Genomic DNA, 144,179 nt, shown 5'->3' on the forward strand with positions numbered 1-144,179 from the left:
AACTGATTTGTAAGGTTCTGCTTGCTTCTGATAGTCACTGACCCTCGTGAATTAATCAATGTGTTGACTAATGGGTCTGATTTTGAACAGATTAGGTCTCAGCCATTTTAAATCGCTTTTACCACCTCTCAGTGTTCCAGCCAATGACTGGCAGTCAGGAGGAGATGGAGAGAACACAGGAGACCCTTTGACTCCTGTCTTGGCCATTCTGTAGAAAACAAGGAAGAAGTAGGAAGGAACTGCAATCATTGAACTTCTACGACAGTGAATCATCAGAAATCCTAGAGAGTATGCTTCCGACAGCCATCTCCAAGTGAATATGGTTCACCTTGGTTGTCAATATGACAACTTTCAGGATCACCTAGGAGACCAATTTTCTGAACATCCCTATGAGAGCATTTCCAAAGAGACTTAATTCAGGCAGGAAGATCCACCTTGAAGGTGGGTGGCAGCATCTTGTGGATTTAACTGGATACAAAGTAGAAATCCCAGCATGCATCCCTCTCTACTTCTGGATGGTGGATACAATGTGACCAGCTGCCTCACATGCCTCCAGCCTTGGTGTCCCTACCATGATACACTGTACCCTCAAACTGTGAGCCAAAATAAACCTTCCTTTCTTAAATTGCTTTGTCAAGGATTTTTGTTACAGCAACTAGAAACATAACCAATAAGCTGTATAATTCTTAAATATTGGGCAGCATGTTCCAGAAAATGACCTTAGTTAAAGAAGGGGTCCAGGGTTCAAGGAATGAGTTCTACATTACTTCACTTTTTATAGATTTGGAAGAAAAAGAAGCAACATCCAAGGAGCATCAAAGAGTAGCCACTGAGGAGGAAAGTCCAGGAAGAGGCTGGGTATGGATCAGCCAGGTCAGCTGATATTATTATACAGGCCAGAAGAAGCTTTGTTCTCTGGGAAAGACCTCATCAGAAATAAGATATAACTGACCTACCTTGGCTTGGCTAGTACCTGAGCATACAGGGAAAGTTCTTAATATGATGTTTTCAAAATAAAGATGGGAATCTGACAATCTTGGCAGAACAACATCCAGTCATTTCTTCAACTCTTTCTGGTTTCAGTGACCTGGGAGTTGAAGCAGCTGACCCAAAATGTCTGCTTTCCACAGGGAAGAACACATGGAAGAAGGATCCTCTCAAAGGTCTTCTTGTACAGCCTGGCATGGTGGTGCTTGGCTGCAACCACAGCTTGTGGGAGGATCTTCGTTCAAGGTCAGCTTGGGCAACTTAGTAACAGTCCTGTCTGAGTTAGGATCTGAAACTTTGTCTCCAAATCAACCACAGCAAAAAACAATAACACTCTCCCACTCCCAAACCAAAGCCTGTAAGTACAAAGCCCTCCCTCCCACTTTGTCTGGCTTGTGAATATCCCTGGATCCTCTTGTAAATAGAATAGGTAGATGGGTGAACGAACAGAACTCTGGTTAAGATGGACACTGTGGCACCAGTTTGGTTGACAGAGCTCTTTGTGGCCCTAGGCCCTTGGAGCACTCCTTAGCTTGCACACTGAGACCTGAGATCTGTAATTTAAAACTCCAATCCTCTGCCCTCTTTCATCTCCTCGGCTCTACCCAGGCAACACTCAGCTGCTTGCCAGGTGGTCTGTGAGGTCACCTGGAATTCTTCCTCTTCCCCCCCCCCCCCATGATAAGCAGGAAATAGTTCTGACCGCCACCTGGAAGCTGGGTGTGGGTCCCTGTTGTCCCTCTGTCTAGTCATTCCTTACAAGGGTCACTCAGAACACTTCTCACATAGGCTGTTGCCCATCAGCCTTTCCTCTCTTGGATTCCTTTTGTCAGTGGATTCCAGCACCGGAGTTGCAAGAATATTTTTGCACGCTCTTCCAGACAATGCTTCCCTTGGTGGCTCCAGAGGAAAACTGGCTCCTTTATCAGGTGGTGGTGGAATGGCCTACGGCATAGATATGCAGGCACTTTGGCTAATCTGATATTTCACATCGTGGGATATTTAGATGTTTAAGTTCATCAGTTATGCTGATGACTTGCTGTAAGGCCATACCTTAGTAAACCCATAAAGGATGCTGCCTGCCGTGCTAGCCTGTGTGCTTATTCTATTCTAATATTAATGCTAATTTATATCAGAGGCCGCTTTTCTTTGTTGTTGTTCTCTGGTGAGTACTGTTGTGGAAGGACTATGGATGACTTCCCTGGGCCTTTGCAGCTTAATGAGGGGTCTGGAGAATCTCAGTTCTAGGTAAAGACAGTGCACATAAACCACGAGCTTCATCCAAAGGGCTCCTATATTACACACACAAATGCAAAGCCTAGTAAGACAGAAAGCCAAGAGGAACTCCGAGCAGGAGTGAGGGAGACCACCCATTTCTCTGCCTAGGAGACATGTTAAGCTTCGGGGTAAAGTGAGGCTGCCACCTGGAAATTTTGACTTTTCTGTAGATGAGATTTACTTTAAACAGTTTTTTTTTTAAATTATTCTTTAATGTTCTTTAAAAGATAATGCTTATTTAGACTTAGTTATTTAGGCTTATTTCTTCTTATTTGTACAGAGAAGCTACAAAGACACAACAGCTTTCTCACTCTCTGCCCTGTCTCCTCAGATGTCAACGTTATACACAACTACGACGTGCTGTGGTTAATTGAGTGAGTACTAGCTAAACTTCTGCCCTCTGAAGTTTTTAGCAATCCCCCTGTCTCAGCTTCAAAAGCTGCTGAGATCCTAGGCATACACCCTCAGGGCCAGACATTGTTTGACTGGTTCATTTCTCCAAATAAGGATTGGAAATTGTTTCTAGATTTTTTTAGTTCTTGGTTAAAAAATAAATAAAAAATGTGGATCTGCAGTTAAGTCTGTAAAGGCCCACCATGTATCGACTGAGATTTCCAGCCAGAAAGTGTAAATGAGAACATCCCAACTGAAAGTCTGGGGAGCTCAGACTCCGAAGCTAGAGTCCATATTGCATTTCACGTTGCATAATTACATCTCAGCTTCCAGTGCTACGATCAGAACATCTTATTGTTTCCTTTATTAACAAGATGGACAAAGTGTTTTTATAAAAATCAAACTATATTGATAAAACTGTTAACTGTGGTATGCTCCTGGTCTCAAATCATGGGCAGTATCTTGGAGAGATTTGGCAGCATCGTGAGACGACAGCTAACCTTCGTTCGCAGGTAGTACCTTTTCTCTCTCCAGGTCATTCTGTTACCCTTGAACTGTGGTCATGTTAATTATTGACTTATTCCTTTTATTCATGAATTCCTCTAAAACACTGAGAGCCATTTGGGAGCTGGGCACTGGCCCAGGAGCTCTATGGGCCACAGTCTGACCCATCTGCTGTCACCAAGGTTTAACTGACAGTTGCTAATTCAGGCTCTTTTTGTCTACCAAGAAAAGAGCTCTTACGAGAGGTTGGGAACACTGAAGCAAGAGTCATGTCGGTAGGTGTCGCTTTGATAAGTGATGATAAAACCAGGGTTCCTGTCTGGTTGTAGCAAATGCCCTGCCTTCGAGGTATCACAGGGATGAGGAGTAGGCCCGTGAGTGGCCTAAGAGTGAGGATGGTCTTGGAAGCTGACCAAGGGATCTAGAGTCACCAAGAAGATGGAAAATAAGTGACGATGTATGCACTTAGAAAAGATGAGTGTGGACAGGAGATCATGTGAGAACAGCTGTGGGGCAGGAAAGCAAGAGGGGCATTTGGGTATCACTAGTTCAGGATAAAACCAGTAGAGATATATTCTCATGTTTTGAGTTACCAATATTTAAAGAATGCCTTTAAGAGTAGGCTGAAATGCTTATTCCTCTGAGCAGGCTTCTCCCTGACTCCTCATTAGACACACCCAGCCACTTATCCCCATAGCTCTATGTTCACAACTCAATTACAATATCATGGGGGTGTTGAAAGACTGTTTTCATGTCTGTCTCCCTGACACAGTGAGATGCTCTGACTGAGGTCAATTGCCTAATACTGCTTTTTAGAATATAGTTTTCATACGTCAACATCTCTCTTGTTAAAGAAGATTTTATTTTATATTTAATTATCTGTATATGTCTGTGTGAGTATATGCAGATGCCCCAGAAGGGTAGAGGCATCTGACGTCCCAGAGCTAGCATTAAAGGAGGCTGTAAGCCCCTTGGTGTGGGAGCTGAACTCTGGTCCTCCTCAAGAGCAGTATGCACTCACAATGACTCAGTCATCCCTCTAGTGACACATCTCCCTTTTACTAAACCAGAAGTTTTGATTGGTCATAGAGTGGTGAGCATAGTTGCCTTCCAAAATGCTTGATTATTGACAATAAGACTGAACAGTTGTTACCCATACCAACTGCTTGAAGGCATGTGGTTGCTTCTTCCTGTCTCTTTTCCCACCCCCAGTTAAGGGCTGTGTGTCACTTACCTTGGCATCTCCATCCAGTTAGGGCAGTGAGTTCCCGTATGAATAGTTCCTGCTTGAATAGTCCACAAATGGGAAACAGAGTGACGGGCTGGTCTTAGATAGCCTGACAATGTTGACCCTTCCCCCGCAAAAGTGAATAATTGTAATTTCCAATCTTTTTTTTTTTTGCAAAAGTCTGTGTGTTATTTGATTAAGTGAATAAGGAAATGAAGTTTGATTGAAGTAGAAATTCTAAGTCTTTACGTGACTAATACGAATTGCAACTGTTTGGTTGCACTGCAGAGAAAATGTGTGAGTTTCAAAGGGAAGTGTTAGCCAGACTGTGATGGCACACACCTTTAATCCTAGGGCTTAGGAAGCAGAGGCCTGCAGAGATCTGTGAGTTCAAGGCTAGCCTGGTCTATAGAACAAGTTCAGTACAGCCAGGGCTACACAGAGAAACTTTGTGTGAAAGCAAAGGCAAAACCAAAGAGAAGTTTTTGAATGCAAACTTATTTCATGGTGCATTATAAAAGTTGAATTATGTAATTTGCTCCAACTACAATGTTTAAGCAGAAATTTCTTTAGTTTTGACATTTATTTTTGTGTATAGGTGTGCTTCAGTCTCTGTGTGTAGATGTCTGTGTGTGTTTATGTACATGTCTGTGTACACATGTATATGTGTGAGTGAGAGAGTGTATACATGTATTTGTGTGAGTGTGTGTGTATGTGTAAGAGAGAGTGTGTGTATGGGGGAGTGTATGTATATGTGCATGTGTGTGTATGTGTGTTTGTGAATGTGTGTGAGTATGTGTGTGTGAATGTGTGTGAGTGCAGAAGCCAAAGATCAACCTCAGGTGGTTCTCAGGCACTGTTCACCTTATTTTTTGAGACAGTGTCTTGTGGACATGCAACTTACAAACCGGCTAGGTTAGCTGGCCACCAAGCTCATTCATGTCTTCACCAACTCAGCTGGGGCGTGTGTGTGTGTGTGTGTGTGTGTGTGTGTGTGTGTGTGTGTGTGTGAAGCAAATAGCACCACACCTGGCTTTGTAAAAGTGAGTTTTGGGGCATCAAAGTGATGCCTTCATATTTTTAAGGCCAGCACCAAACCCCAGCCTGGGCTATCTAAGTTTTAGGACACCAAAAAGGTGTCTTGGGCTTTTATTATCATTGTTCAAAAAACTATGGGTTTTTACTGACAACAAATAAAAATAGATATTGGGTGGGCATATTCTTTTACACCAATGAAATAGTATGTTTTTAGACCGTGGTAAATAGCCAGAAAAGATGAATTGATTATTAAACCACAACAATAACAGCAGCAGAAATGGCTCCAAATCTAAACTAGTTGCAAAGCCAAGAAGAGAGCAGAGAGTAATGGAGTCGTAGTCTTGGATAAATGTCCACACAGGTTGCCTTAGTTTCTGTTGCTATTATCACAGTATTGGATTTTTTTCCTTGATAATTCAACAGTTATGCATGGAGGACTGTTTAAAACTAGGGTTTGTGTTTTGGCTACTGTGCTTGTGAGAATGCATCAATTCTTGTAATAAGAAGTTCTGGGGTTCAGGTGTCCTGAGACCTTTCAGCACCCTTAAGACTTTGAAGGAGATGTTTTCCTAGTCTAGGCTATGACTTTCTTATTCTTTTTTCCCCTTTATCTTCCCTCCTTCCTCCCTCCCACCTCTCCTTACACTCCTCTTTTTAAGAGAAACTTTAAGAACAGTTTTCAGTGTACAGAGGCGTCAGAAAGATAGAGACTGTATACTGTATACCTCTTTGGCTTGATTGCCAACATCTTTCTTTAGTATGGTATACGTAATTAGCATTAATGAGTTAACATTATTAGTAACTGAAGTCTCTGCTTCAGTCAGAGTTTTCCCCTAATGTCCTTGCTCTTTCTCAGAGTCCCATCTAGAAGACCACATTACATTTAGTCTTCATTTCTCCTTAATATTCCTCTTATCACATGTGTTTTTCCAGATTTTCCTTGGCAGTATGGAAAAGTTTGGTTTTCCCTGAAAAATAAAAGGGAATAAAGAACTTGATTGTGGGCTGTGGACTTTATTGGTGGTTATTTTTTTAGTGGAGGCAGAATTCCCACTTCATTAGACAACTTGCTGCTCTAACCACAATGCCCGAAAGAACATGAAGGAGAAACAATTTATTTTGGCTCATAGTTTCCGACAGTTTTGTCCACAGCTTCTTGGCCCCAGTGTCCACATGAAAGGTACCATAGTGGCGGGAGCCATTCACTTCACCATAGCAGGAAGCAGAGGGAGAGAAGTGAGTGAAGGCCAGATACAAGAAACCCTCAGAGACGTGTTCCTGGTGACTTAACTCCTCAAGATTGGAGTTTCCACCTTGTAAGGTTTCCAGAACTTACCAAAACATCACTACTAGCTGGTTTAAAGAATTCAAAACATGAGCTCAATTGATAACATCAGCCAAGGCAGAAAGACTTCCAGGGAGGTCACCTCCAACAGTATCTATATTGTGGCCTTTCTCCAAGACTCCTCTGCTCCCTCTCAGGCCCATCTACTCATCTTTGAGCCTTGCTTTTTTCCTCAAGAAGTACACAACTTTCCAATACCCGCTTTTAATAAAACAAACAAACAAACAAAAAAACATTTGTTTTATTTTGCAACAAAATCTACATTTTAATCAAAGAAATCCTCTGCCTCCTTTCTGAAAGGCCTAAAGACTTGTTCTTCAAAACCCACAGTTCAGTTCACCACTTCCTAGGGGCAGGGAGTCATCTGTAAACCATTCTGCTTCTAGAACTCTTGATGGATTCTCAGCGGTTATGTGGCAAAGAAAGGACAGAGTAGTTGAGCCTGTATTTCAAGCTAGAGCCAGTGTTCACGATTGGCTGGACAAGTGGCAAGAGCAGAGTAAACAGAGGGGGAAGACATGAGAACCAAGTGTCCTGGTTTGGAAAAGGAAGAAGGTGTGGGGCACAGGGACCAGCAAAGATGAGACTTCCCATAGGTAACATCTGAACTGAGTTTTCAATTTGAGAGAGAAGCCACAGTCTGAGTTAAGATGGGGACACACAGAATAACTGTAAGCTTAGGGAACTGCCGGAAATTTTGAACTTGGAGTAACAGAAATGACACAGGGAGAGAGGCACCTGGGTGCTTATAAGTTCTAGAAGTGCTGAGAGTGGCCAGGTTACGCTCCCCTGCTGCTGACCTTGGGCTCATAGTTAGAGGAGAAAGGGTACCTGCTGAGGATATCTGCAGTGGCTACACTGAGGAATGAGATCTATCTTCCAAATGGGACGGAAAAAAAGGGACAGTTGGATGTTGCTTTAACACAAACAGAGCTCTTTCTTGCTAAGCCTGTGCATTGATCAAGAGTTGGTAATGCAAGATTTAAAAGCTTGTCACTTGAGACCTGGAAACTGGCTGGCTGGGCAGAGATACCCTTTGGTCAAAGTGAAGTCCAAGAGGTATTTGCCCTCTAGTGGTAACCACAAAGCATTTTCTACCCTGGCAAGAGACAAGACTCTTTATCTCTGGTCCAGAAAATGGCCAGCTCAGGAGGCTACTGGCCGCTATTGCAGGGAGCTGTCTGATTTAGCATCTAGACTTAATATATGCAAGCTTAACATCAGTTAACTAGAGCCAGAGGAAATGATACATTTTAATGATCCAGTATACCACTGGCTTTATCGCTTTTATTGAAGTCACTAAATTTAGCACAATTTTTTGGTATAACATTTGATAGGTGATAGTGGGATGTAACATCATATCAAAAGACATCTTTAACACGTTGATGTGCAGTGTTCTACTTAAAATGTACAGTATGAAAATGCACTGTCTATTTCCCTGTTTCTCAGAAACTATAGCAGGTTCTGAGCGGTTCAGTTTTTTACAGAACATCTAGAAAGAATGTCCCCCTTGCCTTTGCTGAAGGCATTTCACAGAACATCTCATTATTTATTTATAAGGGTAAGTCTCCAGAAAAAGGTAAGCTTACCGCTGCTCTGCCACCACCTCTGCACGCACGAAGACATTCATAATTGATAGACCTGTCTCTCCTTGTGGAGCAGCTAGAATAAATCTAAGGTTAGGTCTGTGGGAGAGCAAATTATGTTCTCATTTTTGTTAAGAAATAAATAGGGGCTTATGTTAAAAAATGGTGCCAAGGGTAGAGCACGAATGGACGGGGTAGAGGGAAGGCAGGAGCTTGGAAGCAAGCTGTAAAGAAACCCAGTCCAGAAGACTATTTCAGACCATGCCTGGCTGAGAAAGTGGTTCCTGTTTCCTTTTGTGCTGCCTCCCTTAAGGCAGGTAAAGCATCATCAGTATGCTCCTTATTCTGTCCTCATGGGCAGGTATGCCTTGGAAGAAATGGAGTCTTTGAGGAACAATGGGCTTATAATGTGTCAGGAGTTCTGGGCTGATGAAAGGGTGAATGAAGCTTACTGGAATGCTTCTGTGCAGCACTAGAAGTGGAAGTGAGATCACTGGAGTCCTCATCCCTTTAATGGATGTCAGATGAGGAAGAAGAGATAGGTTTACCAGCCAGAGGGATATCCTGTCACCTTATGTAGCTACCAAGGAACAAAAAACAGGCTACAAAATATGTACATGGCATAATAATGATATTTTTGCAAAAACAAACAAAGGCTCACATCATTGTGTGTTATTGATGTAATTACATATAGCAGTCTCACAGGTTTTTTCTAAATGTTGGCAGGGAGATCTCAGGTCGAGGGAATTGTGGGTAATCTTAATTCTCCCCCACTCACTTTTTGTTAGTTATCTGTATTTGTAAAGGTAGTTTTAGAAATGATGATATGAATCAATATGGTGGCTCATACCTGTAATTTCAGCACTAGGGAGGTTGCTGTAAGTTAGAGGTTAGCATGGGCTACATAGTGAGTTTCAGGTAAGCCTGGGCTACACATCTCAACACGAGGGTACAGTTGATTTTCCTTCTTTTTCCCTTCCTCCGTCTTTCCCACTCCTTTTCCTTCGTGACATGAGAGACAGAACCCAGGCTTTATACATACTCACCAAGTGCTCCATGACTGAGCTACGTCTCTAGCTCCAAATGTTTTTGTAAATGTCATACTGTAGGTAGCTGCTTAGAAATACTGTGTGATTAATTGGGGTTTAAGAAAATATTAGAATGCCTACAGGAACTAGAAAATGGTAAAAACAAACAAAAAAAAAAGGAATGCTAATCCGATTTTAGAGTGACATAGATATTTTTATACATGGAAGCAAATGAGACTGTATTATTTTATTTTGTAATTTTAAAAGCATTTAAAAATTTTGTTTAAAGAAATGATCTTAAAATAGAATTAAAGATGCACACCAAACTCAAGCAAAATTTTCACATCCACACGATCCATTAAGAATGCATTGCCCAGCAACTGGAATAAGTAAGGGTTTAATAAACATGTCACTATTATTGTAAGTATATTAATTTATTATAGATCAAAGAGAAAAAATGAAAACTCTTCAAAATTGCACAAGAAATAAACTAGTCCATAATTGTATAATTTCTAATAAATATACGGTAAAGTTCAAACTGACACCTATAACATACACCTATAACATTAGGTCTGTTGTTGCCCACTTATAATGTGAACATAGTTATTTGAAGGTGAGGTGATATGTTTCCCAATACTGATAATTCTCTGTGAAATGGATTATGTGTACCATGTACATGAGAAGATAAACTGGTGCTTTCTAGTCAGCAGTGAGTCAGTAAATACCTAAAAGGACTTTAAAATATTTCTATTGTTCAGCCTAGGCATTCCCTGCCTAGAATCTTACCTGAGGGAAGCCATTGGAAATGTTATCACAAGACCTATAAAAGGCACAGTGACTATAGTACACTCACAGACCCTTACCCTTCAGATAAACTTAATGTGTGCATGCCAAGTCTCACATCTGAGGTTAACTATGTTGTTTTGCAAGAAAAGATTGAAAGAGGCTAGAGAGATGGCTCAGACAGCACTGTCTGCTCTTCCAGAGGACCCTGGTTGGGTTCTCAGCACCCATAAGGTGACTCACGACCATCTTTAATGTCAATTCTATGAGATCTGACACTCTATTCTGGCCTCTGCGGGCACCATGAATGTGTGTGGTGCACATGAATAGAGGCAGGCAAAATTCTCATGAGATAGGATAAATAGAATCTTTTTTCAATTGGACATGGTAGTAAGTTACCATCAGTGACAGTAAGATGAGTAACTGATGAGGTTTGCAGCTGTGAGACTTAATTACAGAGCAAAGCAGAGTGCATCCAAAAGGAAGGACACTCCCCCAATGTTTTTAAGTGGAAAACGGGTATATAATAGTGCCCAAGAAAATGGAGAAATGAGAATGTATTTGTACTTGAATTTGAGTAGTCACAAAGATAATCCAGAAAGAGACCAGAGTAGGCAGAGGGAAGGGAAGAAGACAATAGGTTTCATATCTTGTAGCACATGAAGTCATTAGTTATTTAAAAATGCATTCCATAAATGGATCTTAAAACAATACTGATGATGTATCCATGCTGAGGATGGGAAAAGCCAAGTGCCTTCCACATCTCCAAACTCAGAGTGGCTGGTTTTTACTGCACTTATCTTCCTCCTCCAGAAAAGAAAGCTGCCCCCGCCCCACCCCACCTCACTCCTACTGGCATGCCCAGATCTGAAAATGTTTCTGACCTGCTGTAGGTATTAAACTGGTTTTGGAGGGATAAAAGAAATCAGTTTCAAAGTTAATTGTTAAAGAAAGATCAAGCAGTACAACTCCCTCTCAGAATTCTTTCTGGAATGAGCACGACCTCTGAAAGATGATTCAGGAGAAAACCATTCTGAGGGCAAATGCTGCTTTAAGGATGTGCTTCTTCCTTCGGTTGTAATCCTAAAAAAGCTGTTAAAATAGGTTATTGTTGCTATTATTGCTTTGAATGTTTGAGATATGGTCTTCTCCTAGCTTACCTGGGCTAGAACTCACTCTATAGCCCAGGCTAACCTTGAACTCTCAGCCACTTTCTTGCTGAGAGTTGAGACTTTCTTCCTAGCGTTGAGACTACATGTGTAAGCCACCATGCTAAGCTTTGAATTAGATTTTTAAAGCAGAAATAAAATCAAGTCAAACAATGGCAAGCCATCATGAAGTCTCACGAGGGCTCCTTGAAGTCCATAAACCAGATTTATCAGTTACACCCACTAATGAACCAAATCGCTGTTTCTCTTCTTCCATCGAGAGACATAGGACAGTATCCTGGCTATGGCCATAACTAATCCATGACAGTTAATAAGGGATGGAAGATATTGAACTCACAGAATCTGCTAGGCTCCATCAGAATCCAACACAAAACATACCAAGAAGTAAATGGCCTAGTGCTCATACAACAGCTAACAAGGGGAGGGTGTGTTCAGGGGGCAGAAACAAAGCCATGAAATGAGCTGGCGACTGTGAATGAGATCAGTGGCTCTCAACACTGGATGCACATTATATCCACCTGGGGAGCCCTAAAGATACTGATGCTGAGGCTCCACCCTCAGGGATGCTGAAGAAATGCTTGCAGGGTTGAGTACCAACATTCTTGTTTATAAAAACATAGGGATGCTGCTACAGATGAAGCCAAGGTAAGAAAAAAAAAAAAAAAAAAAGGACATGAAGAGAAGCTGATAATGTTATTTTACTAGAAAATATATTTTAATCGGCTGGTGCTGGCTATTATAATTTATGCAAATATAACATCCCCTCCCCCCAGGCTAAACCCTTTTACTACCTATTTTCCTAGCCTAGACCATACCTCAATTCCATTCTTGGTCTCTTCATATTGTTTCCTATAGCTCCCCTGCCATTTCTTTCTGTTTGCTTCTCATCCTTTCTTCTTTAATTTTTCCCTAATACTTTTTCAGTTGCACTACACCAGAAAATCTTGACTGTTTGAATTAGATTATTAAAACAAAGATAAAATCAAGTCAATCAACAGCAAAGCATCATGCAGTCACTGGTCCTCCATGAGGGTCATCTCACCTTCTTCTATCAGGGACACTGTTTTTGTTCTGCTATGGTTGAGATCTGCAATGTTTGCCTACAGCAAAGGTATCATCCCCAGAGTGGCATTACTGGGAAAGCAGCTGACCTTGAAAGGGTGGGGCATCCTGGTAGGTTTTTGGTCACTGGGGCATGACCCGAATTGAGATTGGGAGACCCTGGTCTTTCCTTTTGTTCTTGTCCCCACCATGACGTGAGTATCTTGGCTCCAGAGTTTGGACTTCACTGTGCTCGGCCGCCTTACCACTGGCGGCAAGGCAAAGTGGGGAATGTTGCATTGAACTGAAATTTCCAAACTGTGAGGAAAAAACAATTGTGTACTCTTTGTAAGTTGATTATATCAGGTGTGTATTATAACACTATAAAGCTGACTAACATCTCTAAGGGAAGTAGCAGTTATTTTTCTCATTGCTCTGACTATATATAATCTGACAAAAGCAATTTAGGGAAAAGAGGGTTTATTTTGTCTTACAGTTCCAGGGGCGGGGAAGGGGAAGGGAGGGGGCATAGTGACAGGAGCATGAGGCAGCTGGTCATGATGCAGGAATTGTCAAGAAGCAGAGACCATACAGGAAATGAGGCGGGGCTAGTAAAAACTCAAAACCCACCTGTTGTGATCCACTGCCTCTGAAGAGGCTCCTCCCCTTAAAGGTCCCACAGCCTTTCAAATAGCACTAAGCTGGGGACTACATGCTCACACAGTGAGTCTGCTGTGGGTATTTCACTTTCAAACCGCAGTAAGGTATTTTTGTCCAATCAAAACCTTTCAGATTTGGTTTTTACTCTTAACTTGGCCGTAAACTAAAGAAATCGCAAGCCGGCTCGTTTTTCTCACTCACACTAGTTTTGTTGGGACCAGCAGCCTTTACTTTTCTGTTCTGAAACTCTGCAGTTTTCTGGCTCACTGTCTTGCTACCACTAGCAAATGTCTAATGTCTTCTCTTGTAATTGTCCCAAAGATTCCATAATTAAAGAAAAATACATGCCATTTCTTCTCTGTGGGCTTTTTCATCCTTCTGGATCCCTCACAGGCTCAGCCCACGGCCTCTGTCACCTCGCTCCAGCCTTCCTTACCCCACAGGCATTCACTTCCGGTCCACCCCATTCTTTGGTATTTTGATGTCAGGATTCTCATTAGGCAGTGTGGTCCAGGGCTAATCGACACGTGAGTGTACGTTAGAGATGCATTGCTCTTTTTTGTATTTCAACTCGATGCTGCTTGGTGAGTCGCTAACTTAAATGCACTCCAAATTCTGAGGGAATCGGGACTGGAACAGGATTTTTTTGTTCCCTATTTGTTTTCGTTTTATAGTTTATTTCTTATATGTCTATCTTTATGTTAGTTCAGAAATATTATATAACTCTTTTTAAAATTGCGTATACAAAACAATGGGATTTATCATGGCTTTTCCAGACATATATGTCGTCTAACTTTGTTTTATTTGTTCCTCTCCCCCACTGCCCTCCACTGTCCCTTCTTACCCTTGCTGGAGTTCATCCATTTCTCCCTTCGTCTAATTAATGTCCGCACTCGGCTTTCCTGTCACGTGTATTTCCTTACTGTTTCCACTTCTCTTCCCCCACCCTTCCTTCATGTTATTCTTCCCCTTTCAGAGTCTTCGTAGTACTTTCATGTTCTACACATGCATGCACACACATGCATACACAGCATACACAGGCGCACACAGCACAAACTTCCATGTAGACCCTTCAAATTAAAAATAGCATGTACTATTTCTTCTTCTGGGTCTCGGTTAACTCGTTGGACATGCTAATCTCCAGTTCATTTTCCTGCAGCCCTGATTCAATGCCCTAAATTTATTCTTTACTGCTGAATAAAATTCTAAGGTACATAGTCACCATGTTTCCTTAGTCATTCATCTGTTGGTGGTCACCTAGGCTGGTGTTTATCACCTAGCAGTAACGATGCAGCAGCAAACATCATGTGTGAATCTCTGTGGCATGCTGACTGAAAGGATCTCCTGTAGGCTCAGGACCCTCAAGACAGAGTTCTCAGCACAGAGAAGATTTATTTGCCCCAAAGGAACAAAGAACAGGAAGTAAGAGACAGACAGAAGATAGAAACCAAGGGAGAAGTGGAGGGGAACAAGGGAGAGGGGTAGTAATATTTATTCCAGTGGGAACAAAGCACTGCCTCTGGATAGAGAAGAGACATATATGCCCCAAAGGCAAATGGTGGTTTATAAAGGCAAAAGGGAAAACCCTGTGTTAGGCTGAGGTGTTTAATTTTAATTGGGCATGTTAATTACATGAGCCGAAGGGTGTTTTGATGCCTGGGCTTCAATACTTTGAGAGCTGGACCTTGGTATTCAGCCTCAGGAAGAGGACATGACCAAATAAGGAAATAGACCTTGTTGGCTAACTTTAGGGACATAATGGTTTTTAACAAGGCAAAGAGAATGGGGGAGAAGGGCAAGACCCGTCTGAGCCATGTTTGCCATGCTCAGGCTGGCTACAGTCCCCTTACTGACTCTTTTGGATATATTCAGAAGTGGTATAGCTGGGCCATATGGTATGATCTTTAGAATAAGAATGTCCCCTATGGGCTCATGTATTTGAACAAGTGGTCCCCAGTCGGTGGCACTGTTTGGGGGAGGTTTAGGAAATGTGACATTACTGAAGGAACTATGTCACTGGCAGTAGGCTTTGAGATTTAAAGACTTGAACCATTTCTAGTTTGTTCTTTCTGCTTGTCGCTTGTAGTTCAAGAGGAGAGTTCTCAGCCTTTTGCTCCAGTCTCCATGACTCTCTTGCTGCCAACCCCCCCCCCCCCACCATGATGGGCTCCTACCATCATATGCCCAAATAAACTTTTCCTTTTGTAAGTTGCCTTTGGTCACCCTGTTTTATCACAGCAACAGAGAAGTGACTAATGCATATGGTGATTTGATATTTTAGGGTTTAAAAAAAATTTTTTTGAGGAATTTCAAGTTCAAAGCTCTAATATATACTATTAACATAGCCTGAGGCTCTAAAATGTTTGTGCAGTGAGTGAATTTCATACATAGCAAACACAAATCTCAGTTTTAAAGGATGATAAACCTATCCAATTATAGATAGGCTTATAAACCCTCGGGAGTCTTGAAGGAGTATCTTCTCAAGCCTCTTCATTTCATAATTATAGTAAGGTCCTCAGGGTGGCTGGAAGGCAGATTTAAGGACATGATCACAGGAAGAAAGGTCCCCTGGGTGGCTGGAAGACAGATTTTAGGTCCTCTTCTGTAATAGGTAAGCACACCCACAGAGACATTGCATCACTACCCTGAGCACCACCCAAAGCAGCAATCACCCAACAAGATGTCCAAGAACTCAAGGACATTCTGTTTACACGCAGCATCCCTCTGTTAAAGTCTGTTTGCTGTGGTGCATGGACTTTCCACGGACTTTCTCCAGCCCTTACCAAGTGATTAAAGGCTTGGGATTCTGAAATGACGCTAAAGCTTCCTGGAGGACATTGTGTAATGAACCCCAAAGAAGGATGTAGGACGAACAAAACTCGGGGACTTTGAAAAACTAGTCCTTTGTGCCAGTTGTCTTCTGAGCCAGACGTCTACAGGCACTGTCCAGCAACACCCAGCGATGGAAGAAAATGCCCCTGGCTGGAAGCCTGACTCCTCAGCCTGGTCTACTCCTTTCTTTCCAGCTCTGTTGTGATTTCTTCTGGTCACTCTGATTTCTTTTATTTTCCGTGCTGCCCAGCACTCAGGCTGTTGCCAGAGCCCCCAGCAAGGCCACAAGGGAGCTCACACACTTTGAAGGCTCATCTTAATCTACTCAGGGCAAGGTTTACTTAATTTCCCTCATTTAAACTAGTAGCTGTGTGGCACAGAACCTCAGAGAATGACCCCCCCAGCCAGTGGCCCTGCAGGAAGCCAGGGTGGCAGGGCTCAGCTGCAGCGAGCCAGTTCCCGGGCGGCACCCGGATGGAGGAGCCAGCGGAGTTCTGGCCCAGGCGGCTAGGGCTGCATTCCTGCATCCTCCTCGCTCGCAGCCTCCCTCCCCCGACAGCTGATTCATTGGCTCGGCGGCCTAGACTGCCTGGCGCCGTCCCCGTGACGTCATCCATTCACCCGGCCCGCCTCCCCCCTCCGCTGGCGCCGGCCGGGCGGTCGCTCTGACAACGCGGACGCTAGCCTTCACAATGACTTCCAGCTGGAGCAGCCCGCGCGCGCGTTCACAGGGACAAGGCTTGGGAACGCCGGCTGGGTTTCTTTCTCTTTAGCTTTCCAGCTCTCCTTTTGTTCCTCCTCCTCCTCCTCCTCCTCCTCCTCCTCCTCCTCCTCCTCCTCCTCCTCCTCCTCCTCCTCCTCCTCCTCCTCCTCCTCCTCCTCCCCCCTCCTCCCCCTCCTCCTCCTCCTCCTCTCCTCCTCCTTCTCTTCCTCCTTTCCCTCTCCTCTTCCATCATCGTTTTCTTCTCTTCTCCCCCTCTTCCCCAAAATACACCCCTCCCAAATTGCCACATTTTGATGGATCCATAGTACATTTAGCTGGCATCAATTATAAGTTGAGCTTGAAACAATTCAGTATTACACTAGCATTCATGATTACTGATCTCTCCAGTCCTTTGGGGCCTCTGACAACAAGAGGAACAGGTTCCCTTCTTTTCCAATATGTGTGTTGCTTTGTGCATCCACATATTACTGCAGAAAGTGTTTCCATTATTACTGTGCACCGCCATCCCTGCTGCCCCAAGCTCTTATGGTCCCTCCAGCAAGGAAATGCACTTTCTCCGTTTTCCTGGGGCTTAGGTCCCAGTTGTTCAGGAGCTTGCAGACTTGGTTCCTCAGGTGCCATTTGGGCACCATCCCACACTAGGCTCTGCAGACTTGCTAGTGGTTGGATTTAGCGCTTGCAGCGATGACACCTGCAGAGAGAGTGGAGGCTCCAGCCAAGATACAGAAGAGGGAAAAATACATGGTCATTACAGTGGAAATAACCCTCAGCTCTCTTAGGGAAGGGAAGAATGCTGAGTGTTGGTCACTTGCCCAACCGCAAAACAACTTCTTTGAAAGACGTTTGCATTAGCCCTTCTTTAGAAAAGACATTTGTTTTGTTTTGCTTTTTTTTTTTTTTTTTTTTTTTTTTTTTTTTTTTGTTAAGTTGACCTTCAAGGTAGTTAGGAGTTGAAGTTTGGAATGTAGAGCTCTCCAAAATGGACAAGTCTCTCCAGAACAGAAAACGAATCTGAGCTGTCTCTGGGCTGTGAATTAATAGCAGAGAGCTGTCCTCAGAAGGAGAAAGCTGGCGTTGGGGCAAGGCAAGCTCGAATCCTGTCCTCACTCCATCCCCACACCGGCCTTGTGATCTTGTAGCAGGTCTGGAAAAGGGGCGTAGCAGTGCATCAAGTCGTGTGTGTGTGTGTGTGTGTGTGTGTGTGTGTGTGTGTGTGTGTGTATAGCCCTAGGAACTAAGTGAGCATCAATCTGCATTTCTGAAGCTGCTCATCTGGGTGACTTAGGAACCCAGAAGTTGAAAACTCCCTTCTCAGTACCCATCCACTCACTCCAGAGAAAACAAGACTGTTACCCTTCTTCTGCTTGAGTTTACATTTCTGCACAGTGGCTCTTTGCTTTGTTGTGAATATTTTTATGTGTCCAGTCTCTTTCAGGCTCATCCTTAGATTTTTTTTTTTTTAAACCCTTTGAAGGTAGGGGATGAGTCTGCTAAATCTTTTGTGTTCTGGCTAAGTCCATGCTCTGTGCTGATAAAGGTCTCCCTGGTGAAAACGATGGTTCTCTTCAGGCTGTGTGTACAAACAGCTCAATCCTGAGGGTACTAGGTAATAAAAATTGGCTGGTTAGAATTTGTGGTAAGCAGAGAAACACTTGTAAAAGTTTTCCAGGGTTATTTCTGGTGACAACGTTGTGTTAAACAACAACAAACAACCACAACACAAACAACCTCATTCTCTATCTGAAATGAGGACTCAATGAGTTGTTAATTTTCTTGAGTTGTTGCCTGATTTTTAAGACAAGGTCTCATTCTGTAGCCCGGGTTAGTCTTGAGCTTACCATACAGTCCAATTTGGCCTTGAACTCATAATAATCCTCCTGTATCATACTCCAGAATGCTATGGTTACAGGACTGAGCCACCAAGCCCAGTTATATTACTTTATATTTAATGTGACTTTTAAATGGTTCCTTAAAGCGTTTAAATTATAACATTGCTCCCAAATGCTTAAAAATCCAAAGAAATCTATCGAGGCTGACATTTTTGCATGAAGTATATATAGTACAATAAATGACTGATTGCCTCATCTATACTATTTAGATTTACTTAAATGTCAGGCTTCACCATGAGAGTTGACCCCTGAAGACACTTGAGCTAGATTTGTGTGTTTCACGGAGTCATTCTCACATGTGTCTTGGAATATGTAATTCACAAGTGATTTTTCTTTGTTGATCTTTTATTTTGGACTTTGCTGAACCTTCTCTTGGGGTTTTGAGAGTTTGTTGTTCTTATTGTTTCATTTTGGTTTCTGTAGAATTGGTGAGTGGGGATTATTACATAGAGATTCATGTTATCTGTAAAAAAGGAATTTCCCCCCCCCCCCTGGGTCTTATTTCAACTACCTTGTATTGGCTATAACCTTCTAGAGTATGGCATTTTGAAATTTGTTCGCTTGCTTGTTTGTTTCAATTGGAGTCTCTCTACTTTACTCAGATTGCTCTTGAACATCTGATTTCAAGTTTTCTTCCTGTTTCCATCCCCTGAACAATGGGAACCTCAGGATGCAGCATACTGCCTAGCAACCAGGGCATCCCTGAGTGGAGTGGTAGGAGAGGGTATCTCTACTTTGCTCCTGATCTTAGGAGGAAGGCATTCAGCCATTTCAATTATATATATATATATATATATATATATATATATATATATATACACACACACACACACACGATTTTTACTTTATTCATTTGAGGAAGTTCACCTCATTCTTAATTTTCTAACAAGTTTTTATCACGAATATATGTTGTATTTTGTCAAGTGACTTTTCTGCATCAACTAATAGGATTACGTGATTTTTTAAATTTAGCCAGTTAATATGGTGGATTATATCGATTGATTTTTGAATGTGGAACCAGCTTTTTATCCTAGGAATAAACACTTCTAGGTCATGGTATATAATTCTGAGCTGATCCAGTGCTGAAATCTATTTGCTAATATTTGTTAAGGATTGTTGTGTTTATATTCATGAGGGATATTGGTCTAGTTTCTCACTTTTAGGCTTTGTCTGGTATTGATGATAGAAAGTAATTTTGATTTGCTAAAATTAATTAAAAATGCTCCCATCCCTTTTATTTGGGGGAGACTTTTTATAGAGTTTTTTTTCATAAACGCTGGATAGAATTCTAGTGAGTTTCAAAACAAGGCTGGCCCGAAGATTTCCTTTTCTGGCATTTAGACACTGTGGATTCAGTTGTCTTAGCTGGTTCTGTCCCGTGAGCTAACGTACTGTGGAGGTGTTCCTGTTTGTCCTGCTTGGTCTTTGTTCACAGTTTTGTGAACTTTTGTCATAGCTGGAGAATTTTCAGCCATTATTGTTTCAACCATTGTTCATTATTATTTCTTTTTTACTTCTTTTCCCTTCTTTCTCTGGCATGGGAAGAAAATACCGTATTGGATACTAACTGTGGTTTGTGTTACTCAGTGATACTGAGTAACACAACTGGAGATAAAATCTACCTGCATGGAGATAGCGTGGTTTTTGTTGTTGGTTTAGAAGCCTGCAGGTCCCATCCATGGTGTGGAGTGGGGCATGCTGTCACAGCAGGAGTGCAGGGTAGAGTAGCTGCTTACTTCCTGGTTGCCAGAAAGATGAAAGAAACAGGAGTGGGCTGAGTCTCTGCCTCAAAAGCATCTGCCACTAAGATCTCTTCCCACTTTTTCTCCTCTATGGTGCTGCTGGGTTCCCTCATAGAGATCTTAAATTTGGGTTATTGTATTTTCCAGTTCAACAGTTTTCTTAGGTATTATTATTATTATAATCATCATTATTATTATCTCTTAGCTTTCTTGGGTCTTTCAATGATCATTGGCTTCAGATGTGGCTGTATGTTGGGGGCCGACTTTTAGCAGAAAGCGGCTATCAGCTTTGCAGCCATCTTGAGCCATATACCCTGACATGAGACTTGGATTACAATAGCCTACAACAGCTGAGCACACTCTGATAATCTTGGTTTAGATACCCAGGACTTTCCTTGGGTGTGTGAGATTAAAGGTGTGTGAGATTAAAGGTGTATGACTTAAGAGTGTGACTCAGATTTAGAGACAAGACCTAAGGGCATGATTAAAGGTGTGACTTAGAGGCATGGCTTAGAAGTGAGACATATAAAGGCGAGAGGCAGACAGAAGAGAGATGAGAGAATCAGACACTTTAGAGAGAACAACTTGGAGAACAATTTGGAGTAACAGAGATTCAGACACTAGGAGTAGGAGTAGACATTAGACACTCAGAAGAGAACAACAGGAGTACAACTAGGAGCTAGAAGGAGTACAACTAGGAACTAGGAACTCAAGACTTGGGACTTGGACTAGGAAGAGAGACTGAAGAATAAACGGGATTGAATCACACTCTGTCTGGTCTCCATTCTTCAAGTACGTCCCCACTCTCTCTTGCTGAACCCTGACCCGAAGACCAGAGCGGCAACTTGGACCAGGAAACAGTGGCTGCCAATCATGGAGTGGAGAGGGCCGCAACATTTTTGGCCGCCCAAAGTGGGGCAGCTCGGGCCTCAACATTTTGCTCGGGCCTCAACGTTTTTGGCGCCCGAACAGGGACTAGTGCAGTTCTCAACAGCTGTACCTACTTATTGAGATGTTTTTACAATGCTACTGCCTTGTTGCTGACAGACATGGGTAGAAATCCATTTTTCAGTTAAGATGGAGCAGGAGAAGGGACCACACCTGCTGGGCAGGGGTGAGAGGGCTGGCCTTCACTGGGCCTCCGATGATGCTACCATGACTGCAAGGGTCATTGCTGCTCCTGTTGACATTGCCCCTGATACTGTGCAATTGGAATGGCTTTGTCTTTTTTGTACAGTAGTGACATTCTTGACTTTCCACAAAGCTAGCTCTGCCACCACTCCAGTGAGGAAGGAAAAATGCCTTTTTACCGTGTGTGTGTGGGGGGGGGGGGTGCTCTCCATATGGTCTCCAGACTGAGTGGGGTCTCCTAGGTTGATATGAAATCCTGGCTGTCTACTTTCCCTTTCTGATGCCACATAGGTGGATGTGTGAGTTACCTGACAAAACATTCTATTTGATTTTGTTTGGCTGTTTGGTTGTCTGTTTTTGCCTAGGATAGTTGGGATAGGGCAACAGATTTTACCCATAAAGTGACTGAAGTCATATGTATCTATCTGTTATTGTCTACGTATTTTTCTGCCTTGCTAGGCTGCTATTTTCATATCTTTCGTTTAGAGGGATAGGCTTTTGTTGACTATCAAGGTATCTCTCTCTTCCTACCCCATCCAGCACTACTTCCTAGGATCTCTGCACTACAGGTGTCTACAGCACCTACTTTGGAATACTTGAGGCAACATGTGACCAGGGCCTTGGTGTGGTAGTGTACACCATGTGACCAGGGCCTTGGTGTGGTAGTGCATACCTGTAATCTCAAGAAGTAGGATCAGGTGGAGCTCTGTGAGTTCTAGGCCAGCCTGGTCTAGAGAGTGAGTTCCAGACCCTCCAGGGCTACATGGTGAGATCCTGCCTCAAGACAAAACAAAAGAAAACCATTCCCACTTGAAGAGGTAATCATGACACTCAGTTCCCTGGCTGATTTCTCTCTGGATCTGCCTTTGGGGCTTGTGTTTACTCTTTCTACATATTTATAGTTTCTGGCATCGGTGCCATCTGTCTGACACAGCTTTCTGGCAACCATGAAGTGAGCAGCTAGTCTACCCTGAACTCCTTTCATGATACCATGCCTTACCATACATGTAAGCAATGGATGGGGCCAGCAGGCTTCTAAAGCCAGACAAGAGTCTCTAGCTTACCTGTGCCATCTGTCTGACATAGGAAGATCATAGTCTCTCCCCTTCTTTATGAGATGACTCCCAGTTTCCATTTCTATTGAATTTGGAAGTATTTTCCATAATTTTAGCATAGACGGGCTTCTTTTAACCTAATAGTGTTAATACTTTGGAGGAGGAAAATCTGAGTGTTGTGGACAAGAACCTCTGGAGTGAAATATCCTTCTCATATAGTAAGATCTTGAAGCAACATTTTTAACTTTTAAAAAGGTTTATAAAAGTTAATTCACAGCACTGTCAAAGAAAAATATTAATGTAAAACAAAAATCATATCGTACAACTAAGAAATAATGTATGCTAAATATTAGGGGTTTTTTTTTTGTTGTTGTTGTTTTTTTTTTGTCTTAAGTCTTTTTTTTTTTTTTTTTTTTTTTTTTTTTTTTTTTTTTTTTTTTTTTTTTGTCTTCCATAGTTCACAGGAAGGGTGATTACAGAAGCTAAGTACTGTGCAGGCATTTGATTCCATATTTAACAATTCTAGCTATTTTATCCAAACTTAATTTTTCATTAGCTTTAATAGCTGTGTATTGGGTTGGCCTGATGCTGTTTGTATTTTAATGCTAACACTGGTTCCTCAAGACTTGGTTGTCCCAGAGATGCAAGAGTTTGCAGTTTGCATGTAGAGCCAAGAGACACTATGGGACCTTGTCTCCAAATTATTTCTGATTGATGAATAAAGAGGCTGACAGCCAATGGCTGGACAGAGGAGACATAAGTGGGTTTTAGAGTTCCAGGGCTTAGGGGCAGGGGGTGGGTGGGTCAGAGGAGAACCACAGGGGAGGAAGAAGAAGATGAATGGAGAAGAAGCCACCATGGGTTAGGTGAGTCAAGAAAACATGGCCCTGAGAGCCGACCAATTGGAGTTAAGAGCAGCCCAGATGAAACATAGTAAGTAATTACTCAGGGTTATCAATAGGAAAGTAAATTTTACTAATATGATTGGTAGATATCTGCCTAGTTCTTGTGCTGTTTAAGGCTTATTGTATATAGTGAAAGTTGTATGTCTTTTATCTGGGAACTCAATGATCAAGTTAGAAACCCAGGTTTAGGACTATAGATAAATTCTATAACAGTTGTGCTCCAAAACAGCATAGTTTGCTTTTCCATCTTTCTACGGCCACTTCTCACTATAAACCTGGCCAAACAGAGCTAACAATAACCATGCTACAGCCCGAGGCTATGCAGTCTTGAGATTTACTCTGACAAATAAATTATTCCTTAAAAATTCAGCCACAGCTACACTCTCAGGACACAGGTGAAACACAGGTAGCATTTTTGCCAGACTGTCACATGACTTGCCTCCACTCAATTCCTTATTCCCGCTTGAAACCTCATGATTATTATGGTCTTTGCCATCTACATTTCTATCAGCATTCTGGTCTTTCACCTCTTGCCAGAATAACCCACTAAGCATGGCTTAAAATATTCTAGGGTTTCTCAGCTCAAGTATTCGAACTCCTCCCCATTCTTCCTGCAGACAACTTAAAAGGCTTGAGAACCATACATTCCAGTCCAGTTTACCACAGCAATAATCTCAGGTTTGGGCATTTTTTTTTTTTTCTGTATTATTTTTTGTGTCACTGAGACCAAAATGTCCAGGAAACGTTTACTTTGGCTCATAGTTTCAGTTCGTCTTGGCATCACGGTAGAGAAGGCATGTCAATGAGAACATGTGCTGACAGCTATTTTCCTTTCTTTCTTTTTTATTGTCAGCGTACTAGCAAACAGATAAAAGATAGATTGGGTGGTTGAACTGATAACCTTAAGAGATCTGCCCCAGGACCTATTTCAGCCACTTCCTAAAGGTCCAACAGTCTCTCACGACATGGCTTCCATCTATGAAGGGAGTGTTCAAAACACGTCTGTGGGGGAGCACTTTGGATTCAAAGCATAATGATCAGTTATTGACAGTATTTGAACATTTGGCTTCACAACCTTTTAAGGACATCTTGAGTTTTCCCTGTAGAATTTCCAGTGTCCAAAGTACATTGCATCACCATGCCTAAGTAGGTCTTACTCTTTGCCATCATGGTGAAAAGTAGAATGGATGTTGAACATCTATCTTCAAGGTGATCTGAGGTTGACATTGGGAATCTTCCTTGACTGTTCTCTGCCCTACTCACTGAGGCAGGGTCTCTCAGTTGAACCCAAGTTTGCAGACACAGGCTTCTCTCGGCAGCCAGCTTGTTCTAGGATTCCCCAGCTCTGTCTTCTGACTTTCAAAATTATAGATTGGTCCTCATTCATCCCTGCCATTCATGTGAACCCTGAGACCTGGAACTCTGGGCCCCATGCTTGCACAGCAAGCATTTGAACACTGAGCCATCTCCTTGGCCATCACGACTGTTTTGATGATATTCAAGCTTCAGATGGTCCCGCCTTCCTACTTTCCCTCCTCTTTCCCCACAACCCCCCTCCCTCTTACTCTGTCTTATACCTTTTCTATCTTTCTCCATTTCCTCTCTCTTTCTGCTTTCTGTCCTTTCTTCCTTATTTTTTTCCCTTTTCCTTTTAAAAACGACTGTAAGACATGCCAGAGAATGCCACAAAACTTGGGAGCCAAGCATTTAGTACTGCAGGATGGGTCCAAGTGTTGAAAATGAAAATCTACTCTCTACCATGCTGCTCTGTAACAGCGTACCAAGTGTTCTAAGTGCAGTGTGATTGACAGCAGTGATCTAAAGTCACACAGACAATAGAATCTGAAGCTTAAAAGACCGTAGGCAAGTCAGAATCTCTGCAAGCTAAAAGCACATCTCTGAGTGTTTATTCCATAGCTGTGGGGTGTTTAGGCTAAGGTTTGTAGTTGGGTGAATCACCATGGCAATTGATGAATGTAAAAATTCAATATATATTGTTCCCTTGTAGTTTAAAAATTCTCTATATCTGCCTCTCTGTTAACTCTCTTAAATCTTGGCAACGAGAAGACATTCTCTCTATTCTGAAATCTAAAAGACTTATTTTAAAATGTCTGACTATTGACTCTTGACAAAATGGAATCCCTAGGCCACCTGTCACACAGTCATATAGCATTCATTTTAAATAGCATTTTTGTTTTTGTTCTGAGGGCTCTTTTCATGTAATTCTAAGAATGTGTCTTGGGACAAAGCATCACAACAAATAATCTATTTGCACATTTTTAAATGTGGAAGAACTGTCTATTAGCTATGAACTGGAGCAGGCAGGCCTCTAGCATATGACTAATGCTGAGTGTTAATGCAAAGTGACCCTGGTGGTTTGAATGAGAATGGTTCCCATTGGCAACTATTTGAATGCTTGGTCCCCACTTGGTAGAACTATTTGGGAAGGATTAGAAGGTGTGGCCTTGTTGGAGAAGGTGTGCCATTGGTCACTAGTCTTTGAAGTTTCAAAGCCCATGCCATTCCCAATTAGCTTTCTTTGCTTCGTGCTTGTGGAGACAGATGTGAGCTTTCAGCCAATGCTCCAGCACCATGCCTGTCTGCCTACTGCCATGCTCCTTACCATAATGGTGATGGGTTCTACCTCTCTGGAACTGTGAGGTGAGAAATTAAACACTTTCTTTTAAAAATTGTGTTGGTCATGGTGTTCTCTTATAGTAATTAAAGAATAACGAAGATAGAAAAAGAAATGAAATACAGTAAAGTGTGTGTATAAATGGTACATCCATGTACACACATATATAAACATATACACACACTCAGAGACCTGTCCCTCAGGGGAATTAGATCTAGGATTCCTTTTCTAATGGAAAACTCCAAGTGATTTAAGAATGCTTAAGTACTTTATATGACTTGGCATGGGGTTTGTATATAATGCATGAATTTCATCTGGCATATTATAAATGACATCTAGGTCATCTATAAAATAAAATATAATGTCAGTTATATATATAAAATTGGTTACTATACTGTACTATTTAGGGAATAATGGCTAGGGGAAAGTATGAATATATTAAGTATGAAGACAATATTTTTCCTAGATGTTTTTAGTTCCTGTTTTATGGAATTTATGGAGGGAGAACCCACAAATATGGGTGTATGTGGTAGTTAACCTTCATTTTCAACTTATTTAGATTTTGAATCCCCTTAGAGACATACTTATGCATGTGTCTGGGAGGGTTTAACTGAGGAGGGAAGACCCACCTTCACTGGGCTGGTTCAGAGTTGAGTTTATCATAGAGAGCTAAGATGGCGGCAGTAGTCACTGTTCCCTGCTACTTGAGCGCAGGTGCAGTGTGCTTAGAGCCCCCAGTGCCCGCCTCCATGTCTTCCAGCCATGATGGACTGAACCTTCATTGTGAGCAAAACAAACCCTGCCTACTTAAGTTGCTCTCATGATCAGCACTGGCTGTGTGTGTCTGAACATACTCTTATGTCTGTGTGTACATACCAGTTCCAATAACCAGTCTCCTCTTTCACTCATCTCCCCCTGTTCCTACGTATTCCTCTCTCATGATGCACCCTGTTCATTCACACCGACACTAAGTCAGAGTCATGGCCCTTAGACTCAATGGGACATTTCCAACCCAGCATTTGGGCCAAATAGAAAGTTATTCTATAATCATGTATATAAAAAAGGAAGAAAGAAGGATAGAAAGAAAAAAGAAAAAAGGAAATAACCTTGCCATTATTTGAAACAAAGCCAATTATTATTTTTTTTTTTTTAAGCTACCTGCTTTCAATTAAGCAGGAAATTATCTAAGAAGCCACTTAATTTGCTTTGGTCTGTGGTCCCTCAACTGCTTTATGCTGAGTGGAGCATGAAATTAAATATGTAACAACTATCTTAATGGTGATGCTTCAGAGTGCCAGCAGTTTAGAATCTTAGGTCTACCAAATGGTGACAAATGCTAAGACTTACAGGTAAAAGAGGATATGCATTGAATCTGAGAGCAAAAGAAGATAGTATTAATAGTTTCTGTATATTTTAGTTGGAATATTTAAATTTAAGAAACCCTTAAGTTGAGATAGGAAGAATTGGCAGGGCAGGTATAGGGGAAAAAAAAAAAACAAATCTCTTAAACTTGCAATGAAATTGCTAACTTTTGGCCATGGGAAATGACATACCATTTCCTCATGTCCAAATGTAGATTATGCAAAGACAAAAGAAAATGAGAAAGTTTTAGAAAATTTCTATAATTGGTTGGAGATGCATCAGTGCCTGTCCTTTGTTGGAGGAGTATGCCTTTGTTTAGAGCTGAGAACACATACCATTTGCAGCCGAAGAGCTGTTTATATCGACATATAAGGGCACTCGTTTATGCAGGAGATTTTAGAAGCATTCTAAATGACACTCCAATCAGTACTTAACAATGTTGTAAATGTTAGATGGTTCTTGGAGCCTCTTATTTATTTAAAACATTTTTTTACAATTTAAAAACCATTTTTATACTAGACAAGTCTTTTCAAACACTAACAATGTTAGGGATAAACATCATAAAAAATCTGTAGAAATGTGAGTGGAAATATCCTTGCTTCTGTAGTTACTATAAAACAATTGTTTTTTTTTTTATTTCTTTTTGAAAATTAAGAACACCTCACTGCACAGTTTAACTAGAAAATTTGACATATGAATAGAAAGATTTGGCTAGATTTCTTTTCCTCAACCTGTGGGGAAAGGGGTAAATCAGATAACTTTCAGAAAGTTGGGATAACTTTCAAGGTTCCAAATTTACTCTTTTGGATGCTAAAATGTTTAGCTGGTAGGATGGCACAGTGGATAAAGGAACTGGCTACCAAGTCTGATGACCTGAGTTTCATTCCCTGAACCTACATGGTGAGAGGGAGAGAACTGAATCTAGCCAGTCACATGCATGCACAGATACATACAATAAAAAAATAAAGATAAAAAGATTTTTTAAAAAAGACTTTTGGCATGTCCATTCCTATCATGAAATTTGTCCGGACTGTATGTGTTATTAAAATATTTTCCATCTCTATAAAACCTTTAAAATGCTCTAGGGTGTTACAAAAGAAGATACCATACAGCTTATGAGCTTTGGATATTTTTCTATGACAAGAAGTTCTCCAATTTTGCCTTTATGTTTTAGTTGTTTATAATCAGAGTAAGAGCCCAGAGCACAGGGACATGGAATCCTTGAAGGATGGTCTGTGTGACTGCAGAACTGACTGCCATTTCCCAGCTAGAGTCCTATTCCACTCACACACTAGAAACATCGATGGCTGAGGAGACAGAGAAGGGGTTCTGAGTTAAGGTGAGCTGGCATTGGGAAAGTCACTGAGACACTGGAAGGTCTCTCTGTCATGGCTTACCCGCTCAGTTCAAGGTGGATCTTTCCATTCAAATTGTTCAAATTGTTCGACATGGAAGATACTATGACAAGTGAAATTCATGCCAGTTGTCTTATGTAATTATCACCATAGCTGGATGGAATTGGTTCTCTGTTATTATCTGATCTTACACCCAAGGAAAGCTGAGTCCCAACCTATGAGTCACTCCTTACCACTGAGGACAAACCAGACAGGCTAAGATGGTGCTTTGTGTTTGAGACAGCTATCCCCTGAGACTTAGTCCAGAGTTTTCCTGACTAATAGGGCACACATTCCTTTTATGATCCCACAAAACACAGCAGCTTTCTAGCCATATGACATAACCTCAGGTATTTGTGACCAGCTGAAGGACAGACTTCTGGACACTGAATCGTTCTCAGCATAGCCAACTCTTTCTACATTGAAAAATATTTCAGAACAGCCCAATTGTATGTATTAAACAAGCACCAGAAATGAAAATTCAAAGATTAAAAAAATGAGTGTGTTTCTATAGCTTGGGGATACAATTTACATACATACCCAGGGGGGAATAATTTTCAGGTTAATGAGTGGGGTTTTGTGCACATGGTGTCCATTAGTGCTAATGACTAATATGTACATGGTATAATAGACAGCACTGATAAGTACATGCTGCTCCCTGCCCGGAAGCAGGTCTGTGGATTATAATTTGTACGTGTGATATCACACCTACGAAATCAAGAAAATGAGTTAATTATATTCACAAATGTTTGCTGCTAAATATGTTTGTTATTTTTGTTTCTATCATGGAATCTATCCATCCTTACATATATTGTTGAATTATTTTCCATTGTTTACAAACCTATCATCATTAAAAATCCTATAAGAATAGGATTCCCCAAGGGAATTTATTTCAAGAGCTAACCAGTTGTAGGACTAGAGAGATGGTTTATCGAAGTGGAAACTTGAGGGTTCTTTAGAAAGTCAGTTGTGTTGGATGGTGTTTTGTTGGGGCAAGCAGGTGAAGGAATATTTCATTGAAGCAGACACAAGTGAAAGGCTTAAGGCAAACTCGTGAAGGAACATTTCGCTGAAGCAGACACAGGAGAGAGGATGTTCTACTAAGGCAAGCACATGGAAGGACACACGATGAAGGAAGTATTCTTTGCTAACGACAGGCATGTATTGGCCCGATTTATATTGCATAGTTGTGCTGCATTTGTCAAAACTCTATAGAGAGAAATGTGCCAGAAAACTTCTGCTGGTGTGCTGCAGTTTCTTGCCATTTAGGCGAACTCAGGCTGATTGGCAGAGTGATGTCAGCTGAGACAGACACATGTGCTGGGATAAGACCTGTGCTGAGGCAAGACATGTGGAGGACGTGTAATATTTGGAGGGAGTATATAAAGGACTCGAGGACAAAGAGTAACAGAGGTTGAGCTTGGCTTGCTGATAAAACTAGCTGTACAATGCTTGTTGGCTTCACATCTTCCTAATCTTTGCTCCATCGAGAGAAGCACAGCCAAAATCTGTTCCTGATATCCCTGCTGGTCCGAATCCCTCCAGCCTGGCTGTTCCTCCTAGGTTGTACCATCTGCTGCTGACTCGACTCTACCGAACTGGACTGCTGGTATATCCATGAAGTATTTGCTAGTGGATCAAGCTGCCACTGCTGACAGATGAGATTTGCTCCAAAGAACCTTTTCTAAATAGGACCACTTCCCCTGTATCCTTTCTTTTCCACTATCCCTGGTAGGTGGTGGGCTAGAAGGGAGGTTGAAGTATTTAAGAGCCATCATTAAAAATAAGGCTTGAAAAAAATTAAAGTTTATCAGTTTAGAAAGTTTTCTGTTCTTGCAGAAGACCCGGGGTCAATTCCCAGCACCCACAGCAGGCAGCTCACAACAACCTGTAACTTCAGTTCCCAGGGATCTGATGCTCTTTGGCCCCTGTGGGTACCTGTGTACATGTGGTGCACATGAACCCCATGCAGGTAAACATATATCCACTTGAAAAGTTAACCTATTCTGTAGGAAATGCTTAGGGAACAGGGCAATGTTTCACTAAAAAATAATTGTGTGCTTAGAAAGAAAAAAAACTTGAAAGAAGGGATTTGATTGAAAAGAATGAATTCGAGGACCTGAAAAAAATTTGGAACCCTGAAGTCCACTGATGTCATTTCAGTTTGGCAGTCCAATTCTGCCAAGTATTTATTTTGTCCTGAGAGCCTAGCAGACCCCCAGTGTAGTTTATCATTTATTTTTATAGGAAGCTGTCTGGAGCCGGGCAGTCGTGGTGCACACCTTTAATCCCAGCACTTGGGAGGCAGAGGCAGGTGGATTTCTGAGTTCAAGGCCAGCCTGATCTACAGAGTGAGTTCCAGGACAGCCAGGGCTATATGGAGAAACCCTATCTCAAAAAACAAAAAAACAACAAAAAAGAGGAAGCTGTCTGGAAAATATAGTTAGAAAAATGGTAACTGGTTCTCAAACTGCTACAATGTACTAAATTTTTCAAATAGTAAGCATAATAAAAATAAAAAATGGCTAATATTCAGTTTTTCCCTATCGGCATAGAGTGCTGTCTGACCTAGGGTTGCAGACCCTACTCTGCTTATGTCTGATGTTCTCTGGTTGTTAGGTGAAGGAAAACTGCACTCCAGTTCTCCTCTGGTGGGATTTCAGTGAAGAGCTCATCAGACTCTCTTAGTTACCGTCCCCTCCCATTTCTGTCTCTCTCACACACACTCCTTCCTTTTCTGTTGTTCTAATTTGAGATACTTAAATTTGGTAAGGAACAAAGACTTTAAATATGATATATATGTACACTTCAAATTTGCATGCTCATCGGACACCTGCATCAATTGTGAACTCAACTCAAGAGGCTGGGAAGAGAAAAAAAGAAAAAAAAAAAGAATACAGCTACCTAATGCCTTGCAGTTTCAAATTGCAATTATCATGCCAGTCTCTCGATTTTATTTATATTGTGTCCTTGTCAACTCGTGAGCATTGACCTTCCGTAATTAGCAGAGATGACACATGCAAAGAATGTGCTCCAAGTTCACAAAAGGAGTGTCTCTGGGCTGTCTCAGGGACCTTTGTATCTGGGCAAATCTGCAATTATTCTTAGGACTTTTCTTATCTAATGGTTTATGGCTGGGGATGCTTGGTCTTGCTGCTCTGTGCTCTATTGTGCCCTGGTGAGAGAGAGCCGGGGAGGGAGGGAAGGAGGGAGGGAGATGGAAGGAGAGGGAGGGAAGAAGGGAGGGAGAGATATTTATTGTTTTGCATGTGTGTGTATCCTCATATAAATACAATGTTTGGGGAGGCCAGAAGGGGGTGTCAGATCCTCTGCAGTGGGATAGAGGCTGCAGTTAGCTGCCATATGTGGGTGCTGAGTACTGAGTTCTGCTCCTCTAGAAAACCAGGAAGTGCTCTTAACTGCTGAGCCATCTCTCCAGCCTCATGCTTTAGTTTCTTGTGTATAAAATGAGTAGACAATCACCAGGGCTTTACAGTGTATACAAATACTTCATAAAACAAGTCATCTGAAAATAGTAATCTCTTTAACAAAACCAAGCACTAGGAAATAACCCGTTACCATTATAAAATGATATGAGCTATTAAAATAATACTCATTTAAAAGGAACTCTGTTAAGACTCTATTGCCAAGAATACCACACACTTTGGTCAAAGGACATGAAGAAATCAAATTGATATGGACTAGAGGCCTTTTTCCCTGCTGGCCATCTTTTCTCATACTGGAGGGTGCTACCTAGATGCTGGGATAGAAAGGATGTCAACAGTCTTACCCAGCTGTGAACACTGAGCTACAGTAAGACCTGCCCCTGATATGCCCATGGGCAGCCAATGCATTACCATGCTGTAGGGGCAGCCAATCAATTTGCAATTGGATTTAAGGCTCAATCCATAGGCAGACATGCATATCTGACATGCATCCCTGCTATGGTGAAACTGACTGAGAACCCATGGTTCGTGTCTCAGTTAGCTTCATCTGTCAACTTGACAGAGCTTAGAGCCAGTCGTCTGAAGGAGTGTCAGGTGAAGGGTTAGCCAGATCACATTGGTCTGTGGACATGTCTGTGAGATACTGTCTTGATTAATGATTGTCAGTGAGGGAGGGCTAAGCTCCCTGAATCACATTCCTTAAACGGGTGAGCCTGGGATATATAAGAAAGCTAGCCCAGCATAAGCCTCAAAGCAAGCCAGTAAACAGTGTTCTGCCCTTGTTTCTGCTCCAAGCTCCTGCCTTGAGTTGCTACCCTGACTTCCCTTAATGGTGAACTGAGACCTGAAAGTGTAAGACATATAAACCCTCTCCTCCCTAAGTCGCTTTTGATTAGGGTATTTTAGCACAGTAACAGACAGCAAACTAGAACATGGGGAGAGCTCACGGGCCTTAGCAGCGAACCTACTACTATCATTTTCTCAATGGGAGGAGCATCAGATTTCTGTTTAACTTCACATCTCTCTTCTCATAGATTAGTACATCTCTCAGACCCATCAGGGAAGTGTCTCTTGTGTCCTGGATGGTGGTTAACATAGAAACCCATACTAGGTCAAGGCGCAGAGAGTGAGTGTGTCTGGGAAATGCTCAGCCACAAATTGAACTTCTACATCACACCCCATCCCGACAAGGCTCAGGAACCATCAAGGAAGAGGAGGCAGAAAGATTCTAAGAGCCAGAGGTCTGAAAGAAGGAGGTGAAGCAGGGTCTTATGGACAGGACAGGACCACTGAGCGCATGACATCACACCAGCTGTTGTGGCCTACACAAGGTCAAGCCAGTGGACATTCTGGAACTTTTGGGGGAGGGGATGGGGCTCACAGGCGCCCACCTCTAGTTAGGGAACTATTGACAGTTGATGGTTTCTAAGGATGAAGTCAGTGTGGTCCTTGGTAGGTGCATCCTGCTCCAGTGAGTAGCCCCACACCCAGGACTTATGGACAGCACACATTGGATGCAGGATTATAAAACAACCAAAAAGAGGACATGAAATTGTGAGGGGAGTGGGTGGACATGGGAGTATTAAGGGGATGCGTAGAGGGTGAATATGATCAAAGTACATTGTTTGCATGTTTAAATTTTTTAATTAAAATATGATCTTAAAAAAAAAAACAGACTTGTAGGGGGCTGGAGAGATGGCTCAGAGGTTAAGAGTACTGATTGCTCTTCCAGAGGTCCTGAGTTTATTTCCCAGCAACCACAGGGTGGCTGGCAACCATCTGTAATGGGGTGCCATGCCCTCTTCTGGTGGGTCTGAGGGGAGCGACAGTGTATTCTTGTACATTAAATAAATAAATCTTAAAAAACCAAACCAAAACAAAAGAACCAGACTTGTGATCAAATGTCACTCCAGAGTCTTAACTGATTTTTCAGTCACATCTGTTAGCACCGAAGAGGCCTGATCAGGGCTTAATAAGCAGGTCTTAAATGAATGGCAGAAACAATAAAAAAAAAAAAAAACCTTTTTTTTTCTCAATTTTCCTTTGTTCTTTCTCGGGAAATGGGTGGTGGTGAGTCTATAGCAAGCATATTTATTACGTTTTTACAAATTTACATTTTAGTTTTTAAATTTACAAATTTATTTACATATTTATAAGTGTAAATAAACATTACATTTATTTTCCATTGTTTATTTGTTTAGTGCATTCTGACCAAATGAGACTAAATGTGACCAAAGACTCTTTTAGTTCAAGACCCCCTGGTATCTCTATCAGCCTTTCTCTGCTCCCTGCCTTGCCATATGGTTCTCCCTGTCTCATATACTCTGAGACAAACATTCAAAAATATATATTTATATGTGTACCTATGTGCATATATAAGTGTAGGGAGAGAGCGAGATTGAGGCTTTACATCTTCACAGTCTGCACTTATTGTCCCTTATTGATTGTGAAATGTTTGCTAACCCCCATGTTCTTTTTTGAGATTTATTTTACTCTTTATATCTAGAGCTACACTGCCTCTGGGACAGATTTTCCCAAGTGTGTATCAGGCCAGGTAAGAATAAAGATTATTTTTTTATTGACTATCCAACTGACAAAGAACCATCTGTAGGAAAATCCTTACTCCCGCAGTGCATGGTCTGTCATGATCAAACAATGTCATGTGCTTCTGGTCTCTAGTACATTCCATTGATCTATTACTCAATTTTTATGATATTCTGTTCTGAATTAATTAATATTGCCTTACTATGCCCCGCTGCCCTCTGCAGTACAAACTTTCACCATTGAGCAATGGATTATTTTATTTAATTTTGAACCTTTGCATTTGCATATATTTCAGAAATTCATCGACTTTGAAAGAGATTAAAGTAGGATTGTGTTTGTCTACAGGTAAATTTGGGAATGCTATTAGTTTTATAATATTGAGCGGTATAGTTCATAAATGGAGTCTAACTCTGAATTTATCTTTTAGCATTTCTGTCAAAATATTTGAGAAGAATTTTGTGAAGTCATCATCTATAGACTTCTGTGATGTTATACTTAGGTATCAAATTTGCAAACTATTATTTTTGACTTTTTTGGGGGCGGTGTAACAACTTGCCTATACTTGAAAATGAGAAACTAAGAATGCTTTTCTTTGGGACAAAGTATTATGTCCGCTGTTTGGCCTTGAAGCTTCTATGCAGCTGGCTTGGTGCTGGAATCACAGGTGTATATCGATTGCCACATGTGTTTGTACCGAGGATGTCACTCAGGGCTGTACTTTACTAGACAAGCACTTACCAACTAAGCTGAACTCAGTCCAGAGAATGTTTCTTACATGACGCATTGTACATCAGTTTCACAGGAACTTGAATTTTATACCAAGCTAGAAGCTCTGTAAAGCATCCCCCCAACCATGGATCTCTGAAACTGTTTCTTAGTATGAACATTGAAAATCATTATAAGTTTAATATATATATATTAAACCTATATATAAGTATATATATAAGTATATATTAAATTAACTATATATATATATGACTGCTTGAAACCCCAAATCATTTATTTGATCAAGCATGGATCTAGGTCTTTCTGAGAAGGTATTTTGCACATCGGAGCCTCTAACTTGTCTACCCTGCGTAAGGGAGTTCACTATGGGTCATCTGTGTGGGCCTGGATGACTGAATAGGAAGCCTCTAAGCCTGACGACCTGAGTCTAGTCCCCAAGCTCTACAGTGGAAGAATACTGAGTCCTCCAAGGCATCCTCTGCCGCTTCATGAGATCCATGGCATGAGCTCCCTTATAAACATAGCACACGCCAGTAAAATAAATGAATAAAAATGCAATAAAAACATTTAATTAAAGAAAGATCAATAAACAGGAAAACTTTGAACTCAGCCCTCGAACTACAGTCAAGGTCAACTGTGGTAGTAGAGAGAAAACGAGGCCAGCAGGAGCCACAGTAATGCCATCTCTGCCTTTGTGTATCATAGGAAGAATTCTGCCTCTTTCAACGTGTCTCAGACATGAGGCATTTTCTTGGGAGAACCATTTAACTAATTAATGTACATTTTTGCTGATGTTGGACCTTATAGAAGATGTCTGTGTTTGCATCTTCATGTCTCACAGTGATCTAGAGAAGAGGAACTCTAATTCACATTTTCCAGATAAACGATCTAAGATGACCATGGAGGCTGAGATGTGCCTGTCTTGAATATTTCTCAAGATTATATTTGGAGGAAACAATGTTTATATTGCCAAAATACATTTTTGTGAGGTCTTTTTTCTTGTGTGATTATCAAATAATATTTTGAGGTAGACAGGACAGTGTTATGAGAGTAAATGTGCCCAAGTGAGGAAACAGGTTCAAGGTTGAATTTCACCAGTGTTTAGACACAGCAGCCGGAAGCCCTGGGCCCCAGCCATCAGTGCCTCAGCCAACACGAGTCACCTAACCTACACGCACAAACCTCACCCTCTTGTCTTTGCACAGTCCTTCTTCCTGTAGTTTCTGGGTTGTTGACTTGGGGGAAGGGATGCCCAGGTAAGATACACTCTGGCTGTGTTCTTGGGGTTATTTGCATTAGAAATAAGGATTTGGATAAAGTTGATAAAATTGATGAAGCGAAGAGGACTACCTTCCCTGATATGGGTGGACCCCAGCCCATGTATGGACAGCTCAGATAAAACAAAAACTGGGAGGAAGATTCTTTCTCTCTTCTTGAGCTGAGATCTCCACCTTCTGCCTTGGGACATGTGAGTTCCTGGTTGTTAGACCTTTGTTCTTAAGGACTCATATCTCCAACTTCTTTGGTCCCATGCATGGCATGTGGCATGCTGTGAAACTAATTTCCTCTCTCATTGTAAGAGTCAGCACACATGACAAGACTTTCGATTTGTCATCTATCATCTGTCTGTCTGTCTGTCTGTCTGTCTATCTAATCTATTTCCTTATCGCCATCATCTATCAGCTATCAGTCATCTATCCATCAATCATCTATTTATGTTATTTATTAATCATATATTTATCTATGTATTTTGTTACTTATCTTTTAGTTATCTATGTGTCTTTGTGTCATCTTTTTATATAATCTATGTATCATCTATTTCTATTTATATGTGTCAATCAGCTATCTCTATGTATTATCTGCTAACTGCACATTTATGTCTCTGAGTCTATCATCTGTTGTCTAGTTAGCTGTGCGTGTTTGTATCAACATCTATCTTTCTATGTATTGTATTTATAATTTTCTACTATCGATCTACAAATCTTTGTATTATCTTTCTATCATCTATCTATCTATCTATCTATCATCTATTTATGTATCATCTGTCTATTGATCTTCTACCATGTGTCTATCTATATCTATCTATCTATCATCTCTATCTATCTATCTATCTATCTATCATCTATCTATCATCTATCATCTATCTATCTACCTATCATCTATCTATCTATCTACCTATAATCTATCTATCTACCTATAATCTATCTATCTATCTATCTCTCATCTATCTCTCATCTATCTTCTATTATCTAGTTATCATCTATATACCTCTATTTCTATGTATTAATCTATTATCCATTGCATATCAATTAGCCAATCAATCATCTATCTGTTCTACTAATTATATTTTTCTGGTGGCAAGTGACTAATACATGCTTTTAAGTCTACCTTCTGAGGCTAACTGTCTGGCTTCTGGGGGTTTGGGGATCTCTGTTCTCAAGGTCACCACAGCTAGAATTGGGCTGCAACTGTCTCATGGATCTAGAACTGCTGAAAGAATATCTTGCTGGACTGTATCTACTGAAATAAGTGACATTCTCCCTGGCAGGCAGGGAAAATACATTGCAAGTAAGGTTAAACTTTGGTTAGATTCTCCAGATGAAAGGGAGCCAGCTCTCAACTTTCAGTCTGAGAGATGCTCTGTCTTTCCTGCAGAGACAGAGCTACTTGTGGAACAGTCTGTAGTCTGTATCTACCTTGCTTTCTTCTACCTCCAGGGAATAAAGAGGTCATGGTAACAGCTATTGTTGATGAACTGCTGACTCAGAGAGGAAGTCTCAGGCCTATACTGCCTCATTAAGACTTCTGAAGCTGTGTCACAATGCCACAAGGGGAAAATGAGGCCAGGCAGGATACATGAAGGAGATGTAAGTTTTCTGTGTAGTAATGAGCCCGAGCAGAGCCTGGGCATGCATGTGGATATGTGCATGTTTGACACCTGGTGATTCCATTTACTCTCAGCTAAAGCAAGAGAGAGGCCACTTAATCCTGATCTTGAAAACTGTTCTTGAGCCACAGATAATGCTACCATTGAACTCTCCTAGGGAGGAAGCTGAATCTGCTTCTTTCTTGTAATTACCCTTGCAAGAAGTCTTGCCTCACACCCAGATTCTCCCAAGTCAAAACAGCTTTTTAAAGTAATCCCTAATGGACTTCAGCTCAGAGTAACTCAGTCTACAGTAGCCTTTGGGCTGTTGTGTGTCTACCCAAAGAAGAGACCACTAAAAATCTTCTCTAAGAGTTTTGGCCTTCAGGAAAAGCATCACATTCAAATGAAGCAGTTGTCTATCTTCTTTGGTGATAGCTGACACCAAATGCATATAGTAAATAATACAAATGATGAATAAGTATAGAAAATGTAAGAAATTATGCTATATTACATAGAGTTGTGGTCAGAAAAACATCAAGTAAGGCTTGAGTAGTTGCAATGAGTATTTGACCAGGGTATTTGTTCTGATAGTAATAGCAACATTGAAAGACATATTTATAAGGTACTCACATATCCGTTACTTTAAATCATTTTGCTATAGATTTGTGGGGGAGATGGCTGAGGGGAGCTTATCATCCAGTTTAGAATTTCTGGATAAAGTGATGTGAAAGATACTGGTTGCCATGAAGTGACAAGAATGATATTCTAGGAATATTCGTTGGCAAGTATCAAATCTATTAAATTTCAGATATTATGTCAGAGGGTATCTGAAGCTTCTATCATTTATTTAATGAAATAGTTGCTTGCTTTTTAGAGAGTGGTTCAATGAATGTGTTATATAATACACCTTTCTGGAGTTGAGTTATATCTGGTATGGTATAATCTTTATACAAAAAAATTACTTTCACTGTCTTGTATTTTTGTCAGTAAAATGTCTTTGGAGAAATGCATGGCTGGATCAATAACTGTCATCCCTCAGGTATTTTCTAGCAGATTTTTTCCTCCCATAAATCCATACATTTTTAAAAGCACAGATATATTTTTAGTAATTCGAAAATGTTATTCAGGCACTTGTTTATAGTCGGAGCCTGTTATCTTGCATGAACATTCTCCCTGAACATGCACCAGGTACATTTCTTGTATTTCAGCTGTCAATATGAAGTGTACTTACATTTTCCTTCTGCATCGGTTTTCTTTGTTCAATTTTCAACACATTTCATTTGCTTTGATAACAGATAGTGCCTCATTCTGCAATTACTTGCAAGAAAATGACTTCTGCAGTTTTGTACTTTCAACTCATATTTAAAAAAAAAAAAAACTAATAAGCTTGTTGTCACAGGAAACTCTTTGTGTCAAACTCAATGTAGCATCTGAAGGACTGTCAAGAAGACGCTAGGCAGTTCCATCCCTGAACACTACTGATATTTAGGTGTTGAATTATTTGCATAAGGGGGAAGCATCCAGGGCTATTGTCTTACTAAACCCTTTGTGGAAGCCCAACTACTTCCAGGTCAGGAAGCATCACAGGCTGTGGAAAGGCTTTTCACAGTTAGGTAAAGTTGAAGTCTATAGTTGACAGGGTAACATGGAAGAACCTTCCAGGCGTGATTCGTTAAGTCACTTGAGATGTCTTTCCTGGAAGAGTGTTGTATATGTCCCCGCTGTTACTGTCTGTATACTGAAACCCAACATTATATAAACAAAATGTCCTCATTAAAACACAAAAACTTGGGGATTATAGAAGGGGATAGAAAATAAAGAAAAGTAAACAGGCTGTTCATTGGCTATCACTGTCAACATTTTTATGTGTCTTATGATCTCCTGTACATATTTAAAGATCACTGAGATATGTACATATCATTTTGTACCCTTTAAAAATATTTCCCATGATGATTGTTTGTTATTCATTTTTATAGCCATAACTGACCACACAAAGGCTCATAAACAGATTCCTGGAGTTTAGCCTTGACAATGACAAACTACATTCACATTTAGTTTCCTTCTAAAAATATTTTGTTACATTTAGTTACTTATTTGGGGAGATGCACAAGAGCTAGAGTGCACACTTGGCGTAGCCTTCAGAAGACTGACCACAGGAGTGAGCCTGCCCTTTCAGTACATGGGTCCAGGGGCTTGAGGTCAGGTCATCAGGCTTGACAGCAAGTGTCTCTCACCATGGAATAACTTTTGGTAACGGGAAACATCTGAGCCACACCACAGTAGAGATGACTGAGTATTACTTTCAGACATTGCTGCGTGCCTCAAGAATTCACTTTCTCTTTTTCCATTTCATTTTGTATGTTAATAACATAAACAGCTTCTGGTATGTTTGTGTTCATGTGGTGTGCATACTGGGATGTGTGTGTGTGTGTGTGTGTGTGTGCACATGCATGCCGGGTATGTGGGTATGTGCATGTGTACATGCTAGGGCACATACACATTGTATGTGCAGGCCAGAGGTCAGCATCTATCACTCTTGGCCATATGTTTTGAGGTAAGGTTCTCTTATTGAACCCAGAGCTCATGGATTCAGCTAGGCTGGCTGGCCAATGATCTGTGTGCTACTTATCATCTGGGCTTTTGTGGGGATGCTCTGGAGTCAAACTCAGATCCTAATGTTCATGTGACTGGTGCTTTCCCAGCTGAGCCATCTCCTCAGCACTCAAGAATCTCTTGACAAAATTGTATGGATAAACTTGTTGTAATAAAATATAAGTGATGCACCAGGGTGACCCTCTTGCATATTCCTGATAATTATTTTGAAGAAAATAATTCAAACGCAAACAAACTCAAAGCACTGGAAAGCACAAACTCAAACAAACTCAGCCAGTGCTAAGCATCTCCTCAGTCTCTGTTAGGGAAGACCTCATATTTGTGATCACCAGTTGCATCTGCTATATAACCCTGACATCCAAACTCAAGGAAGAATTTCATATCACTCAGATTACCATAAAGATAAATAAGCGTATTTATGCACAAGAGTTGAATTCGGTGTATTGCCAGGTGGCTTTTTCTGTGCTAATGTTGATAGACTATCTGTTTAATTTCAGTGCTGTTTTTAAAAAAGTACTTGCTTTTTATTACATGTTCTTACATGTAATTGTTCTCACATGTATGTGGAAGTCAAAGGACAACTTGGAGAAGTCAATTCTCTTCTACCATGTAGGTTTTTCTATCAAACTTAGGTCATCAATCTTGTCAGGAAGTACCTCTATCTGCTGAGCCATCTCCTCGGCCCCAATTTCACTCATTTTGAAATGAAACTCCTGGGAATCCTTTTCTGACCCAAGCTGTGGGGGGGAGGAGGAGGTGCCTGCTGGCCCATGTGTGATGCCGATCCGAGTGATAGCGTGTTTCCATTTTTCTGTTAGCTTTGTAGACATATGACTTATGTATAATAAAACTTAATATTAAGCATAGAATTTTGTAACTTTGGACAAATGTTTGTAATATTGTAACCACACTAACTTGCAATAGCTAATCTTGGTCGTTAACTTGATATACCTGGGAAGAGGAAACTTCAATCCAGAAGTCGTCTCAATCAGATTGGCCTGTGAGTATGTTTAGAGAGGCATTTCCTTGATTGATGATTAATATAGGAGAACCCAGCCCACTGTGGGCAAGACCATATCTAGGAAGCTAAGCCTCTGGTGGCATAAGAAAGGTATCTATGCATGAGTCTGTGAGAAGCCAGTAAGTGCTGTTCCTCCATGGTTTCTGCTTCAAACTCTTCCATGAGTCAGTCCTGCCTTGGCTTCTCTTTGATGATGTGTTAGCCTGCAAGCTAACCTTGTTACCTTGGTCATGGCGCTTATCACACAGACAGAAAGCGAACTGAGACATTGATTGGTATCAGAAGTGGGCATCACTTTAATGAACATGACGATGTTGTTTTGGGGGAGGATGTGGAAGGATTTTGGAGCTGTGGACTAGGAAAGCCATTGAGTACTCAGAGCTGCTCATGGGTGATCCTGTGGGAGCCTGGAAGACAGGAATGATGGAAGAAATGCAGACAATACAGGCCTGGCTTGTGAAGAGTTTCAGAGGGAAGCAAAGACTGTATTGTAGCTGTTCAAGCATCTGCGGAAGTAAAACATTCTTCCTATGTCTTTCTCTAAAATTTAGCTTTCATATTATGACCAATACTCTGTTTTCAGCTAAGTTTTGGACATTGTCTGAGTATCATTTTTATATGGATATTCATTTTTATTACCAGTTGTTGAAAAACTGTTTATGCTTTTATTAAATTACTATAGCATGTTCATCAACAAGTCCATTTGTCATATGTGTGACTCTTCCAAGGACCTCTGCCACCCACTCATCCACTTGTATATCTTGACTCCATGGGGTACCTACCATGTTGGTGACTAAAGATTTTATATAAAACTTGAAGTCAGATATTACTAGTCCTATAACTTTATTGTCTCTCTAGTTTGATTTGGCTACTTTGAATTTCTGTATATTGAAGAATGAATTCATGAATAACCCTTAAAAGAGCACTTTAACTCCCAATGTGTAAAGAATTTTTATCTTGAGTATGTAAAGAACTCTGGATATGTCATAGACATTCATAACAAAAATAGAACGGAACGGAGGTAGAATTTTTCTTTAATGCTTATCCTATGTTACTTTAGCATATCTAGATTACTTGTTCTGATAGAAGTGCCCATTTAGGTAGAGGCCCTAGGGTGTTGTAGGCAATTCTTAAAACATTATAAATATGAGTGAATGCTTGTTCTTCTTGGTGGGTTGTGTCAAATCTAGACTGCATCTTTTTTAGTAGAAGATGGATTTACATTCTGTTTGTTTGTCACTGTCCCAAGAAGAAGTTGAAGGATTCTTCCTGTGTGTGATCTGAAAAGGCCTGCAGTTCTCACAACTCTGACATGCTCATAGCACCTATTGCCAACCAAGGATGAGGAAGGCCAGTATATGCTTTCCTCAGCATAGCTGCCATGTTGTTCCAGAATAGATCCGTATCTACTTGTGTGTTCATGTGTTTACGTATATGTATGTACAGGAGATCAGGCATATGTGCACATGTTAAAGCCAGAGGTTGGTGTCCACTGTTTTTCTCAATCTCCCCCCACCTTAGGTTTTTGGGATATGGTCTCTCACTGATACCTGGATCTCATCAGTTTGGCTAGGCTAGAGTTTTGAAGAATTTCCAACAGAGTCTATGTTAGACATTAAGCCCTATCATCCTTCAATATCTCCTTGGAATCTGATACATGTTGCAAGTCTCAAGGATGCTCCTCAGAGCTGGGATTATAGATGCACATCATCACTCCTGGCTTTTATGTAAGTTCTGGGAATTGAACTCACGTCTTATGGTGGCTTAAAGGAGAATGGCCCTCATAGGCTAATATATTTGAATGTTTGTTTTTCAGTTGGTGGAACTGTTTGGGAAGGATTAGGAGGTGTGGTCTCATTAGAGGAGGTGTCTCATGGCAGTGGGGTTTAAGGTTTAGAAAGGCCATGATGGGCCTACTGTCTTTCTCTGCTGCAACTGACAGGTCAGATATAAGTTCTAGAACTATGCCTACCTGCCATCATGCTTTCCACCATCATGATCATGGAGTAGCCCTCTGTAAGCAAGTCCCCAATTAAATGCTTTCTTTATAACTTGCCTTGGTCATTGTGTCTCTTCACAGCAATAGAACAGTAACTACAATAGATCCTCATCTTCAAGTTTGTAAGAACTTTAAGAACTCAGCTATCTCCCCAGGCCCAGAACATAGGGTAACATCTCAGTCCATATTCTACCTCCAGCTCAGTCCATCTTCAGCACTTCTCTTCCTGGTTTCTTTGTCAGAAGATGGGAGATACTAGTTCACTGAGGGTTTTACTTGTACTGTGATTACAGTGCATATTTTCAAGCATGCCTTGTATTTGTGCACCAGACATTGATGATTACAAAGCACTTAAACTATTATATTCTGGTTATCAAAATCTCAAGGCCCTGAAATAGGATGGCTGAGACAACATATTTCACATCCCAGCATCTCCTTTAATGATCAATGCATTAATCAGAATCACTCCTGACAGCATAGTAAATACTTGTCGAAATAAACTTATTAAAAATACATTAGTTCTAAATAAAATCGTGTATTGATTTGTCATTTGTTCTATTAATAGGAAACTTTACACCTGCTCTCAAATCATCTAATCAAAACTACCTGTTTCCCAGACAGGCTGAAGTTAAATGATTAGTATAATTTTTCTGTGTGTGGAAGAGAGGGAGGTAGCTCATCAGCATGCACTGTTTGGTTTGTCTTAGTTCCAGAAAAGCAACGAGGAGAGGAGAGTAGCTATGAAGGGGAATTGAAATTCCTGCCCAGGATGGGATATCTATGTGAATGGGGAAAGACAACCTTTCTCTTTTCCATAAATGTGTAGATGGACCAGCAGGGGTTGATACTGTATATTTCCTCTGTTTTAACTCTGTTTTCATCTCAGAAGCTGAGACAGCATAAATGTAGTAAGGTATTCAAACCCCAGCAGAGACCTATGTAACAATTAGCAGTCACCTAGAATGGAAACAGTGACAATCCCACAACCCAGAGAGGGTTTACACAATGAGTTTGGAATTTAGGAGTGTATCCCTTTAGCGTGACTTTGTTACTTACTGTTGCTAACTCACTGCTGCAGGATCTTTTTTTAGAAAGTGTACAAATTGAATGCTAGGTGATAGTTTTTATTTAATTACTTCAACATCTCCTTAGGAGTCTGATACATGTTGCAATTCATTTTGAGGGCTTAAACCTATTTCCAACACTCCCTCAATAAATTTTAAGTATAGAAAATCTCTCTCTCTCTCTCTCTCTCTCTCTCTCTCTCTCTCCCTCCCTCCCTCCCTCCCTCCCTCCCTCCCTCCCTCCCTCCTTCCCTCTCTCTCCTTTCCTCCCTCCCTCTTTAAGCAAGCCTCTACATCCGGTCTTAGAATAGTTGGAGAATGATCAGAAGCATGTGAATGTGGAGTTCAGGGCCTTCACTTTGCCAAGATAGAAACGAGCCTGCCAGATGCGGTCTAGTCTTCTGATGAGTACCCATCCTTTCTGCGCAGCTGCACCACCTGCTCAGCAGTGGAATCTTTAATGTGAGTCTGAAGTCACCCATGCTGCTACTGTCTGACTTGGAGCTCACACTCCACAACAGACTGCTGGCTAGATCCTGGTACCCAGGTTTCGCTCCACACATAATCCTTTTTCCTCAGTGCTTATCAAGACAGATCCCAGTAGCTCTACTACCAGAAGCAGTGCACCAACAGTCATGAGGGATTGAAACCCAGAAGGAGAACACAGTGCCTCACTTGGGCCAACACTGAACCCTCATTTACCACCACTGTTGTGGCTAACATGACTTTGAATGGATCTGTTTCAGGCCCAGACTTTCCAAAGGCTTCTGCGGCAATCAGTGTAACTGGCTCATCTCACTAAAAGCAAAACCAGCACCAGAATCTAGCTTTCTGTCCCATGTGCATTCCATTACATTACACTATGTCTGCCTTTGGAATCCTCCCCTCTGAGTTCTCTTAACTTGGATAATGCACCAAAGTGAAATTTTATTTCCTACCTTGGGGAATAAGCCATGGTGATTGGGTAGTTACTGCTGGGTCTCTAGAGGAGACTCTTCAGGCAGGGATGATGTATGTGATTAGCTTGGGGAGCAGTGCCCAGAGCCTTCTCATGACCTCAAGTTGACCATTGAAATGTCAGGACTTAAAAAGTTCAGGGCCTTTGCAGAGGCTTTAAACATGAGCCAGCTGAGGACATGAAAGCTCCCACTCGGTGAGAATTTACTTCTATGAGGAAAGCAAAAATCTTCCATAAGCAACTAGTACAACTTATTTATGTTTGTGTATGTGAAAAACTTCAGTGCACAGTTGTTTAATCTGCCCAGGGTGTGATCCAGATGGCCACATCACTGGTCACATGTGCTAAAGCCTAGAAAACCAATATCCAAATTTTTGTCATTTGAAAGGGAGGTGTTCCAGTTAGAGTTGACTGTCAACTTGACATACCCTAAAGTCAACCCAGAGTGGAGTCTTAATAGAGATATTGCCTAGATCTGATTGGTCTGTGGATATGTCAGTTGGGGGGATTGTCTTGCTTCTTAATTGGTGTAGGAGGGCCCAACCTACTGTGAGTGGCATCATTCCCTAGGCAAGTTGTTCTGTGCTGTTTAAGAATGTTAGCTGCCTATAAACCTGTGAGCCAGCCAGCAAGCAGTGCTCCTCCTTGGTTTCTGTTGTGCTTTCTTGGCTGTGAGTGAGTTCCTGTGTCAGAAATGACACGGGGTGGATTAGCAGAAAAAGCATGGCTTAAACGTTTATGCCCTGACTGCTCTCAGTGATGACCCGTAAGCTAAAATAAAGCCTCCTCTCCCTTAAGTTGTTTCAATCATGCTATTTAGCACAGTAACGAGACACAACTAGACAAGCAAGAGAAAGAAGGGTAAAGAATGGTGGTCATTTCAAGTCACAAATTAACTTATTTCTTTATTTATTCAGTTTCCTAGACAGGGGCTCAGAATTTCCAACGCTTATTCATTAGTTCTCCATCTTTACTCCTGACTTTATTGGTTGTACTTTCCTATGTGTATAGTTGGTTGCTTAGCATTTGTCCTCCACGGATGGGATGACATCCAAGTTCCAGATAGAGGTGTCTGAGGACCTCTCTGCTTCTTCCCAGTTCTCCTTTTCAGCCATCTCCACTTCCACTCTTTCATATGCTCTGGCGAGTTGGCCGTCTTGTTGCCCATGGTGTCTTGATTACAGAGGTAGGGCTTACTCATCAGACAAGGCCATCTCCACTGGGGTATTTTCTGGGATGCTTCCTAAAGACTTCCCAAGTGCTTGTGGGTAGCAAAGGCTGAACATCATGAGCATCACTGTGATGATTTTCCTACATTCTTGTCTCTTCCAACAACAGAGAATTTGTATCTGGTGTGACAGATAGACCGGCCTAAGATAAGCATACAATAACTGTTCCGTGAAATAGACACCTGGGGGAACAAACCATCTCTGACTAAATTTCCCCTTCCTTCCCCAACAGTCTGAGTCAATGGCCTAAAAGAGTCTGTCAGACAGACTAGTTTTAGTGCTTGATTAACCAAATGTGCAAAGAACATCGTGAAGCTGATGGATATCGATGGTGTTGTTATGCCATCTACTTGGTGATTACGTATGCTACTGAGTGCCCTGTGGGGTGTAGTAGCTGCACATGGCTGCCAGTAGCTGTGCATGTTAGTGTGGCTTTCCTCTTTTTCTAATTTCTTCTGAGATAATAACAGTCATTTCCTTTCCCTCCTTGTTACCTGTCCATATTTGATTAGTGTTGCCACATAGAAGGCTTTTCTATGACTCAGTGGAGAAGGAAAATTTTTATACCTAGACACTAAGTCCAAATGTTCTAGAGTGACCATCATTTGTGTTCACAGCAATGGCCTCTGGCAGGCAGACATTGTATGCAATGTCAGGAGGTCTGATTCCCTGAGGAATGAAGTATTACTGCCTCCTCACAGAAAGGACCATGATGGGCATTTAGTTCTCTTATAAGCCTCTCAGTTAATTTTCAAACAACAATACCAGGGTCAGGTTGCTTAACACATATTGACACATCTGGAAATTCTCCAGCTTTTCTTTCCTTTCTTATTCATAGGCTATAAGCATTCACAGGGCAGGGACAGACACTGATAGGGAATAGACCGTCAAAGACTGGTGGTGGCTTGCTTGACGATAGAAAGAATATGTCCATTCCAAGGGGATTCTCTAAACAATGGCATAAAAGAGGAAAAAGTTGAACTTGTAGAAATATATTTGTTTTTTGTCTTAGTTAGGGTTTTACTACTGTGAACAAACACCATGACCAAAGCAACTCTTATAAGGGCAACATTTAATTGAGACTGGCTTACAGGTTCAGAGGTTCAGTCCATTATCATCAAGGCAGGAACATGGCAACATTCAGGCAGGCATGGTGCAAGAGGAGCTGAGGGCTCTACATCTTCATCTGAAGGCTGCTGGCAGAATACTGGCTTCCAGGCAGCTAGGATGAGGGTCTTATAGACCACACCCACAGTGACACACCTACTCCAACAGGACCACACCTTCTAATAGTGTCACTCCCTGGGTCAAGCATATCCAAACAATCACATTCTTTAAAAATAGTTTTAAAATTACATTTGTATATGGTACGTGTGTGTGCATGTGTACTCATGTATGGCTGTGCACATGAGGTGGTCAGAAGATGATGTGTGTGAGCCAATTGTTTCTGTCTACCATTTGGGATGTCAGGGATAGAACCTGGATCTTCAGGGTTAATGGTAAGCACTTTCTCTACCGAGCCATCTCACTGGCTCCTATATATTTTTAAAATTCTCAGCATATTTATTCTCAATGTACATATTCATGTTGGAGCTGAGCCTATGATACTGCTTCTGCTCAGGCTGGATACTATCAGACAGTTAACAACAGCAAAGCCAGAAAACCTCATTTGCCTGCTTGACTTAGTTTGGACTGTTTGGGGACAAAATAAGTAAGCAGGTGGAGTTTTTCTGTCCCTTCTTATTCGGTAAATACTTATTTAGTGGTTACTGGGGAATCCTTGGGGAATTAGTCAGATGTGGGATAGAAGCCATGTGTTGACTGTGTTGCTCTTGGGATATTGCTCAACACTTTCAAACTTTGGTTTCTAAACTAGGGCTAGTGTACCTTGTGTTGCACAAGTGGCTGTGACTGCTAATATTGTCATTACTTTTGTTTCCAAGATGGCTTCCAATCTGAGTTAGACATGGCCTGTTCCTTGCTCATAAGGACTGTCATTTGGCTTGAAGGAGAAAACTAAATACGTTGTAAGGTGGGATACTTCCAGAGTAATGGATAGGCATAAACTAGACATTATAGAAATAGAAACTATGTAAGTTTGGATTATACAGGGATAGTGGAGAAGCTTTGTAAAATGGAGGTGTCTTGGCCAAGCCTCAGGAATAAGGAGGATCTTAAGGAGAGAGGGGATAGGGACTGACTGTCATTAGAGCCAACCTGCACATTCGTTAGCCTGCTGGATTTCCATGGTTTCTACTGTATTTCTCTTTATGTATCCAGTGTTCCTCAGTGAAGAATACAGTGCTGTCATTTGCAGAGATTCATCCTGTATTACCACATTGTGTGTACGTCTTGTGAGGATGGCACAGAGGAGGCCTTGTGACCTTGGGGTACTGGTGTTTCATGGTCTGTTTGTAATGATCGAGACCTAGTGGATTAAGTAAGACTTGGTCAGCTTGGAAAAGATGTTTCAGGCTGAACAGAAAAACACCAGAGACCCTGTCTGTAGGATTATTTTGGAGAGGTAGTTCCCTTTGGAAATGTGGAAATTGACAGAGAAGTTGTGGGGACCTTTCAGCACAAGTCCTTGATGTGAGTCCCTTAAGGTTCTGCACACTTGGGATTGCATCTCAGCTCTGTCCTTTGTCAATGATTGATCTTAGGCAGGTCAGTGGCCTGTCTGAGTTTAGTGCTGTCAGTAACACACTGACAATAAATCTCCCCATATCACTGCTGTGGGAATGAGAGGAGACAGCTACCAGGCAAGTAAAAAAAGTGGGGTGTGGAGCCAGAGAGTCTGAGTTTCTCTTTCTTACTTGCTTTCTGTTTTTCTGTTCCCATCATCACTGCATATTTATAGACAGCAAAAATGAGGGCTGAGAGTGCAGCTCTAGGCTAGAAAGCTCCTCTAGCATGGAGAAAACGTCATATGCAATCCCTAGAAGAGAATCAGAAGGTAAGAGATGGGATGGAGATAGAGATGGAGAGAGAGAGAATAGATAGATAAGTATTTCAGTAGGTATGAACTATGATGAAAGGCATCCAGAATATCAACAGGACAGCAAGTCTTCCAGAGGCTTAGCATGGAGGTAAGTCGCCATGGTAACCAATGGATGCACTCCCTGCCTCCCAGAGTGGTAAAGTTCTGGTAAGGAACAGCATGGTCAAGGTCCTTATCCTGGCTTGTTGACCTCCCTCATTAGAAGACCCCTGTCCAGTGCTGAAATTGAATGAACAAACATTATTAAGTAAGGATATGTAAGCAAACCTATTCCTTAATGTGAAATTAAGTAAGTAGATCCCGTCCTTCTCTTGGTGGTGGCTTGAGAGAGCAATTTGTTTCACAAAGAAAACAGCATTAGGAGTGTGCTGACAGTCGAAGGTTTTGTGGGAAGGATGGTGGAAACAGGCTGTGGTGGGGTGGCAGGGACATTTACTCAAGGTCACTGGACTCAGAAATTAAACGTTTACTTTACCTGAGGATAAGTGGCCCCATCTTAGTGTAGTATAATTTCCCGTTTTCAAATTACTTGCTTAATGGGCCATGGTGAATTGTGCACACTGGTTCTCCCTGGCTGGCCCAAGAGAGCCCCTCACTTCATTATCTGCTGGTTCTCTGTTGTTCTTCATCCGAGTCTGCAAAAGGCAAGTGGAGCAGCTGAGGCAGAGGGCCATGAGGAAGGCAAATGTGCACCCAACGTGGGTCCGGACCCCAAAGGCCCTCAATTACATCTTGGGCCTCACTCTTCTCCTAAACATGATATTTGAACCAGATGGAAAAGGTGTTTCCCTAAGGAGAAGAAATTGGAAGTCAAGATCAAGTAAGTCATAGTTTTGACTGTAAATAGGAAAAGATGGACCCCTAATGGTTAAGAGAGTCTTGTCTAAATTTAACTGTCAGCTTTATGGTTGGATTTCAGGCTTGCTGCACAGGAGGAAACACAAGCCTGGTATTGTAAATCTAACTAAGATCTCAAGGTTGTGGAGTTCAACGGACCCCATGGGTTCTCTAAATTCATATTCTCTAAATTCATATCTCTTTACCCATAAGTTAGTGCAGTTCTCAGACCTCCTCAGAGAGGTGTCTCTATGCAGGGGACAGTGGTTAAAGCAGAAACTCAAAGTAAGGAGGAGTGTCAGCCTGGTGCTCAGTTACTAATGGAATACTTAAGTCACCATTGGCACCTAAGGCTCGGGGCCCACTGTGTAAGACAGGGACAGAAAGACTGTAGAAGCCGGAGGTCGGGGAGCACTGGACTAAAGCTGGATCTGACAGGACCACTCCCCTATTGGTCTCATAGGTGTAGTTGCTGCACAAGACCAAACCGGTTAAGATCTAGAGGAGGGAGAGGCTCGTGAGCCGCCACCTCTAACTGATGAACCGTGGACGGTTGGAGGCTTGTACGGGAAGAAAGGTGAGTTTTTCCAAGGGTATATGGCCCCGGGTAAGTTGACCATGCTCCAGTGGGTATCCCCACACCCAGGAAATATAAACAGCACAAATAAGACTTAAGTTATTTTAGAAAAAAAAAAAAGAAAGAAAGAACATGAAGCTGGTGGGGGTAGGGAAATAAGGGGAGAGATCTGGGAGGAGTTAGAAGGAGGTATGGGGGATGGGATCAAAATGCATTGTATAAAATTGTCAAAAGGAGTGACGTTTTTCAAACCTCAGTTCGTGTTTGATGCATGTGTGGACCACTGTGCGTGTGTGGTCTGTGCTGGCCATGTCTTACGAAAGACACATTCAAACATTTCTGCTATTGGATCAAGATCACCTGCAAAGGTTTGTGGGGGAAACTCTTCTAATGCTGTAAATAGCACAACTGGATGCATGGCAAACCTAACAGGTTAGTTAGGAGGCCAACTGGTTGGTAATTAAACATACATTGCTCCCCGCATGGCAACAATCAAGTCTGCTGAGCCTGCTTGGCTCTCAATGCCACCTGTGCCTCTCATCAAGGATGTCACGACAGATAAAAGGATGGCATTGAGGGAGAAAAGCTTGAGTCTTCATGGCTAGTTAATAAGATGCCATTCTGCTCACAGGCTATTTCCTTCCCAGAGCCTTCAGACAACTGCACAGTAGTTTCGGGAGAACTTTTATTGTGTAGCATCAACACTAAAGGAACGGGAAAATGGCCTAGTCAGTGAAGAGCCTGCAGCAGAACACTGAGGATCTAAGTTCAGTCTTTGTAAGAAAGTCTGTGTACCAGTTGCTATTATAATACCAGAGCTGGGGATGCAGGGACAAGAAGATTGCCGGACCTTGCTGACCAGCCAATCTACCTAAATGGATGAACTCTAGATAGACTGAGGGACCCTGTCTTGAAACCTAAGTTGGAGAGCTAGAAAAGAAGACACCAAAGGTTGATCTCTGATACCTCAACACACATAGACACACACACACACACGGACAGTACAGACCCATGGACATTTGCATACACAGAGAAATAAAAAGAATAAATGTTTGAGATAGTTTGTCTCATGGTTGAATATCTTAAGTCAAAATTTAGGCAAGTTTTAAGCTGGGCAGTGATGACACACATCTTTAATCACAGAACTTGGGAAGCAGAGGCAGATGGATCTCTTCCTTCAAGGCCAGCCTGGTCTACAGAGTGAGTCCCAGGACATTCAGGGCTACACAGAGAAACCCTGTCTCAAAAAGAAAAAAAAAAAAAAAAAAAAGCAAGTTTTAAAAGCAAGAAACTTTCTCTTTTTTTGTGATTGACACATCTATTTTTTGGGTCTCTGGTTAATAGTGGTCACTGCCCATGGTGTTCCAGGTTGGCTGGACCCAGTGTAACACAATGGCAGCATCTCCCCTTCTCCATTGTGTTCCACTGATCATGTGGTACCATAGTGTGCTTATCAACCTTACTATTCTCCTCTGAGGTCACCATTCTCTCTGCCTTTCTTTTCTAAATCACACACATATAAATTGAAAACATCTCTTATTCTGTTGCTTATCCTGTTACAGCAAATCTGCTATGGAAAAAAAAATGTTATCATGAGCAAACAAGCAAACAAAACAAAGTAAGAGATGATTCGAATCTTGCTATTTATCTCGTCTCTAGTTCTGAATAAATGGCTGACTTTGTGCAAAGATGTCTGTGCAGGTGATCTGACGCAGGTCTCACAGCAGAGCACATCAAACCTCACATTTAAAGGAGAAAGAAAGAACATATTTCAGTCAGTCCTGGGAATATGGAACCCCTTTCTCCTGAATTCATTGTTTAAACTCTAGAATACTTCTGCCTACACAAAATTTTCGGAGCACAGAGGGAACTAATGGGGAAAAAAACCAACCCATTCTATGCACCCCACTGGAGTGAAAGAGTTGGTATCTGTCGTGGGTAGCACAAAAGATTGCACTTGTGTCATTTTCAGCTCTTGATAGGCATGAGTCAAGGGAAACATACTGTTTTTCTGGGTGGTTAGAAGCCATTTTTGGATGGGCTGTCTAATGGTTCCCTAGTTAAGAATACCAATAGACAAGTTTAAAGAAACCCAGAGTGCCCAGTGTGGGAGGCTGGAAGAGTCAGAAGGGAACAGGGAAATGAGCTAGCAGTCAAGAAGAAAACCAGCGTTGGGGATATAGCTCAGTTGGCAGCACTCGCTGGCTCGAGTGAGTATGTGAAGCCACAGGTTTGATCCACAGCACTGAGTAAAAGGGGTGTGGTGGGGTGTGCCTAGACTCTCTCAGTACTTGGGAGGTGCAGCAAGGAAGGTCAGAAGTGCACGGTCATTCTGGGGCTGCATAGTAGGGCTGAGGCTAGCCTTAAACATTGAAGGTTAGCCAGAGCTGCAAGCTGAGAGTCTGTCTCAAAAAGTCAAAAGCTAGGTCTGCATCTCAATAGTAGAATACTTGTCTACCATGCAACAGGCCCTGGCTTCTATTCCTGGTACTAGGGTGGGCTCGGGAGAGCACCAGGGTGTTCTTAACAGAATCTACTATGGGTCTAAAGGACTCTTTCAAACATGTCTACAGGTTGCTATTCTATTTCAACCTTTTTTTTTTTTTAAGTAGTTCAGGGTGTAGCAACTAAACCCTCCTTATTAGCTACATCGTTTATTGTTATTTCCAATCATTGTATTTTATTTTATTCATTATTCTTTAATTATGTTTCTCTCTTTTATGTGCATACATACTTGTTCATATGTATGAAGGTGCACATGTGTGTATATGTGAGTGGAGCCTGGAGGACAGCATTGGGCATAGTTCCTTGGGAATGCTTGCCACCTTAGTTTTAAAACAGGATACCTCACTGCCCTATGGCTTGTGAAGTGTGCTAGACCGTGTGGCCAGTGAGTCCCAGGAATCCACTTGTGTCAGCTTCCCCACCTCTGAGATTATAAGTCCCTGCCACCATAACTGACTCTTTCATGTAGGTCTGGGGATTGAACTTATATTCCCTTGCTTGAAAGCAAGCTCATTCCCTACTGGGCCTCTCCCCCAGAACCCCCAATAGATACTTCTACATTGCTTTCATATTAGACCACTTCACAGTTTAATATGAATACTTGTCTTTCCAGCAAGACTCTCCTCTATGCCTTCTTGGTAGAATAAACAAAATCATTAGTGGGGAGTCTGACTCCTGTGTGGTTGAGATGCAGGCCACTCCTGCGGCACCTCTCCTTTGCTCCTAGAAAAACAGTCTCCTCCGTTGTCTGAAAGTCAACAGTTTCCTACAGGCTCCATCTGGACAGCCATTCCTTAGCTCTCACTGCAATGCCCTCAGTGGGGCTTTCTGCTCGTGGACAATGACATTAGAGGACACTGTGGTGGATAAGATCCCCCAGGAATCATCAAGCAGGACTCCATGGGCATTAAAAACCCATAAAAGGGCAGAGGGGTCTTTCTCTTTATTTAATGTATTATTCTTTAGCAGAACCATGCATGTATATACTGTTTTCTAAGCATTTCTACCTCTCCCCACCCAGTTGTCTTTTCTTATCCCTTTGCATTCCTACTAAACCCCTCTTGTTCTTGACAAGTCTGTCTCCCAGTTTTCATACCTTTTCTTTGCTGTTGTATTTGGGGACTTAGTGATCCACTAAGTTCAATTAAGGCCACTTGCCAGAGCATGAGTGGAGAGGGTGGCCACCCACCAGTCATTACTCCACTGAAGAAGGTGACTCCCTGTCACCTAGAGACACTAACCACAATGTCTCCTCAGGGAGGCACTGTTTCTCAAGGGCCTTCCCAATGGCTGTGAGTTTCCTATGGAATTAAAGTTAATCCTTGATACAACTTCTATAAATTTGAAGTTGAGGGTTGTAAATAATAAGACACTAAACAGATTGTAAGTCATGAGAGGTATTTGGTTTGGCTTGAAGGTGAAATTTAGAAAATTATTTGGCTGGGAATCAATGTTTGGGATTACTAATGATCAGAAGCCATGAACAGGAGACATTGTTATAACTGAAACCCCTTCCTGTCCCTCGATCCCTCCTTTCATTTTTCACCCTCTTCCTCCTCTTCTTCATCCCCTATTTTGTCTCCCCTTTCTGGGCTTCGTGCTGTTCCTGCATACTCATCATTGAAGAAGGTCCAGCCTGCACTCACCAGCATCCAGCTGGTCCTGCCTATGCTCACCAGCGTCCAGCTGAGCCTCCCTCCCACCAATCCAGCTGGGTGCACAGCAGGCCTCCTTACCCTAAGGGGTATCTCCTTTTCTAGGTGATCTGGTCTGCTACTGGCATCAAGAGACAGTTGATAACCATTTGATGCGCTAATTCTTTATGTATACATATGTTATTTCTAGTTACATATATACATTTGGGCTCCAGAGTAACAGGACTCTATTCTCTTTATTTTCTGTGGAATCAACTGAACTGTTCTTTTAACATATACTTAAATATACTATTGACATCAATGTTCCCAACATAAACTTATATGCACTTACAAAGCTGTCTTTACAATTTATCATTACCTCTTCCCTTAAGAATTTACTTATTGCTGAGACTGGCCAGGTTGCTCAGTAATAAGTAAATTCTTAAGGAAGTTAAGACCTTCTTGGAGAGGATCTGAGTTTGGGTCCCAGAACCCTCAGGGCAGCTCACACCCATTTGTAATTCTAGTTCCAGGGGATCTGAAGGTATCTTCTGGTCTCCACAGGTGCTGTAGGCTCTACAGGCGTATGGTTCACATATACACATGCCGCCAAACACTCACGTGCAAAAAATGAAAATAAATATTTAAAAATTTTCATACCATCATAAAGAAAACAATTACCTATGGCCACATAGACAAGTATATTTGCCCTTTTGTTTCGGACAGACATTTGTAGTATAACTTTCATTATAAACTATCTTTTACTTTATATCACTAAGTAAGGCTCTTTTTTTTTTTAAATGCTGGTTTTATGATATATGGCATCTCTATTGCAAACATCATTAATGGGGTCTTTTATTTATTTATTTATTTATTTATTTATTTATTTATTTATTTTTACAAACACTGTGGTTAATTTAAATTAAAGAAAGAAAGGAGAGAAATCATGGGGAATGCTTGTCCTCTGATTAGAGTGCCTCTTCTTTTTGTGATATCCTTGTGCCTTGCACTTTGATTTTTCTTTTTCATTTCACCTCCAAAATTGCATTGAAAACATCTGCTAAGGACTTATTTAAACAGCTAGTTAATGCTTTATAAAGCTCAGAGGTGCACCCATCTGTTCTGGGACCGTTGTCTCCTCTCAAGAGCTATGTCATATTTTCTACCCGTCTGACAGCTGGTTTTTTGCCTCAAAACTCTTAATTTCTCTTTATGCCTAGCAGTGCTATGTGGCATCTTGCTTCAAAATGGATGTTTTCCCATGTTGTTTTGCTCGGAGCGTACCTAAGAACAAGCAAGCCGCTTCCACCACGCTCTAGCCTGACCTACATCTTGTTCTGTTCTAAGTTTGCTTTTGTTATTTGAACCATCATTCCCATTATGGTTTGTGTGTGTGTGTGTGTATGTTCATAGCATTGAGGTGAGGACATAGCTCTGATAGGTTTAGCCTCCAGACTCTTGCTCTGTGGTCCAGTCTGATATGTGACATGACTTGATGTACACGCATCACAGCACTGGTCTCTCACCCTTTCCTTATAAAGATGCTTAGTGTTGTCATGGGACCCCGCCTCCCCTCCCCCTTTTAATCTCATCTAATTTTGGTTACTCATGAAAGCTTGCACCACCAGACATCGCCATCAGGATGGGGTGAATGTGGGCTTAAGCTTCTGACAGGAATGCTTGATAGACACAAACTCAACCAAACCACAGCTGTGTCCCAATTGCCACTCACCCAGACCCTGCTCACTGCTCTTGTCTTCCCTGGCCCATCCCCCTCATGCTTTCACAATGAACAAGGGCACAGGGATTACAGAAACACTCTTCTGGTTTGTTTTTAAGCTAAACTGGGGATCTGACTCATATTCTTTAGCATATCTGTTACTGGGCATACTGGGAACTTTTGAAAGAGGCAAAGTACATTCTGATTTAATATGGTTATGTACCCCTCTCTCTGCAGGATGTTGTTGTTGTTGTTGTTTTTCCATAGTGACAGAAATCCAGGAGTGGTCATTTGTGTCTTGCCTCCATTACAGAAAATTTGGATGACATCTCACAGCCACTGACTCTGTGGGAACTAGAAGACTCATTCACCCTGGGTAGGGGCTATTTGTATTCTGATAGAAGAGTAATAATTCCCCTAATCCTCCCTGTAGGTGCCACTTCCCATTCTTGTGGTTTTCATGAGTCTCCTGCAGGCCAGCTCACCCTCACTATCTGCTTTCTTTTGCCTCCTGACAGACAGGAGACACCGGATAGGGTGTTCATAGAATTCATACTGCCTTAACCTTTGGGGAATTTTTATTTTAGGTTTAATTTGGAGATTTAAAATAAAGGTGTATCTGACTCAGGTTTGTCTCAGAAAACAGTATTCTGTTCCCCAGTGTCAAATTCTTGCTGAAAATAGAGCCACTGTGTCTCAGAAACCAACCACAACTTCCTATGTGGTCTTCAACCAAGGAAAACACTGTCTACCCAGTGAGCAAATACAAGACTGTGTGTGAAGATTCGCACGTGTGTGCACTGCAGTCACACACACACACACACACACACACACACCATACATATAGATACATAAATCCTAATAAACACACATACATATACACATAACACATATATAGATATACACATAACACATTTATACATATACACACAATACATGCATGTACAAATATATAAACACAGAAACACATATGGATATACATATATATACACACACACACATACACACACACATTATGCAACTACTGTTAATAGATATCTATTTCAAAGGGCAAATCCAGAGGGAAATGAAAAGCATAGCTATTCTGCTCATCACAAAGACACAAAGGACACTCTCATGCAGAGACAAGAACCATGTCTCTCTTTATAAACCAGTGTCCCAGGAAAGCTCATGATAAGCAAGAACAGAAAATGGAGCAGGAGAGTGATTTGTAGCCATTGTGTGCTCCAAGGACACTCATTTCTGGTGGGCTGGGGACAACCCTGCTTCTGAGGACCAGTGCTGTCTGAGGGCAGTTCGAGGCAGGGACTTCTTCATAGGCCACTTCTTGATCTGCAAAGTGGGTCGTAACTGCAGGCAAAGCGTGTGGAGAATGGAGCTGCTGTTGAGCCTGGTGTTTTCTGCAGACACCTGTGTGAGTTAAGGGGCTAGAGGTGACGTGCACTGTCCGATGGCTGGCCATCCCTGGCAGTGGAAGGATGAAAGACAGGCCAGCCATTTGAAGGATATCCAGACAGACTTTTCCTGTTCCTCAGTTCCCTTCCAAAGCCTCAGGAAGAGCCAAGGGCTTCACTTTTCCTTGAAGCAGATGGTGGTAGAGCAGAGGAAAGTAGGCTTTCTTGTGTGGTCTAGGGAAGTATCCAGCATTTCTACTTTATACCTGGCTCTTGGAGTTATCATCAGTATAAAAGACAAGGGACAAAGCAAAGACTCGGACTCATTGTGTGGCAAGACCGTGTGGCCCATAGTTCCTTCTAACTCAGGGAATCCTCAAGGTTCTTCCTATGGGACCACGTAGACAGTCTCCTGTAAGAACAGGGTAATACGTACAAACTTTGAAAATGTGTAATTTCAGTGCTTCTGTTTAAAAGCTAAATGCTTTTCTGGTTTAATTTAATGCTAGCATTATACAACAAAAGAGTATATAAAACTTCATGCTAAGAATTTAATTATTTTAAATTTACTTAGAATAACAAATTTTCTTATTTCTTTTTGGTTTTCTCGAAACATAGTTTTACTCTGTAACTCAAGCTGGCCTTGGACTTGCTTTCTCCCCAAGTCTATCGCCTAAGAGCTAGGATTATAGACACGTGTATAGCTTTATTCGGGACAACTTTAAACAGTAGAACAAAAAACAAATAATAACAAAAAAACATGCCTAATTAGGAAAGACTGGGCAAGAGAAGGGATGTGTTGGTGACATGTTAATGGGACTTCTGCTTTTGAAACAATGGATTCACATTTTCATTTTGTGTGGTGTCTCGAAATCTACATAGTTAGCTATGGTGGGATGCCTGGCTTTTCTCCCTCAAGACAGACAGAAGCCAAATGGGCACCTGATGAAGGAGATGGATGCATTCTCTTCTAGAGATATTGAACAGTGCAGAAATGAGATTTGCATGGGCCAAGGAGCTCCCCAAGAAACTGCAAGCTTTCCTCCCATCCCCTCCACAGAGGCATCCATCAAATGATAACCTGTCTCACCCCAGGCTCTGGATTTCCCACTGCTTCTGGGGTTTACTTTGTAAACAGCCAAGAACCTCAAATATCAGAGGAAATTTTCCAATGCAAAGGGTCACCAGATAAATGGAGTCCCTGGGGAAAGGAACGATGTGAACAACTTATTTGACACGACCAAGCATTTGGGGGCAAGGGAATGACTAAATTTATTGCGCAATTTTCGGGAAAGCACTGTGGCTGGTGGTAGGAAATGACCAGTAACTCTTCAAAAGGGGAATGAAAACTGATGGAGGTGAAGGGGAAGGAGATAAGCAGGACACATCCGCCTGGCCTCTGCAGAGCACGCACAGTGAGGGCACTGGGCATTGGTTTATTGTATAGTGCTGCAGACTGAACCCAGGATCTCACACATCTATACAAGCACATTACTACTATTAAATACAAGATCCGTATAACCATATCTGGAAGATGTGACTAGGATCTGTAGAGATGGGGGAGAGGAACCAACTTTTCACTCAGCATAAGTAGAAGTGTTTTCTAACATCAGTGAATCAATGACTACCAGTATGGTATAACTGGAGAACAGAGAGGTAAATTTCAAAAGAAATAAACAGATTAAATGTGATTGTTTAGCTAGGTATATGGTTCATGCCCATGATTCTCATACTTAGGAGGCTGAGTTGAGAATAGGATCAGCCTGGGCTCCTTAATGCTATCTAGGCCACCATAGGGTAAGTACAGTGTGAGATTCTGTGTGTGTGTGTGTGTGTGTGTGTGTGTGTGATTACTTCCAGGGTTAGGGCTTGAGGACAGAGTGACTGATGGATGAATAAGCCAAGGGAAAGAATTGTTTGCATCCAACTGATCTTTATTATGTTCTTTATTGTGATTAAAAGAAAGACCAGGATAAGAAAATGTGCTGATAATGAACTTCCTGGAAGGTTAAATACCCACACTTGGGAGTTGAAGAGGAACACATAGAATCCTGGTGAGAACAGGGCTGTTCCCTCACAGACAGTGGAAGTCTCAAATGGTACTGCCTGTACCCAGGCCACTGGAAGTCATAGTGGACAGTATAGATTCTCTACCCTTCCTGTGTCTTCCCATCATGGCCACCAGGTCCAACGTCTTGAGTGGTTGCCATGGTTTGCTGAGGCTAGACCATGTGCTCATGAACCACTGTCAGCTTCATGAAACTCAATGGGGGGGTGGGGGGGGAATGGCATTTAGGCCTGTCTACTGGTTTTAGAGGTTACAGTCCATGATTGACTGCATGGTGTCCAGGCCAGCTCTCTGTAGAGGCATGTTGTAAAATGGCTCACCTCATAGCTAAAAAACAAGAGAGAGAGCAGAAGAGCCTGGGGTTCAGTATTCCTCTTTAGGGGTAGTTACCAATTGCCCAAAGACCTCTCCTAAGGGCCTACCTTTTCTTAACATAATTCTAGGCCATCAGCCTTTATTACATAGAGCTTTGGGGGGACATTGAAGACCTAAGCTACAGCCCAGGGGAATTCTGAAACACACGCTTTGTATTTATTTGGTTTATCAAACATTAATTTCCATTAATTAACTTTTATTGCAGTGATCTATGGTCAGTAAGAAACTGAGAGCGCTGCTGGACGTTTGTCTGGCACCTGATCTATTTCCTCACTTTGGGGCATTGTGAAGAGTCAGGGTTAGGGAAAGGAAAGGAAGTTGTATGGCAGAAAAGTCAGCAGTCCTTGAAAACGACCCAAGGAATGGGCTGCCCTGATTGTGCAGTGATCACCAATTCATATACATCCATATCATGAATGTATATATTATACAGTTGCACAGGGTCATATCTTGTTTGAGTGAGTACAACATTTTCAGCTTTCTAGTTCCACTGCATTCTCTAAGCTTCCAGGTCTCTTGTGCTGTAAGGTTTTCAATAAACACTTGGGAGAAGACTCCTCCACCTGGATTCAAAGTAATTTGCATCTCCTCTAGTGCGAAGCCAACTCTCTGCAGGTATGGCACTAAGTAATTACAAATATCAGACTCAATTTTAGCAATCGCATGTCTTGTCTGAAAGTGGCATTTGCCCGAAAGATGAGTTTTAGGTGGGGACAGCCAGCATGGGGGCTTGCCTGGAGAACGGAACCCTGGAAGGCTGCAGCTTGCAAAGTTTGATCAGCTTAAAACTGGGTTCATTCCTTCATTTAATGCAGCTGATGAAGAAAAAGTCATTGACTCAGAATTTGGGTTGGGGGTGGATCCAGTTTCATGCTGGGCCCAGAGGAGAAAAGCATTTAAACAGGTGGCCATGGTATTTGGGAAAAGGCTGGATTGATTTTAAACTGCAATTTCTTGTGAGGAACAGAATGTTGATACTAGCAGCGTCTGGCAGGCAGTTTAGTGGAATATTTAGCCTTGCTAGAATCTGGCCTCCCACCAGTCTGATGAGGTTTACTGCCATAATTGGGTATTTGACAGAAATACAGGAGATATTATGTGTGTGTGTGCCCTATGTTAGCCAAAAGCGGTTTTGTTTGTTTGTTTGTTTTTAATGTCTACTGTATTAAAGTCTTACAATATCTCAGGGTAGCTTGGGGTTATGGAAGGTGTAGTGGGAAGAAAGTCAGGAAGGTTTTTGATTAATCTGAAGGAAGTAAGACACCTCACCTTTAAATGATCTAATGGGGCCTGGAGCAATAGATCAGTGGTTAAGATCCCTTGTTTCACAAACATAAGGATCAAATTTCAGATCCCAACACTCACAGAAAAAGCCAGGCATCCCATGTATGCCTATGATCTCAATTCTAAGGCAAGAAGAGCTCTGTGGCTTGTTATCCTCCAGTTTAAGTGAGAAAATGCATGTTCCAGGTTAAGGGGAGACCCTGGCTCAAAGGAATAGTCAGGGCGTAATAGAGAATGATGCCTGATACCTCCTGGTTTCTATGCCTTTGTAGAGACACATGCACCCCAATGCACATTTGCATCTCTGCTCACACACACATTCACACTAGATAGATAGATAGATAGATAGATGATAGATAGATAGATGATAGATGATAGATGATAGATTGATGATAGATATGATAGATTAATGATAGACAGACAGAAGATAGATGGATGATATATAGATATATAGGTAGATGGACAGACAGAGATAGAAAAATATATAGATATATGATAGATTGATGATAGATAAATGGTACATAGATAGATACATAGGTACATATAGAAAATAGATGATAGAGATATAATAGATTAATGATAGATAGATAAATGATACATAGGTAGATAGACATAGATAGGGATAGAAAACTAGATGATAGATTTACATAGGCAGAGATGTAGATAGATAAATAGATGATACATAGATAGATAGGTAGATAGATAGATAGGTAGATAGATAGATGATAATGTAAATGGAAATTTTCTGGGAAGAAAATCACAGGTCCAAGAGTCTAATTGGCTCTTCTGCCACTTGAACATTACCTACACATATTACATATGTGACCTCAGTTCTATTACACAAGTCGACACAAAAAAAGGTTTCCCCTACAGGAGCCCTCATGCAACTACAGTATGTTTTTATAATCGCCTGGTTTAATGGTCAGGTATCCCTGTTTCTTTCAACAATGATTCCTCCCAGACATTTGCAGCCCATGTCTTTCCTCTGAATTCATTTATCCATCAAACGGTTATCGTGCTCTCTGTGTCAAGCATGACCAGAGCTAGGGAACAGACCCACATAAGATACTGTCCTTCTTTGGGACTCGAGGTTTCCAGACAAATGAAAGCAAGGGGCATATGTAGGCTTATGAGCAAAGCATTTGGATTTCTATGCAGAGATTAGCAGAGCTATTTGGCAGCATTTGGTGGAGAGAGGGTGGAGAGGGCTTCTTGCATTTCACAATTTTAAGAAGTCTCATTCATGACTGTATTTATGCATCCTATTGCATATCTGTCGACATCTATTTAAGACTGTATCTGTGGCTAGCATGCCATTTTTGCCCCTTTATGCTCTTTTTCTCTTTTTTTAAAAACGTAATATTTGCATTTTCAAATGTTTCCTCTACTTTTCAAACAGTATTTTCCTATTTTGGCCAACTTTTGAGGTTCTTAGCTCTAATTTGTTTTTACATCCAGGGGATTGTTTGAAACCTGTCCGTTCAGTTGCTGTTTGGGTCCCATTCTGTAGCTTTTGATGAGTGGAGGTCTGTGGTTGCTTGGTTATCAACAACATGTAAGGATGTTTGAGGTATAGCCCGGTAGTGGTGGCGCACGCCTTTAATCCCAGCACTTGGGAGGCAGAGGCAGGCGGATTTCTGAGTTCGAGGCCTGGTCTACAGAGTGAGAGTGAGTTCCAGGACAGCCAGGGCTACACAGAAAAACCCTGTCTCAGAAAAAAGAAAAAAAAAAAACAACAAAAAAAGGATGTTTTAGGTGCTCCTCCGTTCTCCAGCTGGGATCCTAACAGCATGCCCATGTGAGGCCCCAATATTCAAACATGTGCCCAGGGTCACTTTTTCTGCAGCATCTCCTGACCTTCCCCTGCAGGCCCATGGCCTCTCTGCTGCAGCATCCCCTTGACCTGTAGAGTTGTTGTGAAAGGAGCTGTAGAATTTGCCTCTAATTAGAGCAGACGATGAGGGGATCTGGCAAATGGGTTTGTTTTTCTTCGATATGTTGCCAACATGAGAAATTTCAGGCCTGGAAAAGACCCTTGCCAGAACAACCAGTTAAAACAAGAACAGGATTGCACTTAGATTTCGTCAGAAGATGATGAGGTTCCTCGTTAAGCAAGTGTGATGGAGGTTGACTTGTGTAAGCTCATTCTCCCACTCATTCAGAGGATGCCTGCACACAGAGGAGCCCGGAAATCTACGGTTTAGGTGGACCAGCTGGGTGGCATTTCTGAAAAATGCCATAACTCCCTTCCCCTCCCCTCCCTCTCCTCCCCTCCCCTCCTCTCTTCTCTCTTCCTCTCTGCATTCCCCTTCCCCTTCCTCTGCTCTCCTCTCCTTTCCCCTCTTTTTCTCTCCCCTTCTTTTCCCCTCCCTCCTCTCCTCTTTTCTCTTGTCCCCTCCCCCCTTCTCTTCCCTCCCCTTCTCTCCTCTCCTGTCTCCCCCCTCCTTTCTTCTCCTCTCCCCTCCCTTCCTCTTCTCCCCTTCCCTTTTCCTTTTCCCCTCCCTTCCTCTCTTTTCATTTTAATTTTCACTTCTTTTGTCCCCAATTCCTTTTTCTCCCACTCTTTCTTTTCTTTCTTTCCAGCAGGGTCTCACCCCGTGTTGGTAACAGGCTCCCGAACCCAGTGACATCACATCTAGGCAACCCCCACATCGTTGCCAAGGCAACAGCCATACACTCCCAGAATCCACCTGGCTACCTCACCTTTACCTGGGAGATACTATGTCACTGCCCATATAAAACAGGCAGGACCCCCTGACTCGCCCTCTTATCCTTCCACCTTCTTCTCCCACCTTTGCCCTATCTCCTGAATAAACCTCCTCCCCCTTGGAACCATGTGGTCTGGAGTGGTCTGTTCTGAACTGTGGTCGGACTTCTAACAGCTAACACCCTGAAACCCAGACTGTCCTCAAACTCATGGACCTTCTTCCTCTACCTTGGGTGCTGAGATTACAGACGTCCACCACTGCCCCAGCTCCCTTTCTTTCTTAAAACCACTTCATCTTGGCATTGACAGGTAAGGGCACAAGCCTGATGATCGGAGTTTGATCCCTGGTCCCACCTGATGGGAAAGGAGAACCGATTCTCAAAAGTCATCCCCTGACTGGTACATGTGCACGGAGCTCACACAGACCCATGTCTACTCCTCTCCCCTTTCCAAGCCCCACATACAAACAAACAATTAAAAATAACCCTTCTTGCCACTTTGCTTCAGGATTCATACGCCCCCCCCCCCCAAGGAAATTTATCATCGAGGAAGGATCTAGAGCTTGGCATGTTGGTGCACACATGTAATTAGAACATTTGGAAGTCGAGATAAGAAGATCGGGAGTTCAAGGCTTGCCTTACCTACATTGTGAATTCAAAGCCATCCTGGTCTATATGAGACCTTGTCTCAAAATATAATAAATAAAAAAATTTAAAAGATTCTGAGCTCAGTGTGTAATGTCTCCTATAATCCTCACCAAGGCACGTGCTTTAAAGAGCAGCACATGAGCAACTGTTGGAGGTTGTGAGGACCACACTGCAAAGGCCGATGGTGCCTGTCGAGTACCTCTTTTGGATGAAGAGGATGTAGGCACAGCAGTGGTCCTGAAGCAGCAGTCACTTGTCTTCACCCTCCCTCGGGAGACGAGTAGTAATGTCCAAAGTCATTTTTGATTGTTCTAGTTTGGAGTGAGGGAGCTACTGGTATCCAGGGACAGGAGGCTTGGGTGAGCCAAACATTCTGTGGTGCTGGAGCACCCATCCTCCCTCACAGTAAAGAGTTGGCCCAATGGTGAGGTCCTTCCTTCTGTGGAATCTCGGGGACGGCCTGTATTGTGAGGTTCTGCTATTCCAGGAATCCAAGATAAGTCTAGAGAAAAGGCCAGGGACAATGACTGATTTCGGTGCCCCCAGCCAAAGTAAAAGGAGAGAAACAGACACTAAGGCAGAAACACCAGGCTTTGTTCTACTGATGTTTCCTAGTGAGCCCAAGTGAGGGGTCAGTGCCCATTAGCAGAAATAGCGTGTGTGTGTGTGTGTGTGTGTGTGTGTGTGTGTGTGTCCATCTTAGTTTTTAAATTGGGACCTGAGACTCTTAAATTACGTTAGGCTACCTTGCCAGCCCCCAGGAATCTGTCTCTTCCTCCTCAGGGTTGGGATTGCAAACCTGTGCCACAGTGCCTGGTATTTTATACTGGGGACCAAACAGAGGTAAGGCAAGCACTCCACTGACCTCAGCTTGCCAGCTCCTGCTGAGGCGGTTTGATTTTCCTCTTATAAATCATAACCGTATTTTTTTCTTCCTAACCTACAGCGTTGATTGTTGAAGAGATTAAATAAGATAATACTACGTGAAAGTCCATGGTCCTGGCATAGAGTCCTCCTCCTGCGTTGAGGCAGGAGTTTAGTTGACTGCTTATGGAGATGAACCCTCCCTGAGAGAGTGGTACCATAGGAATTGTTTTCAGAGGCGCAGAAGTACTGACCAGCTCCTGGGATAATGAGCTGAGTTCACTGGCTTGAATTTGGAGAGTGAACACATATTCTTTGTGTCTGGGAGGTATGCTAGTGATTTCCTTTGTCTCTCCCGGCTTTGGGGGAGAAGTAAATTTGGCATGGTCTGTTGTGTTTGCCTCCCCCACAGTTTTTTTTTTCCCCCTCAAGTGTAGAAGCTTTGTAAGATTGCCTTGTTAAAAACAAGCACCATCTTCATGCCTGCTGAAACCCAAGTCTCCTGCAGAGGAGAGGTGATGAACACGGAGGGGGCGGCGGTGATACCCAGGGCGCAGACAGCCCGGCCCACACAGGTACACTGGCCTGGCTCTGCAGACAGTGAGGGAGGCCTTTTGTAAAGAGCCTTTTCCATTGTGCCCAGCACCTCCCCCAACCCTGCCCCAGCCGTGAGAAGAAGAGCGTTGTCAATGAGACAGGCCAATTTTACCCCCTTTCACACAACAGTACATTACAGACTTTTCTAAGACAGGGCCATTCAGGGCGAATCACCAAATGCGGATGAAAGGTTTTGATTTGCAAAGGCGCCTAAGCAGCTCTCTTTTTCTGAGTTAGAGACGGCAGGGAAGAAAACCCCCGCTCCCATCTTTTTTGGGGGGAGGGGGGTGGATTCCAGGTGTGCTGGCAAGTTCTGCCTGCTAGAGCTGGGTAAATGCACCCAGCAGCCATGCTGCTGCCTGCAGAGACGACTCACTAAGGGTCCCAGTGCTGTAGCTCATGAATACCTATTCTGAGGTGGGGAGAAACGGGAAGGTGCTAGTGGCACTGGAGCATCGCAGCATCAGAGTTAGAGAAACCGTAAATCAGAAACTGTATATTAACAACTGAAACTCACGCAAAGAAATGTGTACAGGGCTGGCACGTAGCTCGGTAGGCATGCACAAGGCCTTGGGTTTGAAGTCCTGTGTGGGTACAAACCTGGTTTATGGTAGCTCTTGCCTGTAATCCCAGGATTTAGGAGATGAGAGTTGGAGGACCAGAAGTCCAAGGTCAACTTGGATTGGAAGAGGCCCTATTTAATTCATAAAACAAATACAACCCCACAAATTCTCAAGTGATTCTCAAAGTCACAAATGATGAAGAAAAATGAAGGACGACTGGGAGAGAAAATGCAATTATAAAATATTAGGAGTAAAAGGCTCAAAGGAACTTCTTAAGGCTACTCTAATGCCTTCATTCTACAGATAAACAAAAGATCTATGTGATTTACACACTGATGTATAACACACACACACACACACACACACACACACACACACTTGGCCATCTGTCAGGGGGGAATATATGCTTTTTAAAATATAAACTGTCATCCTAATGGGAAGTGGTTTATTCTTTACAATATAAAATCTCAAGTTTGAAGACATAGATAATTTTACTTCTCTAGGAAATCTGAGTGATAATGGAGGATGAATAACATGCTATTTTAGGGTCATTGAGGGGAAATGAGAGAACTTAGGTCACAGCTCACAGGTTATGCAAAGCACAAGCCCCAGAGGGCAGGGGAACATGTTTGATGCTACAGTGTGTAGCCACTTGGAGTGTTTGTGGACCACCAGCTGGCAAGGGGAGCAAATTACTCATATTTCTCCCTACAAAAGGAATTCTTCACTGGACCCATTTCTACCACTGACATTCCATTTTTGCTGCTTGTTACTCTTGAAGAGAAGACCTAGGACTTAAGGTCAGAGCGGCTCTGACTACCTGTGTCTTGACACAGTAATACTGAACGTATCTGAGCACTGTTTACATGAGGCGTAGTTGTTAGTATAATGTGCTCATGAGCTGGGAAGCACTGATTATTCTCTTTTATAGCTGAAGAAACAAGGGAAGCCAAGCTCCCTGAAGCAGCTCTGTCTGCTAGCCTGAGGAACCGCCATCATTTGAGCCATGTCTGACAAGAGAGCTACTGTTTAAATGTCGAGAAATGGAATGCCTTATATTGCGCTGCCACTTGAGAGAGTGGTGTTAGGATTTAGAAAGACTCCCCAAGAACTTGCATTGAAAACTGTGTCAACGATGTGTGATCTGGCCAGTGGCAAGTGCCACTGTTATCAGTATATAGCAGGATTTATTGCATGTAATTAGGATATAATTGGGTTAGCATTGAAGTCTTTCAAGTATAGACTTCTGAAAATTGTCCTTTTTTTTTTTTTTTTTTTTTTTGAGTCAGTTTTATGCTCAGGACTAGGTCATTCTCTTGATTGAAATTGTGTTCTGCAAAGAGAGAAGAGGTTGGGTAGAGAACACACTTCATTTCCCTCTGACTCTCTCCCTCCTGCAGATCCCACCTCTAGCTTCTCCATTTAAACACCTCTATCTACTGCTGTGTACTGTGGACGCCATAGTTTTTCTTTTTCACATCTGGATGGGTAGGCCTTCAAGCCTTAACTTAAAATATGTCTTTGCAAGGCCCTACCCCTAAATGAAGAGCTACAGCGATGAATGGCTGCTGAGGGAAGAGAAGCACTTCCCTCAGTTTTGGAGGAAAATTTATTTTATGTATATGAGGACACAATTGCTCTCTTCAGACACACCAGAAGAGGGCATCAGATCCCATTACAGATGGTTGTGAGCCACCATGTGGTTGCTGGGAATTGAACTCAGGACCTCTGGCAGAGCAGTCAGTGCTCTTAACCTCTGAGCCATCTCTCCAGCCCATCAATCTTGTTTTTAAATTAAGTTTACACACACAGACACACACACACACACACACACACACACACACCAATAATTGAAGGCGAGATCATGAATTTGGGAGGACGTGGGAGGGCATGGGAGGGTGTGGGAGGAGTTGGAGAGGAATAGGAGGGGTATAAATGACATAAATACAGTACTAATAAATGAATTTTTTAAAAAAACTCAATTAAAAGTAAGAAAAAGATGTGTTTCTCTATCTTTCCCACTCCTATTTTATAAACGTTAAATTAACCAGATGTAACAGTTCCCAGCTATAATCTCAGGACTCAGGAAGTTGAAGCACAAGAATGCCGGTTTTAAGGCCAACCTGGGCAACATAGAATGACTCTGTGTGGAAAACAAATAAACGTTAAGTTGGATGGTAAATGTTCAAACTTAATTTAAAAATGAGAGTTTGGCTATTGTGTTAGTTTCCAAGCAACACTTGACAACCCGAAAGCCCTCATCTAAAAATCACAAGTCATAGTTGGAGTCTTTGACCACATGAAGTTTGGATGATATTTTTCTCCAAAAAAGGCAGTAGGTTATTTATTTATTTATTTATTTATTTATTTATTTATTTTGCAAAGTTAAGACAAGAGCCACTGTGAGCTCTGATCTGTTTTGAGAAATGTGAACAAAATCAATGTTTACCTAGGAAGGTGTTTCCAAATGTCTGTCCCTCGCTCTGGCTTCAGTCAGAGTGGAGAGAGAAAGGTGCTTTTAGTAACTTGAATCATTAACAAATGAAGTAAGGCTGCTTTGGCAGTGAAGGCCAGGAGTGCTGGGACCCACCAGACAAGCCTCTTCCACTGACACTGGGTACTTTCTCTTCTCTCCCCCATACCCTGCCCCTCCCCACAAACCTTTCCATCTTTCCCTGTCTGTCGTCTTTATTTTGAAGATCATTGGTTTCAGAAGTGCGTCTGTAGCTGTTTATTTTGCGTGTGTCTGATTTTATGGGTTCGTGGAGACCCAGAAATTAAATTAATTTTAAATGGGCTTTAATTACTAATGCTTTGGACCATTGCCTTCAGCAAAGTCAACATCACAATCAGGGTTACCTTAGTTTGTCTCTTTGAGGAATGCACATTCGTTTGGGCTCACGTAAACAGCCCGAGCTCTCCAACTAGAAAAACAAATAAAATCAAACCACAGCTATATCTGAAAGCCTGGCTGTTATTTCTCTTTCAAAAAAGAGCCACTCTTGACTTAAGAAGGATTTTAAGTGTGCATAAAAAGATAATTGTTTGTCCGTGGAGTCTTGCTGTTTTTCCAAGGCAGAGAGGGGGGGGACCCACTGTAATGTTATGCTATGTAAATGCTAAGGCAAAGCTTGAATCCTGACCCCAAGGCTGGCAGTCAGTTCTTAGCTCAGCACTGACTGCTCTGCGTGTGACCACAGGAATTGGCTTAGTTCTCAACACAGTGTCCCTTGTAAATTAAGGGCAATCAACTCCTGGTTCAGAAGTGAAGCGATAATGAGATAATGTTCAAAATGGCTTTTAAGTTTCTACCTATGGAGGTTGAAGGTGACAAAGAGAACAGGGTGCCTGTGGCTCCCCACTCCAGGGAGGAGGGGAGGCTGCTCGCCATGCTCCCGGTGGAATGTTCTATTCAATCAGAGGCCATCACTTGAGTGGTTTGATAATAATAAGCTCAGATTGACTGTAGATAAAAGCGAGGAAGGTTGATTAAGTCATTTAGTCCCTTGACAATTTTGCAAGCCAGACAATTCTCCTCAGCATCCGTCTTAAACTGTGCAATATGCAGACTGGTCAGATAACTATAAAAAAAAAAAAACAAAGCCTTCCTTCTGAGTATTCTAGGATCCTGACTTTTTGACAAATCAGCACTAAATTTCCTTTGTCTAACTATACACAGTTGCTGGGGGCTATTTGCAGGTGATCCCCATCAGTTCATCCTCTCAGATGCGAAGTACCCACACAATAATCTAACCACCTATGATCACAAACAGGTTAATTCCTTAATCAATTAAATTTATCATGCACTATGGTAAATATAGGGATGCCCTAAGTGGAATATTAAATTTACGCCCCATGTTGCATCCCGATGGTCACACATTTATTTGTATGGGAAATCATGCGTGTAGGACACTGTCCTATGGAAAACAAATAGGAATTTGAAGCAAGAACTGCAAATATTAATCCCTGGGGTAAGGTCAGAAATAGAAAAATAGTATTTCTCCTTCTTCCTTTGTGAAATTCACCCCAGGGGCTCATGTGTAAGGTGGTTTCCAATTGTATTTCCCCCACAAGCTACATTAATGTGCAAATATGCATAAAATTACAAGGATGTTATTTATTAATATAGCAATTTGTGACACAGATCTAATGCTTTACAATTTCCAGAGATGGAAAGCTGACTCTTCTTTATGGTATTTGCTTATGTTTCTCAAAAAGGGTTTTTTTTTTAATTTGTCTATTTATAATTGTTTTATCTTCATGTGTTCATGTCTGTCATTGGTTCGTGACTTGTTGGTTCGTGGCTAGCGGAAAAATATAAATATGGATAATATTTAAGAACAACCCCCCCCCAGCCCAGATTCCATGGCTGTGTGCCAAGGGTGCCACAGGCAGGCACACACACACACACACACACACACACACACTCAGACACGTACACGAACCTTTAGCTTCGTCTCTGTTGTGGCTGTTATTTATAGTCAGAAATTGACTTTCTTCCAACTCTTCATTGAAAATATACTGCACACAATGTCTTTCAGTAGTTGGCCATTACCAGAGCCCTTTCCTAAAAGGTAAAGAGGTTGTACAGACAAAAAATAAGTAACAAAAAGAAAAACTACTTGGAAGAGGGAAACCTGGCAGAGGGACCGAAAGAGGAAGGCAACTCTTTCTTTTTAATGGGCTCACTCTCAAATTTGTACTTACCCGTGCAGTATGTCATTTATGGTCCCTGTCCACTCTTATAGGACTTGGGTTAAAAGTGTATTTTCTTGTTTTGAATACATATAGACTTCTGTTTGTTAAAAAAATAAAACAACAACAACAACAAACCAAAACTAATCAAACAAACAAAACAAACAGAAACAATGACTGGTCCTTTGCTTTCTCAAGTGAACAGGAATCACAGAATCGGCCATGGGGAACTCCAGAATGAAGGCAGGGGCAGGAGTCACTGCAGAGAGAGTGAAGGGGTTCTTCAGGGTCACAGCACATAGTACTATCTGGACCTAAGTGTAGGAGCACTAAGTCTTGGGATTTGAGGGTTGAAGGGGCTGCAGGTTCTTTGTTAGTTTCTTTACCCAACCTCAGGCCATTGTAACCACAGGGAGGACATTTTGCCCACATTGCATCTTGCCGCTGCTGTGCCCCTCACTGTGACTCTGCTGCTCTTAAAAAACAAAAACAAAAAAACCCCCAAAACCAAAAACCAAACCAAACAAACAAAAAAACCAGAAAAACCCCAAACCAGAAACATAACTTCTAAAATTGTCCAGGCTTTTCTTGAACATTCACCAGTCAAAGCACTGACCTAGATGGTGCTTACTCTACCATAGCCACGGTTGTCGTAGCAGGCTTTACAGACACAAGGTGACCCACAGAACCCTATGCTATTACAACACTCAAGTGGGGCACTAGGGCATGCTGGGAAGAGAGTAGAGAGAGAGTGTGTGTGTGGCGGGGGGGGGGGGGGGGGGGGGATGACTTGACATCAAAGACTTCTGGCTGCCAAACAGCAAGAGGAAGAGGCATTAGAGGAGACAGGTAGTCATGGAAACAGGAGTATCAGCTCAGGGCAGCATCTTAAGATATAAAAGCGTTTTGAGAAAACAGATACAGGCGGCATCCCATGGATACTGTGTTCGGCATGGTACCTAGAGCCAGAATGAACTTACAGATGTATATTTTTGCATCTACTCCATTCTTCACTTACTTGATCATCTAGTATCTCACTGTTTCTACAAATATTCATGTTTAAGTATAACTACGCCATGAGCTGTTAGCACAAGAATGAAGATTGTCTTGATCGTACTAAAAAGCTTACATTCTGGAGGAGGAAGGGGTGTGGTGAGAAAAGAAACTAGATAAATAAATTTAAGATAAATCTACACATCAGTCTCGTGTAGTGATAAAGTTTAGAGTAGGACATACATTAAGGAGGCAGAAAGATTAGTATGCCTTTGGGCAAGGGAAGCATGAGAAAACTAGATGGGATGTCTAAATGGAGAACACGTTGAAGTGAGATAGAAGATATTTGTGGTAGAGATAATGATGGCCGTTATGGCAAGGAGAGTGGTGTTGGTCAATACAGTCAGTGGTGATGGTTGATGGAGATGGTAATGGTGAAGGATCAAGGGTGGTGAGAATGACGACTATGATGCAGATGCCGGGGGCGGGGTGTTGGTAATGATTGAGGATGCTGACAGAGGTGCTGGTGATTGTGAAGGCTGGAAGAGAAGGTGTCAAAGTGAATTATAAGGAGGAGATGATCATTTAAGCCCAAGAGAGAGAGCAAACTGTGATAAGGACAGGAGAGCAATCACTGGATTATTAGACTTAACCTGGTGGTTAGGGACTTTATAGGGCGGTTGGGATGACTTCTTTGGAAAGGACATTGCCTGCAGTGGATTAAGGAGGAGAAAATGGGAGGAAAAGGCTGCAGGAAGACATTCGGAAAGAGTTTGGCAGTGAAGGAAAGTGGTAGATAGGTAAGAACTACAAAGGAAATGGTGCAAAACTAAGTTTTGTTTGTTTGCTCTAATTTCTCTCAGGGACCACTTTGTCTGTCTATCTATCTATCTATCTATCTATCTATCTATCTATCTATCTATCATCTATCTATCTATCATCTATCTATCATCAATCAATCAATCAATCAATTTATCTATCATCTATCTATCATCTATCTATCTATCATCTATCTATCTATCTATCACCTATCTATCATCCATCTATCTATCTATCTATCTATCTATCTATCTATCTATCTATCTATCTGTCTGTCTATTTATCTATCTATTTATCTATTTATCTACTTTTTAACTTGAGACTATTGCTGACTTGGGGCTTCCTTGTGCTGACTAGGGAGAGTGCTGTCCTTCGAGTGGAGAACAGGCAGCAGCTGACCTGGACTAGACCTCTACAAGCCATGTCTGGGTGTGGCAGTCACACATGGCTCTAGTTAGATGCCTTCTGGAGGCAACTTTGTCCCTGCTTGGGGATGACTGCTCTCTGATGGGCCCCGTGTATGTTTGCAGAAATGGAGAAGGAGCTGCTGAAGAGGGAGGGAGAAAGGAAGGAATTTAATTTAAGGGTCTCTCTCCAGCTCCAAATTCAATGCGTTTCCCTGGAAGTAAGAAAAGATAGAACTAGGGGAGTTAATAAACGCTTTGTTTTATGAGTTGAAGAACAAATGTTGTCATTCCAAATTAAAAAGGGGCACTCAAGCTGAAAATTAAAAGAATAAGACATATTTGTTGCAACAGTTTAGAAGTCAGCATGCAAACTTTCAAGGAAATGAAGTATTCTCAAAGAGAGAGAGAGAGAGAGAGAGAGAGAGAGAGAGAGAGAGAGAGAGAGATCATTAGTTGAGTTAGGTGAATTAAGGCAAATAAGCAAGCAGTTTGAGTTGGTGAGTAGGTCATGTGTTCTAAAACTCATCCCTTGATATAGGATGACCTTGCTTTTGAAGGCAGATTTTTTATGTGATTTACTTTTTATTAAAAATACTTTCTCATGGGTATGGATTTAGATAATTCCTCTTGCCCCCATCATTGGGTGATATTGCCCAGGATGAGCCTTCTGGAGTCATAGTTGGCCTCCAGACACATGATGCATGGTAAAAACTTACCAGTGAGCTTCTCTGGACAGAATATGCTTCCGAACTCTAGGAGGGTCGGCTGGGTTCTGGGTTAGGTAGACCAAGTTCAGAAACTGGGGATTATTTAACAACATTTTAGAACTGAGAGGGAATACTATGATTGTATTCATAAACATTAGTTTTGCAAGTTGCCATTGTAAGGGTGATACAGTAAAAATCCACAAAACTACCTGGCAAGATAGCTCATGCCTGTAATTTCAGAATTCAGGAGGCTGAGGCAGGAATCTTGCAATGAATTCAAGATCCAACTGGCCAATATACTATGAGCTGCAGTCTAGTGTTCGCTGTGAACCTCTTGTGTATGGGGAACTGTGACATTTTCAAAGCCTCGTTATAGTTCAGCAAGCCACATACACACAGTTTTATAGGAATTTATACTGAAAAATCTACCAGAGTAGAAACGATTATTTTATGCGCAAAGCTTATCTTTGGATATTCTTCTGCAAATGACTTTTTACCAATCTCTGATGTGATTTCAACTCTTTCAAATATCAGACACACAACTGAAATGTAGCTCAGCTGATACTCAGGTATAACATCTGGCTAGTTCCTGCCTGGCCAATGGAATGGACTGGATTCTAGCTAACACACTTTGGTAATGGCTTCTTGAAGCTCAAATTGGTTGTTATTAACAAATACTTTGCTTTGAGACTTGAAATGAAGAATTGATGTGTCTGAGATATGGCTTACTCACTTAAGTACATCCTGATCAAGCATGATGATTTGAGTGGATCCCTACGTACCCATGGAAAATGCCTGGTGGAAGTGTTGGCCTGTAATCCCTAGACTGGGAAGGCCAATACAGGAAGACCCCTGGAATTCTAGGGTTAGTGACAGGACCCTGTCTCAAAAAATAAGATAGTGAGAGATTGAAGGAGATATCTGACATTAACCTCTAGTAACATGTGCATGGGTACCCTTATGCACACAAGTGCATGTGTGTACACACACACACACACACACACACACACACACACCACACACACCAAAGAAGGGAGTGAGTTTGGTCTGCGGATGAGAAGACAGTCAAGCCTATTTTAAATTAAAGTTTTATAGGGCTGGAGAGATGGTTCAGCAGTTAAGAGCACTGACTGCTCTTCTAAAGGTCTTGAGTTTAATTCCCAGCCATCACATGGTAGCTCGCAACCATCTGTAATGGGACCCCTCTTCTGGTGTGTCTGAAGACAGCGATAGTGTACTCACATATATAAAATAAGTAAATCTTAAAAAGAAAGAAAGTTTGTTATGTTGCAAATTTGTTGGGATTTTTGACACCTAAAAGAAAGCCCTTTGATCATTAATGTCGTATTAATGATAGATTTATGTTGTAAAGACCTCCCTTTCTTTGTGCAAGAAACTCTAAGCTATTTATTTCCTTAACTCTCATACCAGCTCTTAGCATGTGCTATTGCTGTGTGGCCACATTTTTTCATGTGTATTTCCTATTTCAAAGATTTAGCTATTATGAGCTTGCTTTTCCTTTGATTTCGGAGAGCCCAAACAACCCATTAGAAGCTCCCAAGAAAAGCACTGCCTCAGGGTTAGCCTCACCTGTCCCAGTCCTTTAAAAGGGACATACAGAATTGATTTAAAACAAGAGTCCATATGTGGATATAAGCTTCAGAATACCCAGTACAAACCTTTTTCTGCTCTCCCATCAACTGAACAAGGAATCAGCCCCAATGAGCCTGTGAAAAATAATTTCCAAGGCACAGGTGGGTGGGCCAGTAAAGAAGATGGGAGAGCAACCTTGGTGGCTATGAGGTGGTCAAGCAAAAGCGCAGCCCCCTCCCCCCAACTCCCATGGCCATGGGTACCACTCTTTCTCTATACAAAGACAATTTGCTTTTCATGTAGTAATGAAGAACAATGTTTAACAGACAAAGGAGCTTCTAGCTTATTATTGTGCTGTCTTTGACTGGCGCTAGATGCTGGGAAAATGGTAATTGACAGCGTGAATGCTTCTTTTTTCCCGCCGTACGGGTTATGGCTGAGCCTGTACATTGTACATTGCAGATGGGACAATAGTAAGCACTGTGAGAACTAGCCAAGAATGAATTACGACCTGTTTTTTTTTTTTTTTTTTCCTCCCCTCCTCCTGCCGGTCAAGAAACGAAGAATGTCTTCACAAGGATTTTTATTTGTGTGCATGTGAGGGGGGGCTCCTTAGCAATGTGCACTGCTGGATTCCAATAGATGGTTTTAGATTTAGAGTGTTTAAATTGATGTATAAAAACCCACCATGGTGCTCTGAGAACACCTGTGCTGTTCTGCTTGCTCCCCCAGCACGCCGATGGAAGGCACAGGTGACGCCTCATTAAGTTATTTCATGCAAATAAAAACATATTGCAGGATTTCTTCTCCTTAACTACATAATCACTGAAACATGACTGCATTGATTAACGAACAAACTTTGGGAAGGAAGAATTCCACATCTTCTGCCGATTCTCCCTGCATTGAAGGGATTTATGATCCCTGTAGATCTGATTTTAAAAAGTGGTATGAATTTGTTTTTCTTATGTAAAATAAATAAATAAATAAATAAAATCCCCAATTCTCTCTCTGTCTCTCTGTCGCTTTGTTTCTCTCTCTGTGTTAAGACACTTATAATACAGGATGCAGAATTTGATTAAGGAAGATCAAATATCTCATGTGGACGGAACCACTAGAAACCCAGAGGACTGATCTTGCACAGTAGGACCACATGTCTTGACTTAGAGTTCAGATCTTCTCAGCAGTGTTTTGCAGAAAGGGACCTTGACTTTGCCCTGGAAGCCATGATAGGAACAACCAAGGATGTATGGGGATGCTTTTGGAGCTGCGGAACCATCCTGGACAGCGTCCGAGGATTCCAACACAACTGTAAACGGTACTGGACAGGGTTCATGAAGGGAGTAAATCTGCTTCTAAAAGTCCTTTTGTGATATGATTTCTATGTTTTTAATTTATTGAATTAAAGCCAGATTTATTCAATTAAGATCATACACGTCAAGGTTAACTGCCATTTGCTGTTCATTTAGGCAAGCTATTGTATAGTTATGTAAATTTCGTGAACAGAGACACTACTGGAGTATCTTAATTACAAGCAAAAGGGTGCCATTTAAATAGGAATTAAGCGAGTGGTCGCCTGCATTTCTTGTTTCTGAGTTTTCTGTCTTCCTAAATCCTAAATGCCCAAGGACCCACATTGCTCCATAAGACTTTACTTTTTCCTGTGAATGAAAAACACTCCCCTTCCTGACTCTCATTTTAAAGAAAGTAGAGAAACATGTACCCGTGTTTTGTTACATTGATCAGTATCTGAAAAGCAAGTTCAGAGCTTTCCTGTTAGCCAACGAGAAGCATATCCAGTTGTTACTGACTTTCAAAAGGATCTCAGCTTCTATGAGTTAATTTTATGAGTGTCCTGCACTCAAGTTCTACAGATATGTAACTTTATATTTTAAAATAGATGCTTTGAAACAACTGGCGTATAATGTGTTGAAACATACTGTTTTCGGAGTCTATCAGCAGTGTGTGTAACACACCCATGTTACATATATGTACAAATGTTTACCATTCCTCTGTATCTGCTGGCATGCTCGTTCTAAATGTACAACAGTCAGGACTACAGATGTGTTTAGTAAAAGTGACCCGTGACCTGCCCCTGTGCTGATTTTAGTGAACTGGTTCCTGTGCATCTCTTAAATTTACTGACAGATACTGTTTTTGTTTATTTCTGTTTTTTTTTTTTTACATGATTTCTGTTTATAAGAATGACCTAGAGATAAATCTGGCATTAATCAGGAAGGATGGGGAGGGATTCACAACTGAGTTAATGAAAACCACACTGGGTCTCCTAGAGTTGGTTCCCAGCTCCTGTCTGGAGCCTGGGACATAGGCACAGCCTGGGAAGATGTACCCAGAGTCCCCCAAGGTGGTTCCTGCCTGCTCCCCACCCCCACTGGGAGACCGAATCTCACTATTCAGCTAGGGCTTGCGTCACCCTTCCCAACATGTTCCCACTGATACATTAAAGGAATTAATTGGTCATAATGATCTCAGCATCTGTTAACAGAGGTTCATACCTACAGGCTGGTGGCATGTGGTGGTTCTATTCAGGGATCAATAGGCAACCGGGGCGAAGGCTTTCCCACATTGCCTGTCTTTGCCCAGCGAAAGGGGGAGGAGAGCTTGGTGCTGGCCATCTGCTCCCTGTCTTTCTCTGTGAGACCTTGACGCTGTCCAGCACAGCTCTGATCTGACTCCAGTCCCATTGGAATGTGGCTGATCTGAGAGCCTCTCAAAGCTGCGAAAGTGAGTCAAAAGGACATGCCCATTGTCCGGCATGGCTGAAAGAAAATGATCACTTTAAAATTCATAACTCCCAGGTGCCTGCCATCTATTCATGGGAAAAACCCTCTGAACTTCTCTTCATTAAAGAGAAGGGGAGTCCTGCTAAAAAGAGAGAAAAGGAAGTAGTTTGTGGGAATGTGTGAGGGTTTTTTTCAGGCTAAACAAATGAGGAATTTGGAATTTTCGCTCGCATTGAAGGAGCTGTGCAAGGGAAGCCCTAATTTTAAAGAAAGCGAGACAGAGGCGAGACGTCCCTGGGGCAGAAGGGATGAATGAAGGACATTTGAATGTTTCTCCTGGAAAATTTAAAGATCATTCTGTCTTTTTAACTTCTAGTACCTGAAATAGAGAGAACTTCGCCTGATTCTGATCAATATTCTAATTTTCATTCTTGTCCCATGTAGAAATGGAAATTGGGTGTTGAATGGAAGTTTAAGGAAGAACGGGAGTCTGGGAAATTCCTTCGTGTGGCACAGGCTTTATGGACACAGCTGATCGCAGGTTTGTTGGGTGTTTCTTAGACATTTAATCAGAGGCATAACATACATCCACTATTTTTTTTAATTGCCTTGAATAACACAGGAGCATGAGAAGTAGTACAGAGACAAAAGAAGACCTCTGGGTGCAGACAAGACAAGATTCCCTGAGGTATGGGGATTGGCCCCGGTAGATGTTGGCCATTGGTCATAGCAGAAAAATCAATGTAGCATCTGCCTCTCGGGAATTCAAATGGGATTCATGGGTTAATAGATGGAGAACAAAGGAGGACATACTGATGCTCCTGCCCTGCCTCGTGAACATCCTTCATCTTAGATACTTCAGTGTCAGAGGTGAAGTCACATATTCAAAGTAGCACAGGTCTGTCTCTTCACAAGAGCTGAGCTCTTGCCTACTGGCAATTTGTCTCCTTAAGTGGTGTGGGACTTAAGCTATCATAATTGAAAGCTGAGCGATGAAGATGATGGTGATGATGGTGGTGGTGGTGACAGTAATGATGGTGATAAAGATGAACTTTACTACTCTAAAGAATTTAACAGTTTCTTTGGAAATAATTTATGAGCTATAGGGACACTTACGATGGCTAGAGTTGATCAATACACATAAAAAGTAACAAAAGGATCAAGTAAGATACTAACTTCTGACAGAAAACGTGGCGATGGAGCACTGAACCCTCTGGGGAAGAGTGGTCAAGCTGAATTCTCTTTGATAGCAGTCACCAAATGCAGAAGGAGGAAGGTGTGGCTGTGGTCAACCGAGAGTCAGAGACTTGCTACCTTGGTAAGAAGGGCAAGCAAAGCAAAACAAACAACGGTAGAAAGGAGGGAGAAGATTCTAGAAATAACCTAAGCTTCTGGAAACGGGAAGGTATGGATGAGTGAACCAACATTAGTGATTCTTTTGATAGCTAAGATCACTTACTCTCTCCAAACGATGGTTTTTGGTTGTGTTGGTTGTTGTTGTTATTTGTTTAAAATATTCTATTGGTCTGCTGAAAATCTGGTTTTGTGTGACCTTTCTCTGTTTACCTTTAATTTTCAGATTAGTAGACAGGCACATTTTGTTTGTTTGTTTTTGGTAAAATTGTTATACACTGTATCTATAATAGACCTAAGAGGGAAAAAAATAAATCAAAGTCCATTGTAGATTTATTTACAAATCCATTTGATTTTTCGTTAACTTGTTTCAAATTAGTTTCAACTACTGTTAACACTCTATAGTGTATGGACTGGAGGGAGTTGGGGGATGCTGAAGGGGGTAGGGGATGTGGAGGGGGTGGGGGGATGCTGGAGGGGGTGGGGGGATGCTGAAGGGGGTGGGGGATGCTGGAGGGGGTGGGGGATGCTGGAGGGGTGGGGGAATTCTGGAGGGGGTGGGGGGAAGCTGGAGGGGTGGGGGGATGCTGGAGGGGGTGGGAGGATGCTGGAGAGAGGAAGGGGGATGCTGGAGGGGGTGGAGGTGCTGGAGGGGGTGGGGGATGCTGGAGGGGTGGGGGGATGCTGGAGGGGGTGGGGGGATGCTGGAAGGGGTGGGGGGATGCTGGAGGGGGTGGGAGGATGCTGGAGAGAGGAAGGGGGATGCTGGAGGGGGTGGAGGTGCTGGAGGGGAGTTAGGGAGACCCTGGTTAATGCAAGTAGACTTAGAATCTAGGTAAAGATTGATACCAGGTAAAAAGGAATGACTGATATTTTTTCAAGTATTTCAGTTTTATACTGAAGTTCTAGGGGAAATTGAGATTTATTTCAGGCAAAGTAAAAAGCATTTAGGCATCTTAAACAAGGAAAAGAATCAAATGCACTACCATCCATGTCTGAGGGATGTAACTAACTAATTACATTTTTTTATTATTAACTTTGCCTCATACATATTAAATAATAACAAGGTCTGATCATAACATTCATCTTGTCTTACCTAGGACTTTATTTGAAATATACAATTGAAAATATTTGACCTGTTTTGAGTTTTAAAATTTGAGAATTTTCAAGTAGGCCCATTGAAAAGTGTTTATTTATTGTTTGGTTGGAGATGGGGCAGGTTCTCACTATGCATCTCTGACTGGACTGTGTAGGCCAGGCTAGCCTTAGACTTATACAGATCCATCTGCCTTGCCTCCTGAGTGCTGGGGTTAAAGGTGAGTGCCATCATGTCTGCAAAAAATAAAAATAAAAAATACTTCAGTCCATGATATATTATGAGACTCTTACCTTGCCAATGAAAAATAATCTAAAATCTCTCTCTCTCTCTTTTTCTCTCTGCACGCCCGTGTGTGTGTGTGTGTGTGTGTGTGTGTGTGTGTGTGTGTGTGTGTGTGTGTGTGTGTTTGTGTGTGTGTGTGGTGTAGTGTGGTGTAGTGTGGTGTGCATGTATGTATGCATGTTTTCATGTTTACAGGCACATCTCTGGGGATGCCTGGGTACCCACATGCTTACCTATGTAGAGGCCTGCAGTTGATCCTGGGCATCTTCCTCTGTTTATCAGATGAGTCGGTGTCTTGTTGAGCCCAGGGCTCACCATTTCTGGATAGTCTAGCTAGCCAGCTTGCCTTGGGGCTTTCCTGTTTCTGCCTGAGGTGATGAGATTACAGGTGGCTGCCATACCTGCCTGGCTATCCTCGGGGTTCCTGGGGATCTCCAGTTCTCCTGCTATGCAGCTGGGGCTTTACCCACTGAACCATCTGTCTAATTTCTTCCTCCAAATTCGTGTTAAATGGACCCTTGCACAGCTTAAGAACAGTTTGAATAAGTCCCAAACATTCTGGGAATCTGGGCTCTCTTCGATGTTGGATTTAGAACTATATGTCACAATTGAGTCACAGCCCTGTGTGTTGAAGGAACTTAGTCCACTAGATGTTTGCTTAAAAGGCTCAGGATTTTTAGGTTTTCAGTGAAATGTCTGCCTCTTTCTATTAGTTAACACGCCCCCTTCACCATTCAAACCTTGGGCTATGCTCACAAATACTAGAATAGGAATATGTGAGAGTCCCCCTTAAGAATGAGATGTAGAAGCCAGGCAGTGGTGGTGCACGCCTTTAAGCCCAGCACTTGGGAGGCAGAGGCAGGCAGATTTCTGAGTTCAAGGCCAGCCTGGTCTACAGAGTGAGTTCCAGGACAGCCAGGGCTACACAGAGAAACCCTGTCTGGAAAAACAAAAACAAAAAACAAAACAAAACAAAAGAATGGGTCATAGAAAGACACCAGCTTAAACACTGATTGTGAACACAAGGAAAACACCTGCACTAACAGCAACAAAGTCCAAATCAGCCAAGCAACCAACAAAAACATCAGAATCCAAGGGCCGGACTCTCCTGGGAGAGAGGGAACCGGGTCAGGGGTGGTGGGGAGAACAGGTAAGGAGCGCAACCAGCGGCTGGAACTTTTAGGTCGCAAGGATTTGCAGTGCAGACTTGCAGAGGAGCGCACAGCTGAGAAGGTGTGGACACCGACTCATTTCTAACTTCTCTCTCCCTGTCATATGCCTTCCGACACTGGAGAGCTGGGTCACCTTCGCATGTCCTTGTTTTCCAGATTTTTTTCTTTTTTCCTCTCACAGACGTCGTTTCTAGAGGGGAAGCTGCAACCCCAACCCCTTTCAAGGGCTCTATAGGAACATTTCTAACCCTTTAAGCTAGTCAGCTTTTGAATTTCCTTTTAAACTTGACAACTGTCCTTGTCCTGAGTTCACACATCTTCAATCACCCGGGACTCAATTTTGTTTCCCCTTCTTGTGTTCAAAATTAATAAAGTAGGGAGGATTTTAAAAGCACATAGCAGGAGCAAATGCACCACGCCCCCAGCACTCCCCCGCTCCCCCCACACTTTGCCCTCCTCCATTCCCCACTAGCCTTCCCATGCTCACAAGCACATGGGTTAGTTGGTCCTTGGGTTTTATCGCTCCTCTTTTATTTATTTTTTTCTTTTTCTTCTTCTTCCTCTTTTTTTTTTTTTTTTTTTAGAACGGTGCAAGGAAAGCAAACATTTATGAGAAGCGAGGGTTCAATGACTATATTTTCTCCCTTGAACAAATTGATCTTGTATAACCTGCATTAGAGAGGCGAATTTTAAAAGGAAGAGTAAATGACCACTGGGGCCCGATTTGGAGCTCTTGTGGGTCTGAGTTCACATTTGCACCAGCCAGAGATTTTCAATTAGCAGTGCCTTAGAAATCGGGGAGCTGGGCCTTTGTCAGTGTCCTGTGCATGGACAAGAGCAAATAAATTGGAAATGGTCTTAGGCTCAGGTTCCTGGGAAAATGTAACAGGTGTTACGACTATGCTGGGTGTGAGATTTAAAAAAAAAAAAAAAAAAAAAAAAAAAAAAAAAGCCCTCTCAGGCTTGGCCCATAGAATTCTTCTTTCTAGCCAGGGCTTCAAGTAGGAAGAAACTAATGACTTCATTACCATCTCAATTCTGGGAAATGCAGCTCCAGACCTGACTCATTAAAGGGAAGGTATAGACCTTACAATATCAAAATGTTATTTAGGGCTATGCCCTTAGTGGGGGGAGGTTAACAGGAACAGAATGTATCCTCTACGGATAACTCTGTGGCCAGAAAATGAGTAAAAGCAAAAAACAAACAAGCAAGCCAAAAAAAAAAAAAAAAAAAAAAAAACAAAAAAAAAAAAACAAAACAAAAAAAAAAAAAAAAAAACACCTAAACCCCAAACCATGCAGAAGTTAGGAGAGAGACAGAGGAAGAAAAGCATCTTCTGGCACATTGCACTGTGAGGTTTCTTCGACTCTCAGTAAAAAGCCTCCGCCTCTGCCTCTCCTTCTCCTGTGTTGTGACACATTAAATGGCTCTTGTTGTTGTCCCATTTCTAGTAGATTGTAACTGGGGATGAGCTAGAAGGCAGGAAAGATGTCAGATTGCCACGCAATGGCAAAGGAAAGAAATCTCTTCAATCCTAATGGGACTTAATAGGACTAACTGTAGTCCTGCCTAACTGCTATCAATTAACAGTAAAAAAAAAATTATTACATAATTGCCTCTCTTATTAATCTGCAATGGGAAAAACATAGCCTAGGAGAGCCTGCTCCTGTCCTATTTATCTCACAAAGAATCCTTCTGAGCCATTGTCTTGCTTCATTTCACATCGCCTTCCCACTGACTGAAAGAGAACTTGGCTAGGGACTGGCAATTCTAGTAACCTTCTCACAGTCCATTTATCTCTAAATGCCAGTCCCCTGGTGGGGGTCCTCCATCCCCTCAGACTCTTTTTTATTACGTTCCCTACATGCTTTGCTCTCCAGAACACCTTTGAGAAGAAAAAAAAAAAAGAAAAAGAAAGAAAAGGCAAAAGACAGACTCAGAGCTTTAAGGCAGAGTGACCTTGCTTTTGAGCCCATCCCCCCATCCCTGAGAAAATGAACTCCCCGTTGTTTAAGTCTCTGGTCACCATGTCCCTTCTCTCAGTACCATAAGTCATAATGCCTTCCCAACAGAACTGAGTGCCTCTATGTCCTGGAGACACACACTGAGCCTTGGCCGGACCTAGTGGGCTGGATCTCTCTGACTTTTGGACGTCGGTGCCAATGTGGGTAGCAGCTGCTGAGTCAAGTGATTTGGATGGTAGAGTGGCTGGAGTTGCAGGGTAGAGTTGCCATGAACTCAGTTAGTTGGCAGAGAGCTTTCCTCGATTCTACTCCTAGCCGCCCCCACCCCCCCCCCAAACCAGGCATGGTGGCATGGTGGTACTGGTTTGTGATCCCAGAACTCAGGAGGTGAAGGCAAGGGGATTAGGAGTTAAAGTTCATCTTTGGCAAAGAATTCAAGGCCAGACCAGGCTATATGAGATTAACCCAAAAAGCAGAAGACTTTATAATAATAGGTGTCCTTGTAAGCTATGATTTATTTCCTTTCCCTTTTGGCAAAACAAAACAAAACAAAAACCACTATCTGCTAGAGGTCATGTCTACTGTGATGCTCCAGCCAGTGGGTGAGGAAGACATTTCAAAGAAGTTGTCTCATTGCTCCTCCTTGTTTTGAGTTCTTCACCCCTCAAGCCTCCAAGGACGGAACCCCTTCTGCTTTCTTCTGTTTGTCAAGAAGCCTCTTTTCTGACATCAAATTCTGTGCCCTGAGTTTTCCAAGGAGCACCTTGCAAACATCCACCTTGGAGCCTGGTAAATCTGGAAAAATTATCCATAACAGGGTTTGCCACACTTAGATGCTACATACCAACAATACTAATGTCTGACCTTCGCCGTGACTTCTGAAGCTCGAATGCAGGACTAAACTTAGCATCTACACATTGCTTTTATTGTTGCTTTATTGTAATTTTAGCCATTTGTCTCTCTTGTTGCATGGGCATGGAGGTAGAAAACTCTTTTATGCATAAGATAAAACTCATGAATTAGGCTCACTTGAACTCTTCCTTGAAGCTCTTAGCAACAAGCTCCAGAAAACAGAAAGAAACAACAATCAGAGAATTTGTTACTTAAGCTTCAAACCCTGGCACTCCTGGAGAGGCCTACCAAACCGGCAAGCTTCAGAGGACAATCTAGTAGCATTTGCCATGCAGATTTGTTTGTTTGGTGTGGTGGTTTAAATAGGCATGATACCCATATACTGGTTTTTTTTTTTTTTTTTTTTTTTTTTTTTTTGAATGCTTGGTCCACAGGGAGTAGCATATTAGGAGAGGTAGCCTTGTTGGAGTAGGTGTGGCCTTCTTGGAGGAAGTGTGTCATTGTAAGGGCGGGCTTTGAGGTCTCCTAGGCTCAAGCCATAACCAGTGTGGCGCGAGTCTCCTTCTGCTACCTGCAGATCAAGATGTAGAACTCTAGGCTCCTTCTCCAGCACCATGTCTGCCTGCACAGTGCCATGCTTTCCACCAAGATGATAACGGACTGAACCTCTGAAACTGTAAGCCAGCCCCAATGAAGTGCTTTCCTTTATAAGAGTTGCCTTGGCCAAGGACTGTCTTTACAGCAATGAAACCCTAACTAAGACAGTGGTTTTAGTGTGTGTTTGGGTGGAGTTTTTTGAGGCAGTGAAATTTCAAACTTGATACATGGCAAGACTAGCCTTGAACTTCTGATCTTCCATCTGTCATCTTTGTGTTGAGCGGCTGGGATAAAAGCCTTGTTTATTATGCTGTGCTTGGGACCAGCGCTTCTTGTAAGCATCCCACATGCTGAAATGCAACCCTAGTTGCCTAACTTTGTTTCAGTTTTAGTTTTCTGTTTGAAGAGTTCTCAGGCTGGCCTCAAGCTTACAAAAATCCCCCCTGCTTCAGCTTTCTAAGCATAGCCCCCATTTGTTTGGTGCTGGGGATCGAACTCAAAGCTTTGTACACACTAGACAGGCAACTGAACTATGTCCTCCCTGTAAAGTCGTGTTATAGTCTTAAAGCTCCTTCTCTGTGCAGGTTTAAACAGCAATCTGATACACTCTTCATGGTGCCAGCAGAGAAATACCTTTGAAATTTGTTTCACTCTCTGCCCCTTCTGTAGGCTCAGAATCGGGGTTTTGAGCAGTAAGAGAATTAAAGTTTGTTCTAATGTCAGACAGGAGTTAATGATTCATAAAATACATAGAAAGCTGATGCAGTGTATCCCAGCCTCAAAGGGCAAGTCATTAAGGAATAGAGTTGTCAGTGGAGGAGTTGTGTTAGTGAGAACAGGAAAACCTTGAGGCTGTCCTCCTGGGGGACTAGTGTGTAAATTACCACCATTGCCTTATGTGCCTTCCTTCTTTCTGGAGGTGGGACTAAAAGCATCCTGGTAAATGACATAAAGTCTGGATTTAGTTTTTTTTTTTTTTTGTTTGTTTGTTTGTTTGTTTGGGTTTTTTGTTTTGTTTTTTTTAAGTCTGGATTTAGGATCTAAGGTCTTTGCTCTATTTGCAGAAAACAATCATGGGTGCTAACTCCCAGTGGAAGAGGAAAATTCAGTTTCTGAAGCTGAGAGGGGAAGCTAGGGAACTATGGATAACCAACAATGAGTACCCATCCCCCACCAAAAAGCAACAATAAAAATAAAGGAAAGGGGGAAAAATGACTTGCTAAACTTAAAAAGTTGTTTGCTAATCATTCAAGCCCAGGCAGCAGTACCCTCTGGCAGAGCAGCATCCTAGGGCAGAGCAGCATCCTAGGGCAGAGCAGCATCCTAGGGGCAGAGCAGCATCCTAGGGGCAGAGCAGCATCCTAGGGCAGAGCAGCATCCTAGGGCAGAGCAGCATCCTAGGGGCAGAGTAGCATCCTAGGGGCAGAGCAGCATCCTAGGGCAGAGCAGCATCTTAAGGCAGAGCAGCATCCTAGAGCAGAGCAGCATCCTAGAGCAGAGCAGCATCCTAGGGCAGAGCAGCATCCTAGGGCAGAGCAGCATCCTAGGGGCAGAGCAGCATCCTAGGGCAGAGCAGCATCCTAGGGCAGAGCAGCATCCTAGGGCAGAGCAGCATCCTAGGGCAGAGCAGCATCCTAGGGCAGAGCAGCATCCTAGGGGCAGAGCAGCATCCTAGGGCAGAGCAGCATCCTAGGGCAGAGCAGCATCCTAGGGCAGAGCAGCATCCTAGGGCAGACCAGCATCCTAGAGCAGACCAGCATCCTAGGGCAGACCAGCATCCTAGGGGCAGAGCAGCATCCTAGGGGCACAGCAGCATCCTGGGGCACAAGAGCATCTTAGGGCAGAGCAGGGTGGTAAAACAGAGCTCTGAAGTACCCTGCCTCCTTCCCACCCATGGAGCATTAACTTGAACAAGCATCCACCCACACGACAGCATCACAAGAGCCCAGGAAGCTGTCTCTGGGTGAGACGAAGAAGGACCTCAAAGGACAATTTCTGTTTTTTGTGTTACTCCTCCCCCAAATTTCACAGAGCAACACAATTGAGATATTATTTGCTGTGGGAAACACCAAATTAGATATGATACTTTACCTTAAACCCCAGTACTGGGCTTGCTACAGTAAAAACAAGGGCCAGGAATGTTGGGGTCCACACTAGCCCCACGTTGGGGCGGCCAAAATATGTCTCGGCCCAAGCAAAATGTTGAGGCCCAGGCCGACCCACGTTTGGGTGGCCACTGTATCCCGGCCCAAGCTGCTGCTCAGGTCCGAGGGTTGGGGTTTAGCAAGAGAGAGAGTGAGGGCGGACTCGAAGAATGAAGACCAGACAGAGTGTGTTTCAATCCTGTTTATTCTTCAGTCTTTCTTCTTCTCTCCAAGTCCCAAGTCCTAAGTTCCTAGTCCCTAGTTCCTAGTCCCTAGTGCCTCCAAGTTCCAAGTTACTTCTTCCAAGTTCTCTTCCAAGTGCCTGCTACCTAATGCCTAATTCCTACTCCAAGTTGTACTGTCTGTAGTGTCTCCTTCTCTCTTCTGTGTCTCCCTAATGTCTTCTACCTAATGTCAGGTAATCTGTTTTCCTCCAAGTTGTACTGTTTCTGTCTTCTCTCTGCTGTCTGATTCTCAGTTCTGTTCTGTCTCTGCCTTTTATATGTCTCACTTCTAAGCCATGCCTCTAAGCCACACCTATAATCATGCCCTTAGGTCTTGTCTCTAAATCTGATCTCTAGGTCACTCTTAAGTCACACACCTTTAATCTCACACACCTTTAATCTCACACACCTTTAATCTCAAGGTATCTAAACCAAGATTATCGGAGTGTGCTCAGCTGTTGTAGGCTATTGGAATCCAAGTCTCATGTCAGGGTATATGGCTCAAGATGGCTGCAAAGCTGATAGCCGCTTTCTGTTAAAAGTCGGCCCCCAACACAGGAAGACCCTGTAGAGCCCTGATCTCTATGCTGGTACCCACAGGCCTTAAAGACAAACCCCAGCACAAAAAGAGAATCTCAGCTTCCTCCAGATAGATATGACTGGAGCTGACATGAGGGACAGCACAGTCTCCTTGATGACACTGGGAAGCTAGATGTCCACATGCAAAAGGATTCAATTAGATCCTTATTCCTCACCATGCATTCAACTCAAAATGGGTTAACAATTTTAATGTAAGATTGAAGTATGAAACCACTATATGCGTGTATAGAGGAAACACCATGACAGTCTAGGGGTAAGTGTTGGGCCACATTTACAAAGCAAAGGCAACAATAGCAACAAGTGGATGAATGGGATTGTATCAAATATCTGCACGTCAAACTTGTGCACATCCAAGGAAACAGTCAAGAAAGGTACAACCTACTGACTGGGAGAAGACATTTTCAAATTGTCTACCCACAAACAAGGAGCTAAGATCCACAAGGTACAAGAAACTCAGCCGCTTGGGGAACACAACCGCTTGATTAAAAAAGACAACATCAAAAACAATGATGAAATTTCAAGCAAATGACAACAAAAAGCAGATAATTAATAAAGACAGTGGATAATGTAAATAGATAATTCTAGAAAAAAATGTGTATAAATGGCCAGTGTAGAAAAAAATATTCCACCCTGCTAATTACCAGAGAAATGTGAATAAAATTGCATTGGGTTACTACCCAGCTCTTGTTAGAATTAGAATGGCTGCTTCCTCTCTCCCCCTCTCTCTCTCTTTAATATATTTTATTTATTTATTTTTTGAATGGCTGCTTTTAATATGACAAAATAAAATTAATGAAGCTGTAGAGTTAGGAGGCCCTGGTCCACCCTTGGTAGGAATGCAAATTAGTGTAGCCAGTGTAGAAAACAGTGTGACGGTTTTTCAACACATGAAAACTAGAACCCTCGGATGATCCCGTGATCCCACCGACAATTCTATATCTAAAGAAAATAAATCAGCGTGTTGAGGGGGAATCTTTATGTGCATATTTATAACAGCACTGTTTGTAAAAACTGAGATGTGAAATCTATATACGTGTCCTTCAGCTGATGACCAGAGGAAGAAGCTGTGGAACACAGAAATGATGATAGATGTGTAGGCGTGATAAAGAAGGGGCCCTGCCAGTTACAACTGGATGAACGAAGCTGAAGGACACTCGTGTAAAAGAGCCACGCACCAGACGGGAGGCTCCACATGTTGCTCATATGCAACGCCTATGGGATTGGCCTTGTGTAAAGGGAGGTATAATGATGGTTCTTCATCCCTGAACCATCTCTCCAGCCCTAAGGCGTCATGTTCTAGATGACAAATAAAATGTTGCCAATTAAAAATTAAGGCAATCCTGATTTATAACAAGCTTAACAGAGAGTTCTAATTAGGGATCTCAGCTACTAGCTTGATAACAAAGATATCAGGTGTTTTTTTTGTTTTATTTTGTTTTGTTTTTTTAACTCTTTGCCCCACCATAAGGAAAACAGAGGAGCAAGATCCTCTCTTGTTTTTAAGACAGTAATCAAGATGAATTAAGTTTATGGAGCATTAAAAGTTGGCCAACAGGATGCCAGCATGGAGTGTCAGTTATCCGTTGTGTAATGGGGTGACCTTCAGATTAGAGTTTTCAAATCAGCTTGCGGAAGCTCGGTACTTAATGCTGGGGCCTTCGTTTGTTTCCAAGATGTGTGTAAGAAAGGGGACAGTGACAGGAGGCTGCCAGCATGTTCCTCTGCCCGGTGTTCTGTTCTGTACCATTTGCAAGCCACTTCCAGCTCTCTGAAGGTGGTGTGTCAGAGTCAAGAGTGAGTTATCCTGGCATAAGTATCACTTGACCATTCCACAAAAATAGAAACAATGTCACTGTGAGCTCCTTGACATTTCTGCTTTTACTGATGATATCCTATTAAATAGATAAAAATGATGCTACTGCCAATGAGCAGAGCTGCACCTGAGCTTCAGAAGGAGCTTAGAGAAAACAATTTCAGGCCTATTGCTTTGTGTTCAGTTGACATAAACTATTTCTGAGTTGGTTTTCCTGTTTGAGGTTGTCAGAATCAGGACCCCTGTTATGTTATTATTTTCAGGTTAATCTACTCAGAGCCTGTTCTGTTCTCCTTCATCTTTATCGTTAGTTTCCCTTGTCAACGTGATGGTAAGATATGTCTAGAAACATAAATGTGTTTTCAAACCATCGAGGGGCAGGTGAGAGACTAGAGACTCCCCCTCTAAGAACTGTCTATGGGTATGTTCTCTTGGGAAAATATCTTCTTGATCTTAAATACTATATGATTTTCATAATAACATGTCACAGTATAATGTTCAGACTCAGGGCATGCTATTTGTCTCATTCATTCATTCATTCATTCATTCACTCAGTTAATATATTTGTGAACAGTGAATTAGGAAAGGAATTCAAAGGTGTATCACATAAAGGAAATCTAAAACTGTAGGCTCATGTGTGACCACCCTTATTTGCAGACACTGATACTGATGTGGGCTCTTGTGGCATCTATTTGCTTCTCTTGTGAATGGGAGGGTCCAGGGATTTCGGTTGCTTGTTTGGATGAGTTCAGTAGCTATCTATCCTAGTTTGCTTTCTATTGCTGCCATTTATGTCCTAACCAAAAGCAACTTGGAGGGTTTGTTTGGATTATGCAATGTGGTCATAGTTCACTATTGAGGGAATGCAGGGCAGGAACCCAAGGCAGGACCCTGGAGATAGGGAACACCAGCAGAGACCACTGAGGGACACTGCTTATGGGCTTGTAGCCTATGGTTTGCTCAGTTTGCTTCTCTGTAGAAGACCACCTGCCCAGGGGTGCTGGGCTTCTAACATCAATCATCAATCAAGGAAACACCTCCATAGACTTGTCTACAGGCCAATCAGATGAAGGCCACTTCTCAGTTGATGTTCCTAGATCTTCTTCATCATCTTCCTAGATGACTCTTGACTCCTGATTGTGTCATATTGACAAAAAACTAACCAGCACAATAGTGTCTTACTTATATGGACTAAGCTTTGCTTAGATTTTTTTTTTTAATTGACTTTCCAAGACTGCTACTGGAATAGTAACCTAATCTCTAGTTTAGCTGTTGGCTCAATTCTTCATTTGTTTGAGTCATACAGTTATGCAGTGTAGATTGAGGGAAAGATTTAAAGTCGGTGTGAGAAGCTAGAAAATAACAACAACAACAAAAAATCCCCTGTAATAACAGAGTCTTGGTAACACAGACGGCATTTTGTGTAAACTTCAGGCTTTCATGCTGAAGGCGGGTGTAGAAATACAGGAGAGTCAACATGCCCTTTGCTGAGGGGAAGGCTGGAAAAAAAAAAACACCTTCTAAAAGTGTCACTCTTGATTAGGAAGAAAGAGCAAAAAGTAAATTTCTTATGAACTGTGAGGCCTCATGATGTCCTGAAAGGGCATTCAGCCTGCAGTCAGCCCATGTGGCCTGCTATTCCTCCTGTGAACCTACCAGCTTCGGGATTGTGGGAAGAGACTTGCTTTTCTTCTGGACCGTTATTTTCATCTCTTATATTGGGCAATGAATTCCTATGCAGCTCTGGAGGATTAGGGCACTAAATGGATTACATTGCATTATGAACTACTATAAAAGTGTGTTTCTGTTACCGTGTTATTTTGAGCTCAGCTGTAATACTTGAACACCAAAAGTGGAAAGTAATTAAGACTTTCTATTGAATGTGCGAACGTGATTTTATTGTAATGCATTCTTAGAACGTGCAAGGTAGGTAACGAACAAGTTGTCAATAATAGCTTTATCTACTGTGGGGTTGTCAGTTACCTTTCTGAAGGGGCTTCTCATGGCACAAAACTACCTAGAGGTGACAAGGTTCTGTCAAGAGGTGACTGTGTTCTACTGGGCCTCGGTTAAATGTTCTGGTTCAGGATTTTTGGTAGAAATATGAACTTGCTAGCCTGGGATTCACAAACATCTGTCTACATCTGCCTCCCTGATGCCAGGTTTACAGGGCCCCTGGCTTTTTCATTTTAGCTGTGTCATAGAGTCATTCTGACACAGCACTACTCCACGGCAGCCAGCAGGTCAGGGAACAGTGTGTGTTTCTGTGTGTACCTATGTGTAGCTGTCCACGTGTGCACACGCATGGAGAAGCCAGAGGCCACCTTCAGATGTCACCTACTAGTACTAGCCACCTTGTTGTGTGAGACAGTCTGTCACTGACTTGGAACTCAGGAAGTAGGCTAGTCTGGCTTCTGATCATTGTATCTCTTTAGACAGAGAAACTCTCAGCTGCCATCAGAACAGCTAGCCCCAAGGGTCCACCCACCTCCATCTCTATAACTGGGTGCCATCACCTAGCCAGCTAGCCCCTGGGGCTCCCCCACCTACACCTCTACAAGTGGGTGCCACCATCACCCCAGTATATTTTCTCTCACTTATGAGTCCTGGGGATTAAACCCCTGTTCTTGCAAGGCAAGCACTTTTCTGATAAAGCTCTCTCCCCTGCTCACAGACTTATTTATTGTACTATCAAATTTTCACCCCCTTTTTTTTTTTTTGGTCATGGCTTATTTTTCCTTCTCCTTATACTGTATCTTTGTCCTTTCTACTCCCTGTCTTTCCATGTACAGCATCACAGAGTGGGATCGTTTTGTCTTTATTATTGACCAATTCCAGAACTCTATTGAATAGGTTACTAAAATTCTTTGAGTCATTTTTTTTGTAAACTATTAGGAGACAGACAGTATTTCTAGGCTCTTAATGCCGTTGATAATTACTTGGACAACATATATAACATGTTTTATATGTTGGGACTCATAAACATGAGGTTGTTCCCCTTAAAAGCCAACGTGTTGCATTTGTACTGCCATCTCTCCTGATCTCCCAGGCATCACAGTTGCTCTGTGCATGTTTGGTGATGGGATGGCACTGACTTCTGATCCATGGTGATCAATCCATGGAGACTGATTTTCTTTCTTAGGGAGGATGTTTGCTGTGGGGATCTGTTAGATTGCATTATGGCTTCTAGTCTTTTTTCTTTTCCATAGACAGTGAGATTTGACAATCTGGTTTTCACAGAGGGCTTTGACATACCTGGGCCATCGACCGGCAAGACATGGGAAAAATTGCTGTATCTCTTCAGACAGGGAAACTCACAGACACCATCAGAACTCTGAAAATGACAAGCAACACCGGGAATGAAGAAAATTGAACATGATAACCAATTAAAAACAATGGTTACACAATTCTCTCAAGACTCTCAGATAATCTAGGATCAATCAGGTCCACTTACTGGGCGCCATCATTGTGTATATCCCAAGCCCTTTCTGGAAGCCCAGTTCTCTAACACAATCCAAGAGAGAGGATGATTATCTGGAGACCTTATTTGCAGTAAATTGGGATAGTCTTGTGGCTGGTCTCTTAAAACAAGCAACTTGGCTTTATGATCAAGGGAACACCCTTGACCATCACCCTTATGAGAAAAAAATCAAGCTTATGGAAGCCATGTAAACTTGCTAAAAGAATTTGTATACTCCCTATGTTTTCACATGTATGAAGAGAAGACTAATTATGATGTAATTTTCTTGGTGACCTAAGAGGGGAGAGGAGAGGTAAGATGGCTATACAAGTAACACCCATCCCCCACTGCATCTGTCACCACTACCAACTTCACAAGGCCTTCCTTCACCGAACAACCTTCAACTTCTGTTTTCCCTTCCCCAGATAAAATCACCACACATTCTTCAATAATGTCATCACTATCCTTTATACAGTTTCAAAAGAGATCAAGGCCAAGGGTAGCAGTTGGCTCGTAATCCACTACTGCTGACCTGAGTTTGGCTATTGAGTGTATCAGAAAGATGTAGAAAAGAAGAAGAAGAAGAAGAAGAAGAAGAAGAAGAAGAAGAAGAAGAAGAAGAGGAGGAGGAGGAGGAGGAGGAGGAGGAGGAGGAGGAGGAGGAGGGAAAGAAGGAAGAAGAAGAAGAAGAAAGAAGAAGAAGAAGAAGAAGAAGAAGAAGAAGAAGAAGAAGAAGAAGAAGAAGAAGAAGAAGAAGAAGAAGAAGAAGAAAGAAAGAAAGAAAGAAAGAAAGAAAGAAAGAAAGAAAGAGAGAACTCTGGTTGACAGTGAAAGTGCTTCCTGGAAATCTCCTGCGGGTGAGAGGCAAACTCTGTTTGCCATCAGGAGAACATTTGATACCAAGCAGTGTGTCCCAGCACCATGAGTCACTCATCAATCTCGACATCTTTAAATAGAAACAAAACCTATTAGTCACTGGTTCAGAACTATCTACTAGTGACTGAAGATAGGTGATTAAGATAGTTGGATGTAAAGCAGTTTCCATATTCAGTGAAGAGAGCATGGGGCAATCCATAGGTGGGTCAGGGGACCTGCAAAATAAAGACCTCCAGTTTGGGTCTAACACTTATCCTAACTCCTTTAGGGATTATAAACAGCTTCATTGTGTAAACAGTTACTATGTCTACTCACCTTCTTGTCATGGCCTGTTAGCTGAGAGAATCTACCCAACTCAGATGTCTGCTCTCCAGTAGCCTTGTCTTTTTCCCTTCAACTTCAAGTTACATGTGATTTCTGTTTGTTCTCCTAGACCACCTCTCAAGGACAGGCCCTGCCAAGAACCCATGATTCTCTCTGGGATATTTTCTCATTTTCCTGCCCTCCCTCTCCTGTGCAAAAAACATCCATAGTCCCTTTGAGTGTACCATGATAGGCAATACATCTGTCATCTGTGATACCCTTTCTTTAGGTGTAGAGAAATACGCTTCTCTGTCTCAAAGACCTGTGCCTGATTCAGATCACAGTGATTAAAGATCTCAGGAGTCCAGGAGAACCTTGAGTGTAGACACGACACAGTTCAATGAAGAGGCGCTTACAACAAGCAGACACAAAAGTGATGGGAAATACATGATGCCACATGGCTATTGCCATCTACAGGTAGATACTGGCTAGTTATTAGTTCTTTCTGTTTAGAATAGTTATATAAAGTATATCTTTTGTCACAATAGAGCAGTAAAGATTGCTACATGTTTTAGCAATAATATTAAGCATTATGTAAGACCTGCTCAGTCATTAAATATTCTTGTTTCATAGCAACTGTAATAACCAATGTACACCATCTACTTATGTGCCTTGATGGTGTGTTAAGTATATCATGCGTATTTTCTCACTTAATATTACTAATAAGCCCAAAGGGCTGTTGTTCTGATTTCTACCTATCTTTTCCAGATGAGGAAGGCTATGCAAATAGAAATAAAACACCAACGTTTTGCTCTTTGAAAACTCACAGGACAGAGAGCAAACTGAAGCCCCACTACCACAGAGCCTGTCCTGCAAATCTCTGGCAACTGGCATGCCCCAGAGAGTGATTTCAGGGCTTAAGGACTTTACACTGGGTAAAAGGCATTTCGAACTAGAAATAGTGTCTGTGAGCCATGTATACATTTAACCTTAGCTATATACCTTGTGCTATACTACCGAGCGTACACGCTTCTGTAGCCAAGTTACAAGAAACTGTTGTTATTACTTTTTTAAAAAGGGGCTAATTCATTGTAAACTTTTCCTCTCCCCCAAATACGAATTTTTAAGTTTAATGTCATTTGAATGATTTGGCATGTGAATGGACTCCTGGATATAGTGGTCCCCATCACTATAGTGGGCTGCGGGCTCTGGGAAACTCTGTCCTTGAGTGCCCAGGCAAAGGGGGACAGGCACAGATCAGACAGAAGCATACTGAGCTGACTGTAGCAGCACTGACTAGTGGTGAGTCACTAGGAGTGACTGGCAATGACTAGAGGAGAGTGAAGCTGTCAGAACCCTGTGGCAGACCTTGCCAGTTTATAAAATCTTGATTGTCTTCCACCTGTTAAGATAAAGGGGATGTTCACCAAGGGCAGGAAACTGGGATTCTGTCTGGAGTCCACATAGACACAGATGCTTCCCGGACCCTTTTTTTTTTTTTTCCCTTTAGCTTTGTCCACAATCTACAGACCAACATGAGGCTTTTTCCTAGATAGCACAATTTTGAATGAATACTACCTGTCCCACTTCCAAGGTAGCTCCTACTTCTTTATCTATATTCACCAATCTCTATTCCACCACGTAGAGTTGCATAGAGATGGTGCTTGGGAGAGCGCAGGTTTTCAAGGTGTAATTCACTGCATCTGGTTTTACTGTTACTACCCTGCAGCATTTAGATGCTGTGGGTGGGAGCTGTGGTGTCCTGGAGCATGTGGCTGCAACCCCCCTTCCCCCTCCCCTGCACAAAGCATACCCCCCAAGACTGGAAAACGAGGTCTGCATAACTCATAGAATTCATTGATCAAAAAGACAGGATCAGTAAAATCTCCAGGTAGTCAAGCTGAGTGCACAGGAACCAATTACAAGTGTTCACTGGGTTGTTTGAAAAAGTGGCTTGCAGGTTGAGAGAGTTGGTTGCTCTTCCAGAGGACCTGGGCTTAATTCCTAGCACCCATATCAGGCTAACAACTGTCTATAACTGCAGTTCCAGGGGAAACTATATATAGATATATCAATATATTATCACATGTTGTATATATTAGAAATGATATATAACCTTATGTATTGCATATTACATTATGTAATTATTATATCAAGTATAATCAATATATAAATCACTGTTGTTAATGGTGCCAAGATGTCTATAGCATCAGCAGGTGTCTACATATAGACATCTTTTTCTGGCACACAAGTGATATACAGACAGACATTCAAGAAAAGCAACTATAGACAAACTACAAGTAATTAAATCTCTAAAACCCCTCACAACCACAGATGCTCACTTGCTGTTAACACACACTGGAAATTCTCAGGTTAAGGGGAGATTTCTACATCTCAGTAGAATAAACTACTGAAGGGGTAATTTAAGCAAACTTTTTTTATTGTTTGCTATGTTAGAAAGTACCCTTTCCTCACTGACATATCCATATCTGTATCTATATATGATATGATGTGTTTAGCATGTATACATTTATAATATGTAAGAATTTTAATCAATATATCAATTAACATTAGAGTAGCGATATGGCTCAGTTTGTAGAGATCACGGAGCAGGCACGAAGCACCAGGTTCTATTCCCAGAACTGCATAAACTGGAATCAAAGTGCATGACTAATCCCAGCACTTGGGAGATGGAGGCAGGAGGTTCAGAGTCTAAGGCCATCCTTGGTTGCATCATGAGTTCAAAGTCAACCTGAGATACATGACACTCTGTCTAAAGTTAATACTCTCTATCATTAATGTAATTATCATAAACCATTCACAATAGTTATTAAATTATTGATTGTACTTGATATAATGATTATATAATGTCATATATAATATATAACTTCTAATATATACAACATGTGATATTGTATTGATATATCTATTCACATCTATTTGTCTATGTATCTAATATATAGATTAGAGATGAACATTTCTACACAAATATATGAGATAGCAGACTTCATACATCTTTGGGGTGGTTGTCAATATGCTTACCCTACTGCCTTAGTTCTAGACAAATAGAATTTTCTAGAGAAAAGAAAAGGACTATTTAATTCTTCCTTTGAAGTTCAGCAGCAGCTTGATTTATTATGAGGAAGAAAATTCCATTTAACATTTTCTTTGAATTTGGTGCGATGACTGTCATGCAAGAACTGCTGGGTAAAGGCAGAAAATTGTAACCACTTAGATTTATCTTTTTTATTCATTGTTTTGGATGGAAATTGAGTGCCAACTCTTTCTCTCGCTATATGATTTCCTGCTTATTAGTTTGGGAGCGTAAGTAGCAAGGCTGTCCCTTTCCACGCTGCATGAGGTGACAGTGTTTTTGTTCTGTGGACCAGAATTACAGAAGTCTTTCTGAAGCCCTCGGGACGCTGTCTGTTAGTTATTTGGATTTCTTCCATTTCGCTACTCCCTGACCGCGGGTCCCTCTTATTTACCTCTGATATTCAAGAGCGATTTTCAAAGACAGTATTCAAGTGAAAAATAAAACCAAGTAGATACATGGTAGTGCGAAGAGAGGGAGAGAAAGCACCGAGCAGCTCTACTGAATTAGTAAGTCTCTGCTAAAAGCTTCCTCCATCAAACGGCCTTTCTACCTCTTCCTACTGAGAGTCTAGCAGTGTGAGACTTCTGAATTGCATTATGTCTGATAACTTCCGATTGCATTAGCAAGCTTCCATTTGGTTATTTGGTTATATAAATTTCTTGATGAAGCCCTATTTCCCCCGCCCCCTACGGCTGTGAGGTAAAGTATGATCGGGTTCCACGGCCCCTTGTATTATAACTGTGGCTAACGTGAGAATGTACAGCATCTTGTTACAGAGATGTCTTTGCAGCATGTTCAGTTCTGAAAACCAGGCAACAGACTCAGAGAAAGAGCAACATGAGAGACACAGAGTTGGAGCAGATCGGCAGGGCATACCCTTGAAAAAGCGAACTGACTCCCCAGCTGTGTAATGAGATCGATTCTCCTGGGAAGAATGAAGAAACCAGGAAGCAGTTCGCTTCCACATAAAGCAGGGTTTCTGAGATCACAAATCATCTGCTTTCTGAGCCCAAGGGGGGTTGCTTGCCAACAGGGGAAGGCAATGAAGATGAGCTCACTACATTAATATGGTCATCTCATTTCAACTGACTATTCTACAAAGGCATTTCAAGTTCAGTACATCTATTGAAGTCCTACTCAGTACTATGCTTGGTTGTATAGACACAACAATGGGCAGAAGTGTGCTTGCTCCCCTTAAGCAGCTTGTGACACTTGATAATTACAGCCCAGTGTAGAGGTTGATGTATGAGTAAATAACTATAAGACACCATAATAAATGCCTTATAATAATAAATGAATATAGAAATAGATGAATAGAAATATAACAAGTGAGATTAACAAGATTCCTTGAAAGTGGAGAATGAAAGAGACAGCCCAGGAAGGGAGGTTCTCAGCAGGAGGGGGGTCTCAGAAGAAAGAGGGAGGGCCTCAGAAGAAGGTAGGTAAAAGTTAAGTATGAAGGACAGAGTGTGTTTGGAAACATAGCCAAGCATTACGTCATGGGTGAGATGGTTGGGAAGTTGGCTTGCACAGCTTCTTCAGAAGTGTAACGACCCATCACTTTGTGTTTTGGGATTCAGAAGGATGGGCATGGAAGTGGTACACAGGAGGGGACTATTGACTGTACATAAGACAAAGGGCAGAGCTGGGTGTGTGTGTGTGTGTGTGTGTGTGTGTGTGTGTGTGTGTGGTGACAATCCAAAGTCAGACTGTGCACCAGATTGGAAGGATGCATTTATAAAAATATCTACTAACACATTAGTGCAAAATGCACATCTTCAGAGTTAGTCTGCATATATAGTTTATCTAAAGACAACTGACTTCAGGGGCAGAGGGGACTGTGGAGCTTCTGGATTGCTGGAGTAGCTTGCTGAGCAGCCCACATGGCAGGTGAAGGGACATGCTGGTTACAGAGTATGCTTTTGGATGTGTTGAGTTGAGGTAACTCTCAGGATATCTGGGTGGAAGTGCCCAGATGATTCTATATATAGGCATTTGTTACTAAGGAAACTTGACTTAGTCCTCGAAACAGAGTTCAGGAGAGGGATGAAAGAATCCAGACATAGAACAGAAGGAAGAGAAGCCTGGGGGCCTGGGGCTTTCTTATACCTGTTCTTTCTTATACCCCATCATCAGGAGGTACAAGGAAGAGACTGGTGAAGGGTGCCTAGAGGTGAGGGGGAAGAAGGAGGAAGGAGAAAGGAGGAAGGAGGAAGGAGGAAGGAGGAAGGAGGAAGGAAGAAGGAGGAAGGAGGAAGGAGGAAGGAAGAAGGAAGAAGGAGGAAGGAGGAAGGAGGAAGGAGGAAGGAGGAAGGAGAAAGGAGGAAGGAATATACTAGGAGCTTAAAGAGGTGAGAGAGGAAGGTATACACTAGGGGCTTAGAGAGGTGAAGAAGGAAGGTATACACTAGGGGCTTAGAGAGGTGAAGGGAAAGAAGGAGTAAGGTATACACTAGGAGCTTAAACGTGAAGAAGGAAGGTATACACTAGGAGCTTAAGGGATCAGAATTTTCTGGTGAAGAATCCAGCTGCAGTAAAGACTCTTGGGAAGTTGAGAAAAACCAAGGGCTGGGGAGTATTTATTGAAAGCGACACAGGAGACAGGATACAAAGCACAGCTCAACCATGAGAGGGTCAGGAATCGGGCGACTTCAGAGTGAAAAGGGTATTGATCTCTTCTCTACAAAAACAAGCCATTCATTTCAGTCTTCAAACACAAGAAATTTTGCCCCTCAGGGCCAAAGGCTGACTCCACTTAGGCTGCCATCTTGAGAGTATATATTACTGTTCATAATAATTTCTGGGTAAGGAATGTGATAAACTCACTATAGATATTGACTCAGGCCCTTAAACATACACCATCTTTGTGACGAGTGAACAGAAACGTATCTTCTTAGTGTACACGAGATGGATGCCGACTCATAACCCTTGAGTGACAAGACAGCCTTCTTCCCTGGTGGCTTAGCCTATCTAACCTTCAGGAGAAGATGCCGTATCAAACAAGGACTACACCAGGAGCCTCCCAAAACATCACAAAATTTCTTTTGGCTTTGTGTGCTGTAACAGATACCTGAGATGATTAATTTATAAAGGTTTATTTGGGCTCCCAGACTTGGAGGCTCTGGTCCATGACTGGTCCATGCCATTCTTTGGTCTTGTGGTGTAGTGAAGGTGCCTACAAGAAAGGAGCCCATAGGGAAACGGATACTTCTCAGCCTCCAAACAGAGGAAAAAATGAGAGTGTTAAGATCCACCTAAGTACAGGGACCTCAGGGACTTAAAGACTTCCAGCTTCCAGCCTTGAGCCGTCCCATCATCTCCAGCAGCTGGCACACCGAGGCCAAAGCCTTCACACATATGCCTCTGAGGGACAGCTAAGATCCAGTCTCCCTCCCAGTACTGACGTTTTATAGATGTCTCTGTAGTACCACATAGATAATATAAGATATTGTTGAATACAGTGGTCTAAGGTACTGAGAAATGTTGACTTATTTAAAAATTAAGTTATGAACAGATTTCCACAAATTAAGGGAAGAAATGCTAGAAATTTAAGTACAACTTTTAGCAGGGCTGAAATAGTAAGTAGCTTTCTGTTGACCTGAGGAGAACCAGGAAACGGTTTATTATAACTTGTCATTTTTGTTAATTTTAGGACATTCTGGATACTTGGTTTCTTTGTTTCTTTGTTTGTTTGTTTGTTTTGTTGTTGTTGTTGTTGGGTTTCTTTCTCCCTTTCTTTCTTTCTTTCTTTCTTTCTTTCTTTCTTTCTTTCTTTCTTTCTTTCTTTCTTTCTTTCTTTCTCTCTGTGTAGGTTTCTATGTGTAGCCCTGGCTGTCCTGAAACTCACTCTATAGATCAGGCTAGCCTCGAACTCAGAGATTTGCCTGCCTCTGCCTCCCAAGTGCTGGGATTACAATCATTTGTTACCACTGCCCTGCCATTTTAGATACTTTAAATTTTACACATGGAAACAAATAGTGAGTACTTAGAATTGAGTTTTTATTCTACCAAGAGAAGTTGTAGTTGGCCATAGATCTGGTCTTGGTATGTATCTATGTAAAAGGAAGGAAGGGGCTTTTGTGCTTGAACGTGAATTATTCTCTGTACATACTTTCTGATTCACTTAAACTGTGTTATTTGACACACTTGGGAAGTCAGTGTCCCATGGTTTATAAACCTGAAGGGCAAGCCCCACTAATGCTGTGTGGCAAACAGGCAGACCCTGAGCTCTGTCTCCAGACCCATTTCCTCACTGTTCATCCTGATGTCAAACCCTCCCTTTGTGGGCTTCCATTGGCACGGTTTCACTGAAACATTTCTGTAGTCTCATTCTTCATCTTAGTCCTGTGACATGGGTAACTGTCCCTTCCTTAAAGCAATGGTTTCTGTCCCCATCCGTTCCCCACTTTGCCTTGTGTTTGCTTGTCTTCCTAGACAGAACCTATTAGCTTCATTTCCTCTCATTCCCCAACCAGTGTGTTTGACAAAAATATAGAGTGATCCACACATGTGATTTTAAGTCTTCTACTGTTTGGATTCTGTGTTGTCAGTGAAAGAGAATGAATGATACTAACATGAATAGCATGTTTAAATCAATCTGATATACCCCAAACATTAAAATTTCAGGAAATAATCAGCATAAATCACTACAGTGGTAAGATCATTTATATTCATTTATATTCTTATATTTCAAATTATATAGGTAGTTCTCAAAATCCAGTGAGTCATCTGCACTTTCAGAAGAGACAAGGTTGGATGAACATAGGTCCCCATAGCCACATGTGGCTGCCATATTGGATAGCATAGCTCTGCATGCTAGGATGCTCCAGGACCCCGCCCTGAGCCTTTTCTACATTCTGACTATAAGTCTGTTTCTATAGACTGATTTAGTTATTTGGTATGTATATATCAAATATACTTCAGTTGCGTAGAACAAACGTCTTGCTGATGGATAGTTGTTTGACTTTTAATTAAGTTAAGATTCAGTTCCTCACAAACACTATCTTAGCCCCATTTCAAGTTGGAAGCCTCTATTATGTTCTAAATACCAGGATTCTAACAGCAAGCAAAATAAATGAAGAAGTAAATAAACAGACTTCCCTAGTGGAGTCTGTTTCCTAGTAGGAAAGGAACAGACAACAAGCAAGTAATTAACAAGCATGTTAATTACATGACACAATGGAAAATGTTGCTGAGCTGAGGTAGGGGCATGACATCAGGGAAGCAAAGAGCCACCCAGTGATGGAGGGCTTTTTGTGGACCCTTGAAGTGACTCTGGCTTTTACTGTATTGAGACAGGGTGGGGGAGCATTAGAGGGCTATGAGCAGGAGAAAGCCACGCCACGACTTAAGCTATGGAGATCGTTTCAGCTGTTGCATTGAGAATACAGAGTGGGAGATGGTGGGGGAATGTGGCCAGACAGCTGGGTGCTCCCTAGTCTATGCTGAGCGTGATGTTGGCTGTGGTGGTCCACTTCCATTGTCAACCTGAGCAGATCTACAATCCTCTAGCAAACAAACCTCTTGCTATGTCTGTGAGGAAGGTTCTGTATCAGGGTTCAGCGAGGTGGGAAGATCCACCCTAACTGTGGAGGGCACATTCTGAATGCTGGGGTCCTGCACTCGATAAAATGGAGAAAGAAGACTGAACAGCAGTGTTCATTGCTTCTTGTTTCTTGACGGAAGATGCAAGAATGAATGAATGAAAGTGAATACATTAATAACTAATAAACAGCCTCCCTGCTTTAGTGGAGTCTGTTTTCTGAGATCAGCAACTGCCCCTGTCATGATGGACTCTCCTTTGAAACTATAGGTCCAAGTAAACCCTTCCTCCTTAAGATGCTTCTTGGCAGGTATTTGCTCACAACCATGAGATAAGTAACAATGTGCTGACTTTGACCCATTACCTGGAAACATGGTAAGAATCCTAAGACGTTCTTTCAGAGCACCGGGGAATCAGCTACATATCCAACAGGTTCAAGGGTGTAGAACAAACAACTCATTGATGGATAGTCATTTGACTTTTAATTAACTTAAGATTCAGTTTCTCATAAACACGATCTTAGCTTCATTTCAAGTTGGCAGCCTCTCTGCCTTGGACACCACAGACACAGTACTTGTCATTCCAGAATGCTCTTCTGAACAGCTCTGATGTAAGCAGAACTGAGACTTCTGTACTGGTCTCTAATCAACTGCCCACTGGGTGCCTCCACTTCATCATTAGGTTTTTAATTGTATCAACCTATACCTAACAAGCATCCCGTGGAAGACCAGAGAGATACCCAGTTTCTGTCTTCATAGCTGTAGTGGACATTGTCCACCAGCACTGCTCTCTCATTTTGCTCCTTTGATAAGTGGGATCACACTCTATGCTGTTGCCCCCTGCTAGGAGTCCCTCCCGCTTCTCACCGCCCTGCCCCCACTGACCCTTGGCATCTCTAATCCATTAGCATTTGTTCATTTGCTTCCATCTCCACGACCTCTGAGCATCTTCGTTTCCATCACTGGTGAAAGTTATCAGATCTCGCACTTGGACCACTGGGATCATTCTAAATGAGTAGTTTGAACCACGACCACATATTAGGATCACCCGGGAGTTAATCACTCAGCCCTGTCTGCTCAACGCTCACCTCACCACAGAAAACAATGCCTGGCCTCTGCTCCATGAATGCAGGTGGCATTTGTCCCTGAAAGAGCTTTCCATGGGATTTCTCTGTGCCTCCAGGCTGGTGGGCCATTGTTGCACACTTCTTGTCTAACTCCCAATGCCTAGCTTCCTCTGCAGAGCTAGCATGCTTTTCCTAAGTCAAAAATCATGTCTTCTTGCTTGAAAGGATCAAACAGTCTCTCATTATTCTAAAAGACTTTGAAACATCTGACCTCCAAAGATCTTGTCCTGCCTGTGTTCTTACCTAGCTTGGCTTCTATCCATGTCATGTCCTTAGGGAGGTGTCCTGTCTTCCTTGTCACAAAAGGATGTTTTCTCCTCTTGTTGCATACACCAGCCACCCTCCTTCCTCAACTCCTTGCTTCGTTCTCTGTATGGAAGCATTGCTCTGCAATGATCATGTTTAAGAGTTTTCTTGTAACATACAAGGGCTGGACCTAGGTCACCCCACTCATATGTAGGAGATGTGCAGCCTGACCTTCATGTAGGTCCTAAACAGCTGGAGCAGGGGCTATCCCAAAATTGTTGCCTGTACATGGGATATGTTCTACTAGCTGGGCTGCCTTGTCTGGCCTCCGTGGGAGAGGAAGGCTTAGCCTCACAGAGACTTGAAGTGACAGGGTGGGGGGGATTGGGAATAGGGGGGATGGTGGGGAGGGGTGGGGAGGGGGGTGGAGAGAAGAGGATTCGAGGGGGGGTGATCTACTTGCTCAGAAGAGAAGGGGAGAGGGGATGAGGGATGGATTATGGGAGGGACTGACCAGGAACAGGGCAGTGAGCAGGACATAAAAAAAAATAAATTAAAAGAAGTGTTCTTGTTTATTGCTTTTCTCTTTTATCCCATGACTAAAATATCAATTTAATGAGAACACTTTCATGAGTCATGTCTTGATGAGCTTGTCCCAGAAACCTGACAGGAGCAACTTGGGAATGAAGAAAGGATAGACAGACAACAGACAGACAGACAGACACACACACACACACGTGGAAAATCTGAGATCAGATGGGTTGTGCTCACTCTGACAGAGAGTACTTACTACTATCCAATAACCGCAAACATCACAGTGTTTAATATATGCAGCACCAAAGCGGTGTCCGTCTCAATAGGAGGTCTCTATAGGGGACCAATCCCAGGTTGCAGTCATCATGGAAGGGAAACCTTTAGTTGCCAGTTTTTGCACACACTGGTCAGTCCTTGGTAAACACTTATACTTGAATCAGAAAAAGGCCCTGCCCTCTGTCTGAGCCCCGTACCTGGAAGACTTTGCCGCTGCCAGGAGGTTGAGTCTTGACTCAGCTGTGCCCATGTCAATAATAAGCATTCACTCGGGGGCTCCTCTACTCCCCACAAACACAATAAAATCCTGTTTATTCTCCAGCTGTTTATCTCCAGTAACTAGAATAGAATCTGACAACAAATCAATGTAGCCAAATGCCCTTTCGCAGTTTTAGACTGATAATAGGAACAGCAACAGCAATGGCTTATGGTGTACTTGCCACGTGAGTGACACCATGCTTGCTTGCTCAATCATTTTGGGGGGTCTTCTGAGATGGGTACCCTACATCCACTCTACACATAGCAGCATGTCTGTAAAGCCTGTGAACTGGAACTTGGCTGACCTACCAGGGAAGGCAGAGCTGGAGCCGGAGCCTGTTCCGGGCCCAGGTCCTACCGTTGATAAAGAAGCGAACAAAGCTTGTAGCCATTTACTAAAGACTTGGGAAGCGAAGACAGGAAATGACAACAGGTGCATTTTAGAAACTTCCATGTCAGATTATTTTTGAGCAGGGTAGACAACTTTCCTTTCCATGTGGGTGTACCTCTGGGGTCACTATAGTGACATTTTTGGGCCCTGTGGAGGATTCAAGTGCGTTCTTCTTTGCTTCTGTGTCCTCCCCCACCCCCACCCCCGCCCTGCCCCCAACCCCTTCTGTGCAACATGCAGTTTGGTCTAAAGAATTCCATCTCCAAGCAGCTACCAGGGTTACTTGCAGCCTCAATGATCTTCTTTGAGGAAAGGAAAAAATCTCTGAACTTTGTAATACCGTCCAGTGATGCATGAGAAACCTTTGTCAAATCCAGGAGAAAAAGGAAAATAAAAATACTGTTCTCTGGAATGTCTCCCAGGACTAGCCGGGAATGCTAATGCTGACCACGGGGAAGTGAGTTTCCAATCATAGCGCCCTTGAATTCCATGAGAAAAAAGGTTGCAGTAAGTGAGCTTGGTAGGTGCCTTCTGGGAATCCAGCAGCCCTCCCCGCCCCAGGGTGGATGAATCCCATACATCTAGAATTGATTCCCTGGGACTTGCCACAGAGAACAGGTCTAATGAAAGCATAGAGGAGCATGCAGGTTTTCTAGTAGGAGTTTTGGGCTTTTTTCCCTACCTACTTGTAACTAAGCTACTTAGCTCAGTGTTTTTGTTAATGGCTCCAAATTTAATGTGACCAAGTGTGCTTATATTAGAATTGACTGAGTGGGAGCTCGGGCTCCCATATGGAAAGTGGGCCAGGGCACTTACAAAGATGCACTTCTCTTTTATAGAGCGCGCGCGCGCGCGTGCGTGTGTGTGTGTGTGTGTGTGTGTGTGTGTGTGTGTGTGTACTAACTACATCCTCAAACAGCACACACATATCTGCGTGTATATACATGCGTGCTTATATATATGAGCAAGGCCCACAGGACACCCTTTGCCCTACAGCTTACAAGGCTCAGGTGCACCATGGTTAAGAGTCCTGTAGCCTGCAAAGTAGCTGGCCTTTGGAATGTGCCTTGAGACCTAGGGATGCTCTGTCTGTCACCAGGGACCCTCATTGCCGCTCCCACGTCTCCAGCGAGGAAGCAGGGCGCATGCCCGCATTCCTTTCCAGCAGGACCCGGTGCCTCTGCCAAGGGTCTAGGGGGCGGAGCGGTGCACAGCCCGGGCCCAGATGGCAAAGCAGCCCCAAGCGGGGACATTTTCTCAGGCTTTCAAAAAGAGCACTTTCTTTCCTGCCTAATATTTAACTCCTTCAAATGCAAATGGAGAGGTTGCGCTCCAAAGTTAGCATGACAATTATGGGAAACTTTAAATCTGAGGCGTTTGTTTACTCGGTGAAAGGCGGGCAGGACCCGGGAGCTCGGAGGCCCCGGCTTTTCAGCAACTATTTTCTAACTAGTGAACTGCGAGTCAATTTTCGACCACAAAGAAAACCAATTTATATCACAGCGTAGGCTAATTTTGGAGGGAGTTCCACGTTATTTTCATTTTCTTTTTAAATGACCGCTGCTGAAATAGGGAAGGAAAAAAAATCTTTCTTCTTGTGAACTTTGGTGTAAGCTAATTGGTGTTAGCGATAAAGAAGGTTTTTGTTGTTGTTGTTTTGTTTTTGTTTTTGACAATGAGAACCTGGAATGGGACAAGCAGAGATGAGAGTTTTCTAGAGATTGCAGTAAGGGGTGAGTGCGTGAGATTTTTGATATGAATACATAAAAACATGTCTATTTAAAAAAAAACGAGCTTAGTTTTTCCTCAGTTTAAAGTTTATCTTCAAAAACCTTTACTGCACAGGCAAGGAAAGTGAGAGCCGGTCCAGTTGCCTGTGTGGGGTCAGAGCCTCTGAGGCCCAGTACCTGCAGGGAAACCCCTCTCTGTCTCCCTCCCCCACTCTCCTCCCTGGTCTCTGCTTTGTTTTGTAAAACATTATGATCTACGAGTACATACTCTATCAACATTATCCTATTTAGAAAGAAATTTTCTGATCCTGGGAAACATGTCTTCCATGTTGGAAGACTGGATTTGTACATCCTGGAACTCGCGGTCCTCCTATCCCGCCTTTCTGGAGGCTAGGATTACATAGTTGTGGTCTACCATGCTCAGCTGGTGTAAGCCATTTCCAAAAGGATGGTTGAGAGTTAAGACAGAGTGGTTGGTTGAGCTTCACCTTAAACATGTGGCATCCACTAGGTCTGGGGTGGAACCTGAGAGTAGGCTACCTGCAGTATTAGTATTTAGTCAGTGTTCGGTGCTGTACCTCTCAGGATCACTGTATCGGATCCTTTGAAAGAGAAGGACTATGCTGCCTGTCTGTTTCAGAGGTCACAAAATGTCACCATGAGGAGGATGGAGGATGTGGCAGAAATCAGCTTATGACAGGAAATGGCAGAGGAAGCCTGGTGTTCGGCTGTCTTTCTCCTTCTGCCCCTCTTATGCCACCTGGGCCTACCTAGCTCATGGACTAATGCACTTATGTTGAAGATATGTCTTTAGCAGACACACCCTGGAAGCCGGCCCCGCCTTCAGAGGCGACTCTAAATTCAGTCAAATTGACAATGAAAATTAACCATAATAGTTGATGTGTCAAAATATATGAGAGAACAGTTTAAAAGGAGAAAATATGTATTTTGGCTGGTGGTTTTAGACATTTCAACCCAAAGTTAGATGGATCCATTCCTTTGGGTCCAAGAAAGAGAAATCATGATAACAGATATAGGAGAAGGAAGAGGAAGAGAAGGAAGAAGAGCAGGAGCAGGAGGAGGAAGCTGGCCTTCCTAGTTGAGAAGAGACAAGGTCAGAAAGAACAAAGCATATCTTTACAGGAAACACCACCCACCCCAGTGAATGACTTTCTTCCTCCAGCTAGGCTCTTTCTCCTGATGTCTCTACCTTCCAATACTGCCAGTGTATTGTGATTCCATAAAGGGATGCGTCCATCCATAAATTAGCACCCTCATGATCCAAGAACTTCTCAATAGTGCCACTAGCTGGGAGAGTAACTTCAACACAAAGACACATTAGGGACACTTGATGTTTATGTCATAACTGATGATCTGTCTCTGACTACCCTTGGAGAATCATTAGCTTAAAAGGATTGGACAAGCGTGTAATTTTTAGAACTTTGAGAGATGTGGGAGGGTAGGACTTTATTTGGAGGAGAGGGATAGAATAAAGCTATAGCTGCTGATTGAACCAACAGTGCACAGAACTGAGTGGGACCTCGGCATTTTACTCTTAAACTGGAGAAAAAAAAGCTTTCTAGTGTAAGCTTTTAAAGATTACTGGCTTTGTTTGTTTAGGAACTCAAAGCAAGAAAAAGGTTCTAGGGTAATGGCCAACATAATGCCCCAAATTAACCTGTAAGCCCCACCTACCTGAGGACCAATTCCTGGAATGCTGGGAGTTGTAGTTCTTGGAAAATAACAACGCCTCATGGGAAGGTATGTTGTTCTATTGGCTAGTCCTTGTAAGCTCCTGCAACACAGGGCCTCAGTCTGATCCAGCTGGGAAATTCCAGGGAATGATCCTAACCAAAATCCATCTTTTGGTCAGTATTTACTATTCAATAAAACTTTCTTTAAATTTGACCCAAAATAGTGGAGTTAGCTTTTCTCTGGCGTATCTCAGGATTAGCAGTGAATGTTAGAGAAACATTATTTGAAGGCAAATGAATGGATTCTTGGAAAATGGTGGTACACCAATGGAAAATATCGATTTAACTAATTCTCAGAGACATTGAGCTCTACGGCTCTGGAGTGTCCCCCTTAGCTGCCTTAGCGATGACTCTCCGTTTGTTACCCACCCTTCACCTTAGTCTCCTCTGCATGGCCCTTTATGCCTAAAGCCCTGTCCAAGCTGCTTCTGATTCCTTACCAGGACACGTTCTATACCCAACACCTGCAATAAACATTCAAGACAGAGAGGCCCAGACCCTTGGAGACCTTGAGGACCCTGAAGTGAAACCTCTTACCCCTTCATCCAGCCCTTTTCTGTAAGCAGACACATTTATCCACTTCCGTTGTGTTGGGCTATGATCTCTGTGCACTTCCTCTGCTCTGCTTTAAATCCAGTATTTTCACTCGGACTTTTCATAGTTCTTAGAATAGAGTCACACAGAAATCACATCGGACTCACTGTTGCGTTTATAAAAAGATAAAGAGAAAGAGACTATGTTCTATGGGTGTGGTGAGGTGTGGGGGAAGGGGATGTCTCAGTGGGCGCATGCCAAGGCATCCTTTCACCCTGAGGGACCAGCCACACAAAGCTATAGTATATCATAGAGTTTATTCAGGGCATGGGGTGGGTAGTTAAGAGGGTAGAAGAGGCAGAGAAAGGCAGAGGGGTGGGAGAAGGCAGAGAGGGGGAGGAGAGGGAGAGTGGAAGAGAGAGAGAGAGAGAGAGAGAGAGAGAGAGAGAGAAAGAGAGAGAGAGAGAAGAGAAAAGAAGTAGAGGTGGGCTATGAGCATGTGGAGGTGGGGGAGAGAATGGGGAAGGAGTGAGAGGACAGAGTGGGAGCGAGAGGACAAGAGAGAAAGGAGGGGGCAAGTAGTCCCTTTTACAGTGGGTCAGGCCTACCTGGCTGTTGCCAGGTAACTGTGGGGGTGGAATTTAGATAGAATGCTAACACTTAACATCCCAGTGAGCCATCATAAACTAAAAATACTATGCTGGACAGAGTGGTACATCAGCACTTGGGAGGCAGAGGCAGGAGAATCTCTGAGTTTAAGGCCAGCCTGGTCTACAGAGCGAATTCCAGACAGCCAGGGCTACACAGAGAAATCCTGTCTTGAAAACAACAACAATATCATCATCATCATCATCATCAACAACAACAGCAACAACAACAACAACAACAAAACAAAAGAGAAAAGAAAGAAAATATTATAAATAAAAAAATATATTTGATACCAATCCTACTTAGTAACATTGCCAAACTGAGACTTTGTGGTGCACTCTCATGATGGCCAGCCTGGCCCAGACTTGTGGCTCACTGCCGCTGTAGCACCATCAAGCAAAAAGCAAATTGGAATGTGTGTCGCTAGCCTGGGAAAAGGAAAAGCTCAAAGCTCCAACTATGGTTCATACTAAATGTATTTCACTTTTGCATCATTGTGAAGTAAAAAAACCTGAAGTCAAACCCTTGTAAACTGGGGCCTTCTGTGGACACATAAAACCACCAGTATGGGAGACTAGGTATGGTGGGGAGCATTTTGGGGGCAGAGTCAGGGAGATTGCCTCAAATTACGTTATATCCCGAGGTCAAGGACATACAGACACACCCTGTCTCAACAAACAAAAACAACATCAGTATCAAATGGTTTTCTTTGCTGCTGCTGATTTCTCCTTAATGAGTTGGCATTAAGCAAATTTCCGTTTGTTTGGGATGTGGATAGAAAGAATCCTCTGTGTGAAGCCTGTCTTGTCCTAGTCCCTGGACTATCGGGTGCTGATCCAGGAGGGGAGAGTTCTCCCAGGAACTAACTGCCTTTGTCATTTGAGTACTCAGAATGGAGGGCGATACTGTGCAGTCATGAACAGTGACAGGACTCACTGTTCCTTCTAGTCCCCCCTCCCCCCTCGTTTTACTTACTATGGCCTTATGCATATGCATGTCAAGAGCCAGCACTGGTTTAAACAGGTTCCTCTATTATGGTGATCCTGTCAACACCCATTAAAATTCTTGATCCCTCTCACAGTCTCCTTGGGTTCCCTCTGTTGTGTTTCCTGGTGAGTGAGTCTTGTAAGTGTTCTCTTGAGCAACTGCTTTCTCCACTTGAACAAGTGAGTCATCCAGGAGACATTTAATTTAGGGACAGAACCCTTCTTCTTCACCCTTGCGGGTCATCCCATGTCACAGCTGACTGCTTTAGTACCAATAAAATGTAAAGGACCCTGCCTTTACTGGGTAAAGCACTGAGCGTCAAAGTCATCCCTATTAAATATTAACATCATTTACTAAGAATATAATTAGAAATAAAATAAGCTAGCACATAAAATTTGTATCTTAATCATCCTCCGCTCTCATTCAGGTGTTGAAAAACAGCTTTCTCAGCGCTGCATGTAGTCAAGGGTTGGAATTTTATAGGTATTGATAGATAGGGGTCATCAGGGAGAGGGAGTGGGTGTTTCTGCATACTTAGAGAGATGTGTTTTTAAGAGAGCCAGTGGAGAGTGTGCCAAAAGTGTGAGCCTGTGTATGCAGAAGTAATCAAATAAATAAACATGTATTTCTAATTCTGACATAAACCAGCATGTTGACTCTCTTAGATCAGTTATAAGGAAGTGCACCGTGTGGAGAGCAGATAACCCGAAACCAAGTACATTTATTCTTCAGAGGGAAAGGCAAAATTAACACAGCTATTGGATTAGATGAAAACAGCCATCCATGACTGGGGAGATGGCTCAGTTGGTAACGTACTTGCTGCACACGTATGAAGACCTGATTTCAACTCCCATAACCCACATTGAAAAGGCTAAGAGTGGTAACAGACTCTGATAATCGCAGCCCTGGGAAGCAGAGGGAGACAGGCAGATACCTGTTACTCTCAGTCCAAGCAGACTCACCTAAGCTATAACCCCCAAGGTCAGTGTGAGACTCTGTTTCTCCAAACAACAACAACAACAACAACAACAACAACAACAACAACATGCATGAAGCTGGCTCTGATGGCACAAGGCTTTCATCCCTGCACTGGCAAGGCAGAGGCCGGCAGGTTTCTGTGAATTCAAGGCTATCCTGCTTCACCTAGAGAATTTCAGGCAGGCCATGGTTTCAGGCTGGCCCTGGCTACATGAGCCTCTGCCTCAACCAAAGGACAAATGAAATAACAAGTGAACCATGACTGACACGGAACGATACTGGAAATTGTCCTCTGACCTTTGCCTGCAGATACCTGCACACACCTGCACTCGTACTCATATACCTACATCCAAGTAAACACACACACACACACACACCAGCAAAGCTCAAGCTGACTGTTTTTGCTTGCTCATTCTGTTATCGGTGCACCCCAGTGGTGGCTATTTGGGTTGTTCCCCATTATTTTTTTTTTTGCTGTTGTGAGGTTCTCATTGTGATCATGATTCTATCTGTTTCCTGCTCCACAGTTGCTTGAGCGCCTCTCAGAAGCCTTCCCCTTCATGATGCTCTGTCCACTTACTCTGTCTCCTCTGTTATTTTAATTAACCACCTAACTCCTGCATGGACCTCATGTCTTCTCAGTGGAAAGTGTAAAGTTGGCACATGCCTCTTTAGCTTCAGGAGACAACACCCAAACTTTTCTGAAGAGTCTATGCTACAGTTACAGTGTATGTGAGCTTCTTCCGACACTCTGTGACTCCAAGTTTAAAATTTCATGAACCTAGACAAGACAGCTATTTTTTAAAGACAAGGGTTTATATAGTCCAAGACTGATATCTTGTCTACACCTTCCTAGTGTTAAGATAACAGGCATGGACCACCATGCTGGTTTATGTGTTATTATGAATCAGGCCCAGGATCTCCTGTTTGATAGGCAAGTGCTCTACTAACTGAGGCACATTCCCAAACAATGGACCTGAATACATTATTTTAATTAATTAATCAAGTAAGCAATCAATCAAACAATCTATGTGTATGTTTGTGTGTGTGTGTGTCTGCATGTACAGGCACGTAAGTCTTGGCATGTGAGATGATAGCTCTTAAGTCAGTTCTCTCTGCCACTTTACAGGTTCCAGGGATTAAACTCAGGTCCTCAGGCCTACATAGGAGCCCCTCCACATGGCTTAAACCTGGATACAGTTTAAACTTATTTTATTTTTACTTCATTTCTGTGGCTACGAAAAAGCTTAGCATCTTTCATGGTTATTGGCCAGTCACATTTTGTCTTATCCATATACCTTGCTATTTTCCTTTTGAGGTCTTTTCTTTTTATTAATTATTAGTCTCATACTAATCTTTTTTTTTCTCAAAAAGCCAAAATTTCCTTTTCTTCTTCTTCTTTTTTTTTTTGTAAAGATTTATTTATTTATTTATTTGTGTGAGTGTGTGTATATTATCTGTATGTGGGCAGTATGAGCGTTTGTGATTGCACGGAGGTTAAAAACAGATATTAGGTCTCTCTCTGTTTCTGTATCCTTCTCTGTGTGTCTGTCTCTCTGTCTGTCTGTTTCTGTCTCTGTCTGTCTGTCTCTCTTCTCTCTATTCCTTTGAGGCAGGGTCTCTCCCTAATTCTGGGGCTTATGTTTTTTAGGCTGGAGCCCAGTGATCCTCCTGTTTCTGCCCTCTTGGTGATGAGGTTGCAGGCATGTGCTGGATGAACCCCAGCCCCCGAGAGTGTGCAGCAGCATTTGGAAAGCCGATCCAGCTCTGTGACTTCATGGGTTGCCAATCCTCTTTAGGGTTTTCATTGGGCTTACATTCCCCCTCCCCCCTTATTGACACAGTATCTAGCTATGTAGCAAAGCTGGTCTTGAACCCAAGATTCTCTTGGCTCTGCCGCTTAAATTCTGGGATTACAGGTGTGTGCCACCTGAGTTAGCTTGATAAGCAGAAGTTCTTTACATTTAATAACATGTTTTCTTCACAGTTTTACTTCTCTGCTTTTTTCTAAGAGATTCATGTTTGTGTAAAAATGCAATCATCACAATATTTCCCCAACGCTGTTGTATTGGCTGGTTTTGTGTGTCAACTTGACACAAGCTGGAGTTATCACAAAGAAAGGAAATGCCTCCATGAGATCCAGCTGTAAGGCATTTTCTCAATTAGTGATCAAGGGTCGGAGGGCCCAGCCTATTGTGGGTGGTGTCATCCCTGGGCTGGTGGTCCTGGGTTCTATAAGAAAGCAGGCTGAGCAAGCCAGAGGAAGCAAACCAGTAAGCAGCATTCTTCCATGGCCTCTGCATCAGCTCCTGCCTCCAAGTTCCTACCCTGTGTGAGTTCCTCCTGACTTCCTTTGGTGATGAACAGCAATGTGGAAGTGTAAGCTGAATAAACCCTTTCCTCCCCAACTTGCTTCTTAGTCATGATGTTTTGTGCAGGAATACAAACTCTGACTAAGACAAACAAGCTTCCAAGCTACAGAAATATCCATATGAGAAGCAAGGAAGGGACCCATTTACCTATTCGTTATCCATGGGATAGCTGATTATTCCAGGGTAATTTAAATCTCGCTTCTGGTACTCTACTTGACCATATGAGCCCCTACTACGTGCTCTCCAGTAAGGGTGGCCTCCCATCTCCCTATCTGCCAGAGGATGGATGGAGTCTTACTGTCTGTTCCTCAAGAAAGACTTGACTCTTCATATACATTTCAAAGTCTGCTTGATCTGTTCCACACAAAGTCCTTTCTGAACGTTGGTTGCCATGGATTCAATGTGGTTCAGTGTGGGGAGAGTTGATTTGGTCCTCAAAGCTGCAATACTGACTTTTCTAATCTCCACATTGAACAGATCCCTGTGAGTATTTTTATCTTCCTTAATGTCTTTAAACAAAAGTTGATTTTTTTCTTCCATTAAGAATTCAAATACTGCCGGGAGGTGGTGGCGAACGCCTTTAATCCCAGCACTGGGAGGAAGAGGCAGGTGGATTTCTGAGTTTGAGGCCAGCCTGGTCTACAGAGTGAGTTCCAGGACAGCCAGGGCTACACAGAAAAACCCTGTCTCGAAAAAAACCAAAAAACCAAAAAAAAAAAAAAAAAAAAAAAAAAAAAAAAAAAAAAAACCCTTTTGATTCTAGCTCTTTTAGATGTTTGAAGATATTACAGATGGTTCATTTTAAATCTGCTAAACACTTTGCTTACTCTTATTGTACAGGAGAGCATGTCTTTTACATAATGTTCTAGTTTGTGTTTGAATGATGTGAGAAACACCTTGACCAAAAGTAGCATGGGAGAGAGTAGGGTTTATTTCACCTTACACTTCCAGGTGATAGTTTTTCACTGAGGAGAGTCAGAACAGGAATTCAAGCAGGAACTAAAGTAGAACACAGAGAAACACTGTATAGTGGCTTGTTCACTGGCTCTTTCTCAACTTACTCTCTTACACAAGCAGACCTACAAGCCTAGAGATTGTGGCACCCACAGTGGGCTGGGCTTTATGACATCAATCAAGACTATTTTTCATAGACATGTCCATAGGCCAATCTATTCTGGGCAATTCCTAACTGAAGTTCTCTCTTCCCAGATGACTCTAGGTTATGTTAAGTTTACAATAGAAACTAACTAGCACATGTATCAATCACATCTAACAACTTTTTCTGAACTATTTTATTAGCTTTGTAAATAACTATGGATTTATGCGGGTATTTTGTGAAAAGCATAATATCATGTGAGAAAATGATAGTTTGCTGTTTCTTCTTCTTAAACTCTGTCTTTTCCTTCCTTTGTTTCCCCTCTGCCTCTTTCTTTTTCTTCCTCACACTTGTTTGTTGTTTTTCTTCCTTCCTCCTCCTCTTCCTCATCTGAAGCCATATTACTGTGTTTGTACTTTTAGGGTGTGTATGTGGCAGTGATGTCAGCAGGCATAAATGTTAAAAGGAGTTTGTGAGTCTTTGTAATGTTTCACTGTTGAGTAAGTGTGCTTTTTTGCAGTGTGTGTGTGTGTGTATGTGTTTGTGTGAATAAAACCACTAGTCTCACAAAGAATTCTATTATTCCTTTCTAAAATCAAATGTGACTATTGATTTCCACATTTTCCCATTTCTTACACTAACAATATTATTTCCTTTAATTTGTTAATATGAAAATTATATTAAAATTATGTTATTATTTTCCGGTCTTCCTTCTTGTCCTTCAGTCAGTTTCTCTTTTCTTCTTTTGTTTCCTCTCTGTCTCTGTGCCCCCTACTTTTTTTCCCAAGTATCTGTGGGTGCTCCTCTCCCAACCCTCACCATGGTGAAAGAAAGCAATACTTATAGTAGAGAAAGTTCTTTGGCAATAAAGAAGAAGAAATTTGCTTTCATTCCAGGGAAACAATGAGCATATGTGATTTCCTTCTAAGCAATTTCAGATTGCTGGATACATGTATTCTGGTGATTTCCAGTCATGTGTATCATATTGGTCACTTGGCTTTAATGGGCCATTGAAGTAACACTTTGCTATTAGTTTTTGTTGGTTTTAGTGGGAAGTAAACAACATTTTGTTATTATTAAGAAAAGCATATTGTCTCTTATTTATTTTTTTTTGTCAGTGAGTGGCCACATTCTTTTATGGTACATGATGTCTTCTAGTTAGCATGGAAATGGTATTGATATTTTTATCAAGTTGATCATAGTGTCCTAGGATGCTTGTATAACAATCACTTGGTGCCTTATATTTTATAGCTTTTTAGAATGACCACATATATGAGGCCACTAATCTAACAGAATCTGTGCCATTTGGCCTAAAGCCAAAATATTAAAATTTATTATTGAAAAAAGTAAAACATGTAGTTATGGTGAATTATTGTTTAGCTTGAAATTCATGGCTTATACTTTTTCTCATTGCTATAACCTTGTCTGCGTTCAGATGAGTAGTTTGATATTTGGATAGGTTGGGTAGGGTAACACCATTATCAGTCTGGACTGGAAACTTATTGGCGTGTGGGCAGAGTAGCACAGGGAGTGTTACTGGGTTTCAGTAAAGACAGAGTATAACCTAGAACTCAATTTCACTTCCTAGGATGATGATACATACTGTCTTAGTCTAACTGTGATAACTTGAAGGCTGTTTAAATACACTGGCTCTTATCTAAAGTTTTGTGAACTTTTATGCATCGCCCTATGTTAAAAAATACTTATTATTTGTCTTATATAGTGCAGGCTGGGCTGTAACTCATTGCATAGCACATAATGACCTCCAACTCATGAAGCTCCTGCCCCAGTCTGTTGCATGCTGGGATGACAGGCCTGGGCCACCATGTCTGATTCTTTATTCCATTTGTAATAAAATACACAGCAATAGCTTCTTTCAAGGAAAAACTAGTGCATTTAAATGATTGTGGTTTAAAGCAAGCAAGCAAGCAAACAAACAAACCCTAAACTTGACTTACACGATTCCTGTGTTCCTGCATATTTGCGAAAGGATTCACATTTGGTTGTAACTGGGGTGCAGAAAACCAGGAAAACCAGCATGGTGGGAGGGCCATGTGCTGTGGAAAGGGACAAAGTGAGTTAACTTTTGGACATAATTTTTGAGTCCAGCAGTGGAGCAAGATGGGAGGAGGCAGACTGTGTGTCCTACCCCTACCATACCATGCGTTCCACATTCTAACTCCAATGTTAATATGCTCTCAATGGATCTCAAATTGAAGACCTTTGTTCTTCTGACATTTGACTTTTACAGGTTTCCTCTTCTGTCTTATTTTATTATTGCTTAACACTGCTGCATTCACAAGTCGCCAGGGGAATTTTTGGGAATATCTATACTATCCTGTTACTTTGGAACAAGAATTTTTAGAACGTTTACATTTTAAATGGCTTCTTTGTCTAACTATGGTAACGGTGAGTCAGCAGTCCCTCGCCCATGAAGAGCAGCAGAGAGAGAGATAGCTTTCCTGTGGTTGTGAGTTCATGTTACAAGTACAATCAATTCATGATCTCGCATCTCTGAGTTAGCTATTGATCCAGCAGATACACTGTTGGTGTGAAAAATTAAATACACTACATGATAGTAAGTGACCTCCCAAACAAGAAATAAATGGAATCATTGATTAATTTTTTAAACCTAAAAAGATATTTTGGAAGTCTGTGAACCACATAGTCATCTGTTCAGTATTAGTCATTGACGGTAACAAGTTGTTATATATTTACATACACATATATTATTCTTGTTGGTTTTCTAAATAGAGAACTAGAGAGTTGTTAAGGGAATCATGTGAAGAAAGTGCCTGTTTTGAGCATTGCTCCTCTGTGCAGAAAGAAGTCTACTATGAGAGAGAAGACATTCTTAGAAAAAAATGTTAACACATACTCATTGTGATGGCTTATCTATGCTTGGCTCAGGGAGTAGCACTATTAGGGGGTGTGACCTTGTTGGAGTAGGTGTGTCACTGTGGATGTGGGCTTTAAGACCCTCATCCTAGCTTCCTGAAAGCCAGTCTTCTAGAAGCCTTCAGATGAAGATGTAGAACTCTCAGCTCTCCCTGCACCATGCCTGTCTGGATGCTGCCAGGCTCCCACCTTGATAATAATGGACTGAACCTCTGAACCTGTAAGCCAGCCCCAATTAAATGTTGTCCTTATAAGACTTGCCTTGGTCATGGTGTCTGTTCGCATCAGTAAAACCATAACTAAGTCACATATCATTATCAGTTTTCTTTTTTTATCATAAGTTTTATATGGGACTTGTCAGCACATCAAGGAAGAGAAATAATTCTAGTGCTGGAGTTGTGTGTGTGTGTGTGTGTGTGTGTGTGTGTGTGTGTGTGTGTATGTATGTGTGTGCACATGCAAGAGGAGGCAGAAGTGAAGAAGGAAAGACTTTTTAGTTAATTCTCAAATTCTCAAACTACTTTCCCCAGGTTTATTTTTCTTTGTGATTAGTTTTCTCAGGCACATTAGTAGGGCCCCATTTCCCCCCAACCTCCTGTTTATTTATTTGGCTTACGGATAACACAGAGCTGTCTTCTCACTTCTCTATAGGTCTGTTGGAACTTGATGAATTTGGCCTCTGGATAGTGATACATTTAGCCTTTTGTCTTTAAATATGTTCGAAGATTTTTGAACTTGTAGTAAACTGTTTGCAGTTCAGGACCTGTGTTCTATGTTAAGGGACTTTTCAATGTGTGCGTTGACAGGATACAAGTTGGGCAAAGAGTTGTGAATTTTAAGAGATACAGAGAGCCCAAGAAAGGCTTTTCTTTAAACTATTCTGCTTAAAAAGGAAAGAAGTCTCAATCTGGCGAGCCAATAATACCTTATGTCCCCACATTCTGCATCAAAGCAACACAAAAAAGAAAACTTGGTCTCCTAAATAGTGCTCGGGCGGTAAAGCTATAAGAATCTTGCAAACATTGCCTGTGAGATGGAAACCAAGGAAAACAATGTCCACTTTGGAGGAAAGGTAAATTTAGATATCTAAATGTCCTAAGTGATCCCACTCTGCTGTAAGTCCCCCAGCAATTCCTGTTGCAAATAAGGGAACATCAGACAAATAATGGAATTCCAGACAGCATCATAATGGATATTAAAATCTCCATGTGCATACACTCACTCATTAGAAATAAGTCTGAATTCCTACACTACAATGATTAAGTCAACTGTGACATATATTCTGGAGTCATATGTGGATAAGTTATGAGACATGCAGAAAAATATAGGTTTGGCCAGAAAGACATAACAAGCCAGACATAATTGAATATATCCAGTAGGAATTGAACTACACCAATAGAAAGCCTGGATTCTGCCAGAGTGTGCATGGTTTGTTTAATGTATACTCTTCTCTGTGTGCATGTTTGGTGGTTTAAAAAGTAACTGAACAATTAGAAATGAACTCAAGACACAATAACAGATATTGAGATAAAGAATGATTTAGGCTCAGGCTTAAACCCACAAGAGCGAAGACGGTGTCTGTGAATGACCATATGCCGTGCCTCTTATTATGGGGTGAGCTCAGACATCCTGAGGAGTCTCCTGCAATCATTTCTGGTAATAAAACAAAGGTGGAGATGAAGCCTTATGTCTGAGTGATAGTAAGGCAGACTTCATGGTACCAAGGCACAATCATGAGTGTGTGTGGATGTATATGTGAGTATGGCTGTCCCCATATATTAATAATACTGTAGTGTAATGAGAGGAGATGCTGGAACTCAGTACCAATCATGGACCTAGTACACCCTCCCATACCTGATGACAATGAATATAAGTTGCTGGCCATTAGAGATTGCAGTAAAGATCCTCTTCATCCTGGCATGGGAGACATTGTCAGTTCCATTTGGATTCTGGAAGCGCTACTTGTCTGGAGATTAATGTGTGGGTGGATTGACTTGTTTTTTTCTAAGAGCTGTTGTTTTTGCACCAAATGTGTGAAAAACAAATTTCAAATAGCTGCCCTATGGCACCTGTCTTGTGATTTGTATTATCACCCTTTTAGGTTTCTCAGCAATACTGACACTTATTAAACTTCCCTGGGCTTCCCTCCATCCCTCCTCTTTCCACTAAACATCTCTTTCCTTTTTTATTATCTTTTTTTCAGCCTTCCATGGAGTGGAATTTGTTGCTAACTGAAGGGTTAGCTTGTTTATATTTCTCATTCTGTCAACATAACGATTATTTGATTGACTTGTGTTCGAGTCCCAAGAATGTTTGAGAGAATAAAGGAATCTTGTGAGTGCTTTGCATATAGGTCATTTATTCATTTCTAAAAATACACCACATTGTATTTTTCTCAGCTTTAAAATGTAGTGGGCACATATGTAACTGGTCTTTACTACTTTGTGGGTCTTTTTTCCCCCACATTTTATCTACCTGTCCTCCCCACCCCTGGTTTCACTCTCTATTACTAGATAGAGAAAGAAGGAGAGAGGGGAGACAGAGGTAGACAGAGACCCCAGAGTGTAATTTCTTTCTTTTCGTTTCTTCTTGAACACAACTACTAACAAATCTAACCAACCTCCCCAAATGACCAACAATCACTGACCCCGCCTCTAGAGGCCCTCACATTTATGTACCCTCTGAAAAGTCCCCAACATTCTAAATATCACATAATTGCAGAAACTATCTTTGGCTGCCAAAACCATGCCTCTGTTAGAGCACGAGGCAAATCATAGTCAGTTGCTGCAAACAATCTGAAGCAGCCCCATGTCCCCACATCTGGAATGAAAACAAAACCACATTCTTACAATATTTCTGTGTTTTTTAAATAAACCAACATTTCAGAATTTTAAAAAATGTTATTATACACAAACTTTCTAAATATAGATATTTTTCTAGTATTAATTTTTTCATGAATAATATTTCCTGTGTGTTGTCTTATACATGAATGCATATGTTATAGCTTCAGACTATAACAGAGAAAACTTAGGTTTTTACCAAATTTTATATGTTTCACAATTAAAAATAATACTGTTGATACAAATGGGTTATACCTTAAACTATCTTTCACTCTACAGTGTAGATCCCTTGTGCTATCTTGAGTTGACAGAGGGCGGGGTCTCAGGAAAGCAGAGTTTCCTAAACCACAAGTAAATAATTATAACACAATATACATTTCTGAGATTTTTATAGAATCTCAAATGTATATATTTATAAGATATATAGAACCTATCCTATACATTTTACAGAATAGATTGTAACTCATTTTGTTTGCCACCATTAAAGGATGTGTTTAGTGGTATAGATCACTAATGGCTAATGCTGTCCACTTGGTTGCCTTGAGATTAGTTATGTACGCTTCTGGGCATTTCTGTGACAATTAACTACAGGAGAAGAGTGACTCCACATCAGTGATATCACTCCTTAGGCTGGGGGTCCAGGAGGAATTGAGAGGGGAGATAGAAGACTTCCTAGTAACCAAGCTCTCCCTCCCCTAACCCCTGCCCCTCTCTCTCCCTTGCCTTCCAGGATACCATGAAGTGGGCTACTGTGTTTTATCATGTCGTGCCATTGTGATGGGAGAAGCCAGTGAAACCATGAAGCAAAGCCTTCTTCTTTCCTTATGTTACTTCTCTTAGGTATTTGTCACAGATGAAGAGGCTCAGATATGTAGAAGATTGATATACCAGAAAAGTGAGGTCACTGTGACTTTCTGAAGGCAAAACTTCTAATTCTTTGGAATGGGCTTGTGGGAGGCATTTGGAAAAGTTAGGAGACATAGGGTAGGAAATGCTTAGAATAATACTCTAAGTGGAGAATGGATGATTTGGTGGGATCTCAGAAGACAAGAATGCTGAATGGAATGTGTATGGTGATGACTGTGTGTAGAAGATTCAATGAGGGAATGAGGGATCTGTAATTTCCAATACCAGGAATCAGACTCAAAGCCATTCGTATTACATCATGGCAAAGTATGTCTCTTCATTTCATTCATGCCTGAGACTTTTTGAGTGAGATTGAATTCCAGATGAGGAGGTTTCAAGATAGCACAGCAGTAAGGGCTGTGCCGTGGTTAATGCTGGCTGGTTTTAGTGATATTTACAGTGAGAACTGGGATAAAAAAGCAGAATAGAAGGATATGAAAAAAAACCAAACCCTGCAGATAGATCTTCTATTTGCTGAAAATTGTAGACTTCACACTGACACAATAGGGAAGATGTCTTGACAGCATGTCAGGAATTGGCTGCACCCCACCCCTCACAGGCTCAAGAGTTAAACCAAAAAAACCAAAACCAAAACCAAACTAAACCAAAACAAAACTACGCTTTGATAGAGAGCTCTTGGGTACCCTGATTACACATGATCAATTAGGAAATGATTCCCCCAGGTTCAGCAACCCACTCACAAGCTTCTCATACCATGGATGAAGGAAGTGGGCATGGCTTCTGGCGCCAGACTTTGGTGTCACCCACATAATTCCGATTTCATATTTATGCAAGAATTCCAGCATCATGGAAACTTGTGATTTCAGGGGTATCTTGGAGGTCATGTGTTGTGTGGCGGCATTAGTATTCCTATGGGTAAACTTAGCTGTGAGATGCCGCTAAAGCTATAATAAAAACCCAGGAAGGGAAATATGCAGGAATGTGGGCCCTCTGCTGGGGAGGTTCACAACAGCCAGAAGGGCCAGTTTAAGAGAGTAGTCATATAGGCTAAAGCCAGAAACGTCACAGAGACAGCAGTGTCTATGATGGTGAGCGCTCACATCAGGACATTTGTCCTACACAGTGAATATTGATTTAATGTTTGCCTTCTGGGTTTTGATCTCTCCCACTTTTGTCCTTCTTTTTTGTTCATGTTCTTCCTCTTCAGAATGGGGATGTGGGCTTTACTCCACTGTACCTTGGAAGGAGGTGAGTTGTTTTCTGATTTCTTTAATGTGGGCTCATAGATAAACATGCCTTGAGCCTCAGAGCAGACTCTGAACTTTTGAACAGTATTAGCATTATGAAGACTATAGATATTCTGAGGCATGGACTGAACACATTTGCATTATAAAATAGACATAAACCTTTTAGAGCCCACGGGTCAAATATGAGTTAAGGCCTTGGGATCACATTGACAAGAGGTTGACTTGTGATGGCTAATCTTGTCAACCTGATGGGACTGGAAAACATGGAGGATGTGAGGGTAGTCTACTTCCAGGTCTGTCAATGAGGTTGTTTCCAGGAAAGATTTGCTAGGGAAGGGGGTGGGTCTTTCTGAATGTGGTCTAAGATGAAATAGGCTTGTTGAAATAAAAGTGAAGACAGAATACACTGGCTAGCCTAGATATTTCTTCCTTTCTCTTTTCTTTGCTTTTCTCTCCTTCTGCCTCATCTTCTTCTTCCTCTCTCTGCTAGTGTGTGAATCTGTGCTCTGCCATGCCCTTCCAGCTATGTTAGATAGTAATATCTGACTATTAGCCAAGATAGACATTTCTTTTCCTAGGCTGTTTCTTTTACATATACTATTTGCTACAAATATAATAACATCGATCAATACAACCCTTCTTTTTATACATGGTTTAAATTTATTCTAATTCAGCATTTGGAAACTATCTAGAGGGAATCAAACAGCTTCTATCAATTGGTGATGGAATCCCAACATAAAAATCAAAAAAGTTGGAGAAAGACATCCAGAAGACCCACCTACCTCCATGCCATGGTGGGCCATAGATACAGGGAAGCCCACCCACAACCATGGCACATGGTGCAGGTGAGCAGATGATGCTCTGTGGCTGGCAGGCAGTGGGAGCCACTACAATGTGCGAGTATGTGGTGGACAGATGTGAGAGAGCAGCTTGAGCATAATGAAGAGAGGAGACACAAGGGTGGAGAGGAGCAGCATGTTCTGAGAAGCCTGCCTGCCATCTGAGGCCATGGTGAAGTCCTGCCTGTACTGCCACCCATGTCTGGGTCCATGGCCATGAAGTAACAGGGGTCTGTATTGATGTTCATGGCTCATATTACCACTAAAGACCATGCAGACATCCCTGGTCTGGGCTGCTGCCTGGGACCATGTAGATGTCCAATGGATATGCAGAGCTGGCCCCATCACCCGTTTCTGGATGAGGCCTTTTGGAATGGTGGTCCCACTTCTCACCTGCTACAGCACTCAGAAGAGGGAGAGGGAACCTTGTGCCTCCACCCGGAAGCACAGTGGAGCTGGCCCTGGTGGTGGCAGCATGGGTGAGTGGGCCTCAAGGGAGTAAGCATGGGAGAGCTGGCCCTGCCATTCATCTTCTGTGAGGCAGTAAGGGTACAGAGGTGATGCCCTCCCCTCCTCTTGCCCCTCACCACCTGTGGCAGTCAGGAGAGTTGACCCTGGGGTCATGAGAGCACAAGAGCTGTCCCTGCCTCTCACCAGCTGTAGCGCTTGGGAGAGCGGGCCCTGTACCTCCCCTGGGCATCATGGGAGAGCTGGCCCAAGGGCATGAGCATGAGAGAACTGGCCCCATTGTTTGCCTGCTGTGAGGTGGCTTGGGCACAGTGGTGATACCATTTGCCCCCTTGTCCTTCATACCTGCAGCACTTGAGGAGCACAGCTCTGGAGGCATGGGTGCAGATGAGTCACCCAGAAGGCATGAGACCAGGAGAGCTGCCCCTGCCCCTTCCTGTCTGCAGCATTGGGCAAAGTAGCAGGGCAGTGCTGGAGACTTTATCCTGGTGGTGTGGGCACTGGAGATGCAGCAGGCTGACCAACTCAGCTACCACCAAGGCCCAAATCCAGGGCTTTGAATTGGCCCACCACAACATCTACCTGAACTGTGAGACACTGTGACACACTACAGCTTCCACTATGAGATGTTGTCTATGCTTTATTTTGTTTTGTTTATTTCATTTTGTTTTGTATTTTCTTTTGCTGGGGAGGTTGCAAGGGCAGAGGCTGGATAAGAAGGGATGGGAAGATGAGTGGGATTGGGGTGCATAATGTGAAATTCACGAAGAATTGATAAAAAGTTAAAAAAATCAAATATATGCAATACATTTTTTGCTCATTTAATCAAATAATAAACTATATCATATCTTTTACAGGAAGCTTAGACATTTTGTTGTTAAATGCTACATTTCTCTTTCTCTCTCTCTCTCTCTCTCCTCATACCACCGTCAATGAATTACAAAATTTACATTTTAATTCTGGGGTCCAAAGTTCTTAAGAAGAAGGGCTTTCTAACTTAATGTTTCATCTGTCTTATCCATATTCCTTTAAAAGCTCAACATAACTATGTTGTAGAAGCTACATGGAGTCTATGAGAAGGCTGGCAGTTCATTTGTACTCTCAATACACCATGATCCCACTGGGCATTCAAAGAGACTCGTCAGGATAGAGAAGTGTGTAGATTTCAAGCTTACTGAAAGTCTGAGTAAAGTTCTTTCCAGTCCTATGGGAGTAGCCAGGTTCACTGAGCATGTTGTGTTTCCATCTGGTAGAAGAAGGGATGAAGCTGGAGCAGCCATCTCACTGTCCACTGTCCTCACCATCACTCTCAGTAGCCAATGCCACTTGTGGAGAAGATGCGGGTAGCTTGTCATCAATGACTGGGTGGAATTCACTCACTCTCCTAAGTCTTGGGTCCAAGTCAAAAGCTAGATGCTGACTCAGCAAGTAGGTCTCCTCCTAGTAGACATGAGGGGAATGGAAAGATCTGGAAGAACAATGGAAAGGTGTTGCAAGACCTGAGATCCAAGTGCACTGTGACATCAACTGAAGTGCATTGGAAACACGTGGAAATATGTTTCAGGTTGAGCTAATAGTCCACCATGAATATCCCACTTAGCTTTATGCCATGTTGACACAAGCTAGAGTCATTTAGAAAGAGGGACTCTTGATAGAGAGAATATCTCTATAATACTGGCCTATAGGCAAGTCTGTGGGGGACATTTATTATTGTTATTGTTATGATTGATTGATTGATTGATGTGGGAAAGCCCAGTCCACTGAAGTGATACCACCCTTAGGCAGGTAGTCCTAAGCTTTATAAGAAAGCAGGCTGAATAAGTCATGGGGAATCGAGCTAGTAAATAGCACTCCTCTATGGTCCATATATGCTTCAGTTCCTACCTCTAGGTTCCCACCTTGAAATCACATCCTGACTTTCCTCAGTCATGGGGTGTGACCTGAGAGATTGGTGAGCTGAAAGAAAGCCATTCTTCCTCAAGTTCCTTTGCGTCATGGTATCATATCATGGGGTCGGGAGAGCAGTAGTATGCAAATGTGGGTAGTGTAACCCAATAAGAAATAAACTGACTTTTAATCCCAAGAACGTTTACTGTGTTTGTCACAAGCTTAAAGATGTTTGAAAATGGTGCCCACTGTGCTTGTCTGGCTTTTCTAGGTGAGGCCTAACCTCTGGTGTCAATGGTACCAGAAACACAGCTTCACTGCTCAATACTGGGGGATAAAAATGAGCCAGTAATGCTGTCACATTGTTGTTGGGAATATTTTCATCCCTCTTCTTTGTACTTATACACAGATATCAGTGTAGATACACACACAAGTGCACATATACTCATAAGCCACTTGATTGTGACACGAAGTTTTTGTGTGTATAAGTTTTTGTGTGAATACATGTGTGTGTTGCATGTACATATATATGCATGTGTATTCCCTGTGGCAATACCAGGTATCTTCTTCAATCATACTCCCCGTATGTATGTATGTTGTGGGAGGTATTAGAAAATAAGGCATGTGACTGGCTAGCTCCTGACCTGGCCGCCATGTTGCCACTCTATGGTTCCAGCACTAAGAGCAGCACCGGCTGGCCAGTGGTGCCAGCTGGGGACCCACAAGATGTTGGCATGGCTGTTGCCTCCACTGGTCAGCTCCATGGCCTCCAGCCCCCCAAACTCAGGGAATATCCGCCACTTCCATGTGGTAAATATAACAATTTCAGTACCCGATAGAAACAAGACTCTTAATGCTTAAAGATTTACCAAATAGATTTATATATCAGCAAATACTCAATACACAAGACACCCACATAATTAGAATTGTTTTCCCAAATATCTCACCTTGATAATAACTGCCTTTGATAGCTAGAGACACGGGGGTAACATCTGCCTCCATCTCTCCTCTTTTTCTTCTCCCCTTTTTCTATCTCATTCTTTCCTCCTCCCAACTCTTAGCTCCACCCACCTCTTCCCTATCCTATGACAGAACTCCACTGCAAATGCAATGGGCAGGAAGAGTCCTGCCACATATGTATGCATGTATGTAGGTATGTATGCATGTATGTATGCATGTATGTATGTATACATTTAAATTTTGGGGGGTGGTATTGGAGATTGAACCTAGAGCTCTGTGAGTGACAGGCAAGCACTGTCACTAGGCCATGCCCCTAGCCCTCCACTTCATGTTCTATGACAGAGTCTCTTTCTGGAACTGCAGCTCATCGATTTAGCTAGGCTGGATGACCAGGAAACCCAGGAACCATCCAGTCCTGGGATTATAGGGACCTGTCACTACACCCAGCTTCATATGGGTTCTGCATGGGTGCTGGTGATCCAAACTCAGGTCGTCATGTGCATAGAAACTACATTTCTAATTGAGCCATCTCCTCAGCCTTCCACACAGAGATGTTGAAGATGCTAAAAAAAAAAAAAAAAAAAGCAGGAAGAACAGACCTTCTTTTTCCATGCTGGGAATCAACCCCAGGGCTTTGAGCATGCTAGGTAAGTGTTCTACCTCTGTTCTATATGTGTAGGTCTGGAGAGAGCACATTACATTTCCTATCTCTAGGATTCGTATGTGACATCAAAGGACACCTGAAGTTCTGGGTCTTCTCTGTCCCTGGGCTGGGCCTTGGGTGGTCTGTCTGAGCTGAAAGGCTTCCAGTGAGAGCTGACTCATCTGATGATTTGAGGGTTAATAAGAAACTGCCATCAGGTGGAATATTGAACTTCATCTAGGTCTGTGGAAAGCTGTTTCTCTTCCAGGATCAAGTTTCAGCCCAGTTTCTCTGTGCTGCCCATGAGTCATGAAGGGATGTAAGAAACAGTTCTGAAGACTTGTTGGCATCTTTGTCTGGAAGGCAGTACAGTAGTTCCTTAAAGGCATGTTCTCACTTTGTGTGCCCCAGACAAGGAGCAAGGATATTGGCAGTAGAGCAGCACTATGTGCTTGAGGGATCACCTGGTGATGATGGGGTGGTAGCCATGTGTCCTGGTCACTCTGCCACAGGCCATCGTCCCACTAGTCTATGGCTGCAACTGAGGTGGTTACAGTGGGAACCATTCACTGCCCTGATTTGAATGTGAGTGGGAGGCAGCGGGGCAGAGATGATGGACCTCACTACAGGCTGGTTTTAACCAGAATTGTAAAAAATGTGTAGTTTGAGTCCATCATTTTTCCCATCTTTGTATGTGCATATGTGATCCACATGTGTGTGTTTGCATGTGAGTGTGAGTGCTAACATCCCACAACATGCATATGGGAATCAGAGGACAAGTTAGCGGGTTAGTTCTCACCTTGTTGGAGATAGCATCTCTCGTTCACTGATGCTCATACCGGACCTGTGAGCATCCATGAATTCTCCCACTTCCATCTCCTATCTCACTCTGTAGAAGAACTAAAAATACAGGTGGGATCTACCGTGTCCAGTTTTACATGGGATCTGAACTTGGGTCCTCACGCCTGTATTATGGGTACTTTGGCCATCTCTGCAGCCTCTGAGTTCATTTTTGGATATGCAGTTTTGTAGGACCACATCTGTAAAGCACAGGCTTGACACAAAACCTTAAAAGAGGTGAGTTTTTAAAATGTGTTTTTCTCTGTTTGGTACCACCCTGAGTTTTTTCTAGATGACTAATCATTCCATGTAGCCAGGGATACCTTTTCAGAGAGGTAAAAACTATCAAATAACACTGCCACAGCTAATTTTAGGATGTGAGGAGAGCTGAACTTCTTGATAAAATCTGGACGCATTTGCATTTTATAACATAAGATATGGTTGCTGAGAGTTTCAGCGTAATAGACCTTAATGACAGATCAGGAGGTATTTTTATATCCGGGCAACAGAGATAATTGGGGATAAGGAAATCTCGAATTACACTGTTTGGCACATTGCTTTTAGTTACCAGCGAGGCTAGTCTTAGTCATAGATGAGGTATATCCAAATAGGTGGTGTTAGCCAATGAGAGAAGAACGCCACAGTATTACCTGTGATTTCCAAATGATCAGATAAATTTAATCTTAGGTACCACAGTTGGCTTTTTATTTTATCAATAGCCTCAAACACACTGTGTGTGTGAGTCTGTGTGCATGTGTGTGTGTACATGCGTGCATGTGTCTGTGTGTGTCCTTGTGCTTGTGAGTACAATTACACATGTGGAGGCCAGATATTGGCGTCTTCCTCAATTGCTCTCCACTTTGTTTCTATAGTCAGGGTCTATCAATGAACCTGAAGCTCACCAATTGGCTAGTCTGGCCAAACAGTCATCCTAAGCATCCTCCTGTCTCCAAATTCCCAGCACCAAGATTACAGAGACATACTTCTGTATCCAGCCTTTTAGGTAGGGATCCAAACCCCAGTCCCCATGTTTTCACAAAAACAGCCCAACTGAGTCATTTCTGCAGCCCCTCCAGCATACTTTTCAGGATCCCTTAAAGTGATGATTAATAAAAACTTTGGCTAGAGATAACAAGACTTGAAACGTTCTTGCGCCTCACCGAACAAACAGCTAAAGGAGATTCTTACCAGAGACAATGATAGTCATCCTCATGACTGTCACAACATCAGCTTTATTTCCACCACCATACAAAGCAACAGACTGCATTCATAAGGCCACTCTTCCAGAGATGTCAGCCTCAGGTGAGCAATGTGCTTGCTTTAGCACCGTCTCACTGATAACAGAGAGCACTGTGGTTTAAGAAATGATGATCACCCTCTGTGGCCTCTGGCTTGTCTAGTTTTGCCAGTCCTACGCTTCCCTTTTCTTGACTCGACTGGCCGCTGGAACTTGGTATCTGCAGCTCTGAGAGTGTCCATTTAGAGTCAATGTAGAAACATCCCTCTTGAACTCTGTTCATCTGCCTGTCTGTATTGTCCACAGGCAGTACTTTGTCTTCTAGTCTCTTCTCTCCTTTTCTTTGCTTTCTACTATCTGAGACATTCCCATTCTCTCTCCACTGACGGCTCAGCCTCTCATAAGCTCTTTATTTGTCTTGTGCTGTAGGGTTATGGTGTCTAAACCGGGGGGACCTAAAGATACATGTGGGGAGGTGCTTTTACTTTGCTAAGTAGGGAGATAGGACTGAGGTGCAGCTTAGTTGGTAGAGTTCTTTTCTGTCATTCATGGAGCTCTGGGTTTGATCTCCACACAGCACTACATAAAATGGGACTTGCTGAAACACATCGATAATCTCAGCCTCTGAGGTGGAGGCCGGAGGATCGGAATTCAAGGTCATTCTCAGCTACAAAGTGAGTTTGAGACCAACTTGCTCTGGATGAGACCTTGCTTCAGGAAGGAAGGAAGGAAGGAAGGAAGGAAGGAAGGAAGGAAGGAAGGAAGGAGAAAGGGAAGAAGTAGGTAAGCAAGTCAGGCAGGTAGGCTAATCTTGTGACCTTGAAGGGATTTATATAACACCACGGAAATGATCCCTTGGCAAGTTTGTGAGGAATTCTTTAGATTAGGTTAATGGAGGTGAGAAGACCTGCCTTCTCTACATATGGGCGGCAGCATCCTATACCTTGGGATCCTGGACCAAACAAAGAGGAGAAAGTGAGCCAGGCACCAGCAGTAGCAACAGCCTCTGACGATGTGCAGACAGTGGACAGCATCTCACACTCTGCTTCTGTGGCTTCCTAGCTTTGAACTTTGAGCCTAAAGGACCCTCCTTCCTTAAGTTGCTTTTGTTGAATATTTTGTCCCAGTGATATATGAATACAGTGAAGAAGAAAATGGCTGGTTCTGTTTCTAGTTTACATGCTTTTCTTTTTCTTTTTTCTTTTCTTTTTTTTGGGGGGGGGTTGATTGCTTTCTGCCTTTGGGGATGACAGGCATGATTTTAGTCATTTGGCCATGTAGAAGTGACTGAGATAGATCAGCTACCTTCTCAGTCCATTAAGCTTCTATAGAAACCGAAATGGGAGAAGGAAATTTGATTTTTCTTTTCCATAATTCTGAACTCATCATGCCTAAAATCTAAGGACAAGGACTCATGGATACTTTGGGTATGGGAGGCTGGAGGTCTGGCATTTTCTATTAAGGTAATGTCTCTAGAGAGAAGATAGATTGAATGCATCATTAAACAATCAGTTAGGTAGTACAAATGCACCTTTCTCTAAAATACCCATTCCAACCATGCAGTTTGGATATTTCTGATGTTATAAAAGGAATTATTATTATTATTGTTGTTGTTGTTATATCTCCTTGGTAAAGGTTGAATTTGTGTAGATGCTGATAGCTCTGGAGAAAGGAGGAGGACTCATAGATCATCAACACGGTGTTGATATTGTTGTTGGAGTCTTAGTGATGAAGCTTTGCCCCTGTCTGGGCTCTATTATGACCTTTTTCAAAGCAAAGAACATTCTAGGGCTATCTTTGCACATTTATCTATTTTCAAAGAAGAAAAAAAAGATCTAAAAGATGGCTGACAGTTGCAATGGTTCTTCATGTTTGGGAAACAATGATCTTATAATGCAATGTCAACCAGAAACTCAAAGCATCTTTAAAACATATTAGAAAAGGTTTTCCACGACATAAAAACTTGGTTCTCTCGTCTTCTTGTGGGGAGATTATGATGGTTCCTTCTTTACTTCTTTGAAAACTAACCTTTTGTATTCTAGTGCTTGTGAATAATACCTCTGCCTTGTACTTGGCCTCTTCCACTGAATTGGAAAATTTGGTCCTATTCTCTCAGCGAGTAAATAGCTGTAAAGCCATTCATGGTTTTTGTCAGGGCAGAGGAGAGCAGAAAAGCATTACATATGTTCCAAGTCAAGAGAGGCCAATCTTGCCCTGCGTTCAAGTGCTTCCTCCCCCCTCCCTGCTTCTATTAAGGGCTCCTCCACAATGGGGCTTAATCAGCTTCATTGATTTCAAGCTAATTTGCACTTGGCTTCAAGGTTAAGGTCCACAGCACAAGCTGAAGACCTTTAAATCAGAAGTCACGATGAAAAGTCTTAGGTATATCATATTGTCCCTTGTGCCTATGAATGACAGCTCTTGATGGCTGCGAATTAACTATTGGGGAGAAAAAGGCACAAAGCCAGGTTTTCTTCTGTGTTCATCCAACCTCTGTGAGCCCAGTTTTGCAGCACTTCAGTCAACAGTCCAAAGCAATGGAGTTGGCCGCAAACGTTTTGGTACCGATGTTTGGAGCCATCAGTTTCTGCTTGGGTTCAGTTGGACTTCAACCTAATTGCCAAACTGATTCCATCTGTAATAACTTTTAACATTTATTTCTCCCAAAGGAGGGGGGTTGGGAAGCCTCGTCTGTGTTTTGCAATTAAGAAGGTGATGAAATATTCAGTGTATGTCTCCAGTCTGACTAAATTCTTTTGTTAACTTTATCAGATAAACTACAAAATATTAACCAGGCTCCCTGTTTGGGCATGTGCAGACGATATAACATTTACCAGGCATATTCTTAATATACATTTAATTTTATAAATTGAATTAACTATTATGTGGCTAATTGCCCCCTCCTTTCCAAATTGATGCATCTAATGTTAGGTGATGGGCTATATGCTGCAATAGAAAATTTGCAGCTAATTACATAAGCGTAGCTGTGTATGTAACAAAGAACATTTCCTCCAAACTTAGCCACACAAAATCAAATCAAGTAGGAATAATGCTGTTTTCTAAGCCAAATTATGCTGGCTATCAATGTTGAAGTTCTTGGCTTTTCCTTTTTTGATAGTGCTATTCTTTTAAAAAATCCTGGAACATTTCAATAGTTAAGCCAGTTTAAATGGGTAATCCTAATCTGTCAGAAAACTTACCTTAAATATCCTTAGCTGTAACCTCCTGACATCCCCAAATACGATAATTTAATGACCACGTAATACCTCAAGCACCGCCCCCCCTCCACAATATGTTTTGAACTGAGTCAAGGTCAAATACCAAATCAGGGTGTAAAGTTCATTTTAGTTAGGAGCCATAAAGAAGTTTTTTTTTTTTGTTTTTTTTTTTTTTAACTAAGGAACAAAAGCCTCAATTGTTAGTGAGCCACTAAAATATCTAAGTGAACCTGCTCAGAGGAGAACAGATTCCTACAAGGTTGATCTTCATTCAGTGGCAGCCAGGAGTTCAAGATCATTGAATATGAAGAAACACAACAGTTTTACCTTCTAGTACAATGTGTGTTTCAACGATAGTGCACCAACAGGGGCTGAGGAAGAGAGTGTGTGCACAGTTCTCAGATGCTGGGGTGACCTTATGGAAGAGGTGACCACTGAGCTGAGATCTCAGTGGTTGCCAATGTAGCACAGAAGGGGGAAGAAAGGCGTTCAGGTAGTGGTGACCGAGTATACAGGGACAAGTGTGTACACTCCATGCAGATGCAGAGATGCTGCAGATGTAGTTTAGTGGGAGAAGGAAGGAGATAGTATTTCATTCTATATCTCAGCTATGGGAGAAGCAGGATCTGCAGATACCACACATGGCCTGATGGTCTATGCAGTCCTAGTCTCATAGACAATTTGAAGGTATTTTTGCTAAAGAGTTTTGACTCCTTGCTCAGGTTCGAAGGAAGCTAAAAGCAAAGCAAGACAACAGCCTGACATCTATGCTTTCGTTTTCCATCCATCAGGTTCTTGCTTGACTCTGCATAGGCCTGTATCACTCAAAAAGGGTCTGTCTACTTAACTCACCTAACCCCCTTCAAGGCTGAAAGCTCTAAGATAAGTAAGCCATTGTCCTATACCTGTAGACCCCTTGGATTCCAGGAAGAGCAACACCTAGAGGACAGACCACCCTCCAGATAAACATAATCTATCTGGGATGCTGGAGCTGCACCCCGGAGTAAGCCACACCCTTCTGAGAGCCAGCTGTCCTCTCTTGCGATGAGGACTTTGAGAATGGATGGCTTTGAAGAACTGGAGACCAGACAACATGGGCCAAATCACATCTTGAGTAGAACCGCCTGATTATGCATACCTATTTCCCCAAGTTTTCTTTCATTTAACCATAAGGCTCATGCCAGTACCCTGAAAATGAAATGGAGGGAGGTAGTTGGATCCTTTTTATTTGCTCCTCTTCCCAACATGTTGATTAAATGTTGCAGACAGGAGGCAAGTGATGGAGAGGGGCAAGCACGGCCACTGACTGCCTTGAGGGCTCCCAAAATGACTCAGAGAACTGAATGCTGGGAAAGAATGGAGTTCAGTAATGAGCAAGGCTGGGAGAGTGGTGGGGATTTGACCCAAGTCATTTTGAATAGGGAGCATGTTTTTGTACCTGAAGATGGTGAGCAGGAACTCAGAAGCTACATGCTTACACCAAGGTGTGTGAAGTGAGTTGATTTCGTGTCAGTGTACACTCAAGAGCCGTTCTGGGAGATGCTCATCACTGCTGCCCACAATGGATTGCAAACACACAGAAACATGTCCAGTGATACAGTTTCAACTGTTAAGAATAACAAGCATCTCACGCCTAAAGAACAGGGCAGAGTGAAGCCCGAGATGTTCAAGTTCTTTTCTGAAGTGGAGAGAGGTGTTGGGTACCTGGAAGTAGAGCAGAATGGAGCTTCCATTGCGGTGGAGGACACAAAGCTCAGAAACACCTGCACTTTAAAGCACAAAAGTACCACATTATTCCAGAGAAGACTGGATGCTAGGATGGGAGGGGATGGGGAAGGTGTAAGGAGGGTGCTTTACAATTCTAAGCTTCAGTGCTGTACTTACTGACTTTTGCAGTAACACTCCATGGTGATGCTGACAACCCACCTCAAGCTGGGTATAGAAGTTGAACTTAAAACACATCTTTTATAGGTAAGTTGAGACACTATTGATGGGTTTTCTCTATGAAAGGAAGGCAGATGATGCTAAGGAGTTGCTTGTGCAAGATGGGCAAATGGGGGTGCACGTGAAGAGGCAGTGGCTTGAATGATGGCTCTGCCAGAGCAAGAGTGTGAGTTTGAAGGACACGATATCGTAACATTATGTTCATCTATAGCATTTTTTAACAGTAAACATCTTTAATTTCTGGGACAAGGAGCAGAGTCTTCTTTAATGATGATTCAGAAAGTTGCTGGGGTGAGACTGGAGAGTGTGCTCAGCTCTTCCACTCTCCTCAGGTGCTTCTCTGTCATAGTGGTCCTCAGTACCTAGGTGCTTCTCTGTCAGAGCAGTGGCCAGCACTCAGGGCTCTGGGACCTTGCCACCTGCCTGACAATCTCCTATGGACACGACTGCTCTAGGAAAAACAAACAGGCAAATATACCCGTGGAGGTGCTAGGATGGAGAAGTTGAACTTTAATTCTTTCCATGGACCATTCACAAAGTCACCCCTGGACAGAGGCCATGGCTACAGGAAGGACACTGGCTTGCAATTTTTTGGGCATTCAGCTGGTAGATGTTTCTTTTACCACTGAGCTCACAACAGGGACATAGTCACCGACTCTTTTTATCCTCCTTGTCACCTCTTATCTGAATCATGACAGTGACAACCTTTTGGTTAGTCTCTTTGCTTTCCACCTAATAGGAGTTAAATGGATTATGTAAGTGTGTGCCCAGTCCCAGAGATCAGTCACATACAGATATTATAAGTTGAGGGATTTGAGGAAAGTCACAAAAGCAGCAAATTCTTTGTCAGGGTCTCATATCTTTCATCCGAAGACCACCAAACTTGAGACAGGATTTCTGACTTTCTCCCTAAGCATGTGATGAGGGCTTCGAGTGAGAGATGTCCTCTCTGTCCCCAGAAGAAAATGAATGGCACACTAAATTCTAAGGGCAAAGGGAGGCCTCTCAATGGACAAAACTTGGTAATTCTCCTTGTTTATCCATGTAAGGTTATACTTTCCTTTTTATGTCAAATTTTCCCATCAAGTACTGCTTAACAAACTCAGCCGTGACTTTTGGTAGATCATCTGACATAAAACTTAGATTAAATAGATTAGTATTCTTTCTTTCTTTTTTTTTGGGGGGGGAAGGAGGATAACAGCATTTTTTAACATAAGATTCCCGAAGCTGTGGAGCTTGAAAGGGAGAGAAAAATGATAATTCCTAATCCTGCCTCTCATTTATTTGTATAGCAAAATAGTAGTCAAACTACTAGCTTACTTGGTTGCTCTTGGGATGTCTTTGAATAAAAGCTTTTCTCTCACTCTGTCTCCACTGTCTAAGCTAACTGCCATAGAGTTGATCTGGAATGTCCTTCAGAGGACCCTGTGTTCAGTTGGGGTTCCTATCCAGGAAGCCTTAGGAGGTGATAGAACCTTTAAAAAGTCCTGCCCAGTGGAGCAGCTTTAGGCTCTTGGGTCTATACCACCAAACTGCACTATGGGACCAGCCTCTTCCTCTCGTTTCCATTCCCTGGTCATGAAAGCAAGGCTGTATTCTCCCACCATGGTATGTGGCCTCACTGTGGGCTAATTGACTATGGCCTGCAACTTCCAGAACTGGGAGGAGACTCCAGCCTCTGCTCTTCCAGGTCTGTTATCCCAGATGTTTGTTACAGTGACTGGAAACTGGCTAGCATACTCAGTAAGCCCCAGTGTCTCACACCTTCCCTTAATCAGCCATCTTATCCATGATGGGAACTTGGGAGCCCAGACTTGCTTTATGCAGCCATCTTTTCTTCTAACTCTGCTTGGTCTGATCCATTCCTGTGTATTTCCTGATGTGTGCTTCAGAGGCCCTGATTTCAATACTGCCATCGTTCTGTGTTTGCTGGTTAAACAAGAAGGGACACCACATTTGCTCCTGCTTACTCTCCAAGTAAATATCTTATATGTTATCAATAACTGGACCAGGCAATCTTCATTCTCATTTTATAAACAAGGAAGCAGAAGCAGAGAGAATTTAGACTATTTTGACCGAATTGAGCAAGAAAATGATGGGGCAGGCGTTCTTTGCTTTGCCCTCTTTGTTAGGGACTCTCACTTCTGGCCCTTTTATTTCACTTGGGTTCTTAGTGGTCCGTGGAGGGAGAAGGCTTGCTTTTGTTGCTAGGGTTTTCTTTTATGAGTCCTGAAAGCCTAGTAAACATGACTTTCTTTGGACCTGCCCTTTAAAATTAAAACCAGAAGATTCAGATACTATTAATGTGACAGGCATTTTCAAGCATTGCTTAATTCACCCCACTGCAGTCTCTGGTCACATGGCAGTCATATAACTTCACCTGATTATAACCACATAAGAAGCTGACAACCCAATGCCCTGTGAACAGAATCTTGCAGTTAAATTCCCCCATTTTGTAGATTTATGAACATTTCTCTCATAGGATCCAAAATAAGAAATTATGTGAAGACATTCCTAGATCCTTCTTTCCACTGATTACACATTGACATACAGTCCAACCTGTCTGGGTTAAGCCAAGGGTAGACCAGGAGATAAAAGAAAAAGGAATAAAATATAGCACTTTAATTGCGTTTGTGGCCAAGGGACCTACATTATTCTGCAAGCAGCGTCTAACAGTGTACTCCGTCTTCTGTGATTTACCTTGCTGATAATTGCTTTGCACTCCTAATAAATTAACCCACAGAAAATCCATTCATCTGCATCTTCTTTTTATGCAGAGCTAGAGGCAAAAAGGACCAGTATAGCAATTTGAGTGGCAATCATGCACTGATTGTGGAAAGAAAGTAGCACGTTGAGAGTCTTAAGCATGCTGAAAGCCTTTCTTTGAAAGAAAAGGGGAAAGGGGGAAAAAAAACAAGAAGAGAGGGCTTTTTTACTAATTAAGTTCTGGTTTTTGTCTTATTTGCTATGGAGAATGTATTATGTTCTAGGTCAAAACCTCTCACTTAATACCATTTCTCGTCGGAAATTTTCTTCTCATATCGTTAACTTATTTCCTTTAAATATTCATAGGAATTTCTCATTGTTGTTTCTACAGTTCTTGGGGAGGAAAGGATGTGTAAATCTGTTATCGAGTCCCTATGAGGTTCTAGCCTTTGAACGCTGTTACATCCAAGGCTGCCCAGGTCTGGGGGGAGGGATTCTGTAATGGGAAACATTCTTAACGCTCTGTGTACTTTGTTTCAAATGCTTTGTGCAGTCTACTTACTGTGGGTTCTGTGTCTGCCTTGATGTTGCTTAGCTGCTTTGACCCTCACAGTGAACAGTGCGGTTTGCAGGAATGCTCAATGAGGCAGGAGTTTGGTTTCCTCCCCACTATTAAACTTGGCCATAGTGTTGTTACTTTGCTGATCCAGAGTTTTCTTCCTCACAGTAAAAGGGGGTAATAGCGATTCCCTAGGTCCTTTCCAGATCCAACCATATATAGAACAGAATACCCTGAGTGACTCAGGTCTACAGAGGTATAGGTGGTAGGACACAGAATGGATTGTGGAAATCTATGATGCAATGACTGACCATCTTTCAGGAATCAACTGGGGAAAAAAAAAAAAGCTTCAAAGGTTCCCTGAGATGCACCAGTGAGCTGGCAAAAAAACCAAGGCTTTCTTTAGTACAGGGTTACCAGAAGAAAAACAGCAGGAAACACAGTCAAATTTGAATTTCAAATAAGCAACAAATAATTTCTTAGTATGATTAGGACCAGGCATACTTATGACTAAAAAAAAAAAAAAAACCCACATGTTTATCTGACATTCAAATGTAACAGGGCATCCTGTGTTTTTCTTGCTAAACCTCACAAGTTATTCAGAGGCCAAGAACTGACTGTGGGCAGGATCTGGAGATGTAAACTCCACACACAACATTTGACCATGGAGGTGTTTGCTGCATACAGAGAGCTCCAGTTGTGGTTTTTATATTCCCACAGAAGAGGGGAGACCTAGGAAAACTAACTGGAAACCCACTGAATACATCAGAGACCACAAAGGCTGTGTTCTTATTGTGTAAGTACCTAGAATTAAGCCCCTGTCCTGGACTAAATGTATATGTTTAGGAATATCAATAGCAACACAATCCTGACTCCAAGCCCAGTACTTGCTGGGAAAAAAGAGGATGCTAGTCCCAGGAATTCATATCTGAATTTTACACCTGGATGGTCTCAAAAACCTCAAGCCAATAATTTTTAGGGTGAGACTCCGTGAACAATATGACCAGGCATCAAGCAAGACAACAATGGGTTTCCTGATAAAAATCCTACATAAGACCTGGACCTCAAAGCATTCCCATGTATAACACTGATGGTCATTATGCACCATTATGAACAAATACCTGACAGAAATACTCATGGAGAAAAAAGGTATTCCTGAGTTGTAGCCTACGGTCCTCGGATCTCTGTCCTTGGTACCATGGGCTCTCTGCCCATGTGAGGAAGATTATAAGGTGAAAGAAGCATGTGGAAAGTTCTACTTACCTCATGGTAGACTTTCTATCCCCTCATCTTCTCTCCTGTCCCCTCTTTCCCCTCTTCTCCTCTCCTTTCCCCTTCTCTCACCTCCCTTCCCTTCTCTCCTCTCTCTCCTCCCTTTCTCTCCTCTTCCCTCTCCCTTCTCCTCTCCATTTTCCATTCTTTTCTTCCCTCCTTCTCTCCCTCCCTCCCTCCCCCTCTTCTTTCAGCTTCACTTTCTCCTGTTCTGCCTCCCTCTTCTGTCCCTCCCTCTCCTCTCCCTCCCTCCCTCTGACACTGTCTCTTGTTCTGTAGTCCACGCTGGTCTCAGGACATCTTCCTGATCTGCCCTCTAAAGTGCTTGGTTTACAGGTATGAGCCACTGTGCAGTGGCATACAAGACATAGATCAAGAAGAAAAGAAGTTGTGTGGTTTATAAACTAGTCCAAATATGCTCCATGCCAGCAGTTTCCAAAGAAATGCAAAATATAACCACGGTGAAGCTTCACACTTAGCTGACCAAAAAATTGATCCCTGGGAAGTCTTGGGGGGGCAACTATGGCCTTTAAATACTGTAACAAGAGTGTGCATTGGTCCAAGCACTCTAGACCATCAGTGGCTGCTAGTCCCCTAACACATCCTGTGAGTCAGTCCATTTACTTGAAGATGTAAATCTCCAGGGAAGCTGTTGTACCAGAAGAAAAGAGAAACTTTTAGCATGGTAACTTTGCACCAGCAAAAAACTAAACCAAACCAACCAACCAACCAACCAACCAACCAACCAACCAACCAACCACTGTAAGCAAGGTTGATGCCCTTTGGAATAAGCATGGAGAAGAAGGTTTTGCCATTGCCCAGGGATAAACTTGTATACACACCACCATTAAAACTAATCACGTCACAACGTGTGCGTGTGCTTCATAACTTAATGCTGTATGTGTTATACATACACAATTTTACACGTCTTTGACATGTGGGTCCTTAGGAGACAAATGGCAGCAGCTTTATCAAAAATGTGACATTCAGGCTGGCAACACAGTTCAGTCGGTACAGTGCTTGTCTTGCAGGCATGAGATCTCCAGTTCAGTTCCTAGAATGTGTACTAAAAGCCAGGCATGGGGTGCACACGCTTTCAATTCCAGTGCTGGGGAGACAGACACAGGTAGGTCTTTAGAGCTTGCTGACCAATCAGCCTAGCTTACTTGGTGAATTCCAGAAAAATGGGAGACCCTATCATAAAAAAGAGAGGGCGGATGGCACCTGAAGAATGGCATCTAGGGTTGTCTTTTGACCTTCCCATGCACCTGCATGCACATTAACTCTCTCTCTCTCTCTCTCTCTCTCTCTCTGTCTCTCTGTCTCTCTGTCTCCCCCTCCCCCTCTCTCTTTCACACACACACACACACATACACACGCACGCACGCACACACACACACACACACACACACGCATGCGCACATGAACACACACAAAGACTTGGAAAACACTTTATCTTCTAAGTAGGAAGTGAACCATGGTGGTACTGACTCTTGTCCTCTGTATCCTCCTGGATCCAACAGTGAGCTCCAACAGGAT

Source organism: Arvicanthis niloticus, chromosome 8 (assembly GCF_011762505.2).
Source record: "Arvicanthis niloticus isolate mArvNil1 chromosome 8, mArvNil1.pat.X, whole genome shotgun sequence".
Lineage (NCBI taxonomy): Eukaryota > Metazoa > Chordata > Mammalia > Rodentia > Muridae > Arvicanthis > Arvicanthis niloticus.